The following is a 120276-nucleotide window of genomic DNA, read 5'->3' on the forward strand; positions in this document are numbered from 1 at the left end:
TCTCTCACATGGCGTGTGAAACGATGACTATTTATCTCTAGTTCTGGAGTCCTCCCGTTTTTCATGGCTTGGGGTGGGGGGAATTTTTCAGTCACAAAAAAAGCCACAAACCACTTCTGTGAGTTAATGGAGATACTGAAAGAGGACTAGAGGCATTAGGTGACAAGAAATATTGTCACCAGTATTAACAAAGTCAAAGACGTGGTTTACATATTTCATTTGAATAAAAGGTTTGGGGTTTTGCCTTTTGGCCTGTGCATTGATTGATTTGGTTTTTCACTCTTTGTTTTTCAGGTGGCTTCCTTAGCAGGGCCAGGAGGGAAAGTTGAAATAGAACAGAATTTTCTCAATAACAAACTGAAGACAATAACAGCTTATTTTGGTGATCTAATAAGGCATGACATCTCCTGAACTCACTGTGGATTCTTCCAAACCCAACCTCCTTGACTGCTGCTTTCCTTAAGCTTTTGTACAGCTGGCTGGTCAAAAATGACTTAAAGCCATTTTCCACTTTAATTTTTGTTGACAAAAAAAATTGTTGTTTATTGCTACTGTCAATAAATGTTTTATAATAATTTTTACAAAATTATAAATGTAGAGTAGCTGTCAGTTTAGGAAAAAAAAGATCTTTATAAAATGCAGTCTTGCAAGGTTCAAGCCCAGCCAGTCAAAGGGGACTCCAGGGTTTCTTTACAGTTCTCACCTGCGCAACCTCTGTACTCGCTCTGGTTTTGAGCATTCAGAGGGTCAAAAAGAAACACCTGAAAGCCACTGTGTGTTGAGAACTGCTGTCTGTGCTTGAGAAACAAAAGCACCTGAAGGTAAGGTGGAACTGGACAGCCAGGTGCACCCCTAGGTGCACCCCAGTTCCCCTCTTGGCTTCCCTGCTCCTTCTTTTTGAGGCCCTATGCAGGCTTTGGGGACCACAGAAGGTGCCCAGCTCTCCCTGGGGAGGGCTCTCTGCTCCTATTCAGGGTTTGGGGGGGAAAGAGCATCTTTTGGGCACTTCTCCAAGCAGAAGAGGAGGCAAGCGAGAAGTGTCTAGGACATGGATATAGCACTTTCACTGAAATGCACTTAAGTACCCCAAATTTTGAGCCTGTTTCTGACGTAAGGGCGTAGGAACATATAACGGTTTCTGAGGCAGTAAATTAATGCTCATTCTTCTGTACTTGGAGTGCATAGTGTTGAAAGCAGCAGAGACTAACACTAAACCATAGATTAGTGCAGACAAACAAAACTCTAGAATAACCATGCAGAACAACCAAATAAGAGGAATTTTTTTTTCCCTGTAAGGAAGGAAATCCAACTCTTCAAATCAGGTTGGAGACCAAGCTATTTGTATGCATATGGGATGTTAAAAACCACGTGTGCAACCTAGCTCAGTGCAAGTTTGAAGTGCAGTAAAATAGCACTTGGGGCATCTTTTTTTCTAACTTCGCTGTCCATCCAATACCAGACAAGTGCTAAACTGTTAGATGATGGTTCCATCCATGCTTCATGTAAAGTATTTTAGGTTGGTTTTAAGATATTCTTTTGACTTTGTTTTAATTTGCATCACTTCATTTTGCTGCTATACTACAGAGAGGAAGAAGTGCTATGATAGTGCCAGGCTCTGTGGGAACTGGAAAGAAATTATCTGCTCTTCAATATTCCTTAGAAGTCATGAAGAATGGCAAGAAAGGTCCCTCTTTACACCTTCCTCTGCCAGAAGAACACCTTGGGTTTATAGGTAGCTTTTGCTACTAGGAGGCAGGGGAGGTTATGAGGAGTCCTAGTATTGCAGGAGGTTGAAACATGAAGCACCAAAAGTGAAAGAATATCCTTGTTCATGCCAGTTCCTCCCTGTAACCAGAAAGTATAAAAGGATTTGCTTTTTAAATTATTTTTTCTTGTAAATACAACTTGAAGTCAGAATACGCTCTGCAGGGTTGTGATAAACGTTTGCCCTGTTTCCCACTCAGACAGAACAGGCAAAATTCCCCAGGGCTGTGAATCGGTAAATCTGTTAAGCCTGAACTACATTTACCAGTATTTTTACCTTGTTGTTAGTAACCTCAACCAAAAAACGCTTCATGGAGGATAGGTTCATTCATGATACAAGTTTCTGCAAAACATTATTCTGCTCTATATTGTAGAAAAGAAGTTACCATCAGCTGAGATGCAGTTAAATTTCCAGACGTGCCATGCCCAGAGTTTTCATACCCTTTTGGGATTTGAGTAGTATTTTGCATATGATATGTTAGGCTGCAAAGAAGTTATGTTGCTACTGTAAAGTAAATACTCAGAGGTTTGGTCTTTTAACAATTTTAAGCCACAAAATAAGCTGTAGGAAAAATGCAGATTTCTTTTTTTTAAGTTAACTGATATTTAGACTAAATGCAACAAATACAGAGTTTTATATTTTCCACTGTGCTCTTGAGCTCCTAATCTCTTAGGTTTATCTTAATTAAATCAAATATTAAACCAAACCCATCAATTTCTTTTTCTGGTGCATGGTATGAAGAGAAGCAATGGAACAAGCAGGTAAAACAAGTGCATTACAAGGCTGAAGCCTAATTGCAAATTAAAGCGGAGCAGAGCATCAGCAGGGTTGAGCAACCGTCTCCTCATGGCAGGACAGTTTAGTGTTGTGCCCTCAGAAGGAAGTCCAATTAGTGTTTTGGTAGAAAATCACTGTTTCATGAAGTTTTAATGTACAGGTTTTAGAAAATCTTCTCCAAGTATAGTGGTTCTGAAATAACATCTGGGTCTCTGTGTGACACAGGAGTTATATAAACAAATTAATGTTACACTACAGTGACCATGGTACCATTTAGAAGAGGGAAACCCCATAAATAGCACAAGAAAAAAATTACTTGCAGTAACTCATTGAATGTATCAGTAGAAAATTGGGTCATTTTCACTTGGTTTACTGTTTGCATTAACTGTCTTCCCCCCACCACACAAGTCTTCCCACCTCCAAATACTGAGGAAGGATGGTAACTGTAACACACAGTATAAGTTAATTTATCATTGCTAGTTTATACTTTCCAACACAGGTATCTGGGTACCTCCTGCCACTGGAATATGTTGATGCAGTCTGGAGTACTTTGAAAAGATTTTCAGTGGTGAGGAAGTTTTAGATTTCTGTATGAAAGCAGAACAGAGATATTTTTAGAAGCATGTGGTGCAGTGGTGAAGGAATAAATGCTCTAAAACCAGACTTGAAATCGATTCAGACCCTCTTGTTTCAGGTGTCAGATGGTGAAGCTGTCAAGTGGTCCCCCCGCCCCATCAGTGTGATACCCATTCATACACTCCAGGGAAGCACTTGTAGGAGTGATGTGAATTCCCTCAACTGCCCAAAATAATTCATACCAAAAAGTAAAGCTGCTTGTTACTCGGCTGCAGGAGGCATTAGTAGCTGAAAGGAAGCAACAAGAATGGCTAAAACCAGCTGGAGTGATTGACCCTAGTGAGGCTGGAGATTTACCCAAGCAGTGGAAAAATCCCAGCTGCAACCATGCAGGGAGGAGCCAGGAGAAAAGGCTAAGTCTGCAGACGGGGCTTGTCCACCCCAGGGTTTGGTTTTCATTTCTAGTCAGCACAGTCCTGGGATGTCTCTTAAAGATACCCCAGGGTCTGGCAGTGCCCGAGCAATGGTGTGAGCAGGGCTGTGGCCCGGGGCAGAGTTAGGGAGGGCAGCAGCCCCGCTGGGAGCTGGGACAGGGCTGGGCTCTGCTCCAGGGTTGTGCTGCTCCAGGGAATTCCCCCGCCAGGCTGAGCACACACAGCTCTGCAAACACCCCCTGCAACGTACAGCGTGGTCTCACCACCCACCTTCTCCCATCAAACTGAGTCAGCCTCAGACTCCTTCGTATAAAGACTTAAGGATCGGTGTCTTTTTAGCACATGTCACGACAGGGGTGTCTCTGGGGGTCGGAGTGTGGTTCTGCCACCAACCCCCAGTGCACTCTTCTTCACATCTCATAAAAATGCATTTTCTGAGCTCTTCCTTTTGTCTCTGAGGTCTTGATCTGTCACCTCACGAGCAAGTTTCAAAGCAGTTCCCAGCAGCATGGGCTTCACTGGAAACCCGAAACGTCGCTCTGGGTTTCTGGGTTCTCAGGCTGCTGAGGAAAAAAAAGTGCTGTTGGAGGCAGCCTGGGTTTGATGACAGCACGATCCTTCCTGTCTTTTTCTGTGGCTCAACTAATTTTCTTCCTTTTTCTCAAGGCTGTGCTGCAACCCTCTTGTGAAACCCCTGTGGTTTATTAGGGGAGTGCAATGGCATCACCAGAGCTTTAGCACTGCATGAACAGGAGTACAGAGGCTCACGGTGTGCCTTTGGTGTATTGGGAGTAATGCAATACCTTTCCCCAGTCTTTTATCCTAAATATGTGACCACAGAATGGGCATCAGAGAGGATATTCCTCTGCATAGCTATTGCAGGTTGATGCAGGTTGAATAAATACATTTATCATTTCAGCGCACTGCTACCCAGAGCTCTGGGGGTTCTTCACATTGTCACAGTGTCAGACACAGCGATGGTGACAGTGGCAAGGGCTTTTGTGAAAGGTGGTATTATGATCTGACAGTAAAACCTGTCCTAAGGTATTCATTAAATTGTTCCAGGCACCGAGACAGCCTATGATTATGTCAAACAGGGGAGCAAATTGTACACTCTGCTTTCCCGGCATACGCGAACTTAATCTGAAAGTCTGCCTAGGAAGGTTAAACACAGACAGCTTTGCTCAAGAGAACTCCAGACTGGAAGGACCCATTGCCTTCGAGGGTCGCCTCGGGGGGACTGCACATGCCAAACCTCCCAAACTTCCATGCCAGTGCATGAATGATTTCCGTGGATGCAAGATGCAGCTGGGTTTATCCAAGGTGTTCCCTTGGACCTCAGAGCGTTTGGATATTCCCAGCAGATGTGATGTTATCAGCAGCTCAGACTCGGATGTGTACTTCTGGAAAGCAGCCGTCCCCAAAGGGGAAGCTGGAGATCCCCCAGAAGCAGCTGTGTGGGGAACCCCGAGACGTGGCTTCTCCTGTGGGAGAAACTGTGCTCTGGGAAGTGCATTTAGTGCTGGGTTTTCACACCGAGAAGCCCAGTTCTGCCAAGAAAAGTGAGTCTTGTGGACGTTCTTCACTTAATACAGAAATTACCAGCCAGAATATTCATAGAATCATTTTGGCTGGAAGAGACCCTCAAGATCATCAAGTCCAACCGTTAACCCAGGGGTGTCAAACTCATTTTCACCGGAGGCCACGTCAGCCTCGCAGTTGCCTTCAAAGGAGTAGTTACATTTATACAGTCCTGAAATTACATTTGGCCCTTTGAAGGCAACCGCGAGGCTGACGTGGCCCCCGGTGAAAATGAGTTTGACACCCCTGCGTTAACCTAACACTGCCACTAAACCATGTCCCTACAAATCTCATCTACGCGTCTTTTAAACACCTCCAGGGATGGTGACTCCACCACTGCCCTGGGCAGCCTGTTCCAATGCCTGACAACCCTTTCCGTGATTTTTTTTTTCCTGATATCCAACCTAAACCTCTTCTGACACCACCTGAGACCGTTTCCTCTCGTCCTATCACTTGCTACTTGGGAGAAGAAACCAACACCCTCCATGCTACAACCTCCTTATTAACCCTGTCTAGAAGAGATGCTGTTGTTAGGTTTGAGAACAACCTTTGTGATCATGTAATGTAGAGCGGGATATCTTCTACAAGCCAGTGCTCCTGATGGCTCGGGAACAAACCGAGTACTGGGAGCAGGACAGAGCACAGGTCCAATGGGGCTGTGTTTGGGCTGCAGAGCTGAATGCTGTGGTGCCTGGATTGTAGCTTCTGCAAGAGACACTGTTTGTGTCCACTTTTGATTCTTGCTGCCAAGTTTTGTGACTTTACTGGCAGTCTGTTGATTTTTTTATGCAGTCTGTAGAGAGCATTGTCTGGAAAAACAAACAAACAAACAAACCAAACCAAAACAAACACACAAGAACAACAACAAAAATAGCTGACACAAACCCAAAACCTGGATGCATTATAATAACTCAGAAATCAGATAAGAATTTCCAAAATGTAGCTATTTTGCAACTGCTTTGTAGGCACGTCCACCTCATGTTTTGTCCTGAGGTGCAGAGGTGGAGAGAGACAGATGATTTTTCAGTAGCCGGGATTGATCATGCTGCTTGTCTCTGCTGCTGCTCTGATTTATCAACTTCGTTTAAAGAACCGAGGGAATTTATTATAAATAAGTTGAAGTCTGACTTCTTGCATGCTTGTTTTCTCTATTTATGAGATGAATGACCTAATCCAAAATTATTGTCACTTGTTAGACAAATTCCAAGTGGAGAAAATCTCTTTGCAAGTAGAAACACAGTTCACAAATGGATGCAGTTACTGCAGAATCAAGGTCTGCCAAGAAGAAATCCAATTTGGCCGATTGGGCAAAATTAACGCTGTCCAGTTAGCTAAAAAAAGATGAGCTATGCCAGCACAGAAGACTCAGAAAACCCCAGAAGATTCATGATCTCAATGAAACCCGGAGGCGGAACCAGTGATGAGCAGATGTTTGACAGCTATGAACCATGAGAGAGGTGAACCTGAGTATTTGGCCAGCTCAGAGCATGTGGACAGACATGATTAGTGGTGAGGATTAAGGCCCTGGGAAACATTCCAGAAGAAGAAACCCCAAGGAGCGGTGGGTCCCCACATGGAAGTCAACTGCTTGGGTGAGAAGTAAAAAGAGCCAGAATTTATAGCTTATGGTTTATAGGTACCTAGTCTTGCAGAAAGTTCATGAGTTCTGAGAGACAAAGAAAAAGCAGATTGTGGTGCCCAGGCTAATGCAGTGTTTGAGGAAATGCCTGGGAGCAGATTTGGATTACTATACAGGTTTGCTGGTGCTAAAGGTGCTGCTGATTTCCACAACAGGACCATTAAGAGCAAAGTCCATGGCAACTTGTAATAACTTAGATAAAGCAATATTAAGAAAAGATCAAATTCCTGCTGGACTTGAGGTTGTCTTAAGCAAACAGTGGCTCCTTCTTTCCTCTCTTCGGCTGCAATATAGGTTTTGTATTGCCTTTCAGACCATGCCGGGAGCTTTATTTTTCATTTACACAAGGAGAGCGATCAGATGACCTTGGTGACAGGTGTCAAGTCATGTTTTTGAGACTACACGACGAGTGGCAATGCTAGGATCCCCACCAGCAGTATCATTTCTGCAGCTTATCCCAGAGGAAGTAAATACAAGAGCTGCTCTGTGCTGGCCACAGCGGGACTCCCAATCACTGAGCACACCAGGCAAACTGCATTTTAGAGAAAAATACCACAGATGCTTCAGCTGGTAAGACTGGGAGCCAGCTGTCCTGTGCTGGGAGTAATAAATAACTGGCCAATGAGGCCCGAATAGGCAGTAAGGTGGTACTGGGTACCCTGTTCACAGCATCTGAAATTCTTCAAGCTCCCTATGAGTGTCTGAAGAAAGCTGGGGGAAGGAGGCAGTGCAACCAGTGGCCAGCCCCCATCTATGTGGGCTAGCACCTACGCTGTCCTTTCCTGGCTAGTTTTTCATTAAAAACAGGTCAAAATGAGTCAGTGGCCTGAGGCGGTGACACTTAGCCGCCGAGGTGTGATAACTGTTATTTTTCTGGTCATAAGAGAAAATAGCAATGCTGCAGTTTGCTGCTGGCACTATAAAATGTATTTGCTAAGACCACTGGGGATTAACACAGAGAGCTGTGAATAAACACAGTATATGGTAGAAGTTTTGAAGTCATGACTTTTTGCTGATGCCTGGTGATTCCAGCTGAACACTCACATGGTACCGTGGATGGCATGAGCCCTCAAATGCCTTTCTTGTAGCTGAAGAGAGATTCTCAGGTTTCTTTCTGTCACGTCACCTTCCTACCAGGGCAACCCAGATTTCTAAAATCAGTGTCCAGCCATGCAGGAGAGGTGACTATAACTATATCCACATGGACAATGCAGCATCCTAGAGAGGGAGCTAGAGGAGAAGAACCAGTGCAGAGGCCCCGTGCAGCTCATGGCAATGGGATTTTATCACAGAGCAGCTCTAATCCAGTCCTGTGGGCTCAGGGTACGTTGATAGTCAAAGTGATCTTCTGGCTGTTTCCCCTGGCAGGAATCCAGCTTGCACATTTGAGGACTATGCTGCAAGGTGAGCCGCAGTAAGCAGGGGCAACCACAAAATTAAGTTCAAAAATGTGTTCTTGATCTAAATTAAACTACCAGTCTAGAGATACCTAGAGATAAAGGGTGCCCTACCCAGGGACTTGAACCCCAGCTCAGCATCTCAATGCTCTCTAGGTGGAAGAACTGAAAGGCCAACCAGAGCTGAAAAAAATAAATATTTTTTTTAAAAAAAAGTCAAAATAATAATTAAAAAAACCCACTGCTAGACATCTGTGCTTCTTCTTCTCTTTATTTCTATGCATGTCTGTCTCTACAGGCAGCAACTGAACACTTCTACTTTGCATGCCAGTATAAGCTCACTTTACCTTCACTTAAAATTCATTTCAGTTTGAGCTGAACAATTTCAGGTTGGCTGGCCAACTAGTGGTATCTCATTCTGTAGGGAAGAGCAGTCCCAGCTGGGGCTGTGAAAGCAGTGCCCACCAGCTGCAGGCAAGGACCCTGAGGATGCAGGGGCACAGGGCTGTTCCTCCACTGAGCCGTAAGGGCTGCAAAGCGGCGAAAGGCCATGGGGAACTGGAGTATCACTGGCATGGCACAGGACAGGAACACCCAAATCCTGGCTGCCTCTCCAAAACTATCATTCTTTCCCTTCCATGGCATTTTCTACAAACTAAAATCAAAAGTCACCTCATGTGAGAGCTGCACCCTTACAGGCATTAGCTCAGAGATTCATTTAATAATAAATATTATTCTGTTAATTACATATCTACCTTGGGTTTTCCTAAAATATCAGATGCTGCTATGTAAACACCATAGTTACCTAGATAGATTATCTCACACAGTACCTCCACCTCTTTTCCATTCTTCTCAATCGTGTGAGGCACCAAGCGGGCAGGGATGCTGCCTGTCCCTAAACCCGCGGGTGCTTAGGATGGCGTTGCTCTGGAGTTGCAATGTAGAACTGGAGCTGCTGGGTGTAACTCAAAAAAGAAATGATGCAACTCATTCTAAGAAACTAATCAAGTGGTAGCAAGTAGGGCAAGACTGTTTTGAAATAAGAATGAATTATTATTGTATACTAAGCTGATTATGCATCCAGGTTGAGATGTACAGAATGGGTGGGCTACACTATAGCTGGGAAAAGCCAGGCACACAGCCAGCCCCATACAATGTGTGTGTTTGTGCGGCTGGTGGCAAGCAAATCCCTCACCCTGCTCGGAGAGTACTGTAAATGTAAGCAGGGTCTGCCAGATGGCAGACATCCGGAAAGACATAAGAACGGAGCAAAGCGTAACCGCATTGTGCATGGCAGTGAGCACGCTGGGTCTGGCCGCAGATGGGAACTTGCAAATCACAGCCCTGGTGAGAGCTCACGGGAAAACGCTGACAAAGTCAGACCTCAATTCCCCACCCAGTCTCCTCTGCGTAACTGAAAAATGAGGACGAGGGTCCGGATCGATCTCATCTTCTAAGGCCGCACAAATCTGGAGGAAATGGCAAGCCTGGATGTGGCTGAGCTGCTCTTGGTGTAGGGCTGTAGGAAGACAAACTGACTTATAGTGCTTTTGCAGCTCATTAGCTCTGGGGTTAATTAGAGACTGGGTCATCCTGTAGATTAGATCAGATTAGAATTCCAAAATCAGAACGTACAAGGAGTGCAAATATGTTCCCTCTTCCTCCTCTTGCTTTCTTTGCTTGTCCTTCTCCATGGGCAGCCACAGGGTAAGGTATCCTGGAGCTGCTGAATGCCAACGTGGAGTAAGGAGGTGGAATTTTTATGTAGCTGTTTCCTCAGTTGTGTCATATTACTGCTTCCCAAAATTGAATTCTACGAAATGAAGACAAGAATGGCTGGAAGGAAATAAAGCTTTTATTTTTTTTTTTCCCTCCTACCATGTGCAGTCTGTATTTGACCAAGTTTCTTGCTTCTTTGCAAAACTTTTTGTCTTTTTGCCCTTTCTAGGCAGGCTGAGAGCAACACGGGACCCATGTCCTTGTCCTACTCGCCTGCCTCAACTCAGGACCTGGGTGGGCAAGGACAAGGTGCAGCTCCCTGGAGAGAGGGTCCTTACCTCAGACTTCTGGCTCAAGCAACGAGTCTCTGTGCAACACACCTTCTGAATTGCTCCTCTGTGTGACAAATAGTGCTGGTTTTTTAGCTTCTAGTGTCCTTAAGTTTTATTCTTATCCCATATGAACCTCAATAAGAGAAGTCTGAAACACCTGTCTGAGTTTGAGTGAAAACAGGCAGCTCAGAAAAGTTAATTCGATTTACACCAAGGGACAAACCTGTTTGGACAAAGCTGTATGTCTTTTTGAAGCCGGTTACTGATATGTTTTTTTGAGTTCCGCCTTACTCCAGTAACAAGAGGACCTAGCAGAAACACCAGGATTTGGTGTTGGGCTGAGACATATTTTAACATCCGTGCAGCAGCTCTTTAGACCACGTTGGACTGTGTGTATTTGTCAAGGACTGACAGAAGGGTGCTTTGTAAAGATACGAGGCTTTTCCACACTGCTGTGATATAATGGGTTGTTAGTGACTTGTCAGTTCATGTTTTCAATTACTGTTATTACTATTATTTTAAAACTGTGGGTGTTTCTAAAATTGCTTTATATCAGATAATAAGTATACTCATTCTTCAGCTACAGTAATTAGCATTCTGAGTTTGATTCTGCCACCTCAATGGCTCCAAGAGCTGGGACTGGTTACCACATACACAAAGCTCTTAGCTCTTTTCTATAAATAGATTACAACCTCCCAGTTTTAACTCTTGATGCCCCAAAGACCAGCCTTCCTGCCCCTGGCTTTTCCGTGGCTCATTCCTGTAGTTTCTCCACAGTTCCTCTCACCCCAAATGATGTATCTTGCAAAGGAGTGTCTCTTTTTGACCAAAGTAAAAACACAGTCCCTAAGCAATTCCCATCCCTTGACATGCTGCTGTAGAACATATTTACTCAAGGTGTCCCAAATGAACAGCTTCCATATTAGCTTCTCCTGGGCCACTCTTACGTTTCCTACCAATCGTATACGCATCCCCAGCCCCGGGAGGAGACGCTTCTGACCATTGCCACGCTACAAATCTGGTGAACAGTGCACAGAGCAAAGAAAAATCTTGCTTTTAAAAACTGTCTAAAAAAAAAAAAACTTAGTCTAACCTGCAAAGAAACAAAGTAGCAGAGCAAGTCAATAAAAGCAGAGAGAGGATGATTTATTAAACCAGAAAAAATTATTTCACGGGAGAAAGCTCTAAAGCGACATTTCAAAGGGAGAACAAACCAAAGACAGAAATGAACAAACGAACAGCATGAACAAACAAACAAAACCACCACCACCACAACAACAAAAACCCAGACCAGCTGAAACCTTGGAAGATGGTTCACAAAGACTTGCATTGAACTGAGGCGCAGAGACTGCATTATCTAATAGCAAATTAATTTCTTTTAAAGCCTTGTTAGAAGGCTCCATACACATTTTATGGTCCATCTTATGGCTAGGGAAAATAATTTTCTCAGGGAGAATCAAAACTTGCTTTTGTAATGTTTGGGAGATACCTATAGCCCTCAAACTGCAGTACCGTCACCAGTCACCTGTTCACTAGGTATACTGTTGTCCTCCTCACCAGACTACACATGCACATCATTCAGAAGCTAAAGCGTCTTTACCTTGTTACCTACCCAGAAGTTTGCTGCTCTCCTATTGCCAGACAAAGCATCCCAGCTGGTTTCCTTACAGTATGAAAGTAAAGGAGCTGCTGGCAGATATTCATTATGGGAAGAAATCAGGTTTGAAACTCACTTCACACCTTGGGTTTGCCACCAACCAATTCCCTTCACCTTTCAGGCCCACTACAAAGCCTGGGCTCATCTCACAGCTGATATGGGGCTTTGTCTCTGTGCAACAGCTCAAATTGCTTAAATAGCAAATGCATCCTCCATTGAACTGCTAATGCGGGGAGAGATGAAATGGCTATGCTGGAGCTCAGGACAGAACCAGGTCTGTTGGTCACTGCCTGGGTGCGTTTGCTCACAGCACATCTCACTCCAACTGCAAGATAAAGCTGTGAACTGGTACGTGGCTTTACTAAAGGTGCAGAAAAAGCCAAAGTGACTTTTGGTAAACGTGACAGGGTGAGAGCACATGGGGTTCATTTTTAAGGAAAAAATATACAAATGCTTCTATTTCTAGCTCATTTAATAGATTTCTCACAGATGTGTTTCTAATGAGTGTCTCCACCAACACCAACTGCTCCCTAACTTACCAATGGTATACTTACTGCGTGCAACCAACACATCCTCTTTTCTGTGGTAGTCGGGTGTATTAATAAAGCAAGCAACACCCAAATAATAATAATGGTGAGCTCAAAACCTTGCTCCTGGCTTGGCTGCTGCCAGGGATCACATTGTAGATGTGTTGAACTCAGACACTTCCCCTTGTTTTTTATGTGCTGGGAACACCTGTCTTGGGGTCCCAGAAGTGTCACGGAAGCCATTTAACTCTTCCCTGAGGGCTTCATCCCAAAATAAACACCCCATTTTCAGGAGGACAGTGCCAACCCGTTATACGCTGCTGTTGAGGGAGATTTTAGCTCATTAAGATGCAATGAGTAATATGTTTGAAAATGTAATTAAAATGTTTTTCAATCATTCATGAAAACTCTTAATGCAGTATAAAGCTTGATAATGTCTGCGGTTGTACTTTGACCTGATGAAAGCTCTGAATGGAAACTTATACAGTAGGTAAAATTTACTCTGGCAGTGTGTCAGTAGGCAATGTCTACTGCTTTTATTGCTCTGTGGAATAAAAGTTTTGAATTTTTCTCTGTACTGAACCATTTATTGTCTTGAAATTGGCAGCAGTAACACCCAGCTGGATGCCGGTATGTTTTGTGTTTGTGAACAGGCTGATCCATGGGAAACAATCTTGCAGACAAATCAACTTCTTCATGAATTAAACAAAATATTTACTTGGGTATGAAACATTTGAGCCTGAGGGAGCTATTATTTTGGAAAAGGCCCATAAAAGGACTTTTTAAGACACAGACTTTGAGTCTTAAGTATTATATTCTTAGACTGCCTTTAGTTACGCCTTGCTTTGCATAACCCAGTGGACTTCCATAAAACAATATCTTCTATGTAAATTGTGCTGGGGTCCAAAGCTCTGAGTTGAAAGTCAGAACAGAGCTCAGTGTCTGGCCAAGCTGTTTAAACTGTTCTTCTTCTGCCTCCCACCTTTTTTTTTTTGCCTGTCCCTGGGACAGGAACTGCCATTTTCTATCTGTTTCTCTATTGCATAGCACTGAAAAATTCCTTCTTATAAGCAAAAGACAGAGGTAGAAAGTCTACCCAGCAATAGCTGAGTGCTCAGTACCAAAAATAAGCATACCATGTAGCGATAATTCTGTGTTCTTAAAGCCAGTCCTATTGACTCTCACAGTCTTGTGAATGTCATGGGATCTGATGTTTTCTTGTTTCTCCAGCTGATGGTAATCGAGGAACCACATGATAATTTGACTTCATTAACACAGTGAAAAAAGCACATGTAGATTTCTAGCTTTGTGGTTGCTGAGAAAATATGAAGCAAGACAGTCTTAAATCTTGAAAGTAAATAAAATAATCTGATGGTCATTCTGACCCTTTATTCACTCCTCCTGAGTTAACATGCCTGATGTTTCTTGGCTGCTTCTTAGACATGACCATACAAAAAATGGGGTCATCATGAAATATCCCATAACAGTCTTTGCTCTCACCCCTAGCCAGCCACCTTTATGTTTGTTTGGTTGGTTTTTTCTCCTTTACAGGTCCAAAAGGGTGTGCTGACAGTCAGCCTTCAGCAATGTGTGTTGGATACTCTCACAATTTACACAAGGCTTGTTCTCTCTCGGGCTCGTGTGCTCTTCCTCCTTAAACACTGCATGCTCAGGCTATTACACCTGGAAATAGGCTCCATTCTTTCAGGTTTCCTGCAATGACTTTGGGAAAGTCACCATAACAGTTCCTCCATTTTTTCTGTATAAAATAAGAATAATCGTATTTCCTTTCCTGGTCTGTTTTGGACTGCAGACTCTTTTGGACAGATCGTTTCTTAGCACAGGTACATATAGGACCATACCCAAATAGGCTTTAGAACCAACCTCTGTTCACTTTACACGTCCCTTTGAGCAGCGACTGGGACTCAAGTTTCCCCCCTCCCAGGCTGGTCCAGAGGAGATATGACCACGCGTCACCACAGCTGTGCACAGGCCACACACCAGCAATCTATAGCCTGGATGCTCATAGGTGAGTAACCTTGCACTGGGTTCCATAAAACACGACCTGGGAATGGTTTAAGGTTGCTAATGCTGGTGTGAATTGTGGCTGGAATGACCAAACATTCATGGACATTTTTTAATTAAAAAAATTTAACAGATCAGGTTAATAAATTCAGTGTATAATCCAGGTCAAAGAATAAGATCTGGGCAAGACTTTTTGCAGTGGTGTGGATGATGCCATTTGCTTTCTGGTGGCACAGCTTTCAGAGATGGGCAGGCACATTTTTGTCACGTGATTTTTGTGTGGACTATGATTAGCTTTCAAAGACAGACTTAGTTTCCTTATTCTTTCCTTGAATTCTTATAGCTTTAAGACGTCTCCTTTAACCATGTTTCAGAGTTTGAATGCTTGATATTTTCAGGAAGAAATGTGAGAAAGAAAGAAAAACATAATAGTTTCCGATCATCAAATATTTTGGGTGAGTCATTCGCCTGCATCGCTAGATAAATGCGACAGGACATCCTGTAACCGTTGTGCAGTTGCTTTAACTTCTACTTTTTTTTTTTTTTCCCCCCTACAGCATAAATAGTGAAGTAGGGAAGAAAGTGGCAATAGAGTCTTGTCCAGGCACTCCTCTTCGTCAGTCACCTCTTGGGGTCAGTCACCTCGGTACTGAGATATACAGATGGATTGTGGTCTCCTCCTGGCCAGTAGCAGGGAATTCAAAGGCAAAGCCTCCTGAGGGAGCTTAGAGAAGCTGATGTTATTTTCCTGAGTCTGTTGCCTCAGGAGGGAGTTTCTAGCATCAGAGGGAAAGTGTCTTCACTGGAGCTTTCCTGGAAAAGACCTGGAAGGGGGGTTTCTGTGCCACCGCTCCATTCTCTCACTCACAGTCTCAAAAATAATCCCCTCTCAGCCATTTTTTGGCTCTTGCATGCCAGTAGAAGAATTTCTAAGAGATTTCTTTTTTTTGGATGCTGATAAAGGGATACAGCTGACCAGAATACCAGTAAGAGTGACGTAACTGAAGCCAAACAAATCCTGCTCCCAACAAAAGAAAGCAATCAGCTGAACACAATAATTCTGGTCATAGAGTTGGCATAGTTAAAGGTAACAGAGAAAGAAGAAAAAATTGAAAATCTGGAAAGAAAAAAAAGCTTTCTTTCTACTCTATCTGCAAGTACAAACAGAGCTTTGAACATTGGATCTTTCAAAAGTTGATTTGATCTTACCCAAAGGCCTTGGAAAAAAAAAAAAAATCTGACATCAGGTAGATAAACACGTAGTCAGAAATCTTACAGTAATCTTGAGAGACAGTTTGCGTATGTGTACTTATATAATCACCAAAAATTAAACAGACAGCTTTATGATGACAGACCAAGTCAAACAGACTTATTGGAGAGATAACAAATGAATAAAGCCTAACTTTCAGTAATAATTCCTGACAGAATTTCAGAGGTGTGACTTCACACGAAATAACTGGAATCTCCTGAAACTCATCTTCCTTCTCAAAATCGCTTTTCAAGACTTGTCCCAGCTGTGACACTTAGAAGCCAGTGAAACTGGAGTGGTCATGTGTTACTGAGGTACAGAGGATTTTATTTCATTTTTCATTGCCACTTATATATTCCCTTTACTTAGTGTCAGGAAATGCCTTTCTGTGTTTTTACAGTATGTAGCACACTGGTTTTCAGTTATGGTTGTGGTTTCAATAAACCCTATTAATAATTACCAGGAACTAAATTTGTCAATAAATAAGTCTCGTAACTTCATGATCTGACAATGAAAGGAGGAAAAGTCAGTGTCTAACTGCTATCATGCCTGTTTAATTGCGGCACTCTTTTTCCTCTCTCACCCATACACACACAGCCTCGGGAGGCAGAACAGTAAAGATGAGGGTCCTTGGTTTTGTTTGCTATTTACATCAACATTTTCTCCAGAGTGAGAAATTGCCTGTAGTTCTTTTACACACATCTCATCTGCACTTCTTCCACTCCCTCATTCTTTGAGTCTTTTCCTGATCTGGTCACAGGTATGTTGGCAGCAGGCATTTTGTTCTTTATATTGGCAAACTTTTTTTTTTTTTTTCCCCACTCTTCAATCACTGATTCTCCTGTCCTCTTCCAGTACCATTTCACAATAGTTTTTGTCAACAAAACATCTTCCACTCCCTATCTGCTTTCCACATCAGATTCATGCCTCAAGTCTAGACTGGGAAGTCTCTGGGGCAAGGACTGTCTCTGGGTTGATATGTTTGTATGGTTACTTATCCTCAAAAAGCCCCAGCTCCAAACCTCAAAGTCCTATTAGAGTAACTAATGCTGGTGTGGGGGAAAAAGCTTTAACCTATTAACTTCAGGAACCTGTCTAAGCACAGCCTCCTAGCCTTGACCAAAAGGTAAAGGTTACTATCAATTTCTTCATGGCCCTTCTAACCCCTGAGGTCTTCTTTCATCCAGCTTCAAGCTCTGCAGCCTCTCTTGAGGCTGTTCAACACTAGTAGTGTAGAGCCCTTTCTTTCTGTCCCTTTTAATTGTGATAGCCTTCCTGAATAATTTGGATCTTCCCTGCTTTTCTACAAATATTACCTGACCCTTATCTTCCTCTCCTAACTGTTCTCACACTATTATTTTCTGAAACCTTTGATTTAGTTGGCTTAGTAAAACATGCTACGAAAAATGCCACACAGGAAATAAAGTGTTGCTTTGTTCCAGATGGTATTTTTATTTCTGTAATAGCTGAGAACTTTCTTTAGTTTACCCATGAACCTGCTTTCAGTGTTTGTTGGCAGTGATTGTGGTATCACTTTTCTATTACGTTCTCATCACCTAGTCTGGTGTAATCACTGTAATCCCTTGTTTCTCTTTGTACTTCAGAGCACACCTAATACACAAGTTTAGGGTTGTACTTGTTTCCTTTATCTTTCATGACTCAGAACCTTTAGCCAGTTCACAAAAATAGTGAGTATTTTCTGAGTAGTTAACTGAAAAGGGTTTTTTTTAATGTCACAGAAAATAAATAGTGAAGCTGGGAATGGAGAGTTCGTGTTATGCTGCTGTTAGGTTTTACATTTTTCATTGTGTTTATTTTTGTAAAGCCTGTTTCAGTGTAAGGCACATACTGGATGATGTCAAGAGGCGTAATACTCACAAAGCATACACAGCAGCACGTCCAGAAGTGGCGTGCTGGTTTTTTGCCTGAGAAAGTGGGTAATTCTCCACCCGCTGTCCATATCTAGCCTACTTCAGTCTAGCCAAACTTGTCTCTGTCAGAGAACCAGTGGATGGCTCATATAGAGACCACCACTGTCCCTTCCTTCAATACAGCACAAACCATCCTCAGGGTTCACATCGTTGTTTGTGGGCAGTGCAGGAGAATGATCAAGAAACCAAGGAAACTGTCCTTTCATGGCTTGGCTTCACCGCAGTCTGGTGGGCAAGGTTAAACCTATGCAATTAAGTGATAGTATTTTTTTTTCATACAGTTCGCCTTAGCAATATACTTGGATAAGAACACATATCTTAATATCTTTGCTATGTTTTAATGCTTTTTCATCAGGATTTTGTTATTCTTGTCATTATACTGAACTGGATGTTAAGAGTGATATTTCTAATTCTGGCTTTCAAATATCAAGCAGTGAAATAGCTGCACACAGCATAAGACAGTGCTGTCCTGTGCAAACACTGGACACAGCATCTGGATGTGATCTGGATGGGTGGGCTCAACCACATACATAACAAGCCACACGTGACTTTCCTGGCAGTTTTCTTATTGTTCAGTAGATTTCTTCCAGCTGCTACCTGCAGAGCAGTAACTTCTTCCCATTCAAAGACAAGCAGGGATGGGAGGGCATAATGAAAAATTGCAGAGTGGAAGGCATGCACATGAATCAAAAGCCTGGTCTCACTTTAGGGCCAGTGTTGTTGATGGCTGACCAGGTAGGGCAGAAGGCTTGAGTGGCGTGGGCTAAAAGGAAGTTTATTTTAGAAGAGGGCCTTAAGCAAATGGACTTTAGCAGACCAAAGAGATTTGAAGACAGAATCACAGAATAATTTATGTTGGAGTTCAGCTTTCCACTCAAACCAGGGCTAGCTTCCAAGTTAGATCAGGTTGCTGAGGGCCCTGTCTAGTAGTTTTGAGTATCTCCAAGGATGAAGATCCTATAGGCTCTCTAGGCACCTCTTGCAGGTTTAACCACTCTCATGGAGAAAATATTTTTCCTTAGGTCCATCTGGAGTTTTTATTGCTGGAACTTTGGCCATTGCCTCTTGTCATTTCACTCTGCACCTACAAGAATCTGATACCTTCTTCCCTGTAACAGATCTTGAAGTAGCTGAAGACTGTGATTAGACCTTCACTGAGCCATCTCTTCTCTATGATGAATACAGGTCTCAGCTTCTCCTCATACATCATGCAACCCAGTGCTCTAATCATCTTTGCGACCCTCTACTGAACCTGCTCCAATGTGCAAACTGATCCCTGATGAGGAAGAGGTAAAAGGTAATAGGATAGGAGGAAAAGTAGAAGACAAAAGAGAACCAGGAGAAAAACATTCAAAAAGCAAAGCCCGGAGCAGTTAGGGTACTGTATGCAAAAGAAAATGGAAGGTAGGAGAGCAAAAAAATAGCATGAGGAAAGTGGCCAGTAGTTTCAGCTGTGCCTTGTAGTAGTTCTGATTCTAGAGCATCTCTAGAATTAGCCCAAAAAGCTTTTATCTAAGAGAGATTTTGTTCCAGTTATTCATTTTAAAGGTTAGTGTTGATGTGGGTTTCTTTCAAAAATGGCTTACTAGGAATCTAATTAATTTTGCAGTAGTGTACATAAATTATGGAGAGTATGAAACAGGACGTTATTCACATACGATAGTTACACAGAAAAGTGAGTCATACTGGTTTTTGCATTAAACTCTCACAAACACAGATAGTCTAAGACAGGCAACTCTGAGACACAGATGCGAGGATGGCAGATGGTGATGCCTGGGCTCTGATTCCTTGATTTTCTTTATTACAGCGGGTGTGGCCATGAACTTGCTGTGCTTCCATTTGTTTTGAAGCATCCCCTTCTTCTGGAAGCCACTCTCTAGCTTAGTGACATAAGAGTCACCCGGCAGTTTTTGCTCAAGATGGTCATCAGGGCTGTAGCTGTCACTAATAGAAATTTCTTCTACTGCTTTGGGACCGCTGTGAACCATTCCTCTGATCATGAGCTTGACAGATCAACTGGCTGTTGCTCAATGACCCCATCACTGTACTTGGCAGACATTGATTTGACACATCAGGGCAGGCAGCTACTTCGGAGGGCTGGTATCGTCAGTCCCTGACAAGGCACTGCATTCGTGCAGAGGTGAGGAAAAGCAGAGAGGTGTTTTGAGTAATGCCACCAAGCAATGGGACAACAGCTACCATATTTTAAAATCTGAGCATAGTATACCTTCTAAAAAAATCACACTTGCCTTTTTAGAGAAAACATTTGTGTAATTATCTACAAGTCTAATCCAGTCTATAGTTTCAGGGACTGTCTGATAGTTTTTTTCTCATTTAGCGCATTACTCGGTCAAGCAGACATTTCACATTTTCAGCTATACCTGCAAATTATGAAGCATATACCTATCTCTGCTGTGGATGGGATTTTTTCCTCTTTCAAAATATTTTTTATGACTAACCAATCTGTTTAATCATTTAAATAAACGTCAACTGTTATCCAAAACTGTGTTCTTTACTGAAATAATAATGTTATCAATAAAAAGCATTAGAAAATTTACAGAAAGAGCTAAAAATCTTCAAAGCTCTATATACTCTTACTAAGTCTAAATGCAAAACTGAAGAGGGAATCAGAAGTCAAACAGAGAAGTAAGAGAATTTGCAGAATCAAATATGGTCAGCTATGTCCCGTTTGAGCCCATTTAAGAGCCTGGAAGTGATGGAATCCAGTTAAGCTCTTTTGGCGACTATATCCAAGGTGCTGGGACTCCCTTAGCAGCTACATTTCTTCTGGATGGTTCTGATACCCTCCACTCTCCTTGTAGCTCCCTCTTCAGTGGCCTTCCTGGGAGGTGAAAGACTTCGAAAAGGTGTATCATCCTTTTGATTTCTCAGCATTTAACAGACATTCAAGCCCCAAATAATTTTTTTTCTATTTACTTTCACCATCTTCATTTGGAACAAACAGCAAGGTTGGAAAAACTATCTCTACAATAATTTAGGTACTAGATTACAGTTAGATTAGAATCTGCTGTGCATCACGTATTTTAGTTAAGAATGTTAAAGATTGGGTTCATTCCACTTATCTCTGAGCTTGCACATTTCACAAGCACCCTTGCACCTGCACCTGAAGAAATGCTGATATATACACACAAACAGCAAATTACCCACACTTATCATTAGGCAATTTGCATGCCTAATGTAATGTATACATTTGTCTGTGTTGTGGGACTACGCCATGCACATCTGTGTTTCTTTTTGTGAGCAAACTTGAATTACTTCTGAGTAAATTTAACTCCTGAGAAATTTTACTTCTGAGTAAATTTAACTTTAATTTAATTTAATTTAATTTAACCCCTTATGAGCAAGAGGGCTGCCTTAGTGACAGCCATGTCCGCAGACGTGTGGAACCTTGTTGCAGGTTGCACTAATAAACTCATGTTAGTAGTGTGAACTGTTTGACCCATTTGTGGAAGCAGTTCAATAAAATTTTACGTTACAGTATGGGCCACAGAAAAAAAAAAAGTCCATACGCTTGCAATTCTACTTCATATGAATGAAAATTAACCTAGTTAATCAGACATTTCTTAACATGCATACCATCTACAAGATTAGTCTAATCCCACTTCAGCTCAGTCTTAAATTGCTTTTGGCATTCAAGTTGTATTTATACTGCCATATTTGCCTCTAAGTCTGTGGTCCAATGCAACGGTAAACCCCATTTTAAATACTAGTGGCCCCAAAATGCAGTGGCTATCTAATAGAAAGCAATGCCTGATACACATGGTAGAAAGTTTTGACGTGGTAAATTCCTGTCAACATATTTTAAGCTGGCTCTGCTGTAGTGTAAGTTCAGTGGCTCTCTACAGACAGCCCATCCCTGGAGTCTGCCCCAATGCCCTCTTGCCTCTGCTCTGCGCATTCTAGTCAATGGTAATGATTCTTGGATGTCACCTACAAGCCTACAATCTTACATGTGTTGGCCATCTCTAATGTGTCTGTGGACACTCACCATGGTCAGGCTTCTTTGTCACAGATCTTATCCTAGATTCCTGCCTTGCATCAGATCTCTTCATCAGATCTTTTCCTTAACCCTTGCCTTTGCCTCAGCATTCACACAACCAGTCTGCCAGTACAGCACTGTCACTGACCCACAGCCAAGCTAACTGAAGTCGAGCCATAAATCTGTGGAAGCCACAAATCTATGCAAGCCATATAGCTGGTGTTCCTCAAAAACCACCCCTTACACTGCACCATGCTGGAGACCTTTGTAGGCAATACGTATCAAGATACAATTTGTCATTTCCCCCGAATGCTTCAGTGAGGACAGCAAAGGGACTTTGGAAAGTTAAGGGCAAAAGACACCTCTGAAAAGTTCTGCAAGGTGTTTAGGGGCAACAGTGGGAAGGAAAGGACAGGTAACGGGTGCTGACAGGTTCACTGTTATTACGGTGGTGGACCATATCTTAAGTGGGCACATACACATACTTTCAGAAAAGAGAGGGAAATCCATGCCAAAGAATCTAGTGTATCCCTTTGTTACACTTGTGGTCACTCGCTTGAAGGTAGAGGACACCTTTGAGCTCAAAATCCTGCCCACATTGAAAATACAGGCAAGGAGAAATGAAACACTCTTCATAGCCAAAAGTCCCATCTATTCCCAAATGCTCCAAGAAGTCTTTTTTGTTTTTTCTTTTCCTGGGTGATCTTAGCATTTTTTAGGCATTCATTCTGATCTCAAGGGCCTTACTAACAAACTAGTACATGAGGAATGCTGCTCCCTAACTCTTGCATGACCTTAAGTTTGTGCCAGAGGCTTCTCCCTTGGTTTGTCCCAGGCTTGTGCCATATGGTACCTCCCCATTACCACATAGTGTCCTCCCAACCCCTGCACCACCATACCTCGTGTCAGGCTTAATTGCATGTCATACTCCTGCAAGCCTTCCAGGTCTGAGAGCCCAGTATGTCCCAGTATTGCTCTCTTAATCCCAGTAGTCTGCTCCCTTGGAAAGAAGCACTCACCACATTATCAAGACAGGCTTGTCTGTAAAGAAGAAGATGTTTCACCAGTGGAGTAATCTGCGTTCACTGCCCTCCTCCTTGTTGCAAGTCCATGTATTTTGTCTCAAAGATCACGCCATGCATCTTTCAGAAATGTATATGCTTCCATTCATCCTAGGAGGTGTCCTTCCCCCAAGTCTAACACTAACACAGATTTGCCCTCCCTCACTGACTCCAATCCACAGACCTTCATGACTTAGGAGCAACCTGTCTAAAGAAGCTGCCTACAGTTGGGATGATACAGGTAGAGAAGGAACTGCTGGTACAGACCTTCAAATAAACTTCGGAAAGGTTAACAACCTGTCCTTTCCTAGCTAAGGAAAGAACGAGGATTACATTTAGTCTCTTACTAAACCAATTCTGCCGACTGTGGCAGAAAACAGAACAGCACAGGGTACGCACAGTAGCCAAGAGGCTGGGCAGTTCTGTGGCAGCAAGTGGGTGGATGCAGGAAAGAGGTGGTTTTGATGATAAGAAAGAACACAGTCCTTCCTGGACTAAATAAAGTATCCCAGGACACCCGAAGAGCGGAGCCAGGTGACAAACGAAGCTGCTGTTGAGATCACAAGCACTAGCATGGACCGAGAGGAGGTTGGTAGTGGCCATAATGAACATCAGGAATTCCTACTCACTCGGAAGCTCCTGCTACCTCAGACTTAGCCTTCCTGGCCCCTTCCCATCTTACCCTATCCTAAATGCCTCCACACCAGATAACTTACCCAAGTCTCAGCGGCTGCTAAGGAACAACTCCTAATAGAGAAAGTATTGCCTGTGGGAGACACTGTATGAGTTTCTTGCTACAAACTAAATCCAGACAAGAACTTGGGCAGTGCCCATCTTCCACACTTCCATTCAAGTTATGTCTGGAGATAGCTGCTATGTCCAGTATTGTTCAAGATTTGATTTTCTTTTTGCTTTTGTTTTTCAGTTACTTCCTACTTTTCATTTGTTTCCAGCTAAGAGCATTAGTTGGGGGCTTTCACAGCAGGGCTGGATGGCATCAGGGATGTTAAGGGTTGAAATTTCAAACATTTCAAACCCTGGGGCAAAGAGCTGCAGAGCTGCAACGCATGAGACAGCGCAGCTGGGATTTCAAAGCCAGTGGGGCCTGGCTCCAAGAATGGGATCCAAAGGGCTTCAGGGGGAAACAGCAACTGGGAACAGGAAAGTCAGAGAAAAGTTGATTTACTACTCATGTACGACATATGCGTGATTTCAAGTTACAGCAAACAGCTGTCAACCTCTCAGCAGAAAACAATTAGTCAGGTTGTCCCTGACAATGTGACCCTCCCAGTTTTCACAGGAAACGATTGATCTGCAGCTGGTGGACGGACTGGCTGTAGTTCCACTTGTTATGTTGCTACCCTGCCACCATCTGCTCTTTTGGCTTTCCAAGTTTTTCTGAAGGACACAGCATGCAGACAGGAGCCTGGTTTGGAAGGGCGGTTCAGTAGCTCTCCAGCATTATTTTAGACATATTGCACAGCCATTTTGAAGCCTCACCTGAGGTGGTAATGCAAGAGGTTCTAGCAACACCTAGGTTGCTCCTTACTGCAAGAAGAAGTAAGTATGAGGGTGATTCAGCAACTCTCTTGCTCCAAATGGGCTCAGCATCAGGTTTGTACTTGGCATGGTTGCACAGCATCAGACAGGCACGAGATATGAAAGATGTGAGTGCCATATGCCTTGCCAGACCAGCCAGCCTGAGCTGATAGCAGTAAAGTATCTGTAATGATCCATGATGGCTCCTCTCGGGATTCCTGCTGATAGAAAACTGTGCCAGGTCAGGAGACAGGGAACAAAGAGATCACCCTACCATACGGCTATTATAGGTAGCACAGCCTTCCAGCACATCCTCCATGCCCACAGAAGGTGCAGGCTGAGAACTTTATGAGTGGCAGGTGTCACCTCCTGACTCACCCAGGTAGTTGTCACATTCCCACTCTCAGGCTGATGGGTAATGCACCAGAAAAAGTCAAGTTTCATATAACCAAGGCAACCTTCTTCTTGATGCTTGGTGGCACTCTGGTGATGACTATCTTCTGTCCCCAATAAGAGCCACTTCTCACAAACTCTGTGCAACAAGGGGAGGGGGCTGATAACTGTTAATTGGTACCAAACGTTTTTTTCAATGCTACCAGCTCTGACTTCATTAACTCAATGTCCACATATGTTGTCTGATGCTCTGTGCTATCCCAGAGGAAAACAAAAGCTGCACTTGGTACAGGGAAGCCTAATGCTGCTGTGCGGCTGTGACCAGGAATGGGACAGCTGTCCTGCTGCCACTGCAGCTGTTCAAGAGCAGCTTGAACACTGCATTGCTCTTACACAGCAGCAACGCTAATTGTGGTTCAGTGTCTTTCCATGAGGAGATTTCCTATAGCAACTGGCTGATCTTGGAAGGGAAAAGCTGCACATCTACAGCAGCCACTCTGGAAGCTGCTTCCAGAAACACCACGATGCTTCTGCACTAACAATTCACGTGGTGCAGGACAGGCAAGATACAGGCTGGACACCCGTCCAGGCTGGTGATATTAAGTGTAACGCCTGGAGTACAAGGTAGCAAACAAAGAAGCAAAAACATGACCACTGTGTAATCTTGCTAATTTGAAATTATCATACACCTGCTCCTGAATTAGCTGAAATCTGTTCTTTCAGGTCATATAAATATTAGTGATCGCAGAACTAAATTAGGCATAAATTAAACACATTCTTTAATAGCATGAGCAGCCTCTTCAGACCAATAAGAATATCTGCAAATGGCCACAACTCTTTGAAAGCAAAGGCCTCCTGGAACCACTTGTTGTCAGCTCACCCTTACTATTGCCTACTTGAATGTACTGTGAAAGACCCCATCAGTTTGGCTTATTTTCTTGGCTCTGTGAGACAATATTCATGAGAACCAAGATGACTCTTTATCTGAGCTATCTTTTTTACAAACAGGCAATCAGGACATTCTGTAGGATGCACAAAGGCCATGTTCAGTCTCCATCGGGATACTCTCCAGTGCTGTCCCACCGACACCAACCCAGCTCATTGCCACCAGGTCTCAAACTGACTTCCAGTGTTGGGCACATTTTGATTTGCAAACCTGCTACTTTTCTGCTCACAGCCACAAAACAAGTGGGAGCAAAATGGGAAGGATTCTGGTGTATAAAAAAGGGTAATGGCAAGTGAATAAAATATTTTAAATTAGCAAAGACACAGAAGAAGCAGCTTTTTTCTTAATTTTCAGAATTAGAGTACCTCAAGGCAAGCACTTTTTCTATGTGCTGTATTATTACGCTCCTTCATGAGAGTTAGAATTAACAAGATGAAATATAGAAGGTGAATTCAGGATTTATGGCCAGAAAATGTGAGTGTAATCAAATATAACCAGCTGTGCATTAGGCAGGCCACTGTCTACAGGAAAGATGCCAGCTTTCCCTAATTTAACCTACTGAGTATGTGTAGTGTTAGTTTAAATGACAGGTCAAATGCAGATTGAGTAAATGTAGGGATCTGTGCATTATTCCCCAAAACATTTTTAAATAATTTCAGAAAAAATTAGCCATAAAATTAGTCAAGACCATAAATTAACATGTGATAAATTTAAAATAATCACAATGAAACTGCGATTTAAAATCAAGATTTTTTTGTTTTCATTTCTCTTTAATGTCACAAAACTTATTTTCCCAGGCTCCAAACTGGAAACAAGATCAGGAACTTATGAATATCCACACATAAGAATGCATTAACTTGTTGCTTTATACTTGAAAGTAACATTTATTTCCTTTTTTTTTTTTGTACAAGCAAACAAAAGTAAACTGTCTTTATCACATGAAAAGCACATTTCTTATAATAAAATTTATAAATATTCTTTTAACATAAATATATAAACATGTAAATATGGCTTTCTCTAAAATTGTAGGTTACAATAAGAAAGAAAGTGATGCAAAATTAATACCAAAATGTACTGCTTTTATTTTCTGGGGGGTTTTTTTGGAGGTGTTTTGTTGTTTTTTTGTTTTGTTTCCTCCAACAACATTGTGTGAAGAAGAACTGTGTGATTTGGATCTTATGTTTTATAATCCACTTTTCATTGCTTGTTTAAAAATTACTACATTACTACAAAGCAGGCTAGCAATTTGGATTTTACCTACTCTAATGATAATCCCTTGAGGAAAAATAAAGCAAGTGGCGACCATGTAAATGCTGGATTTTCTAAAGACATTTTACTTTGTCAAAAAATTCAGAATGAGTGTCCAAAACTCTGGCTCATTCAAAAAGCCCAGATCTCTCAATGTTTTAGTTTTATGTATATCTTTGCTCTTTCTTTCTTTGTTCTTCTGTAAAGAATTTTAATCCTTGTAAACCTATTTTTGAAGAAAGTGATATTTTCCCTGTTTTTTTTTTTTTTAATTATTATTATTATTTATTGAGCGAACCCAGGTGTTCTATGGGATCTCTCTCAAATTACTGCTCTGGCCGTGCCACTTATGCTTTCATGACTAACTAGTATTCTTCTATTACTGCTCTGCTTTGGGGTTCAAGCAGACTGTAGAAAGTGCTCAGCAATGATGAGATTAAGGAATACATAAAATCATAGAGTGAAGTTCGCTGTCAGTTTTCATTATCCATGACAAACTTTGATTTACCGTCCAGAGCCACTGTTCCTCACAGTTTGTGCCACTTCATGCTCCTGGACACAATCCAAATGATGATCAGCAGCTGCCTACACGGGCGCATAGCTGGGTTGGTCTGGAATCTACAGGGCTACGTATAGGCCAGTCATTAACAGTACCCAAAGAAATACTGCTGGACAAACCTCTGAGTCTACTGACAAATTGCTGGATTGATGCCTGGCCCAGGCCACTTACCATTCTAAAAAAAATTCCAGAGCTGATTTTGAAGTTAACCTGGGCCAGAGACTATTCAGCCACCAGTTTGGTGTAGTCCCCATGTTCTGGATGCCACGAGCACGGACATGACCTCAGTACTGGAGCACTGTGTTGAAGCCACACTTAGTTCAGCAGTAGAGACATCGTCTACGAGTCAAGCTGGCCCAAAGTGGAAAATCAATTGCTGAGTGTGAATGCCGGCTGGCTAATGTGACCCACAGTCCTTCATAAAAGGACTTCAGGGACAGGCTTGACGTTTCCTCCTTGCCCCATTTTATACCACCCCCCAACTTTCTTGATCTATAAACAAAGACATATAAAACATGTAACTAACAGCAGATCTACAGATGTAGGGAGGCTGGAACCAGCTTTTTTTCCCTTTTGGTGAATATATAATGAGAGTTCCTTTCCTGCTTACACTTTCTAAGGTAGATTTTGTACATATTCCTCTTACCAGTGGGAATGAGAATGCATAAAACTGTGACTTATTTCAGATTAAACTAACAACCTGTCTTTGTTTTTGATTCTTATAAAGCACAATGTGTTTATTCTGCTCCAATCCTCCTTCATACTAGTCCATTTGTGGCAGACCTGATGAGTTTGTGCTATGCCTCCTCAATCTACTACTGCACAGCAGCCTATTAAGGGTAATACAGCACTTTTATTTTTCCAAATTATTCACATTATAGGTAAGGTTGTATTTTACTAGACTGCTGGACTCTATTATGCATTTTGAAAACTAAATTTTGGGGTTTTTTTCACTAATGCTTTGATAGGGAAAGATTAATTTTAAACCCAGCAGAATACTTCATAATGAAAAGAAGAGACAGAAAGGAAAGGATGGAGACCAAGACAGATGTGGGATCTGTGCACCATTTCTCCTCTCCAAGAAGAAAAATACAAAATCAAGGTACTTACCCTATAGAGGAAAATGGAAACATAAGGCACTAACAGTACATTCTCTTGAGCCTCTGCGACAGCACTTCCAATCAGAAAATCTCCCATTTTTAAACACCTTTAAGTCGAGGGAAGGGAGAATACATTTACAAACTTGGTACTAATAGAACTTGAAGGAATTCACTACTGTCTCACTCTACAATATTTTTAGAGGCTGGTCTTAAACCGAGTATCTACAAGACATTATTTGAATCATTGATGATATAATTCAAAGAAGAAAAGCAACTTTTGCCCTTTACTTTTTAGAGCTCTACATATGCCCAGGGACATCTGGGACTGATTTAGGAATGTGACAGATTATGGTCTGACTGCTTCTATGGACTGAGTCTTCTACAGGATCAAGGTAGTGGCCCGTGTGCTGGAGTCACAGCCTTGAGACAGAATTGCAGCACATAACAGAGTGAAATGACTGTGCCAGTTGCACGTCACCATGAGTGGCAGCCCTTTTACATCCGTGCCAAAGATCTGTAAGTCCTACTGACGTGATTCAAGTTCTTCTTTTAAACCCATGAGTTGTGAGCTGCAGTGAACCATTTTCAGCTAGTTGGATGCCCTGCTGGAAGTCCTCACCAGCTGCCCAGTCTGCTCCAACTCACAGTTTGGCCTTACTGGTGAACTTCAGGAAAGGGTACAGAGATACCTTTGAACATCTTGCGTCTTGTATCTAGCACCACTTTGGACTGTTCCCCAGAGTGGTCCCACTGTCTTCAACACTTTATGTGGAACGCTTACATGCTTTTCTTTCGAAATGCTGCCATGACCTGACCTTGTCCAGCTGGTATGGCAGTACACATATGACACCTTCACTCCAGTTCTTGTGGAGCTTTTCAGCTGCATCCTTTAGGTGTTATGTCCACACAGTCGTATTTCCTGTTTTGCCGACCTATGAGGTTTTATTTCGCTTTTCAACAGGCTAGTAAATCATTAAATATATATATATATAAAGATAACATTACTTATTCTTTTTTTTCTTCCAACCCAGCTCCCAATGGACCTCAGAAGTTGCTATAGTTGAGCTTTGGATAAGTTCATGATGTTATTTTTAGGCTGTTGGTGAACAAGACAACCTCTTCTGTTTTGCCCCTCAGACTAAGGCTGGTTTATTTAGTTGTCACTTCTAACGGGGACTAGTCCGCCGCGTGAAGTTTGCTCCGGGGCACAGGGGCACTCACTCCTTGACGCAGCCCGGCAGAAGCAGAGCCCCTACACCCCTGCCACAGCTCCTGCCCCACCGCGTCCCCGTCCCAGCCTCCCTCCGCTCAGCCCTCCCGTCGTTCAGCCGGCGGAGCTGCGCCTCCCCTCCGGGGCCGGTGGCAGCAGCCGCCCGCTCCCCGCCGCCACCGCCACCAGCCTTTCCCTGTCTCGCCCCGCTCTCCCCTCGCAGCCCCGCATGCAAATCGGAGCCGGCACCAGGAAGTAAAGCCGAGCGGCTGCGAGCCAACCGCCGCCGGCCCTGCGAGCTTCCCCCGCCGGCTGCCCCCCTCTCCCGGCCGGCGGGGCAGCAGCGCCGCGCCCCGCACGCACAGCCAGCCCGGCCCGGCCCGGCCCCGCCGCCCCCGGGACGCCCCGCTCGCCGCCCCGCCGGTCACCGTGGAGTTCACTCGCTGCCGCGCAACTTTCGCACCCGGGAAAGTAAGTGCCTTCGCCCGCCACCCCGCCGGGCGGCAGCGGGCGGCGGCTGGGGGAGCAGCCCCGGCTTCTCCCGGCTTCTCCCACGGGGGTGCAGCGGGCAGGGGCGGGGGGATGCCCGGCCGAGCCGCCGCCGTGCCCCCTCCCCACTATGGCAGGGTGGGGACAAGGTGCTCTGCGGGCGGCTTGCCTTCGCTTCTGCCTCCCGGAGGAGGTGCCGCTGCCGCCTGACCTTCCCGGTAGGACTGGATGGGGTCTTAAAGGAAATAGGATTTTTTTTTTTTTTTTTTAAATAATGATTCTCAAAAGCGTGATTCACCTCTTGCCGCTTTGCCTGGCTTCTGCTATGATCTTGAGGGCCCGGGTGCCTCTGGTTGTTCCGTGCCGGAAAGCGTGTAAAATTAGCCGGTCAAAGTCTGCAGTCGGTGTTTCAAGCCAAGGCGATAGCCTTGACTGAGGAGAGACAATGTGGCCTCTGGGTGTTGCTTCTTATGCTGCTTTTTTCTAGGAAAAAAATTCCTGGAGCATCTTCCAAGTTAAAGCCGCTTTCTCTGTTATGTTCAAATGTACTTTAGCTTAAAAGAAAGATGAGAAAATGATATTTTAATGTTTGGTGCATGGTGTTTCTTGCTGACTACTATTGTAATGGTACTGCACGCCTAAGGAATGGTCGGGGAGGGGGGAGAGGTTCTCCTTCCAATTTTAATTTAGGATCTGAAAGTCAAGCTAGATCTCCCTAGTTGATGCCATACCTTCAGTAAAGCTGTTGAGAGTTTCTGTTGAAATGGCATCTTTCATGTATTTGCAGCAAACGGGTTTGCAAGAACTCATCTTGCTGCTTCACTCCCCCCTGTTGGCACTCAAGACCAAAGAGATTAACACGACTTGTTTAGCCAGGTCGTATTACTGTGGATATACATAGGGAACACAAAAGTGGAGTTCTTATTCCATTGTTTCAGCTGAAACCCCAAATCAGTATCCCATCTCTTGCCTTTCATTCCCCGCTTCGAAAAGAAGAAACAGTCTGACCAATCTTAATCTATTTTAGCTCACTGTGATACAAATTGGAAATTACTTTTAAAAAAAATCTTGATCCCATAAAGTATCTGGAAGACTTCTGTAATTTAGAAAACTTAAGGTTAGTAAGTTAGTTGCAAGTATCTGTAAAGTACAAGTGCCAGGTAGATAAGTCTGTATCCATCATAGTATCACTAAAGAGGAGTTCTAAAAAAAAAAAAAAGGACATTTTGTTGGGAAATTGCAAAGCTACGTTGGGAAAATATAGCTCAGTTTTACTGAAGGGACAGTGAAATTGTGTTTGTAAGAATTGTTTCCAATCCAGTATTTAATGCAGAGTAGTACATATTGGGACTCTGTATCTTTATAATAGGTACCATCAACAGCACTGAAAGTATGGATAAGAAAAAATCAAATAGTTTCCTCTGAAAAAGTAGCAACAGGCTAGAATTCAGTTGGATATTGTTAATAAGACATTATGAGATCTTGGACAAGGATTAAAATTCATGAACTCTGAGATCAATAGGTGTCTCATTCTGTAGATCTCTTCTGAGATTTATAGCTTTTTTCTTTCTCCTTTTCAGCTTTGTGAGCTACAGACTAGTTAGAAAATAATTCTTAATTTGGTAACATAAAGATCTATTTTAATGGTGTGCTGTTGAGATATATTTTTTTAACTGCAATGGTGTAGAATGATCAACTTTGTACAGTACCTGACTGACTTGAAGTTATTTTATTTTTCTCCTGTAGTTTTTGAGTAAATAAGAGGGTTTTTTCCTATATAAATACACAGAGGACAAGGTAAGGCTTAGACCTTTCCTAGTAAGTTCCTTGACCAGTGGAGTTGCACAATTACTTTTTCCGACAATGCAATGAATTCTGAAACTTTCACATACAAGTTAAACCCCATTTAAGACGTTTAATGTTCCGGTTTTTAATGTTACCCTTTCAAGAGAGCTTCCAGAAATGTGAAATTCTTTCTTGCGTGTATTTAACACCATGTAAGTACTTATAAGTAACTCTTTCATAATACTTCCCCTCGCCTTTTTATCTGCGTAATTAAAGTGAGTTATCTTCCTATGCCCTTGTTGGCTCTAGTAAGATAAATGGCATCACAGAACAGCAAGTGTTGTGGCAAGCAATTCCTAAAATGGGCAATGAAAAAGGTCCGGGGTCCTCCTGGCTCAGCTTAGTGGCTCATCTTCGGTGGGGTGACTCACAAGACCAGAAACATTACATCTGGCACTTCTTATGCTGCACATCAGAGACCAGCATTTGATCTCGCTGTAGCTATTCAGGAAAGTTTAAGAACTGCAGTGTTTAATCGATTTCTGTCACAGAAGGGAGATGTTTTCCTATCAGTACTTTGCATGTTATTTAGAATCTTAACGGGCATCTTTGAGGTTTTTGGGTGGAAATGTTTTGACCATGAACCAATTTTTATTTTCCTCAAAGGGCTAGGTGATCTGGGAAGGCGTGAGGTTCTTTCCTCCTTTCCATATGTGTATATTCTGAGTGACCAAGTGACTTTATTTCTTGTGTTCAGGGAACTGTAGAGCCAGTTTTATTTTTGGCATTCAGGAAGCCCTTTGCAAAACTGAATTAACACAGAACACAAGTGGATGAGGAATAGGTAGGTAGGTAGGTAGGTAGATAGATAGATAGATAGATAGATAGATAGATAGATAGATAGATAGATATAGATAGAGGCATGGAGTGGGCATTAGGTGTAGACTAGGACTCCTAGCACTCTGTTCTAGTAGCATGGCTGTACACAGAGGTGTATTTCTCCAGCACCAGTGGTCTCCAAAGGGTGTGAGCTGTCACATACTAATGCAAGGGATGGGAGGAGAATCCCTTGGCCAGGGACCCTGCGGGCTTTGTGAGCTTTGTTTGCAGAAGGTGATACTTCCTTCTAAAGCTACAGAGCCAATTGTGTAAATAGTTACACCAAACCATATGACTCTCTTAAGTAGTATTTATTGTTATTTTACCCCTATAGCATGTCTATCTCTTAGAAGAACAACTTCATTCTGTAGAAGAACCAGTTGCCCAGCAGAGAGTTAGGTTTTTTCTCCTGCTGATCATATTCCTGCTTCCTGTTCCTCCCATTTATTTGTGTCTCTTCTTTCATGAGAGTGTAGGAGTGCAAGAGATGGTCTAGAGAGAAAGGCTTCCAGGCTTGCTGAGCCGTGCCACAGGAAACCATGCAGATAAAAATGTAAAATTACATTTGTATGAAAACAGTCTTTAGTGAAGCATACAAGGAGAAGGAGACTGCCATACTGTAAACAGTCATGGTACCTTCTCAAGACATCAGCTTCTACTAATAAAAAGCAAATACAATGTAACTGTCCTTAGTGTGACTGTTCCTAGTTTAAACTTAATTGTCCTTCAGGGAAGGATGGAAAGGTCTGTGCTTTCATATTTATTTTTGCCTGATTCAAATACGTTTCCTGTTGACATTGTCATCAAATGCCGTAATTTCCGAGGCTGAATCAGTCATGGTTGTGTTCGGCATCTTTCCTGAAAATGTGGGTTCATGGAACAAAATGCAAAGGCAGAATTCATCTTGTTTTGGAAGCATTTCTTCCAAATATTTATGAGATAGTTGCATTGGTTGTGTGCCCTAAGGAACTACTCATAGAGGTAAATAGATTAGTTATTTTCATCAGCTGAACGTCAGAAGACAGACTGTATTTTGACAGTAGCACTTTGCTGGGGAGAGAAGGAGGAGGAGACCAGAGAAAGGTGAAGAAGGGAATGGATAGATCTCATTTCTCTGGAGGAAAAAGGGTGGGCTAGCAGCATTCAGGCCAATATTTGGTATCCTTTAGGTCAGCATTGTCTATCTTTTTCAAAGTGCTGGCATGTTAAGTATCTACAATTGGTTCCTGTGTTTGCACAGCATACTATCTTACTTCTTCAGTTCAAAAGACTCAAATGATAAACAGTCTGAACAATGTGTTCTTCTTCCTCTATGGTCTTTGCTGCATGTAGCATGAGGCTACTTCTTCCTGTCTAAACTGTGGTTGATGTGTCATAGAATTTGCTACTTTAATTTTCAAAGGCCTGCTTTTTACTGTGCACATTCTTGTGACTAAACCATTTATTGAAACTACCTGTGACAGCAAATTGTGCAATCTGAAACTGGAGAATGTGATAGCTCACCACAGGGGTTGAGGTACGGGATGCAGCTACTCTTCTGGAATGGCATTTTCTGCAGTTTATTTTAGGGGCCTACTGAAAGTCTGGGCATGATACAAGTTTGGAGGGAATGAACTCCCTCTGGGATATGTTCTTAACTACTCCTTTATTAGTTTAACAGAAAGCCATTTCAGGAAGTTCGTCAACAAAAACATAGTCTGTTAAGTGGGCTTTCTGATGTGGCATCTATAATATATTACTTTGCTTTTCATGCTTCCTTCACTAGTTGCTGCAGATAGGTGTGTACAAACCAGTTTGATCAACTTTTGGATGAAATCTTATTCAAGCCTTTCCTTGGGCGTAAACTGAAACAATGGGGTACTACAGGAGTTACTGCAGAAGGATGTTTGCTAAGCAGGTTTTGTTCTTTCAGTGTATTGCTATACTAGGGACTTAAAATTATTATTAAAAGGTGAAGAGTATGTTTTAATGAATTTCTACATAATGATAACGTATCAGTAAGTTTTACCTCTGACCAAGTTTTACTCTATTAAAGACTACGAAAATATTTCCTGGTAGTATCAACTGAGTTGGAAAACATCTGGATAGTACTGCATCTCTTGCATTTATTGAAATTGCCTGCTCAAGTATCCCTAGCCAGCGTCGTGAGGCTTACATTCATTAGATTCAGTGGATAGAAAATGATTTACTCCAGGGCAACCCCAGCCTTACCATGTGTCTTGATGGGATTTCTAAAATGTGTTGAATGCTCTAGGGTAGCTGCCATTCAGGTGGGAGCAGACAAGAACTGCAGAATAGGGTTAAATGATCGCCAGAGCTGGTGTCAGCACCACTGAGGAAATGAAAGTTTTTGGTAAACACACAGGAAGGGGATGGGCAGGAGAAAGAGGAAATCCTATGTTGGATGTTCTGGGTTCGACCTGTTCAAAATATATTGCAAGAGTCATTTGAATGTGACGTTATGGCATAGCAGAGCATGCAAATAGGATTCAAAGTACATTTTTGTAACTATAGACCCACCATTGCAAAAGATCTGCTAAACTATGCAAAAGTGAGAGGGGAAACATTGCAGCCTGTGAAGGGAGTAGGAGAACTTGCCTTTTAAGCAACTCTCCTGCTGTATTGCTGGCATGGCACTTCGTCTTCCTTTTTCTATTTTGTGAGGTCTTTGCTCTGTCACTGATTTCCAGCTGTACTTGCACTGGCTGTGAGAGAGATTGGAGCAGCTGTCCTGGCACCAGTGGAGAAGCACCACACCATACTGAGGTGAATGCTAAGCCTGTTTCCCTTGGGATGCAGACAGCCTGATTGATGATTTCTATTAGGCAGGCAGTGGACAGCAGTACTACCACTGCACCTGACCAGGAGAGCTTGCCTCTTTTGTGAATCTCCCACTAAATTTCCTTGGTAGCAGTTCCCATCTCTCTGCCATGATGCTTACCAGTGTGTCTGAAAAACTATTAGAGCCACACTCCTTCAAATGTCTTAATTAGTAATAATGTGCCATTTATTTGGGGCTTTTTCTCCCAAACTTCTTGGGAAAAGCCATGTTTCAGTCTCTATCCTGCTGTAGCAGTATTCCCTTCTTACCACTGTTTCCTTTTTTCTTTTCCCATCGTTCTTTTATTTTCCCAGCATCATTCTGTTGATTCTTTCACTGAAGCTTTGTGTTCAGAGCTGTCAGTGGTATCAGCTGTTTATTTCATCTCTTTATTTAGATTTCTGTGCAGCAACTTTTATTTTTCCTCTTCCAGAAAAATAAGTCTCAGCATGTTTCATAATCTAATCATCATTTGTAATCTACTTGTGCTACCTTATCAGGGAATATGCGCTCAGAAATATGTATCCCCAGCCTCTTGAAGATGTGTGAAGCCCAATGGAGCGCTGAGCTGGCAGTACTGACGTGGTCTTCACAGTGTTTTAAGAAGCCTGTGCCTTCTTAAAGGACAGCTTTGTACTTCTGTAGATAGCCAGCAGAAATCTTCTGTCTAGATCATGTATTATGTGTACGTGTGATCTATCTTCTTAGCCAACTAGTACTGTTTACCACATCTAATTCAAAATGGTGACCTCAACCTGACTTGAAACAGGTTAGTTTCTATGTTGAAGGTGGTCAGCTTGTATTGTCTGCTACCCCTTTGTCTGCCATTCTGTGGTGTTGCTTCAACATTCTCTGGTCAAGTTTCATTTCTGTTGTATGCAGAAGGTTTTTCTGTGCTGTGTAGTGGCACATGTAAAAGGTTTTTGAGCCAGCATTGACCCTTCTTGTAAGTCCACCTGGTTCAAGGAAGCAGAGCATGGATTTATTGGCAAGTGTGCTGGCCTATGAAGAAGAATTGTGGTATTGTGGGGGTGTGGTACTAAGGCAAGAGCTCATGTTCCAGGGTTTCCGTGCTGTGCTCCTTGGTGTTGGCGTGCCCCATATGGTCTGTCCTCATGGAAAGTGAAACTTAAGAAATATAGCTTTGAGAAGGCAGTGCAAGTTTTGAAGAACCCACTTCAGCAGAGCCGGCACCAGCAGAAAAGAGATCTGGCTGGTGGAGTGAACAAGTGGGAAGAAGGTGCTTCAGGTGAGATGTTTCTGTTCTCAATGGAGCATTTAAGCAAGTCTGAGGGCATTGGATACAAGTGTCAGAAAATGCAAAATTCAGCATTTGAATAGCTTCTTTCAATAAGAGATCAGAACAGTGTTCTCTTCTGTGATGTATTTGACTATGTACAATGGCAGTCTTCTCCTGCCAGGTTTAGATGGGTGAAAAGTCTTTTTCCTTGCTCCTGCAATAAAAGCAAAAATATCGAGATGCTTGAAATGGTGTGACACAGGAAAGTACTTTCTCCTTTGAGCAAAGAATACAGTTTCGGTGATGCGACTATATTATGTTTATTACATGTTCTATATCTTGTGATACAGCACAGATTATGTGATTTCCTAGGCACTGTAATTGTCTCTACCCCATTAGTTATCATCCTTTGCATTCTTATTTGATCGGTTTTTCTCCTTTTACCTCTCTGCTTCTGCAGTCTTCCCTCTTTATTTATTTCTCAGCATCCACTCCAGTTCTGACTTGTGTCCTACCTTTTCTTATACAGTTTGTGTCTTACTGGTTTTCAAAGCATCTTCTTTGCACAATGCTTAATTCTATGGAATTCAAATGTAAGTTAATTGTGGACTCATTACAGTTCTCCTGAAACAAACTCAGGTAACCATCATGAACACTGGTGTATTCTTACTTCTTCCTTAGTAAACTTAACTGCATGGGACTTGAGTGCTAAAGTCACATCTAAACAATGGGGCTCGTGTACAGTCTACGATGTTTTTGTTTGGTACAGTATAATCACACATCTCTTGCCTATGAGCTATGTATTTGATATTTGAAGTTACAAAGATTATAAACTTCAATGAGCAGCCAGTATGGTCATAATAAGAGTGCTGTAAAATTCTTGCAGTCTACAGTATGAATATGAAAATAATTCTCGTCTCAGTTTAGCATGAGTCTAAATCTGCCAAAATTATCACGCATGCTGTCCTGCTCATTAAGGTCCATGTCTTGCACTTTGTTTAGAAAGTCCTGGCCTGAGTCTCTCAAAGTCTGTAGAGCTCCTGCAAGTTTCGTGCCATCACTTACAGGACCAGAAGCTGGTTCAGTGGAACTGGCTACCATTGTAACCACTAAGTCTTCATCTACTGTCAATTGCAAGGCTCTTGACCATTAAGCAGGACTAGAAATAACACTAAATGCTGTGCAATCCAGTAATGATATGTTGTGAATACAGAAGTGTTGGCTCTTTTTAGAGGCAGAAAATAAGGCAAAGTCAAAACAGTAGCATCCGTCGAAGCATTAATCAGTTTCTGAAAGTGAAATAAATTAATAGATTGAGCAAATGCAACCTGCTTCTTCAAGTCAGTCCTCCACTCAGAACTTCTATTTAGTGTAGAATAACTTGTCTCAAATATATTAATACCAGAACTTTAATCAGGTTAATATTCTTGCATAGCTGCTGTCCTGGTGATTTGGGGAACTCTGTGTTCATTCTTGCCCTTCAGAAAGATCATCTGCATCGACATACATATGTTTAAAATCCAAGGTCTCCAGTTCTTCCTTAGAATGTTTGAAGCAGGAACAATCAAGTGAACCATCACACCAGTGATTCGCAACCCTCCCTCAAAAGACAGTTTCCAGATTCCCACTTTCAGTCCTCTCTGTAAATGGAAAGAAAGTAAAATATTTTTAATTTTTATTAACTATAGAGAAACTTCTTATTCATGCTCATGTGTGCATCAAATGTGAAAAGCATGCTTAGAACTTGGAGTAAATTCTTGGTCTATGTTCATTCAATGACATATTTACTTTTACACTCACTGTCACCCCAACTTGAGCATGTAGTTTCACATGGCTCAAGTTAAAGGTGCTTCTGTCTTTAGATTCCAAAAATTGCTTATGATATAGCTCTCTTAGTTCTATTGATCATATTTGCAGAAAACTGTTGATTCAGTCAATATCCTTTTGTGCCTGCACATATATCCCACATAGCAATAGTTGCTTAGAACAGTTTACTAAGCTGGGCAAGAAATCAGCTGGAACATGCTTGGTTTAGATTCATGCCTTCAAAGGAATATAATTAACAGAGAGTTAAAATTAAGTAAACGAGTTATAAATAGAGCTCTGTGAAGTGCTAGAACCTGGAGTACAGTCTTACACCCTTGAAGTTAAGGGAGGTTCTGCTTACATCAGTGAGAACAAGAAGAGGTGGTTCCTCACACAAATACTCACGCAGTTAGTGCTGAATGTTCTTCTAGTATGCCTGTAAAGGTGAAATAGCACAAAACTTCATTTCTGCTAGTGTAATTTACTGGCACCAGATTTGACATTGTGTGATGATTTTTTTTTTTTAATTATTTATTTTTTTTAGGGAACTCTTGCAACTTCCTCTTGCAACTTAAGAAAACTTGCCCAAGAATCGCAAACTTCCAGGAGGAACTGGACTCAGTAAGAATGTTAGCCCACATCAGCATGAATGATTTAACCCCAAATTTTCATCTGAGCTTAGAGTTCATTCTTAAATCCATATTACATACCCCAGTACAATGGCCTGTGTTCGAGAGGGTTCCTCTGTGTATAGGTAATGCTGTACAACTAATGAAATGCAAGACAGAATTTTGCAGAGTCCTACCCCTGATTTCAATATGCCAGGCCAATGTGGGAAAGGAAAACAGGAGAGCAAAGGGTGGAAGAATGGGTGTCGAGAATGTCAATGAGAACAGTAGTCAGCTTGATGATGAGTTCAAGAAATGTTTCTGAAACACGGATTGTTTTGTTCAGACTGAGATATTTGAGTGCTAATGTCAGGAATCTGGACCCTGAAGAGGAGGAGCAGAAATACTGGTGCAGGGCTTAAAACTGAATGTTGCAGAGGAAGTAGAAACATAATGGATTTGTAACCGTAGTAGGAATGCAGGTGTTGGAGAGCATGAAGGTGATAGGGTGATACTTTCTGTAACTGATAGAAAAAAAAAAACCAACATGAAAACTAATCTGAGATAGTATGGACAAAGTAGAATTTGTCTTGGTTGAAATTGCTAAGGAAGGAACTGTGAAAGAAGCTGAGGGGTGGTGGTGCCTGTCTGCTGCACTTCCTCAAACTCTTGGCAAGGCCACTCTCTGTTGCCTAATGTTACATTAGCATTACATTGAGACTTTCTTTTTTAATACTTTCATTTGCAATTAAAAAATGGCAGTCCCCTTGTGGTATTGGTGGCCTTAGAAACACACAGGCAGCTGAGACTATCACACAGAAAGAATGGCCTGGCAAAATCATGGGGAGAAAATTAATATTAGGGTGTAAGGTCATCCCAGTGGAGATACAAAAGTCTGCTGTGACAACAGTTTGCCATTATGAAAAATGAGACAAACTTGGATGTCTTAATGGATCACAACATGATTAAAAAGGCTAGTGTGATGAAAGTGTGAAAATGATAAATTGTTTGCTGGAATTTATTGGGCAATGTATTTCTGTAGATGGAAGAAATATTAATACCATTCGCTACAAGGCATTGCTGGAAGTCATCTTGGAACACCTGACCAGCTCCAGCCTCCTACCCTTAAGAGGGATGAGTTCAAACTGAAACAGATGTGGAGAAGGGCTCCTAGGATAACCAGTGGAAATGGAAAAGACTGAGAGGGCTTGGTCTTTAAAGCCTAGAAAAGAGGCTGCAAGAGACGTGACTTCTTCCTAATCGCCTGAGGGGATGAAGGGCTAAATGCTGTTATTGTCCCAAAAACATGCTTAAGAATGGGAATTACGAGGCAACTTCTAAGCCAAGTAAAGTGAGGTTCTGAAACCTTCCAGCAATAATGTTTTGTTCTTCCTCACCACCACTCATTAATTTCTCTAAACCAGAGCATGGTGACCTCAGTTCTGAGCTTGGATGATGTGACTGAGCTGCTCAGAGTGGGTCTGCCTTTCTCAGAAAGTTTTTAGTCCTGTGCTCTTAATGATGGGTGATAAACTAGATAGTTCTATTATCCTGCTCTGATAGAAGTGCACCCTTGGAAAATTTGAGAGTTTGACTTAATGAGAAAAAGTCTGAGGGAATCTCACAGCAACATGCTTCTTTCACTACACTAATATTTGGAGTTTGATGGTTACACTGAGGATTAACTTGTTTCTCTTCTTCGCCCGTTGTATAGATATGTCTCACCTTTGTCTCACCTTTTCCCAAAAAAAAGACAGAAGCAGTCAAGAATTCCCCAGTTTTTCTCCTTTTTTAAAAATGCCGTCAGCTGGAGTACTGCTTCTCACATCACAGGAACAATGGGAGTCTACACTGGGCAAGTGGGTCATAGTTAAACGCTGAGTAGATGTAGGCTATCCGTGCTCCTTTCTATATGCATTGCTGGGAGCACATGGTGATTTGTGCCTATGGATACATGTATATATATGTATATATGCCATGTACATGTGTCTCATGTAAGGGATAATTCAGTTTGGGACACATAGAGATGACGTAATCTGGACCTATACAAATGAGCTAAATAAAAAAGATTAAATTACATGAGTCAAGAAGCGACTGAGACATACATAACCATTTCAGCAGAAAGGCAAGAGAAGAACAAACTGCTTAAGTTCCTCTGCTTGGTCACCAGCACAAAAACAAGATGTAGGAAGTGAAACAAGCCCAAGATGAAAGCTGACCCAGGATTTCTGTGTTTGCAAGAGTCTAGTTCTGTGAAAGTTACCAGGCAGTCAGGACTTGCAGTAAAACTTAAATGTGTGTGTATATAAAAAATATTCTATTACAGATATTATATTATGAAATATAGATATATATTTTTATGTATTTATTTTTATATATTTATATATATTTTATATATTTTATTTTTATTATCTCTATATTTATATATAGATATATGTTTTATATATTTTTTTATATGCGATGAATTGCAGATATAAGAATAAGGCTGAACAAAATCAAAATTGATCATTTTTGAGATAAACAAGAAATAGGAACCCAATTCTGTTTATTTGCTCCCCAGTTTAATTCTTTCACTTTACTCCCAATCACAGATAACTTAATTTTGTCACACTCTTATTCTCACTCCAGTCTAATAGCACATCTTCACTGGCACTGTGGAAATATGTACAGAGCAGCACAGATGAGGCTTTGCTGAGCCCTACACCTCAAATTAAACTCCTCAGTGTTCCTTGGAGGTTGCTTTGCTGTTCTACACCGTGTGGCGATGGGTCAGAAATGAACCCAGGTTTCCCGGGCCCCTCAGAGATCTTAGTCCCAGTAACAAAGATATAGAAGATCATTGCAACACTCAGGCACCGCAGGTGGTGTGGGAGCAGATCAACATAGAGGGGAATTCAGCGATAAAGGTTAAGATAAATTATTTCCTTAAATATAAGATTTTTCTCATTTTTTCCATGGAATGGAAATCTTTAGCAGTTGATTGAAGTACTGTAGAAAGTTGGGTGGACGCACTGAGAAAGCAGGTGTTTGTGTCCTTGGGCAGAGTGGGCTTATGATTCTTCTTCCCCAGCAGTGTTAGATCTGAGTTGATCACTCTGAGTTTGATTGGTTTTCAGGACACATCTGCCTTGACCTTGAGGGTAACATAGAGAAGTCTCACATTCTTGATTATTCAGGAGATTGATGAAGGCATCACTGTGTTACCTCTGGCTTTATAACTTGTGAAGTAGCAGCAAACCAACTGGCATTAAGGGTCAGAATGGAATGTCTAAAACAGAGGAAGGAAAAGATATTCTGTTCAATTTTTGAAAGAGGTGTTTAAAAATAAAATCATTTGCCCCTCTGCTCTTTAAGCTGCTTTACAGCTCCAGGTTTAAAAACAGTTGTTTTTATGGGTTTTTTTCTTATGTCTAGGTGTAAACAATTGCTTCCCATTGTTTGATTCAGAAGCTTAAATATGGAACAACATTCAAGACTCAATAATTTTGGGGTCTTGATTTTTTTCTTTAAACTTCTTAATATACTGTCTCTCTCTTATTTGTACTTCTAAGGAACATCTTTTATATATATGCATTAGAAATTTTGTGGCTTAAATGAAGAGTTTACTGCTTATAAACCTTGTAATTGAATACAAATTCATTTTATTTATGTATCTGTTAAAATACATATGTATATATCTGTTAAAAGCCTAAGACACCCACAGAATTGGTGTTTATATGCACGATTGCTGGCCTTTTGAACAACAGATATTTATTTGATAGAGTTGCTTGTATACTCAATGTTGTAGTTCTAATTCTTTTTAAAGTTACTTTATCGTCGGAAAAAACAAAGTATAATCTATTTTAGTTGGTTTTTTAATGTTTGCATTTTCTGCAAAGATTCAAATGAAGCCACTCTGTTGAAAAATTTGTGAGGATTTGAGAATCATTTTCATGAAGAGGACTTTGATCAAGAAAAGCCCAGACATGCCAGATGGATTTTTAGGAAATCGTTTCTAATGTGCACCGTAAATATTGTACATAACAGAATCACAGGGAGGGGAACAGTTGTGACCATGAGCAAAATGAAAAATGAGAATGGCTTTGTAGATGATGCAAAGGGTAAGTGCTGGGAGGAAACGAAACCTCAAATGCTGCTGGTGGTGGATGGACAGGTGACAGTCACACAAACCTTGGCTGGGTGCAGTAGGAAGTATTGTGGCTTTAGACACAGTGCTCTGCTGGTGATATAGCACCATAGAGCAAAAGGCAGATAAAGCAACAGTGTTTGGAGACAGACGGCAGCCTTTAACCCTGGGAAAATGTTGCACTAGCCCCTGTAAGCTGTTTTGAAATTACGACCCAGGTGCTGCTGTAGCCAGAAGAAATAAGGTATTCAGAGGGAAAATTCGAGGCAAACGCCTCTGTAGACATCAAAATTGGTGTCTGTGGAACAACCTGCTGCAGAGGCTCTGTGTGACGGCTCTTATGGATACTCCTAGGGCTTTTCAAAGGGTCCCTGAACTTAGATTCTTGTCACCCAGCTGCAGATGTTAACTCACCTACCTGTCTTTACCTTTTAGCCATGAAATATAATATGCTCTCTGTTAAAAGAGAAACTGATACTTTTTTAGATATCTGTTTATAAAAGTTAGCAGCTATGTTCTTTTAATTAAATTATATCTTTCATGTCTAGAGGTGTGGACTGGACAATAGATGAAAAGCATGGATGAGAAGTAGTGTCCCCTGTACTGGGAAGCTGTTGGGATGGGAAACGTCCTAGTAGGGACTGACAGCATTTTCCTCTGATGTCTAAATTATTTTTATCTCTGATGAACGGTAGCATAGTTTCATTTGTAATGATGTAGCACTCTGTGGATTGCTCTCTGCTTTCCATATTCTCTTTCTGTCTGTATCTGCACAGAACATTTTCTTGTGGCTCATTGTGATACGGCAACAGAAAGCTATGCAAATAAACATTTTACACCAAGAGAAATATTTTAGTTATGCCTGAATGAACTTCCCACCTTCAGATTTTCCTTATGACTACTCTGTAAAGAAAGATGTACACTGCATGCACCATTTGTACTTCAAAGCTTCTTTTTTGTATGGGTTCAATGTTTGTGAAGTTAACTTTGATAATTGTGTAGCATTTCGATTTTTGAAATCCATTATTTAATGTGTATTGATTGAAAGTCACACATCAGTGCCTGCTGGCCCTATGAATCTTTACTTTGATACCACTCTCAAAACCCTGGGAAAGACATGGACCAGATTTCAGTAAAAATGTATAATACTGTGCTGGAAACAAATCCATCTGGTATTGCAGATGAGCTGAGCAGTCACTTGCTTTTGAAACCAATACAGTTATGTTTGCTTTGGGTGTAGGACTGATCTTACGGAATTTTAAATGTGCAGTCCAGAACCTAGTGCACACAGCTTTACGAAGGGCTAACATGTATAGAAATATAAGGTCTTGTGGCCTTTCAAGAGTTCAAAAATCTTTTGTTTCACAGCATCGAAAGAACGTGTGCTCATTGATCCAGTTTCTAGTGCTTAAAAACAATTTTTCAACTTCGTTTATGCTTTGTCTCCATCATCTGCCTATACTTGTTTAGAAATAACGTAAGGTCGGAAAATTAAATATTACGTTATCTATCATATACTTACCTATGTTGATATACATTAAGTACTAAACATTTGGGGTTTTTTTTCTTTTATTGCATATTTTTCGTATGTTTATTTTGCAAGATTTGAGAGGTTTGTTTTATAAAGAAGCTAAAAGTCTCAGGATGTGTCTACATTAGCATTTTGGTTAGATTAGCATCCCAAAGCTGTTGCCCCCACTTGCTGGGCTATAGTTCGTGTTGTGGTGCATATTTAGAGTGCAAGAATGGGACTACTTTAGGAAGATGTAGTGTAGGGCTCACCTTCAAATAAACCCTTGCTATGGCCTTGCGCCTACTGAATGTTCAGTCCTTGGGGCTATACTGGAGTGAAGGGGGCAACAATCCCCCAAATCCCCTTTGAAGCAGATCTGGTCTTCAGCATCAACTGTTGAGGCTATTTGCTAATGTAGACCTAGCTAAGTCCTGTGAGGACTATGGGCTTTCATCTCCATGAGGGAAAAAAAAAAAAAAAATCCAAGCTTCAGGACGAGGCTTAGGACCTTCTCTTTCTTTGGTGCCATCACATGTGTTATGTCACATACTGTATTTCTGTGATTTCACATGGCATCGACTGGACTTCTCTGGTATTATGGAGCACCTGCACATCGGCATTACTGATCTGTTGTTGTTACTGTCATGAACAAATGCTAACCTTGAGCTTACCAACACAACCTCACAGCAGGCTTATGTTACAGCTGTTCACGTGCTTTAAGCTGCAGAAAAAAATCCAAGTAAAAATGCTTTTGTCTGAGTTTACACTGGCACTGGGCAAGCTGCAGTCTCTAAAGATATCTTCAAGTTTCTTACAGCAATAGGGAAGGGGATTTCTGGCTGACGACTTAGATCAAATTACCTTATGTCCTCCACTCTAGCTGTTTGTTCTCTAGAAGCAGAATTATTCAAGAGCAAAAAGGTTAGCACTTAGGTGGCTAAATACCTGATCTAGCAGATACAGCAGGTAATTAAACACTGGGCTTCCTGTTGTCTGTGGTGAGCATGCAAACACCAGCCTGCCTGAGGGTGTACAGAAATTTCCTATGAACCGCTTAACTACAGAAAAGAGTCATCCGTATATCCACAATTATAAATTAATTAATTAATTTTTTTAAAAAAATCTTTCTCAGTATTTCAAAACAACCAGTATGTAACCCAGCTCTACAGAGCTGAGAATCCCAATGGATGTTCCCACAAACTGAAATTAAGCATCAAAGATACTTGCTTTTAAGGGGACATCCTGGCTGAAGTTGCCTCTCAATGCCTCCAAACCAGTGTGGGAACACTGAAATGTTAACACACAAGAGGAGGAAACTGTATTCTCTGCCTCTGTGGGATGGTGATGCCTGGTCAGCACCCATTGACTTTCTGTATGGTTCCTTTTCTTTTTCATTCAAGAGAAGGCAAGAAGGGGAGCAATGAGTTCTCATGCTACTTTTAAACCAGTATCTCAGTTCATTGCATAACTGCTGAAATCTTATGGACCCAAGATTTGTTGGCAATAGGTGACAGATAATTGGCAGAAAGCAAAGGAGAGGAGATACCCTCCTCTCACGTTCAGAAGAAAGTGTTAAGCCTGTGGATAGGACAGTGCATCTGTCATTAGGTGGCGTTTCCTCAACAGCAGGATGGGAGATTAAATGAAGGTGATGTGGGAAGTTGGGAGTTGCTACGTGGGAGTGCTTGTGGCCTTGGTGTATTGTTACAGTCAGTTTTAAGATTATGATTTTTATCAGTATTGTTACAGAAGTACAAGTCTTAATATGGACCCAGACCAAGCGGGCTAATTCTCCTACCTACAGGGGAAGGGTGTGTAAGGTGCCATCTCACTGAAACAGTTGTGTCTGCAAGTGGACAGCTCTACTACTTCAACTATTTACCTTGCTGACCTTTTCTATCCTAGAGGTGGAAATAAAAGTGAGATGTAGTACAGGGTGTTACAATCTGCTTTAGCTTCTCCAGCTGTCTTCTAGGCAGTGCTGGTTTACTTGAGCCTGTATACACACTGAGCTCTGATTTTAGGCTTTACATCATTTTTCAAAGAACTGGCTTTAAAGATTAATTAGGGCAGGGGGGGAGTGAGAGTGTGTGCCTGCAAGGGAAAATGTGACTGTGAACCTAGCATTAGAGCACTGACCTGAAAGGAGGGAGAGAGGAAGGAAGAAGAGGTTTGAAAAGCATTCATAGTGGATTCTTTGAAGAGTAAGTATAATTACTGCCCTCTGAGGGAGGAATATAGAGATAATGTTGTGTATGTGCTTACTGGAGTACTGTGTAATTATATCATGGGATTAGCAGTCAGGTTCTAGTCATGTAGATGCTAACAGCTGTATCTCATCTGATTCAGCATGGATGCACATCCTGAGAGAAGGATTATCCTTTGAAATTGTACTGAAGAAGAAATATTTGTGTGGTGGTGTACCGTCACTGCTACACATGGGCTATTTTAGACAGCTTTAACAAGCCTGTTTGAACCAGGAGATTCATTACTGAAGGTCACAGTAGCAGCATATCTGCCATGGAGCTGGGACTGCACAAGTCATCAGCCTTATGCGAGATGGGGATTTGAATCAAATTGAGCTCCCTGTTAGACTGGCATGTGCAAAATGAAGTGAAGAGATAACGGGTGTTGCTAACTCCAGCTGCAGCTCTCATCATTTGGACTGAAATTTTTTCCTACATCTTCCAAAGTGGACTTTTCTGTAAAACATACAGAAATAAGTTGTCACTGCAGTAATTGTATTTTTCTAATATCTGTTCTGAGGCTCACAGAAGTATCAGAAAGATGTAAAGGGTTTTGGAGGGGGGAGCGCTGGGGAGAAAAGATAATAAATCTGAAACTGTTGAAATGGTAAATAACTGTTTTGAAATATTCACTTCATTTGTGGATCGATACAAGAAGTCATTTCTTTCCTTTGCAGCATGTGTTCCTAACCTTCAGTTGTTCTCCCCGTGAACTGTCGTATATGAAAAGGAAGCACGTTTTTGCTGCACAGCCCAGATGATTGCATGGGAAACGGCTTGGTTTATGGCATAATGTTTTTGTTTAATACCTTTTTTATTCCAACAGGAAATATGGGATGTATAAAATCAAAAAGGAAAGAGAATCTGCATGGAGATGGGCTAGATTTGAAGAATCAACCAGTACGTAAAACTGAACGAACTATTTATGTGAGGGATCCAACGTCCAATAAACAGCAAAGGCCAGTAAGTAGATAGTCTCAGGGGAGAATTCCAGTAGCAAGATCAAAGCATGACCAGCATAACTTAAATCTCAATCCAAAGCACATGAATGAAGACATTCAAATGATCATTAGTCCACAATTGCACTTTCAGTGTTATGCAGTTCACCCTGAATGAATAAGTACTTAAAGAAATTAAAAATGAAAATTGGTCATTTGTTATTTAATTGCTTTATGTTCGTCATAGTTTTCCGCATGAAAATACTAACCCTTGGCAACACTTGATCTAGATATAGCTACATCTGTAGAAGAATGCTAGGTAACTTTAGAAAACCTGAAGCAGTTTAGAACTGTTTTTAAAAGCATCAGTGTTGGGTTTTTAACAGCTACAGGATCCAGGTGTTGATTATTCTGTTTAAAATGGCTGAGGTAGTCACAGGTGATTCTTTATGAGCTCTGCTTAACTTTCCTGTTACTCACTGCTTGCCATTGTAGCAGGGGTGGGTGAGGACAAGAGTGGATGGTGCAGGGAGCTGTCTGTCCCCTCTCACCAGCTGACACTGTGGACTCAGTGTGTTCTTCGTCAACGTACACACATCACAAACTACCATTATTTTTTTTTTTAATTACTCTTTTTTTTTTTTTTTTTTCCCGGCACAATCTTAGCAACATAACCGTGCTCGTAGTTCTTTAGCATGATAGCTGCATGTTAATGTCCGTCCTGTTAAAGTGCCCTGCATAAAGCCTCTGCAGCAGAAGTCATAAAGCTGTGAACCTCATCTCCACAGCTTGTGTCACACCTCCCCAAGGTCTGAGATGCTCAATTCAGAATCTAGTGCGGGCTTATTATATTTTTATATTGTAATGTGCTTTTGAAGAATGGAGGAAAAAGATTGGAGCATTTCTTTTTAATTTTAGGCATAGATGATGATACCAAAGCAACTGAAAAATACGTAATTGTAACGTAAGATTGTCACAAAGATCTAAAACTGCTTAATTAAAGTCAAATTTCGTTGTAGGCAAATCCAGAAGCACAGCTCTTACCGGGACAGAGGTTTGTCAATGAAGGTATGTTTTCATAGGAATCTTACTGCTGTGTGCTATACCTCTTTCAGCCTGCAAAATAATGCAAATGTACCTTTGGCTTTCCACCTTTGTAGAACCAGAGGAACATGGAGTCATTGTGGTTGCTTTGTATCCCTATGATGGCATACATGAAGATGACTTGTCCTTCAAAAAAGGAGAAAAATTGAAAGTTATTGAGGAGTAAGTATGACAGTACGGGTTGTATTGTAGTTTATCTTTGAACTCATCTAAATCCCTTTGTAATTTTTTGATATCCTACTCATAACATGAGTGTATTAATGGTAAGAGAGCTTCCTCATGTATGAAAACACAAATGCATGTGGAGCCATTGGTAGGACTTGGCAGCTGCCCTTGGTAACAGTGACCAGACATTGATCTGATGGAGCCAATGGCTTCTCAGGGGCTTGAGTTCAGAGGAAAGATGATCCTTCTCTCTCCAGTGTGGCCAAAGCTCTCAGCAGAGTAGAACCCAAATAACACTTTATCATTTTCCTTTCCCATGAATGCTACTGTTGTTTCTGTTTTTCAGGTTAGGAGAATGGTGGAGAGCAAAATCTCTCACAACGAGGAAGGAAGGCTTCATTCCCAGCAACTACGTAGCAAAAGTGAACACCCTAGAAACAGAGGAGTAAGTTCTCCCAGTCTCTAAATAGTGGCAAACTTCTTCTTCACCCTGGTGGTGTATCCTTTGTGGGCAGGGGAGAGAAATGGTTCTAACTCTTTGAAATACTTTTCAGATGGTTCTTCAAAGACATAACCCGAAAAGATGCCGAAAGACAACTCCTGGCTCCTGGAAATAGTCCTGGATCTTTCCTTATCAGAGAAAGTGAAACATTAAAAGGTAGGCTTTGAGATGGGTTACTTTGGAATTGATAGCAGAGTTTAAAATATCCATTCTGTCTTCACAAAAATTGGCATCAGGTGGAACTGGGTGTGGAGTACTCCCAGTGTGACCCATTGTGTGAATTTTCTGCAGTTCTGTAGGAGTGAGAAGGCTGAGAACATCACCAGGAAAAGAGAGAAAAGAGTTACAGGTTAACACCTAAAGTTGAGATAGGGAGGAAAAAAAAGTGTGTGTGAGATTTATACTGACAAGAAGCAGGAAAGAATGGAGAGATCTCTTCTGATCCTAACATTTGTGATTCCTTTATTGAAGGACACTTTCCACTGTAAATAATAGATGCTGCGTTTTATAGTCTTCCATTATTGGGTCTGTATCCATTGCTACAAGTTTTAAAATGTAGTTAGTGCATAATGAGCGTTTATACTTCTGCACTGTAGTGTGACTTTTTTCAAAAAGCTTTTCGATAAGGGTTTATGCTGTAAAGAGAGCTCTTTGTACTGAAAATCTTAGTGAAGTCTGGCACTTAGAGAAGACCATAGGAGCTTCTGCTCCAGTGTCTGGACTCAGACAACAGCGTGGCTGGATATTCCAGCTGGATCCTCTAACGCTGCATCCTCCAGAGGAAGATGCATGAATCCTTTCAGCAGATGATATGTCTCCTCTTCACATGGCAGCTCTTCTGGCCCTAACGCTGCAGATTCTGGATTAGGTGGCTCTCTATAATGGGCCCATATAATTGTTTCTGTGCTCTCAAATTAAGACTCCTAAACGAAGTTCTCAAAGGAAGACTCCTAAATTCAATGTAATCTGCTAAGAGTAAGGCAATGTACCCCCAAAATATTTCTTTCTATCCCATTCCATCACTGGATCTATGTACGGGGAGAGGGAAGGAGGGAGGTTGTTTCTAATCCTTTGAAAATGTGTAAGTAGAAGAAATTGAGAGCTCTGTAGTGAAGGATAGATGTTCTTCTGCTTCCTCTTAAATCCCAGCTGATCTTAGGTTCTCTGGGACTAACCAATCTGCTCTCCCTCCTGTATGCCTCAAGTCACCTCCAAGCTGCCCTTGTGCTAGCTGGCCCATGACATCCAGTGTATTCCTTTTCCAAAATGCTGATCTCCGAATTTCAGCTCCTCCCTGAGGAGTGCAACAGCCCTGGTCTTGTTTTCCCAGCCGGTTCCCCTTGAGCTGGGGGAACTTTCTGCAGAAGAGGGTGTTGGATGTGGAGCTGCCTGCGTTATGGATCTCCAGAGTTTGTTGAATAAGACTGAAAAAGAAAGTGTGACTGTAAGCATTTTGGTGACCAGTTCAGGACAGGCTGTTGGCTAACTTCCTCCTGTTGGTTGCAAAATGCTTTTTGAGGAAATAAGGGAGGAAAAAAGAAAAACAGACAAAAACGCAATTTTGTTAGGTTCAACTGTGTGTGCATAGACTTTTGCTATCTCTTAACGATCGCTCTTTCTTTATCTACAGGCAGCTATTCTCTCTCCATAAGAGACTATGATCCGCAGCATGGTGATGTTATTAAGCACTACAAAATTAGGAGTCTAGACAATGGAGGATTTTACATCTCTCCAAGAATAACTTTTCCCAACATCAATGATATGATCAAACATTATCAAAGTAAGTTAAATCAGCTAGTGAATTACTTAATAGTATACAGCCATTATTTCCTGTGAAGGAAAAGAAATGTTTTCTTGCTTTGTTTCTAACCTTTTCATCTTTTTTTTTTTTTTTTTTTTACCCTAAATAAGCCAGGCATGCATGTTATCAAAGATAAAGTAAAATTGGTTGGAACCCAAGTAATGTTATCATAAGCAAACCAAATGCTGCTTGCTCAGTGGCATATCATTGTAAAATAAAGAACAGCTCTATAAAACAGCTCATCGAAGTTATGTGAAGCTGTAGTCAGAATTGCCTGCACTGTACATAAATTAATTCTGTATTTGAGAGTAAATTTGTATTCACAATTAGCAGAAATATGTCAAGACTCGTGAATGTCTTCTTGTTATCTGGTGTTGAATACGGAATTGTTTTTATTTCTGCTATAAATTTATTTATTTATTGCTAATGGCATTTTGAATGAAGTAAAATTCCTTTGACTTCAAAGAAAGAGAATTTCACCCACATAGAGTGTATACATTTATTAGATATTAAAAAGGGGGGGGGTGGGAGAGAAGATGGATTAGTTTCTACCTATGTTTTAGCTACAAAAGTGAGTTTTCATTCTGCATAAACTCCTGGTGGATAGCTCCAAAATATGGGGTTTTTTTAGTCCTGTAACTGAGAAGACAGAAAAGATGAAAAATGTAGGACAGAAAATCACAGTGTGATTTTTTTTCGAAGGCACACTGAGAACTTGGCCAGGACATTTCTCTGAGCTGTTAGACATGTGTGGCAATGGCACAGCTGGAAAACCTGAGAATTATTTGACATTTGTATTAAAGTTATAGCTGGTCAGTGCTGGAGAAAAAATAATGGTGTCCTACTTATGCTTGCATGCAAAGTGTCTGAAACCATGCTGCAAGAAAATTTAATGATAAATTCAGAATACGGTCCCAAGACTCACTCCAGTGTGTATCTTCATCAACATACTGTCAGTAACCAGATCTTATATTGTATTTATTTGGTAGAAATTGTACTAGAACCCCTTAATAATCTGATTGTAACCAGATGCATGCGACACTTCTTTATTGAATTTTTCTCTGAATACCAGATTTCAGTTCAGAGGTGCTTAAAGTTATGTAAAAGAACCAGAAAAGTTACGTATTCGTCAAAACATCTGATTATTGTTAACATTATTTGGAGCTGGTTAGTGCACACCTGCAATTAAGTAATGTTTGTCTCAAGTCATGAGGCACAGAAGTGTAACTGATTTTGTATTTTGTTCTTCCTTTGAAAACCAGAGCAATCAGATGGCTTATGCAGAAAGTTGGAAAAAGCTTGTATTAGTCCCAAGCCTCAAAAACCATGGGATAAAGATGCTTGGGAAATTCCACGGGAATCAATTAAATTAGTGAAGAAACTTGGAGCTGGTCAGTTTGGAGAAGTCTGGATGGGTAAGTTTATACCTTTGGAAAGAGTGAAATGATGCTTCTTTCAGAAGATTTAAATAAAGTTACTCAGAATAATAGTGGAACCTGGTCCGATATACTTACAGAACAGCACAATCAGGACCAGAATATACCTTGTTGTGAGGGGAGAGGATTTGCGAGGGGGAAGATATCTGATATCATGGAACAAATCCTTTGGTGTTTTTTAATGGAAAAAAAATAGTGAGTAAGCACTGTAATTTAGAGAGTTGAAGACAATAGGGTGGGGTTTTTTCGATTGTGTTTTGTGGGGTAACTAGGAGGTTATGGTAAGATGTGACTCCCGATTCTCAAAATCAGTGGGCATCTCAGAACTTTGTTTCAAATCAGAAATAGGTTAAGAGCCTGAAACAGAAAGACATCATGTCTTTTAGTGAATTATGTGTACAGTTTTCATTGTCTCTTGGTAAAGAAGAGGCTGCAATGTAATGCATGGGACTGCCATATTGAGTGAAAAACAGACACGCTTAACCTGGCAGGCAATAATCTTGGATTGCTGCTGAGAAACTAGGTGAATTATGTAGTGAGAAGATTAGAGATTGATCTCCCCCTACCTTGAACTATCATGCAGGTCCTCAAGAATGTGAGTGTCATAAGGCTTACAAGTTGTAAATGTTAATATACACCAGGCAAAAAATTATAGTGTTTAATTGTTATAACCATAATTATTTTCTCAGCCTCTGTGACTTCCTGTGGCAAGGGGCTGTGATCACTGTCTAATCACATTCTGCAAAAATATTTAACCCTCTTGCTTTTGAAATGCTGTCTGAGTATTCCTTTGGGTTCCATATTGCATGTTCTGTGTGCCATTCATTACTTATGTGCTTCTTACTGGTTACCATTTTATTTGAGGTAAACTATATTTTTCTCCCAAAGTCTTCATTATGGTGGTTTTTTTCAGGCCAGATAATTGTCTTAACCCTTCCCTGAATCTCCTTTTTGGTGGCTATATTTGAATAGTATTAAAATTATTATAATAATATCCAACAGATTATTATTGTTATTGTTACTAAATAACAAGGTTCTTTAGGCAGGGCATTTCTGAGCAAAATAAAAATGTATCTGAAAGCTTATTAGAAGACACAAGGCTTGAAGGGAGCTCTGATGCCCCATGGGAGTGCAGCAGTCTGATGGGAATGTCATTGCTTTGAAGAGATGCTCTCATTTAGAAAAGTAAAGCACAGAATGATATTTGAGTGGCACACTCCACGCACAACTACAGTGTCAACCAAGAAGCTTTAATTCAATCATAGGTGCAAACTTTTGATATAAATCATGTAAAAAATACAAGCAACGCGTCTCTGTAGTATAGTATAGCCAAGTTCAGCCTTTTATCTGCCTTCATGAGTAAAACTTAAGCTTCTAGCTTATGATATACATGAGTGAAAATTTACATACTGGTTAAGACAAGTGTCAGCCATTGTGCAGGTTTTCCTGTCTAATAAACCAGGGCAAGAAATGTTTAACTGACACTGAAATGCTATGAAAGACACTGTGGCAGAAAGTAATCACCTGCTTGAACATGTAGATCATTTCGGGAAGTGACTACTTCTGCACACACACACACACACAGAGGCAAGAAACTTTGAAAGGGTGTTTCTGGTTCAAGATGTTTCCTCTTGTTTGTGTCATTATTTTAACATCTAAATTGGGCCTAACCCCTGCATCTGAATCACTGCACTGTGAGAAAAACTAATGTACTGTGAAAGCGATCGCTGTGTTTCCTCTTCTCTGCTTCCTTTCTGAAGCGAGAGAGACTGCTTTGCATGGCGCAGGTCCTCTTGAATCAGGAGCGTGGTTAATCTTAAAACTGAGGAAGTACAAGCTGGAAAAGACGTATTAGGTCAGCTGGGTGGTACAGGGGTGTCAACAAACACTCTTTATTGTCATGACCAACCAGAGGCATCAGGAGTTATGTAGACGTACTGAAAAATAGCCTAGTTGATGTGCTCTCTTGATTAGAGAGCTAGTTGTTATATGCTCTCCTCATGTAGAACAAAATTATTTTTAAGCCATAGTGTGAAGTAGAGAGAAATATTATTCCATGGTTTAACTACTAAATACATTTCTTTTGGTAAGAGTACTTAGAATTGTAGTTTCAGAGGGAACAGTGTCCCGTTCAGAGGAACTGGGCTCCCCAGTAAAGAGAGATGTAGAGCTACTGGAGAAGAGTCCAGCAAAGGGCCACGAAGATGATGAAGGGACTGAAGCGTCTCACATGAGGAAAGCCTGAGAGAGCTGAGACTGTTCAGCCTGGAGAGGAGCAGGCTCAGGGGCATCTCATCAGTATGTACGAATATTGAAGGGAGGGTGCAAGTAGGACTGAGCCAGACTCTTTTCAGTGGTGCCCAGTGACAGGACCAGAGGTGAGGGGCACAAACTGAAACACAGGAGTTTCCCTCTGAACATCAGGTAACACTTTTTGCCTGTGTGTGGGACCAAGCACTGACACAGGTTGCCCAGAGAGGTTGTGGAGTCTCTGTCCTTGGAGGGATATTCAAAAGCCATCTGGACACAGTCCTGGATAACTGGCTGTAGGTGGCTCTGCTTGATCAGTGGATTGGGACCATCTGCCTTCAGGAGATCCCTTCCAACTTCAACACTTCTGTGATATATGAAAAGACAGAGCAATACTGTTACTGCAATGTGAAGATTTGCTAGCATTATGTTTTATAGTATTTTCATTTTAGTTTGTCTATAAGTACTCTTTGGGCTTCCAAGTTGACATCTTCTTGCACATCTTGGAGGGAGTTAGCTTATGTTATGGGAGGACTGAGAAAAGCCCAGGAACAAAAAGCAGACTCCCATATCCCCAAGCACTCGGCTGTGCTGCTTCTGAAAGCTCCCGTGAACCTGCGAAGAGAGTCTTTGTCACTAACAAAGCGGGCAGGTGAATCTCCTTCAACTCTGGAGAGTTTCCTTTACACAGAGAAAACTTGCTATAAAGAACCTTCAGTTTCCCAGTTTTGTCTGTCCCTGCAAGTGCATTTCATTTCTTTCTTCATTACAGCTATGTGTAATTTTATACATTTTATAAAGACTTTCAGTTTTTAGGCTATCAAGTTAGTGTTTATGCGTGTGTTTGGGCATCAGCTGTGCTGACACGATAGATGAAAACAACACGGCAGAGTCGTGTTCACATTTTATGCACTGCACCACAGAAGCAGTTAGAAAGCTGCAGCCTGTGCTTTCTGCCCTCGCATCTAATGGGCTGTATGGAGATGAGCTGGAAATGGAGCTACTGTTGCATTCCTCTGCTCTTCGTCTGGGTCATGGCTGCAGTTGGTGAAGGAGGAGTGATGTGCTGACATGCAATGGGATGCAGCGAAGCTGCTGTTCTGCAGTCTCCTCCCCAGCCAGCATCTCAGAAATACTGTATCTCCTGCAATCATAACAGCCTGGGACATCTTCTAACTTCTAACAGTGTCACACCTTGATAGCTCAAGCAAGTTGCTCCCAGTATAACCTTGCAGGAAATTACTGTGAAAGTAGAGGAAGGAGAATGCTGCATCTTATGGGGTTGTTCACAAAGTCGGTCATCTTCAGACCTGGAGATCTGATCAGAAATGGGAGGCATGACCTCGTTACCGTTTGTTATAAATTCGTATCACAGCTTGGCCTGATTAAGCCCATGCAAGAATTTGGTGGCAACCCAGCTGTCCGAGATACTACTCTGTCAAAATAATCGTAATAATATCCGATCTAAACGTACCTGAAACACTAGCAGTTTTCAGAGGATTCTATTCTAATGTAGAGAAGAACATGTCTCTGTTTAAGACATCATCACATTCCTCAGACTTGCATACTATTGCTTGCATCACATTTAATTTTTAACAGAAGTCTAAACCACAGAGAGACTTGCTTCCTGCTATGGTATGAGAGGCTTTTTGACCATGGGGTTCAGTGCGTCTGGGCAGCTTCTTTAGTGATGTGATGAACCAGAATACCACTGCAAAAACAGGGTCTATGTTTTATGCATTTTTGTTCCTAGTATGCACTGATATGATGTGAACCATAATGCTCTGTGGTATTAATAATCCATGAAGAGAATTCTCAAGCAAGGCTAAGAGAAAAGTTAACAAGCCAAATGGAGCCATTATGGTGTATTTTATTAATGACACATTTTGCTTGCATCTCAGGTGTAAAATATTCTTTCATTCAGTAACCCCAAATTAGAATATAAGTAACACATATTTTGGAGATGTATTTTTTTTAATGCAACTGTTAGAAAAATCAGAATAAATCATATTGCAGAAAATAAAAGACATCTAAAATGAATGGAGAAAACTCGCCGGTACATCTCATCAGTGTCAGACATTGATTTTAAAGTACACAGATGAACTGAACGTTAGCTGCAAAGGATCTGAAGTTTAAGTCAGCTGTTCTAGGTATAAGCAGGAATTTTGTTGCTTAGCTATCCTTTTGAACTCATGTTTAGGCAGCAAACTGACCATATGTTCACTAATTTCATGTGGCAAGGAATATCGTGACACAGCAAGTGCTGGGTTTACACCCGGAGCCAGGTTCGGCTCAGCCAAGGCAGGTGTTAGCGAAGGGTTCAGAGCCCCAGGTACTGTACAAAGTGAGGGCAATGCAGCTTCCCTTCCCACAGCTCCCTGTGCATTACTGGAATCCTTCTGTGATGCAGATTGAACATTACATTTGCTGTCACCTGCTGAAATGCTTTGAGGTCACCAGTTTTCCCTCCACCTGCACAGGCTGCAATTTCTTACCTGTACAGTAAGAATGTGCCTGCAAAGCAGATGATCTTTATGGAAACTACCTCAGATGTTCTCAGGATAAGAAGTGATCTGGCGTGATGACCACGACTTTGTTAAGAGCAGGTAGTACAGATGCACACTAAAAAGGTGCTGCCTGCTCCAGGTCTGATGTGGTACTCAGCCCAAATCAAGCTAATGCTGGTTTTGCTGATGGTGGGTGGAGAAGAGAGGTGACAAATTCCATTTTTACCAACCTATCAAGGGTCTTGTTTTTTACAGATGCCATTGTGTGTGTTCATGGAGTTCACAACCACTTTTCCTCAGTGTTTTGATGTCACATCCCTCCCAATACCTGATGAAATAAGTGAACATCAGAGAGGCCAGGATCAATTATCTCTATTGCTCTCATCAGCTAATCTGCTTTGTGTGTTACCATCAAACCTCAGTATCACTGAGGTGGTGTAGTAAACTTTGAGTAGAGTTCTTGTTTGATGGATCTCTTTAGTGAATGTGAAATACTGTTACATCATTAATGTTGTGTGTTGGTCATAGTTGCTTCGCAGAAATAATGACATTAATTAGTATGTTCAGCAGAGCATTCAACAAATTGGGAGTGCTCTGCTTTAGGGTATGGGATGGAATAGTAGAAATGATACAAATAAGCAGGAAGTGGTGTATTTAACATCTGTTTTTCTGATACATATAAATTGTATACCTGAGCTTTAACAGCAGAATTTGACCTATAGTAGTCATTTCTTATTATTAGATCATCCAGAGGCGTATCTTTGTTATGGTTTGACCTGACCATGGTCGGAAAAATATATTTCATAATCAAGGAGGTGAATAATTTGTGACAGACATAGTGGCTTTTGTGGCTTTTCTCAGGTGATGATACTTCTTTAAGAAAGGTGATGGAAGATGCAGTAGTCAGAGCAGTCACTTAAGATCTGGAAACTAGTTTCTTGCTTTGCCACTGATTTCCTATGTTAAGATGATAAATAGTATGAAGACATTGTGGAAGATGTCCCTGCTCATTGTAGGGGGGATTGGACTAGATGACCTTTAAAGGTCCCTTCCAACCCAAGCCGTTCTGTGATTCTACAACCACAATTTAGAGGTGTAGCCATTGCTATAACACTGTCTGGATTGTTGCTGAATAAGGAAATGAGGCTGTTTCATTGAGTCATGAAGGTTTTACCTCTTCCGAGAAATATTTTTGCAATGTTGAAATGGGTACAGTGGGGGACAAAAGGCTGGGATTTGATTTTACTGAAATGTTCTGTAAATCTGAAAAGTTAGGAGGAAGTTGTATTTATATCTGTCTCTCTGTCTAATTTTCTTCTTCAAATTTAATGACGTCACAAGATTACCTTTGTGATCAATGCTTGTTACACTGTTGTTACTTTAGTGCTGTTTTAACATTTATTTAATGTTTGGAAAACATTAGAGCAGAAAATAACTCACTGCTCTTCTCTTTGCTGATAGTTGCTCTTTATATAATTACAATATTACATTAGAAGGTTTGATAAACAGATAAATGAAACAGCCACAGTCACTTCGACTCTTGGCATGGGCTAAGTGATAAAAAGTTATCACATTTTAAATCTTGCTCTGAACGCTGGAGGATTGCAGTCCTGGCAGCATATCTTTATTGGTCATAAGAATCCTCATTTGATTGCACTTTCCTGTAATGCTGTTTTGAGCACTGAGGGTTACAGAAAGGGTTAGGAGACTGGCACGAGTACAATGGTTATAATCGTGGTATTTAAAGGCATTCCAGAATCTTGCAAGCAATCCATGGACTATTAGATTCTGAGTCAATTTATGTGGACATTCATTAAAACATCTCTTGAATGTTTGAGTATTTTACGGGATACTTGAAAATGAAAACTTGGTATGAAGTAAGATGATTTGCTTGCTTCATTTTTTTTTCAGATAACTGATTTCTAACAATAGGGAATGGATTATTTTTTCACTGCAACCTTGTATCAATGGCAAAATAAAAAGGAATTCTAGCATAAATATTTGTGGCACTTGCTCTCAGGCTCTTAGCTGTTCCTGGAATCCAACCTCACCTGCTTTGCAAGTTACTACGAGTCGGCGCACTGTGCAGCACGGAGTGACTTCAAGTGCAATGAACATATTCCCTCCTTTTAGGTTATTATCACAACAGTACAAAAGTGGCTGTGAAGACTCTGAAGCCTGGAACGATGTCTGTGCAAGCCTTCCTGGAGGAAGCCAACCTCATGAAAACACTTCAGCATGATAAGCTCGTTAGGCTTTATGCTGTAGTGACCAAAGAAGAACCTATTTATATTATAACAGAATTCATGGCAAAAGGTAGGAACAACATTGGATCTGCAAGCAATGTTTTAGTAAACTCTTCTGCTTCTCCTAAACTGGTCCACATTCTTTAAAAAGGAAGGAATAAAAAAGGAAAACTTGGTATTTTAGCATTATTCTTTTGAATGTTCCGATATGAAGTGAAGGAGTACCTTAGAGGAGGGCTGAGGATTTAATTTTATGATTCCTCATTGTATTTGTGAAATAAACTTTTTACAGTTTTCTTAAGTGTAGCATTTTTAATTGTTTCAGATGCAACCCCCAAAATAGCTCCAGTTCCCTTGGGTTCCCTACCCAATTTTTATGTCTAGTGTCACAGTAAGGCAATTAAAACAAACCTTAGAAATTGCCTAATAAGGCCCTTGAATTGATAAATATGTGTGTAATAAGATGAGTGATGAGTGGTCCTGCAAGGATTGCTGCACTATGAGGAAAGGGGAAGTTTTATTAGAGCATCCCTACAAAAATAAGTGAAGTTTCCTTCTCAGCTTGTCTTGGGTTGTAGTTTTTATAGTTTGTTCTGCTTCCAAGCAGTTCTGCTGATCCCTTCAGAAACAACTGCTACTGTTGAACCACTTTGTTCTTTATGATTTGGGAAGGACTGATGTGTGATTCTCCTAGACAGCTTTCCTGATAGCCCATAGAATAGGGTAATTATCAAATTCAGCATCACTGAACTAAGGTGTAGTCTGATGGGAATTTTCTGTGCCCAGGAAAATGGCAAAACTGACATGCTGACCTGGCTGCTACTGCTGTTATATCCTGTACAGAGATTGGTTTACTGTAGTCACCTTGAAAATACATCAAAACACTTCACTGTAAAAATTTTGTGATCCAGAAAACTGGGGACCTGCTGTGTGACCTTTATTTTGGTATTATAATGAGCTGCACTGACTGACTCTTTCTCTGTTGTCACAGGAAGCTTGCTGGATTTTCTGAAGAGTGATGAAGGAAGTAAATTGATGCTTCCAAAGCTAATCGACTTCTCTGCTCAGGTAAATTTTAAGAAATATGCTCAAAATTAAGAGAGTGTATTTCTCTCTGAGTCTGAAACTGATGCTGGGCAACTTTATCCTATTTTTTTCCATTAAAAAATAATATTATTTTCGAATAAGTTTGGGTCTGAGTAAATAAGGGTACTTGAAAGGAGGGGATAGATAAAAGATATTTCCAAGGGATTATGTTAAGTTAGGCTTAGCTCTTAGATACTGCAGGTGACCTGCTTAGATGGTGATGGTACCCTGCTGAGGCGGCAGTGGTACACAGCCACTTTTCTTCATGGAAAGGCTGTTTTCACTTTGAGCAGCTGTGAGCTGAAAGTGTAAATACAAGTTTGTGGGTCTCTGCTTATGAGATTCCTTCAGTGTTAATAGATGTGTTATTTTTACTTCTTAAGATAGATCTGTTTGTCAAACTTCTCTTAACCTCAACAGACTATTGTTGGCTTCAAGTTGTAACATAAATTACAGTGAAATAAATGAAATCCAGTCGAATGACGTTTCGGGTACTAATATATGATTGATCAACCGTGATGACTGTTTCAAAAGTAGTATACAAGTTACCCCATGTCACAAAAGAAAGTTGTAGAGAGAGACCCCAGGCTGATCTGTGTGTCAAAGCCTGGATCAAAGGTGCCTGGAGCCCCATGCTATGTAAGTAAATGTAAGATTAGATATTAGGAAGCATTTCTTTACTGAGAGGATGGTCTAACACTGGCACAGGCTTCCTAGAGAGGTTGTTGATGCCCCAAGCCTGTCAGTGTTTGAGAGGCATCTGGATAATGCCCTTAACAACATGCTGTAACTGTTGTTTAAAGTGGCCTGAAGTGGTCAAGCAGTTAGACTAGATGATTGTTGGAGATCCTTCCAACTGGAACTATTCTATCATATATTATATATCACATATTGTTATATAGATGTTGAATATATCAAATAGAGATTTTTATTTAACATAGATTCAATGCAGGAGCTGTTTCGCTATAATTGTTGGTTCAGTGTAGCTATAGGCTTTCAAAGTTTTCTGTACTCTTTGGGTAACTTGTCCTTGAAAACTTAGTGGGGCCAAAGCTTTGTAGATGTGGAAAACTTGCTGGATCCTGGGTCATGGTCAGGTGAGATGAATAACAGTGGGCAGAAAAAAAAAATGTAGCTTTGACAATAGTATGTGAAATTCAAGGGAGGGAAGAACATCTATGAGTAGTGATATGAAGGGAGGCCCAGGATGTGGAGAGGAAAGCACATGTGGTTTTATAGCAGACCTTTTTATTGGAGTTAGGGATGTTGTGTTCATTTTGAATTAATATTGTGTTTTCAGAAATTTAAGTCTTAAAAAGCTTGATGAACTAGAGAGCAATGCTGTGTGCAGCATGGCTAAATCGCTTCCAAGATGACAGGGGTCAGGGACCGTCATTCACAAAGCTTTGAAGGTTGTGTCACTTGATATGGACATCGCTTGTCACCCTGGTCTGACAGCAACCTCTTAGAGGCAGCTCCTGCACTTGACCTCAGGGCCCAGGACCTTCTGCAGCACAGGTGATACGAGAAGTCCCTCTCTTCACATAGGATGTAGACTATCAACAGAAATTCCTGAGAGCGAGCTGTGCCTTGGGTTGCAAAGTCATCTGAAAGGGATGTTCAAGAAGGCCTCTCAAAGCATTTCTAGCTGCAGCCCAAACAAAACTTTGGAACAGAGATACTGGGATTTTTCTTACAGGAAGAATGTGGAGGTTTGTTGAGCATGTTTGTAAAGAGCCCTTAATGCCACTGGATAATAACAGGACTGTGTGGAATAGACTTGCAGGCTGCACGTGGTTCTCAGACCAGAGATTTTCCTCTGCCCAGCACAGATGTTCCACTGGTCTTCTCTAACTCTCACAGTCTGAATGTTAATTGATGGGTGTTTAGGGCAAAAGACAGATAAAAATATTTTCAAACTCTATTGGCCTCCTGCTAAGGTACTGGTAATTTTACTGCAGACCTGTGGATCACACTTTTCCAGAATGTAGGCTGTATATAAAGGAGAACATAAAATGTGTCTAGTATTTTTGGTATGGCTGTGGTTTATACAAATGAAACACTAATTTATTATTACAGCAGTGATGTTAACCTCTCTGTACAGCCTAAGGGAAAATAAACTTGGAGAGCTATGTTAAAAAAAAAAAAAGATAGAAGGAAGTTAATGGTGAACTACTTAAATAAGATCAGGGATATTTTTTGCCTTGGTGGACATGCACTCAAGCTCTTAATGACTGTCTAATCACACCATTCTGGCAAGGCAGTTTACCAGACTATCCCAGCTTCTCAGAAAGACTGAAAAACGCAAGAAATGGTAGCTGAGGATTGGCTTGCATTTCCCCTTGCACATTGGTGATGTTGCGTGAGGCTGACCTGCTCCCAGCCATGCCACACAGCTGCCTTGCTGGCGTCCACGTCTGCAGACAGGACATCTGCTGCAACAAAAATTGCTGAGCAAACCTGACCCATTGCAGAAGGGTGCGTTACCAATGGACTTGCCATACAGCAGGAGGAAAATGGGCAAGAAGTGTTTTCACTCAGTATGTTGCCTTTTTATCCAGAGGAATGGCCATTGCTAACGCATGATGGCCTTGTCAGATAAGGAGGGACTGGGAATGGCAGGAAGAGAGAGGAGGATATAGTCTCTGTGACTATTAGGTACCTGAAGAATGTAGTGCAGGTAGTTGAACATGCCCCCAGCTGAAGCCGGTTCTCCAAGTGGTGTCGCAGAGTGCTGTGGGTTGGTGTTTCCATTGCCAGACTGCTGTTAGTGCTCCACTCACCGACTTCATAATGCATTTGCCTTGAACAGTCTTGAAAGAAATCTGCATTTACAAGGGGTGAAAAGTCCTGATTTTGTAAAAAGAAAAGGATTGCTCCCTAGGCAAAATAAAAATTAAAAAAAAAAAAAAGAGACCATTTTTCAAGCAAGTAAGCAAAGGTACTCCTACTCTGCTATGACGATTTTGCTGTTTTGCTAGCCTAACATCCACACTCACCAATTCCCGTTTTTGACAGTGATAGCTGAGTACTAGGGACAGACTTATTAATAAGGCCTGTAGGGATGGGACATGGGGTAACGGTTTTAAACTAAAAGAGGGGAGATTTAGACTAGATATAAGGAATACAGTGAGGGTGGTGGAACACTGGCCCAGGTTGCCCAGAGGGGTGGTAGGTGCCCCATCCCTGGAGTCAGGCTGGACGGGGCTTTGAGCAACGTGATGTAGTTGAAGATGTCCCTGCTCATTGCAGGGGGTTTGAACTGGATGAGCTCTTGAAGGTCCCTCCCAGCCCAAACTATTCCATGATTCTGTGATTCTGCTTAGTTACACTTACATCGAGTGACTACTTTAGTGTACAGCTGTGGATTCAGGATTTTTATGGGGTTTTTTGCTGTACTAACAATCACCATTTATGAAATTAGGCTTGTGGAAAACGTGGCAAGAAAATGCTTGCTAGACAGGTGGTCCAGCTCAGCTTCTAAAGCAATCTGCCCTCTGAAAGAGCTGAAGTTTCTCTTTTGTGTTTTAATTAGTGCATATGAGTAGGGGCTGGGGAAATCTAGTGTTAGCTGTGCCCTGGCAAAGATTATTTTGACCACAAGAGATGAATGCTAGAAGTCTCTGAAAGGAGTGTGTTTTAAAGGAAGCTTTAAGCACATACTACCTCCTTTAGTACAGAGCAGAACTGTCAGTATGTCTGACATGCCAGAAACAGCCAGGAACGTGGAGAAGGCAAAATCTGAGCCGCTTTCCTATGTGTCTGGCAGGCGTTCGCTGACACGGTTCACAAGCAGTTCCCCTTCCTGGGGCTTCTGCCTGTCAGCTCAGGGAACCGAAAGGTGCTGTTAGCTGTTGTTTCCCACTGATGAGTTGGAGTGTAAATGAATTTCACTGTGTTATCCATGAGCTATGCTGCCAAATCTTGCTAATGCCAAACCAGTCCGTGTGCGGACAGCCTGTCTTCGCCTTGGTCATCTCCAGGCAGCATCCTGGCTCCTTCAGCACTAAAGTGACTGGCAGACTCTGGATTTTACTAGTTGGTTTTTGTCTTGCCCCAGGGGTAATTTACCCAAGAGCTCTCGATTCTTCGTTTCACAGTTCTTGCTTCTGTTTGATGAGATCTGCTGAAAATGTCCCATGCAAGTTCAGTGAACCTTTTGCATGTGTAAGCTCTTCCTCCTCCTTATGCGGATCTATTATCTATTGTGTAGCACACACATGCATGGTGACTGTGGTTAGGAAAATTATATCAGTTGTTACTGAACATACTCACATTATAACTTTCAAACTGGTCAAAACTTTGTCATAAAAACAGTCTTTCTACTTCCCTGTGCAGTGCTGATACTTTCATTAATTCTTCTGTGATTTACAACTTCACTGGCAACTCTTCCTTCTGCCTTCTAAGGCTACAAGGTCATTAAAATAATAAGAAACTTAGAATAAAATTAATGGAGATGTTTTGATGCAGTGTTTTAATCTCTCTCCTCTTTTTTAAGGAGGTGGAATAAAGTCCTAAATCAGAATTAATTTTAATGCTTATTTGCCATTGAGAGACTTCCACTGGAGTTTTGCCATATTCCTTTTCAGATTTCTTTCATTTTTAATGATACCCTCTAAAGGTCCAGTGCATAATTATGTATGTTACTTTACTAATCCTCTTTTTCCCTGTGGGTCTGTTTTGACTACGCAGCTGTTCAGCTGGAGCAAGAGGAATGTGTTTTTGCAGCCTCTCCTGACTTCAGCTTTAAGATAAGCACTGCTACAAACTGAAAATTGGTACTGCACTTACATATCACTTGAAGATTAAAATGTGACTATTTCAAAACAGTTTTCAGTTGCCAGATACAAAGGGTCTACACACTCTTCGTAGACAGAGAGTCACGTGAAGATGAACTCTCTTTTGGAAAACTCTGTGATCAAGAAGTCTATTTTATTTTATTATGCGTCTGGACATTATTGAAAGGAACCTGGTTTTGGTTAATCCCAGACCAAAGACAGTCTTGTCCAGATAAATAGCATGTTTGCTTCAAACCTTTCAAAACCAGAGACTGTTATTTAGTGAGGTGCTTCCCTAGGAATTGAGAATTACCAAATTTAAGGCAGTGTGGACCTCAGGATATGCTCCATTGTTTCCTCTGCTTAAAGTTCACCAGCAGGATGCTCCCTCCCACCCTGAGTGCTTTGCACTCATTTCCAATCTGTTTTTTGTGCTGCTTTACTTGCTTGGGCAGGAGGATCCTGCTGAGCCCTGGCCCTGAGCTGATGGGCAACTGAGAGCAGCTCTGAGGCCACCATACCCCACCCACCGAGCAAAGGACGAGGGATGCGACCGGGATGTCCCGGTCATGGCTGGACCCCCAGGAGCATCTTCCCAGCCCCAGAGCAGCCCCGGGGAGCGGGCGCAGCTGTTCATCCCTGCCTGTCTCGCAGGCAGCCGCGATGCAAGGGCAATTTCAAAGCTACCTTTATGTACCAATCCCTGCCTTTTGCTGCCTGCGCTTGCATGTGTAGTTTTATAATGCAGATCCTGCAAAGAGTTAAAAGCCACATCCACCAACACAATGGGAAATCTCTTAAAAGCATACCTAAACCATCTCTAAGTGATCATTTCTACATGGCTTTCATTTAAAATAGGGCAGGAGAGGACTGGAAAGGTTCTTAGCCTACTTTTCTCAATATTTTGGAAGCTGTAAGTCATAACCTTTTGTGGTTGCTTGTGGGTTTTGTTTTGTTTTGTTTTCCCAGAGTTGACTTCATTTGTAACCAAATAAAAACTAGGCTCAACTTTGAATACTGATTCTTCACTTACGTTTTTTTTTTCATATTTCACTTGCCTGCCTTGCAGGTGAGTGAGGATGCGTGAGTTTGGATTTAATGACAGTTTCCAGGTGTCTCGTAAACCACCTCTATCCACAAAAACTGTCCTAGCCCAGTGCCTTCCCTTTTTCATCCAGTGTTCTTATTTCTTTACAATGTGTGTATCCTTGGCCATTTCAGTGGAGACTGAAGCAAAAGCAGGCATTTTAAAACTCTGTGCAATTTGCAGGTAGTCTTCATCATTTAATCATTCATTTAATTTGAACGTTTTCCGTGGTCTTGTCCTGTTACTAATGCACCCCTGCTTATACTTACTATTTGTAGCACTTTTTGTGGGTGATCTCTTCTGATTTTTCTTATATTGGTGTATATTTTATACTTTTTAAATCCAGCTTTATCATTTTCAGGTATTTCTGACCATGCAAGATTTGCCATTTTTTTTCTCGTCAGGCACTGCCTTTACAATGTGTGATTTGCCCTTGCACTTGTAATTGCTGAGGTTTTTTGATGATGTCATTGTTCCTGAGGCTTTTTAACTATGAGCTTGTACCTGTCAGCCCTTCAGGTTGTTTAAAATTTTATTTCCTGAGGAAAAAAGAAAAAAAAAAGTTCTTAATATTTGGCCATTCTTTCATTCCCTTTGATTTCCATTCCACTCTCTTTCATGATCCCTGTCACTTAGTTTTCCTTCTCAACATGGCATAATGCATTCTCAGCATGATGCCAAAGCATCTTGTGAGGCTTCTTTAGTATTCCACATTTTTACGTACAGCCTAGAAATGCATAAGTGAAATCCATTACATGTCTTGCCATAACCCTCCCTCTGCACGAAGAAGCAGCATTGAAACCTATGTGTAGAACACGGCTTGTTTGAAATAACTCTTGCAAACGAAGATCACAGACCTTGGAATGGGAGTTGAAATTAAGCATGTCTGTTAGTTGAAAAACAGAGCTATGAAGGAATCCAGAATTTCTCCTGTTTTGTAGGAAAAACAAACAAAAACAACAAAAATACCCACACAAACCAAACAAAACAACTACACACCAGAAAACAGCTGAGTCTCACCTTTTGAAAAAAACCCACCAAACTGCCCATCCCTCTATGTGCTGTTTCACATGAGCTGTGATGTTTCACCGAGGAAGCCTATGAGTTGTGACCAAGTGACCTTTTCCGAAGGTGTAGCTCTTCTGTGACCACAGTGTCCCCTCCTGAAAAGGGCTGATTTGTTCTTTAGTCTTCTGCTGCTTTTGCTGCTTTCTCCAAACACCTTCAGAAGCTAAAAAAAAGAGTGTCAGAAAGTAGAGAAAGCATGTTTTCAAAGCAACACTGTTTGTTCTATGCTTTTGTTACCATTTTCTTTCAGGATTTTGAAAGAGTTTTGTACCTGTTTGTGAAATGACCCACAAGTGTTCCAGAAAGTTGAGTAATTACCCTGTTTTACAGGCAGAAAGAGCATAAGCAGATTTATTTCTTCCAGGAACTAGTGAGTTACTCGTCATTCTTGCTTTGGATACACAGTTCCTGGTATTCAGAGACTGGTTGGTTGATTTTAAAAGGATTTAACTTGGGTATTTCTAGAAGCATGTCAGTAGTTCATTGAAGGTGAAGGGGAAACTGCTCCCTTCTTGGTGGTAACAGTTGTGTAGGCAGAGTCCTCTCTTAAAGGCCACAAAACATGTTCCAGAAGCCCAAATTAGCTTTCCAAGCCTGCTCCTGAGTAGTAGTTACACGTAGCCGAACAGTCTTGGCAGGTAACAATGATCATTAAAAGAGGGGGGAAAAGGCTTTAATTTTCTTTTGTTCCCATGAATTTCTCTACATTTAACATATCATTTGGCAATGAAAACCCAACAATTATCATAAAGAGTTATCACATGGGCTCTGGCATCCATTCCCTTGATAAAAAAAAATCCTCTTTTTTTTTTTTTTTCCTTTTTCCACAAGCAGAGGTTTTAAAGTGACCAGATGTGTGAATTCAGTTCTCCATTTGTCATGTTTCCCCTCCCTCTCCTATTCAAAATTCCTTGCCCATTATTCTTTTCCTACTCGGGAATTTTTTGCATGCCCAAATGCTTGTACGTACGTGGCTTCTTTGAATTTCTCTGATTCAGCACAGTCAAAACCATTGTCCGGGAATTACACGGAAATGTAGTTTATATTTGCTGAAAACATAATGAGTTGTTTGATGTCACGTTCTTCATTTGTGACTAATCAGATTATGACTACAGTGAGTCTGGCACAAATAAGAGGAAATAAAATGGTCTTTCCAATGGCCATGCTTGGAAACTAAATATCGCCATCACAAACGTCTCTTTTGTGAGTTCACCCAAAGATTAAATCTGTACAGGGAAGTAGGTGGAAAGTTGATTCCTTTGTGATGGTTGATATATTTTTGGTCACATTAGCAGACCTGTCTGCATTTTGGTCGTATCTGGCAAGCTGGCCAGTCCAATCTCAGCACTGATCTTACAGCAAAACCTTCCCTTTCGTCTCTCATTCCTCCCCAAACCCAAGCAACGCCATGGGGAGCAGGGAGAGGCAGAGTGGGCTCTGAATCAAATACTACTCTTGTATTTTTGTTTGTAAGTCTCTAGTAAGACTTTCTGCAGCAATTATTTACTAGGAGTTGCTTCCTTCATTATACATTACCTTACTTATTTCTAGAAAATGTGAAATGCAGGTGTTCTTCACTCTCTTCATCCTCAGAATTTCTTTCTCGTCTGGTGTGAGGTCCCCCCTGTGTAGTACAAGGGCAATGAAACACACTGCTCTGAAGAATATATTGGTTTGTAAGAAGAGGTTTGCAGTGGAAGGAACCGGGAGGGCAAGCGGCTCTTTTTTTCCATTGCCTAAACCGAAAAAGAGGAACGAGGAGCGTGTGGTTTTGTGTTGTAAGTGGTGGCAGTGTGTGCCTTTGCAGTACCCCCACGGGGACTTTTTAAAAAAGGATAAGCAGAAGTGATGTTAATATTTTCTTAAAATTTGGTCAAGCGCTTCTGCTTGCTTTACTGCACGGCTGAAACGAGCGCCTCTGGCGCTGAGAAGGGACCTGAGCACTTATCTTCTGCTGAGGTGGAAAGAGCCAGGGTATGGGTGTGCTTGGGACCCTTCCTGCTTCACTGCTGCGTCATTAGCAAATCTGGGAGCTTGTGCGTTCCCCAAACCCCGCGGCTGAGGACGAGCTGTCTGTCACCCACCTGCAGACATCCTGGAGAGGTACCTGCAGCACAGGGTGGGCTGTGGACCTTGCCTGGGAATGGTCCCTCGCCAGAGTCTGATGGGGAGAGAAAAACCAACAGCTCTCAAGCCCTGGGTTTATTTTTTATTTTTTCCTGCCTCCTCTTAAACTTTTGCACAGAGTATGATCTACACATCGGTTTTATTGCTCTGAGTTTAGAAACTATTATTTCAGTTTCTTTTATTCTGGAAAGTAAAATATTTTCCTTCAGGGCCGGAAAAAAAAAAAAAGTCTGGGCAAATACTGAAAAAAATCATCTCCAGTGCATATTCTGGTGACATTATTAATCTTTATTTTGGCTAGGAAATTAATTTGGGCTGCTGAAATACAAATTAAATTTACTTATGATAGTATCTGAGAGCTTGCTATTGCCAAATGCCCCTTGTGTATGAGCAGGTACATGTTGCTGTAGAAGAAAATGATAAAGTTGTTTGCCATATCTGAGTAATTGTTTCCTGATTGTCCAGGCCTATGCTGGGTAAATAGAAAGTTGTTGTTTTGTTTGGGTTTTTTTAACTGCACAGTTAATCTGCACAGTTGCTTCATCGACCCTTAAAAGAACATCTGTATCTTGTTTAACTTATTAATTCCTTCCACTTTCTTAGTATTTGAGGAATAAATTGGTTAATAGTTTGAGGAAGAAAATATCTTAGTCAAAATCTTAGGAACATTTAATTAAGGTTTTCTATTGGGAAATGTCTCTAATACATATCTTAAATCCTGCCAGCTGTTAGTCACCCAAACAATTCTTTTGAAGCTGCTACTGTAAGTATAGTTTTGCAGGGCTGGATCTACACATAAGTTTTCTATGGCAATCACCATTTCCTTGCTTACATCTAAAAATTGCTCCAAAGATACTGGTAATGAATAAGCCAGATGCGGCGTTGCTGATACATTGAAAGAACAGAGAGCTCAGACCTGCTGATGGTGATGTGTGGTGTTGAAATATCAAAATAGTTGTTTCTTTTGTTACAGATTGCAGAAGGGATGGCATACATAGAAAGAAAAAACTATATCCATCGAGATTTGAGGGCAGCAAATGTTCTGGTTTCGGACTTACTGATGTGCAAAATTGCTGATTTTGGGCTAGCAAGAGTCATCGAAGACAATGAATATACAGCAAGGGAAGGTATGTATTTTTATTTTTGTCTTTAAAACTTCAGCCTCTGGGAGGCAGTGAGGCTGTACCTAACAATGATATGGTCACCAAGGACAGAAAATGCTGTAACAACTTCCTACAGGCAGCATTCGAATGCCAACTATTTTTAGAAAGAAAGAGGAAACCAATAACCTTTCTGTGCTCCCCGGTCTTTTTGAAAAGTTTATTTTAAATAAATTTGAAGAACGAAGAAAACTCAGAGTACTTAGCTGCACACACATTTTTCTAAATTCAACAAATTAATTGCACAGCCACAGCTTCCATCCCACTGAATTCAATGCCGAGAAAATATGATCTTATTTTCTCTTCACATCCTTAAGTGCCACGTGCACCTCCTTTCCCTTAGGGAGAGGAAGGAGCCCTAGCAGGTGTAGTTGCTGGTAACAAGAAAACCTTTAGCAGAACTGTTTACCTTTTGAAGCTGCTTTAGGAGCTGCAGCACTGATTTGTGTGTCCAGCAGCATTGTTGCTGCATGTCGGGGCTCTGAGGGGCCGGATCATGTCCCTGCTCAGCACACGGATGGGAAGTGACATCGCAGCAGGGTCAGCACTGGCAAGAGGGGAAATCAGAGCATTAAAGAGATTTTTCTAGGTTTTGTCATGTGTGCTTTGCTAATGTTGTCAAGGAGCCTTTCAAGAAGTGCATGGTCAGTTCGTTGTAGTGAAAAGTTTTTATTTATGTTTCCATGCACAGATTGCATTGGGGTAACTTTTTGGAACAGGTTTGTTGGCTGGCTTTCCCCCTTTCGTTTTAAAGCCACTACCTCATATTTTCATACAGTCTGGATGGAAACTGTGGTAATGTAGGACAAGAGGGGAAGAACTAAGGTATGAGGAAGAATGAGAACAATGCAGTACACTTGGGATTAAAGGAAGATGAACTATTCAGTGGTCACTGGGTAACAATAGTTCAATAGATTAGAGGGAAGGGTCTGATTAAGCAGTTTTCAGAGGTACGGAACCCATATCTGTGGTTTTTAGCTAGCTCTGGATGTTTTATATTGATTAAGTTAACCTTTCAGGTTATAAATTCTTTATGCCAAGTTTCTTTGATGTGTTTTCTGCCATTCAGAAAAGTTTCCTAGTTTACCTGGTATTTTGTGGCAGAATGATAGAGCAGGCTAAAAAAGGAGCTAGAGAGAATCTGCTTGTATTACTCTGTTGTCTGAAGAGCTAATGTAATATTCCCTAGCAAAGGCTGATTGAACTTCTCTTATTTGACTGGAAGGAGTTTGCTTTTATATGGGATTTTCTGGAATCAGTTAATTAGAAATGAGAGACAGTATTTCAAGATATGACTTCTTAAGAAATGACCTGCTACTGCTTTTGCATCTATGGCTGAATGTAAAATGCATTAAAGTGTATGTTAAAGCTAAACTGACTTTCTTTAAAATAGGAAAAGTTAGTTAAAGTCTTGCAAAGTTCCAGGTAATGGGAATTGTAAGCTTGATGCCTGACCACTGGGCAGAATGGAAAATGGTGACTGTAATTTTAGCAAAAATTCACCGTACCTAAGAGTCAAAAGGTGGTATGTAACTTTCAGGATCTTATTTCCACCCCGACACAGGACATGCAGTTTGGCAACACGTGTCCTGCAGCACATCTCTGCTGATAACTCTTGGACAGAAGGAGTTGCTGATAACTTTGCTAATTTAGAGGTGTCATAGGCAAGTCACTTAAGACTTTTTAGTGACTTGATATTGGATGTTTAAATTTGCCTGTGACTGACTGAGACTGTACTTTTTTTTTACAGGTGCAAAGTTCCCTATTAAATGGACAGCACCAGAGGCAATTAACTATGGATCTTTCACTATTAAATCTGATGTGTGGTCATTTGGGATTCTCCTGTATGAAATCGTTACATATGGAAAGATTCCTTATCCAGGTATGGGCATGTGTTTATACCGTTACTCTGTATTTATACTTCAGTGTTAAAAAACAAACAAACAACAACAAAACCACAATACAGAAAATCTGCAGGGAAAGAGCTGACATCTGACAGTAGCAACAGCAGTGATTTGGAAAATGTCTTGCAGGTAATGTTACTGCTTTGAAAACTCACAGTCACCGTATGTGTAAACCACATGCCTCCTTGGGGTAAATTTTAGCAAATGGACTAATGGCACCATGAACACATAGTCATTTTGTATATATTTAGAAGGTGTTACAACTGCAGAAAATGCCACATAGTCACAGATCCCAGCTTTAAGGTCAGTAGCAGAGTCCCATAGCGAGGGTGCAGTGCTGCAAGTTCTAAAGGTGCTGTGTAAGCTGCTGGGGTTTTTAATATTGTAATATGTGAAAGTACTAAGAAAGCATGTTTTCACAAGCAAATAGGCTGGAATAATTTGTCACTGTTAGCTAATCTAAACAAATATGAAAGCAGACCCTAAAGCAGTGTTGATGTACTGCTAGGAATATTTACTCTTCATTGTTCCATGTGGTGCAGGTACAAGACTGCAGAGGAGTACCTCAGTTGTGGCTGCATTAGGTAGCTGTGAAATGGTTATGTGCTTCATGTTTGATTTTTCTTTCTGTTGAACAAAATACATATTAAAGTTTCCAGCACAGAAACAGTTTGAAGGAAGGGCATGTTTATGCCCACAAAACTGTCACATCTCAGGCATAGCTGATTAACTCCGGGCAGCAGACTGCATTCATTTAAGCTTACTGAGGTTATGGAAAATTGACCCAAATTCTCTCATCCTGTGGGTATATGGGAATAGTACAGCCACTTTTGCCTGTACTACACATCTGATAGATGGAGTAACTTCTGAGCAGAACCCTTAGGATCCTGCAGTTTTCAGCCAGTAAAGGGAGAGCAGATATTTCATCCAAGCAAAGCTTTTGCAGCACTTCCAGTGCAGCAGCTCTTGCTGTTTAAACAGTGAAAACATTCCCCCCACCACTTCATGAGCAGCTGGAATTCTGCATCCTGAACTGCCAGAGAGAGCCAGGGGGCAGACCCCAGCCCCTGAAATGACAGAAGGCTCAACACCTCTGGGCACAGGGAAACCAGACCCCCCAGGAGATGGGGGGAAGGGGTGATGGCGGCCAACTTTACACTATGGTATGGAAGAACATATCAACTTTCCATACAGGAGGTAGAGCCAAACCAGACATTCTCATTGCTCAGTAAGGCTCCAGTCCAGGAAAGCACTTAAGCTCAAGAGTAGCCCCCTCAAACTTCAAGAGGTGATAGGACTGCTTGCACAGCTAAGTGTTTAAACATATGCTCCGGGTTGGTTTTTAGGTAAGGGCTATAAAATATGTGACTGAGCAGCAGGTCCTCCTAAAGCTGTTCTAAGCACTGCTTGTGTCCTCAGGAAGTATCAGATGGGAGTTGTACACAGTTGAGTAATGTATGGTTCTTCCCACAGTCGGGATACCTTTTTTTTCCTGTTAGCATATGCCCAAGTATCCAGACAGTTGCCTATGCTGAGATGGCCTCACAAGATTATTTCTGGATGCCTTGAAAATTGTCCTACCCCGAGCAAACACACGAGCTCACCTGGAAACCAGCACTACAAAAATACGCAACTCAAACCAATAGTTAATTCCAGCTAAGTCTGCTCATTCTTTACCTCCATAAAACATGTCATATTTTTATTTTAAGAGCAAAATCAATCTGTACAGCAGACACTGTACTACTGTGGGAAAATACCTCTTCTAGGGGAAGTCTGGACAGTATTTTTTTAAATATGGGAGCATTTTTATGAGCACCATAAATAGGCCATACACTGTGGATTCATTTGTCAACCAGCAATTAGAAGCAGAAGCCTCTTGACTGCGTACTGGAAGATTCTAATAGTTTGCAGGCATTGCTTACATTAAACTGAAAGAGGGACATGTCTATTTTAAATAGTAGTATAAACTGAAATAGCCTATTAGACTGAAAGTAGATACTGAAGAATCAGAAGGACAGCAAAATAAATGGGTGACTAATTTATTTTACATGAAGAGATGTGACAGGTTTGGGCAAATTACCCCAGAATGGCAAGAGTAACCTAGTGACAGGTTGTAACCAGCAGCCACTGGAGAGAAGCAGTAAATTGATTTTTCAGTTCTAACAGGAGTGCTTCAAAATATTATTTTCAATTATTAACCAGCTCCTGCAACTAGACAGTATTAAGCATAAAGCTGCATTTGAAATAGTTTGAGTTGAAACTGGCAAGCGGTTAATACCCGTAAAGAAAATTCAGGCAGGCAACTTGGTAGGAAGCATTTCCAGCCAAGAAACTTGGGGCTTTTGTGATCTTTGTTCTTAAATTCCAACAGCTGTTTCTCTTCCTGAGAAAAACTCAAAGCAATTAGTAGGACTATAGTTTCAGGAACTACCTCTGAAATATGAAACAAGTATATGAATCCCTTGGCAAATAAGTTGAATTCATTGTTAAAACTAATTTCCAGATGATTATATAGTATGTGGAATATGGGCAACATCAATACTTGCGTTCCAATTATGTCTGCTGGTCTTCACAAGATACACCACTTTCTATGTGGTGGGATTCTTCTTCATACCACTGTGCTCACGTCATTTCCCAGGCTCTAATGTGAGGAAATACCTCTTTATTTGTGAAGCTTAACAGGTACCACAGTGTAAATTAACAGACACATAGCAAACCTTTAGAGCTAATGTCCCTTGCTATCATTTCAGAGGGTGTTAAGTGTGACAAATATGCATGTGGGATATATTTCTTTTACTGATTAGGATGTAGTTTTGATGAGGCAGGTAATTCTCTAGACACACACACACAAAAAAAAAAAAAAAAGAAAGAAAGAAAAAAAACAACAAAAAAGGAAAAGTTAAGACAGCTATTTTGAGAATACTGCTTGGACTGTGAGGTAGACAGGTAAGCCTTTTTGTTTAAATAAAACCCCAAACATAGGTGAGTATGTTCATGGCATATTTACTATGGAATACTGAGAAAAGTATTTTCACTTTAGTCTTGTGAACTTAAATAGTTCTTTAACAAATAGTTTTCTTGCAGGTTAGCTGAAACATAGGCTTTGTCCTTCGCATTCAGAATGTAAAAATCAGTCTTGCAGACGCTAGATCTAATCACAATCCTAGAAAGTACTTAAACCCACAGAATCAGCCCCGTTCTGCACAAAAACCCAGCAGCAGCAGTCCTCATGTAGCCGCACACAGTTAACTAAGACTTGGCGCGATATGAATAACTATTTTACTGCATACATTGTATACAATCCATTTCTTTAAGCTCAAGCAGTCAGATTGCTGTTCTCTGTAAAATGCTTTATTGGCTTTCTTCCTATGTTTATTTTGTCTTTATATAGCAGTAATTCTTTATTCTGTGGCAATATGCCATTAAAATACTGTTTTTCTACACACATGCACAGTATTAGCTCAGGAAAACTTCACTCCCCCTTCCAAAGCAGAACTGAAAATACAAAAGATGTGCTCAAACTAAGCACTCTGATCCAGACCCAGGTTTCATGGCTGGCAGTATTTCTAGCATAGGTTAAAACTAAAAGACTTGAACTGAAGTCAGCTATATGAGCTATAGCCATCTTGAACAATCATAGTTATATCAGATAAAGTTGTTATTTGGTTGTAATTCAAATGTGTCCTTACCTGCCAAGTGGCTTAAATCACAGCTTTAGTAGTCAGATAACACGTACAAAGATCTGCACAGTCTGCAGCGACAGAGCTGCACGGTCACCAAGTACTCGAAGAAGCACCACATCTTGTGTCTCCACTGCTGCCCTTGCTTGGAGCAGGACCTGTCCTGCCTCTTCTCAGCAGAGAGCAGCAGCTGTCCCCGCACCCCTGGGGAACCAGCACGTGCGGGAGCAGTGAATGTCAGGCACACACCCCACCAGAGGCTGAGCTGCCTCGGAAAAACACGTGAGAAACTCTAGTCTTAGGGAGAACTGTGCCACGTGGAGCATTTAGCCTGAGAAGCGGCCAGTGGCTGTGTGGTCTGGAAGACCTTTTCCAGTAGAGGGAAGGTCTTCACTGGTGGTGGCAAATCTCTAGGCTGACACATGGGTGGTTCCTGCGTGCCCAGTCACCAGAAGAAACAGTGTTCACTGGAGAACAGAAAGCTTTGAGTCTGAGTGCTGGAGAAGGCAATCCTGGCACAATTACTCCACTGGGTTGCAGAACATTTGCAGAGGAAGGGACAAGCTGATGAGCCTATTTGTTGGCCCTGGCATAGGTGACCTCCTGAGAGTAGGTGTTGAAATTGTTCTGTAAATCAGTCTCTCGAGGATTTGAAAAGGTGGGGGGGAAGGGAAAGAGAGGAGGAGGATGGAGTCCAGGGCAGGCCTCTCTCACGTGATGTTAGTTGGCATTTGAAGCTCAGGATGCACTTCTGGTAGTTACAGTTCTTATCCTCTGAAAGAAAGCCATAACGGGGAAACAAAGCAAAGCTTGGCACAGCTGGCAGGAGGGTTTTGTGCAACAGGAACAGGATGAGGAAGAAGGGAGGGGAAATTGCCTGTTACAAGATCACAAGTGTCAGCATTCAGTGTCTTGCAATCAGCAGTGCTGATACAGGAGCTGATGTAGAAGAAAACCTGGAAGTGTGTCACTGCATTGGGAGGGGTGACTGGCAGCATGGTCAAACAGGTAGGCTGGTCTCCATCTCAGTATGGATGGGGTCTACAGCGAGCTGGTTAGAAGGTCTGCAGCCGGTGACAAAGGCTGGTGCCCAGGTGGGCTTTTGCTGTGAATCTCACCACTGCTGGAAGCAGAACAGTGGCAGGACGAGTCAGTGGAGAGCAGAGTTTGTTCTGGAGACAAGCATTATGATCTCTCCCACAGTCTTGTTAGACTTGGCACCAAAGAGGTCACTACACTCAACTGGGGAAACAGAAATATTCTCCCAGGATTTTCAAAGCAAGTCCCTCGGTGCTGATGCACATCTCAGCTTCGTTTATTGAACTCATATTAGTAGCTACCTTTAATAAGTAGTAATGGCCTTGTATTATCAGGTGAAGATCTTTAGGGTGAAGTAAATAAAAAAGAAAAAAACCCAAAATTATTCAGGAATTGAGATAATTTGATCAAAACTTTCTTTTTCTCTTGAAGGTATGAGCAATTCAGATGTGATGGTTGCTCTTCAGCGCGGGTACCGAATGCCACGCATGGAAACCTGTCCAGCTGAGCTTTATGATATCATGAAAACATGCTGGAAAGACAAAGCAGAAGAGAGGCCAACGTTTGATTATCTACAGAGTGTGCTCGATGACTTCTACACAGCAACAGAAGGGCAATATCAACAACAGCCATAGAACAAAGAACAATTTTTTCTATTGACATGGATCATTGGCACAGACTATTATTTGAACGACTGCTCAAACCAATTACTTCATGCGTTTGAATGTCTTAACCGAGTGTGGAAGCTGAAATGCTGAAGAGTACTTCTGCAGAGAAATAATCATGTTTTTCTTCAGTTAAAACAGTTCCTCTAAAGACTTAAGTTCTCCTTAAATGCTCTGTTTTGCATCTGCAGAAGGGTCCCAAACCAAGGAGGCTTTTGGGGTGGGGAGGGAGAAGGAAGGAAAGTGATCATGCACTGGTACAGTTTGACAAAGCCTGCTCACAATCTCAGTCACAGAATGCATTACAAGGAGACCTTTATAAAAGGGGCAAGAAGATGCATGAGTAGCTATTTCTGAAAGAAAAAGTCATGAAGGAGAACTTAAAAGTTTTAAGACAGGGTGATGTTCTTAAAGTATCTTTCTTGAAATTCAGCATATTGTGAAAATTATTTTTATATGCTTGTTATTTCATATTAGTAGTTGGAGTACTGTCACCTCTTGTTAGACTTTCTAAATGATGTCATGGTTTCCTTTAAGGCAGTGTTACGTATGTGATTCTTTACACTGAACATGATTCTGTTTTACTGCTGTGTTACTTGTACTAATTTCAAAATCATTTTCAAAGCATTGCCCAGCTATCACAGATGCAGAAGTGCAATATGAATGCACACAATGGCAGAAGCGGCAGCACACCGAGCTCTGCGTTCAACCTTCAGCTTCCCACAAGGCCAAAGTCATCATCTGAAGTCCATGGAAAAGCACAGGATTTTGAAGGAAGTTAATACTTTCACTGGTAACAGTGAAAATATTTTAATCTTTATTTTTAATCCTCTGATTATTCAACAATACAATATTTTGCTGCTTTAATCAACTAACCTCAAATCTGTTTTAAAGCTAAAACTAGCTCTAGCACTCTCAAAACAATTTGTGGAAATATTCAATAAGATATCAAGTTGCATTGCAGAGACACTATAGATTTGTTGCTCAGTATATAAATCTGCTTCCTAAAAGTGAACGCAGTTTGCTAAGCTCTACATATTGTTCTATCAACTTAGCAAAACAGCTGAGCTAATGCAATTGCAATGTAACTACAGCATAGATTACTTTTTTTTTTATTTTGCCCAAAATGACACTGGTTCTTACAACCGAAACCCAGTCCATCTTTGCCAACCCTCAGCCCCATTATTTAGGCAAATGGTACTTTGTAGAAGCTTAAAACCCTTTTGATAAAGCTTCACTGTGCCTGCAGTTGAAGTTCAGCAGCATAAACATTAATTGCTTTTCTTTTCCATTGGCTTCCTTCACTCAAACTGTGCAGTTTAAGCAGACTATCAGTTAAATATGTAAATAGTTTCTATTGTATGGTGATTTTTAATTTTAATAAACATTTAATCTGAAGCAAGTTCTGTGGTAGTAATTTGAGGTAAAACAAATGGCCAATGTTCTATCTAGAGTGGTAGCTTCATGTGGCATTGGGGAACATCTGTTCATCATCACTAACAGGATTATTTTGCAATGGCAAATATTTACATATTCTGCTTTCCTTACATTCATTGAGCTTTGAAAAGAACTGAAGCAGCCATTTCTGCATCCTTGTCAGAGTTTCTTTTTGGTCTGGAGGGCAGGAAGAGAGGAAGTCAGGCCTCATCTGTCCTTTCAAACAGCTGCTTAGATGTCTCATAATGGCAACGCAGTCCATTGCAACTCTCTGGAAAATGTTACAGTTAAGAGTTGGTCAGTGCTTCACTACAGGCTTCATTTTCTTTTAAGGAGAAAAATAAAGTTAAGATAATGTAACCTTGTCTTTCAAACCATTTCCTGTAACCAAAGAGTTCCGGGAAACAAAGGAGAACATGGAAACAGCAGTTACTCAGGGAATAAGAGGTTAGTGTTACATAAACTTGCTAACGTACACTCTCAGACAAGTGACCAACTGTGAAGGTGTAGTACTTCATCATTTGAAATGGTGCTACAGAAAGTTTCCAACATTGGCCCATTTTGATTATTTGGCTTTTTAACTTGTTTGAACATTGCTGTTATTGGATGGACTTGTATGTAACAGCTTTCTTATTGATGGAATCAACACTCAGTGTATTGTATCACTACACCAAAATATCCTTTAATAGCTGGAGTAATTTCTGTGGGAGTAGAATAATATTTTAGAAATTCTAAACTGGAGGTATTATAGGCCTTTAGAACTACTGGAGCTATTTACATATATTTAACATGAGAACAGCACTGGCTCAAGTGCTACATCTCCAGCCTGGCTAAAGACACAGCAGAGTGATTACTGATCACTGCATTCATACGGACCTTCCCAAAACTCAGACAATCTGGCAAGAGCCACAGCAGAGAAGGGCTGTTCTGCATGTCACACAGGAAGGCTGCACCACCTGGTATCTCCACAGGGAGGGTCAGGCTCTTGCTCTGAACGGGGTCCCCTTCCACTGTGAGAAACAGCATTGCAGGGACTGATCGATCCCATTTACTTACAGATCCTGCTTTGTTGTAAAACAATCCTCTGGTGCTCACAGGCATGGTATTATACTTTCACAGAACTTAGAAAAAACTCTCACCCTTACTGACTGCAATGGCTCTAAGAAAGCTATTTTGAATTTTGTCATGCTCCAAGTCTTCCTTCCTAGATTTACTCAATAAAAATAAGTAATATAATCAGTGCTATGATTCTTTCATCGTAAGATCATATGTCAAGCACAAAGCTCATTTGGCCTCTAAGTGTATGATCTTATCTTGATTTCACCAATTTTCTCACCTTTATAAAGTGAACAGTCAGAGCTTAAGTTCACAATGGAAAACTTTATTATAAATAGATTTTGCAAAGTTTAATACATATTCTTAGCAGAAATTCAAATGACATTAAAACAAGTTCCTTTACAAAGCCAAGTTTGCTGAAAAATAGCAAGGAGCCAGATAAAACTTCATTGTGTTGCCTCTTCTATGAGGCCTCATATTTAGCAATTTGCTCAGTTTGGTCCCAAGATGAGAGTTTCCATGTCAAAGCCAGAATATTAACTGAAGAACCAAACTATTTTAACTACTTGAGATTAAGTTTACAAGCCATCTGATTTCTAGGAATCAACAATGAAAACTAAATAATTAATTTAAAAAGGTAATCAGCAGCAGATGAGGAGCATCCCACTTCACATGAATCATACACTTATAAGTACAGAAGACCATGATAGCAGTTACTCAGGAATTAAAATCATATAATTCTCAAATCAAATCCCTATATCAACATTAAAAGGACAAATTTAGGTCTATACTTATAAAGTACATACTTACATATACTTACATACTAAATTCAACCCTGATTCAGTTAAAACAGTTCTGTATTAAACATTTTTCTGTTAGTTAACATGACAGTGAAGATGGCATCTGAGAGTGAGAAAAAGCCACCAACAATTTAAGATTGATAAAGCAGCCCAGTAATTGCACACTTCGATTAATCCAATATCATTCTTTTGCTTTATGAGCCCACAGTACTTGTTTTCTTGAAGAGGATGAAGCATCTTCATACTTCCCCCAGCCTTTGCCAAGAGGCATACCAGCAGTGGCTGCTACTGTGGATTTCAGGTTAGCCAACAAACCTCTCCTGGCTTTTTGTTGTTTTAGCTCCTCTATAGAAAAATGCTTTTTCCGTTCCTCAAGTTCTTTTTGCAGGGAAGAGACTGTTTCTTCAAGCTCAAGAACACGTTTAGCCCAGTTCTGAAGACTATTCATTTCTTGATCCTATGAGGATAAGCCTGTGTTAGTCATGTGAACACTCTAAAGTCTTTTTCATGTAGTTAATTTTCTGTTGCAGATTATTTGATTATACCAGTAAACACCCCTGCTATTACTGTGCCAAATGGCTATTCAGTACCTATTGCTTCCGAATTACTTCTATGTAATTTAGGGAACAGCAAACTACAGGACCATGAGATCCAGTTAGAGACTAAGTCTGACTGAAGAAGCTGATGCTAAAATGTTTAGCCACACTATGCAAAGAACTGCTGTTGTTCTAGGAATCAAATAAAAGTAGCTTTCCTGTCCTAAGCTGCAATTACTGAAAACAAAACTGGTCAAATCAAAACTCTAATCATAGTCATAAGTCTGCTAACCAGGACTGAGTAAATGCTTTGAGTGGGCAGAACACAGAGTCTTCAAGATGCTCTCTAATCCTTGCGGTTAACAAAAGGTCACCTTCCTATGTCTTGGAAACAATTAAGAAACAAAGTTCAAGATGAATAATTTTCAGTCTCAGACTTAAACTAGAAAGCATGTAGAAGTGAACTTAATGTTCAAAGAAAAACTTCACTAAACAGTACTATATCCTGCATTTCTTCATTTGCAGATCACGAATGAGGCATAGATGCAAAGTGTCAAGAGGTCAACATTTTCATTTTTTTATTTAAGAACCTAGTTGATGTTTAAGGTCAAATGCTGTCAACTTTATGGAGTCCCTGCTTTTGTAAGAAAGATTTATTCTATTTCAGTATTAAGTAGTTTACCTGCCTATATCTCTTGTCCAGCTTGGCCACCTCTGCAGGATTGTCAGCATAGCTTTAAAGCCAGGAGTGTCAAACTCATTCTCACCAGGGGTAACTACTCCTACATTTATACAGTCCTAAAATTACATTTGGCACTTTGAAAGCAACCGTGAGGCTGATGCGGCCCCCCTAGTGAAAATGAGTTTGACACCCCTGCCATAGATCCTTAGGTCTTGTTGCACTAACATTTGTGCACTGACAGCTTGCTTACCCTCAGCAAAACACTTCGCGACTAGAGTTACAAGCAGTATTTTCTTTACCTGACAATATTTTGTGGCATCTTTAGATTAGCAAGAATTGTCAGCACAGAATTACCAAGTCTATCACTTAAATTGAAAAATTACTCATCTTACGAGATATAAAGTCAAGGAGCAAAACACAAGGGCTCTGAGCTCATAATTCAGGAAGTTAGGTATGGGGAAAAAAAAAAACAAACACAAAACAAAAAAACACCCCAACAACTTAAGTAAAAGCATAGAATGGTTTGGGTTGAAAGGGACCTTCCAGGGTCACCTAGTCCAACCCCCTGCAATGAGCAGGGACATCAACTAGATCAGGTTGCTCAGAGCCCCATCCAGCCTGGCCTTGAATGTCTCCAGGGACGGGGCATCTACCACCTCTCTGGGCAACCTGGGCCAGTGTTTCACCACCCTCATAGTGAAAAATTTCTTCCTCATGTCTACCCTGAATCTCCCCTCCTTTACATTAAAACCATTACCCCTTGTCCTATTGCAACAGGCCCTGCTAAAAAGTCTGTCCACATCTTTCCTACAGCCCCCATTAAGTAATGAAAGGCTGCAAAAAGCTCTCTCTGGAGCATTCTCTTCTCCAGGCTGAACAACTACAACTGTCTCAGCCTTTCCTCACCAGAGAGGTGTTCCATCTCTCTGATAATTTTTGTGGCCTCCTCTTGACCTTCTCCAACAGGCCATGTATTTCCTGTACTGAGGACCCGAGCTGGACACAGGACTCCAGGTGGGGTCTCACCAGAGCAGAGAGGGGCAGAATCATCTCCTGCAACCTGCTGGCCACGCTCCTTTTGATGCAGCCAAGGATACAGTTGGCTTTCTGGGCTGTGAGCACACACTGCCAGCTCATATCCAATCTTTCATCCACCAGCACCCCAAAGTCCTTCTCCGCAGGGCTGCTCTCAATCCCTTCATCTCCCAACCTGTATTGATACCAGGGGCTGCCCCAATCCAGGTGCAGGACCTTGCACTTGGCTTTGTTGAACCTCACGAAGTTTGCATGGGCACACTTTTCAGCTTGTCCAGGTCCCTCTGGATAGCATCTCATCCCTTAAGACTGAACAGTGTATTTACATGTACAAATATACAGAAACACCCAGTACATCTATAGATAAAAGCCATACTAAAGTTGCTTTTGAAGTGTTGACAAACCTTGAGCATGATTGTATGTTTCAGCTGACTGTTCTCCTCTGCCATTTTTCTGTAGCCTTCATTAACTTCTAGCAGGGTTTCATTTAATTTCTGTATTTTAAGCTTCAGAGCTTTTATAAGCTGAAAATAAAACCCATACACACTGAAGTTCAAGACAGCATGTTTTACATGAATTTTGTTTATGACTAGAACTCATACAGACACTGTTAGCATTTCTATTTCATATTGAACAGTGCAAACTAGAAGATCAAAGCAATGAAGACAAAGTCTGCTTCTCTCAACCTCCTGTATTCCAACCCATCATGCCTGGTGTGATGAAGCTACTAGATTTACACAGATCTGTCAATCAAAGAACAGCAGCACAGAGTAAGCTACTTCTAGAACAGCCTGCTCCTTTTCAGTAAGGGTAGTTAAAACAATGCTCGTCTCATTAACACTATTCATATAATGAATTGGAGCAGTTACAGCAGAAGACCTCACCTTTCTGATAGGAATATTTGTGATTAAGTCCTGAGAGGGAAAAGAAACTCTGAACCAACAAAATTAATGCTGTATCATTAATTTACTTCTACACGGAGAGAAAACATCTAGATTGCTAAAAACAACCCTTTGCACACATTTAATGGCTGAATGGGATGGAAGGAGAAAAAAAGAGTAGTGAATTACTCATCACACATGCACAGATATGTAAGGTAAAGCAGCAGAAGGGCACTGATGGAACCAACTGCTTTCAAGTGCTCTCCCTGCAGTTATTGCCAGACAGCAATCCCATCATTCTAACATTTTCAGGCCACACAAAACAATACTGTATCCCCAAAGCAAGCATAGAAGCCAAGGTTTCTTTCTAGCATCAAAATTTGAAATTGACATAGGAAATGGAAAATGCTGTAGAGCTCTCAAGAACAGGATTGGAAAACAAATGCCAGGGCCACAACACGAGACATTAAACTTGGTAAGGAAAAAGTTATTTTTGGAGTATATTTTCTCAATAGGAACAGATTTAAGTTCCCTTTCCATTTATATGGTTTATTAGAACCAGCTGGAACTGTTTCTCCAACCCCTACTCCTATTTGTTATTAGTGAAAGGAACAAGGCTTGTCTCTTCCCTCCTCCCCATCCTCTTTAAACAGGAGAAACTGTAGCCTTACAAGAAGTTCATTCAAGGCGTAGACTAAAAATGCATACCTAAAACTAATTAATATTTGTTTCCCATAACACAGCCTAAAGCTCCAAATTTCCACCTCTATATGTTATTCAAAACACAAGGATCTTGTTTGAAGAACAGAGACATGACCCTTTCCTTAAGTTTAAGAGGATAGTGGAGTTCAGTACTTACAAAAAGGACTGGTTTAAGGCACAATTTGGCTTTCAGTCTAACCTGTTACCACATTCTGCAACTGTTGCCCTGTGCATGATCAGGCAGCATTTCAGGAAGGCCATGACAGCAATGTTAACAACACATTCCAATACAAGGCTATGTATACTTCCCTGCTTCCAACTCACATCATGTTCACCATGTGACTTGTTACTGTAGTAGATGCCTTTACAAACTAGAGTAAAGCCAGAACACAGCCAGTCTCTGGCAAAAGTCATCCACAATTGGGCTATATTATAAACTTGACACCCATTTGCAGGAATCTTCACGCTGCTGTCTACAGTGCAGGTCTTTAAGCATTGAACCATGCCAGAGTTTAGGACTGTTATCCTCAGATTTGTTAAATACTAAGCAAGAACTACCTCTTCTCTCTCTTTGCATTGTTTCTGCAATCCTTCATTGGCTCTCTTCATCGTCTTGTTCATAAGATCTAAAGGCAAAAGAAAAGTTGTTTGCTTATACACAGTACCCAAAGTAAATTGAACTTGAATATCCAGATTATATTCCTACCTAGTTCCGTATTGTTTTCAGTAGTCGGTATATCTGGATTTGGACTTCCCAGAGCCAACAGCCTCCCTGACTGTTCGTCAAGTTGCCTTTCCAATTGCAGTATTTTATTCTCTCTGTCCTGAAAAAAGAAGGGCATGTGATGGAATTTGTCTAAATGTCTGCTTCACCTGATGCACTACTGCATGTCCTTCAATTATACTACACATGTATATTCAGTTTTAAAATAATTTCAGGTAGAAATTGTGATGGTTATGATTGAGAAAACACAGAAAGGAATAACACTCAGACCACAAGACCTTCTTGAAGGAAGTTACTTTACACAGAAGTCAACTCTTCCAGTCTGAAGATTTCCAGACTGTATTAAAAGTAACCATATGGCAGAAAGGAAACTTCATTGGACCTGCGGTAAGCACTGTTGCCAGTTAGCTTGCTAAATAAAGAACAACATATTTCATTAATTAAATTTTAATCTCAAGTTCTTTTTCAGTACCTGTCAGATTGCTAGGGTGGTATTTCAGTGTGAGAAATCAAACAAGAGTCACTTTCAACAAGAATTATTCATCTAATTCTGGTTCTCTGAAGCTGCCCACTCAGATTTCATGTTGTGCCCTCCTTTGTCAATCAAGAATTTTACATCTTACAGATCATCAGTTTCTTATCTTACTTGCTACCAAGACCATCTTGTTCTTTGAGTCTTCCCTTATGCAGCCCTGTGGCCAGTCTAAGAGGCAGCTTTAAATACAAATGGCACTATTAAAAGTCTTCTCCTCCACCCCAACACAGGGTATAGCTAGGGCTTAAGTCAATATAAAACCAGAGTCTAAATGGGGGAAAAAAGACAAATGTGAAGGAGTTGGAAAAATAGAGGCCATTACAGAAACCCACTTCCCTCATGTATTGAAAGGAACCTGCCTACCAGTGGAGTGAGATGTCTTATTGGTCCCTGAACAGGAGAGTGCAATGAGCAAGCACCACTGGTGTACACCACAATTGTTCTATTCTTCCACGACAGACTTCCTGAAAAGACTGAGATCCACAGGCCTCATCTGTTGCCTGGATGCACTTATATTCTAACCTATGCAGAGGTTAGAAGACTGATGGAGTTGCACATGGCTAACGTGGCTGAGTTGCAAAAAGAATAGCAATTTATTGAGCAGTTCTAGGTATAAGTACATTCAAGAGATTAAGTTCTCTCCTGCATAAAGCTTGGTTTCTCATCACAGTTTCTTATCCCACAATCCTTCCTCTAGACCTTCAGAGCAGAGATCCATTAATAATTAAAATAGCCACCCTGTACTTAATGCCCTACCAGCCCTTTCAGACTAGCTTTTTACTCTACACCCTACAATTCCAAGATCTCTACAAAGGCAGACTGCTGTATACACCATCCCTCTAGGTGTTCCAATCATTGTACTACAGAGATAAAGACGACTTGGATTTAATTGAACTGTGCCCTCAAAGATCAGGAAGTTTAGGTATACACTACAGGTAGTGTTAGACAGAAGATCTCTCTATCCTTATGGTTAGCACTGAACACCAAACCAGAGAGCCTGAACTGCTAGATATTTTCACTGTTCACTGTTATATTTAGAATTCCCAAACAATTATGTTATGGAAAAGCAAAATTCAGAGTTGAGAGGCTAGCACACATTTTTTTAGTAGCAGTCAAGTCATACATACCTCAACTTTCTCTTGTTCAGCGAGAAATTCTTCTATGGGAACGTAATTATCTTCAGTTTGTTCCATTGCACACACGTAAGCATGTTTCTTGATGGCCTCTTTATACATTTCAAATTTGCTCTCCAGTTTTTCTTCATAACTGTCTTTCATATCTTCCAAGCGGTTGCTGACGAGAACATGTTAGTTTTATTTAATATATTAGCATTCCAGTTATCACAATTTTACTGTATGTGTTCAACTGGCAATATCAAAGTTATTAACCTAATCATAAAGAGTGAAGTTAAGGAACCAAGAAGTACTTTTTTCTTCTTTTTATTCTCAGTGCTCCTACAGACTTGCACCAACACATAACTTCTACTTGGCAAATACCAAGAAAAGTGCTACAGAAGAACACATACTTAAGGTCTATCAAACAAAAGTTGTATTAAAAAAAAAATCTACCAACATGTAGTGATAGAAATGACTACACACAATTAGACCTGACATTTGAGGCATATTTCTGGGGGTGTCTTTTAAATTGGGGTTTTTTTCTTTGATTGATTGTGGGGGGTTTTTTAGTTGGTTGGTTTGGTGGGGTTTTTTTGGTTTGTTTTTCCCACCATTAAAGACAAATGCCAAATTATTTCAATACATTACACATTACTTCTGTCACAAAAAAAAAAATGCCCCAGCAGTGACACAGAACATCACCTCAGAGTCAAAGTGTCACTGCTGTTTCATGTGTTTGGCCAAAGGCACCCAAACAGTTTTAAAGTCAGTGCAGGTGCTAAACCATAGTGTGTTCAGCTGGCAACTTAACTTGGGGCTATAGCCTCTGTTAGCAATTCAAACAGCAGGAAACTGATTTTGAAAAGAGAAGAGTTAAGAGGAAGTGATTTCAGGTTGAGCAATCTAGACACACTTGAAAAAAAACTATTAACATGAGTGCAGGCAACCACAGCAGTTTATAAAACTGTAAGCTAATGGTGGTTCATAAGTCATCCAGGAGCAAGAACCCAGGAGAACTCAAATAGATACAATTCAAACTACCTTAACCACATGCATGCACATTAACATAACCAAGTGTAAGTTTTGGAACAATCACAAGTCTCAGTGGAGTACCTGTAACAATCTTCCACATCTGCTACATACTAATAAAAAGTCAGGACAATCTCCAGTTATTACAAATTAAACAAAAATTCAACAGAAAGCAGAATTACTTTTTCATTGAGAAGAGGCTGATCTGTACAAGTTTATTTTTATGTTCCTTCTCTTTTCATCAGAAGCTTTGAAACTGTCCAGCTCTGACTTCTCTAGATAAAATGAGTATGCATATCTTGTATATATATGTGTAAATATAAATGTATGCATTTATATATGTGGAATCCTTTCAGTCTTGAAGAGGACTGTGATATGACTTGCCTCCAGGCTTCCTCTGTTTCCAACAGCTGTCGGAACATTGCCTCTGCCATCTCTTTACGTATCTTCACCTCTAGAAGGAGTTTACTTTGCCTTTCTGCAACTAGCTTCTCCTTTAGGTTCTCCGTAGTTTTCAAGAGATCCTAAATTTAACATATTTCAGTTCAGAAAACAAGCTAGAAACACATATTGATATGCATGCCAAATGAAATATTCATAGAGACAGCCATCCACAGAGGGCATCTCTACAAGCCTATATTTTCAGGGGAGCTACACAAAAGGTTAGATATTTTCAAACATGACTTTCTACTGCAAAAGCAACTTTTTGGTATCTTGATGGTTTCCACTATCAAAAAGTTTACTGTTTTGGCATTTACATATTAATTTGTACAACTGTTAAACATGAAGCCTACTTGATTTTTACATTTATTGCTATTAGATTGTATAGCTTTTTTTAAAAAATGCTGCACCTTAACTTGTTCCTGCTATTCCCACACCTAAATTATGTTGTTTTAAACACACATACTGCTTCCTTACTCTTCTTGTTGAGCAATTAGTTGATTTCTAAATTTAGCACTTGGCCTAACTAGAAAGCTGCAGGCAGCTTTCCAGAGCTGCACTTGTTCCCTCAGAACCAGACCACTTTAAGTCTAGGTCTGCCTGACACAGCGCAGAAGCTTACAGTTCTCATTTGATACAACTTCCAGCACATGTCTTATGGTAAAATATTCTCATAATAGAACTAATAGCAATGGCTTTCTTGAGTACAATTTTGAGTAGATATGTATCTACCTCATGACTCAGAATGGTGATGTCCACTTCCTCTTCTGTGAAGGTTTCAGTACTGTCAGGAAAGTCATCTACAGATGTGTTAGCATCAAAGTGCACAACAGATTTGCTATTGCCTCCAACTAGCTTGGGTGGAAAATAACCAAAGTTTTTGGGTAGGATTGTCTGGATTACCTGGAAAATACAGAGTTGAATGCAGTGATTTATCAATGCTGTCAATATTGCAGGTACCAGAATAATAGCAAGAAGTGGAAAGAACACATTGTTCTATTTACATTATATTTAATGATTATGAGAACAGTAAAAATTTTACATGTCTTTTAGCAGACAAAAATATCAATATAAACGTAAGACTTCACAAAGTGAAAATGAGAAAGATTATCTACTAAGAAATGTAGTATGCTCGTCTAGAAAGGTGGTTTTTCTCCCTCTAAAATACAAGGTTTTGGTGTATTTTCCTGGAAAATTAACAAAAAGCAGCAAATCGCTAAAACATTTGCTCCTTCCTGAGATATTGTGACTAGGATTCAGCAGTTCATGCTAGTTATGTAACGATTTTAAGTATGTATGTCACAGGACAACATATCAGAGAAGCTTGTCTCCTCAATGCTCTTATGATGAAAGTTACAGCCAAACAGAATTAGAAAAATCTTTCTCTTGGATATTGTACTACACATGTCATTACAGACTTGGAACGCATCAGAACTAATCCATGGTTCCAGACTAGAAATGGACTTTATTTCTGCCATGAAACACAGCACAGTCCACCATCGCAGTCCCTGCAAGAAGCAGCTTCCAGGGAAGTGGAATGAACATAAGACCACACATCAAACCCTAGTGGTGAATTTAATGGGAGGTTGACACGGGGAAGTAGCAGAAAAAAGTCTGAAAGCATGTAGATTTAGCAGGGGGCGTTTTGCCTTCAAAGGAGAGGAGCACACTATTCTCAAGCATTACCTTACAAAAAAAGTATTCCCTTTTTGTTTGTTATTAATTACTTGCACTTTGACAAACAGGAGCAATGCAGGCACAAGAGATCTCATTCAGACTACAAAATAAGAGGTTAGTTCTTTTACTACCATCGCTAGCTGTCCAAGAAGTTTGAAACAATTGTCATCTTGGCCAACAGATACAACTGCACACAGGTTAAACAATCCATCAAAAGCTGAAATCAAAATCTTGCATTTGCTCAGATAAACAGTATAACCAGTCATATCTGAAAGTGCTCTGACTACTTTTTAGAGAGAATGTCAGTGGTGTAGAATTGAACAAGCCACAGACAGCTGCAGCTATCTTCACTTCTTACCACAAATAGGTTTGAGGATGGGCAAGACTACTGGAAGCCTTTTAGAGAGAAGCCACATGCAGAATAATTAATATGATGCATCAAGGGTCCTAATCACACTCAAGTCCATGCAACCTGATCATTTCACAAACCATTAGTAATAAAGAATGTAGTATAGCAGAGAAAGTAGACACACACTTACCTGTTTGGCTACAGCTGAAAATTTCATTACATGTAGTGTTTCATCATATGTGGAAGCATGCTGATTAACATTGACAATCATACAAGCTTTGCCTTTTCCACAAAAGAATGGCTGAAACAGACGAGTCAATTTGCTCTCTCTGAATGGAATATAGCTTGGCTTCATCCTCATGGATAAAAGAATAATAAAATTGTGAAACAACAACAACAAAAAATTGTGAGATACTGTAACATTGCTTAATTCTGTTCCTCTCTTTCAAGAAAGAGATCCAGTAAGATACTCATATTTAAGTCTAAGCTATTTCACATCAAAGAGCAAGGTCCTTCCTGGATCTCATAAGCTCTCCAACAAACTGAAGTATTTAAAAGTAGTATAGTGTTTGCATCACAGTTCCCCAGTACTAGAAAACAGATACTAGAACAAGCCAAAAGGCTAAGTATAGGACATCTGTCAAATGTCTGATGAATCTACCTGCATAATTTGGAGGTGGAAAGGAAGAGAACAAAATGGGGGCTTTGTACACAAAGAGTATTGCTCACATACGTGCTGAAAAAAGCTTGGTAATTTGCTGCTAATTGCTCATTTTTATTCTCCACAAACAATTTTAAAGAAAGAATGTTCACTTCAGGTATTCCAGTGACACCTGTAATAAAGATGGCTTACAAGCTTTTGTAGATTTCCATTTTCCTCTGACCATGTGAATCTCTTGCACAAACATAAAGGAATACTTAGAGTTTCAACCTAAAACTTGGTACATTGTTTACGACTTGTCACTTACTTTGGATTTTGATTTTGCTTCAATGCTGCAATGCATTTTCCTAGGATATGAAGAGAATTATTAATATTTCCTGCTTCTTTTAGTCTGTCTCCAAAGGCTTGTGTTTTATTACACCTCTCTGATCCAGCCAAGTCACAAAAAGACAACCTGCATGAAAGAATTATCCAGAACACACATACAAACTTATTTCTAAACAGTACAAAACCAGAACTGCATGTCTTTTGACCTCTTAATGTGTCTAAAGTCTAAATGAGTGACTCATTTCAGCCTACCTAGATCACAGAATAAGTTGTACTTTAATGTCGATGTTTTGTCCAGAAGGCACTACACAAGGTATTTAGGATAACAGCACTAACCTATCTTCCCACTGTATACAGAGATACTTGAACAAGATTGCTACTCCTAAGGTAGTCTATTCAGCACATTCAAAGAAGTCTGCCTGTAGCATTCATTTAGAACTTTGCAGGCATTCTTACAGAAAGAATTCAGTTTAGGAATGCAAATTTTGTTGCAGTCCTAAAGTACAGACAAGATGAGTTTATGAAACAGTTTTGCATAGTGGGGCTATACTACAGAAGCACTTCAACCATCACCTTCACCAGGTCCAGCACTGAGATGACTGCAGGACAGTAGTGCGCTTCATTACGCTGCGGTCTGCCTCTTTTGGGTGGAAAACCACCTGTTTCCTGCTGCAAATAAGCAGCCAGAAGTCCTTCCCAGATCATCTTAGAGCTCTTTGGCTATAGCAATTATGTGCTGCTAAACTCAGGCTACTGAATTGTCCCTCATGGTACAATGGGTTACAGAAAAAATAAATTCCTTGATTATCCAGGATTAAATCACTTAATATGAAGAAAGCTCTTGAAATACAGAAACTCTGGAAGTTAGATACTTCATGTAACCCAACTATTACTCACTTATACGTACATTTATTTACATAAAACACCACCTTTCTAAGATCATAGCCTTTCATAGAGTTGAAATAAGTACATATTACAACATACATATTAACAAGGCACATTTTTCAACTCTGTGAAAGGCTATGATCTTACGATCTTTATCCTTTTCAGTACAAGACAAAGAGCTTTTTTCTTTCTTAAGCAACATAAAAACTCTTGTCATTCATCTAACAGCTGCTGCAAGCTTTCCCAGAGGAATACACCAAGACAAGGTACAGCAAAGAATACAGATGTAGCCATTTTCCCAAGTTATCTTTCCTTGGAGTATTTATTATCGTAATGCCTCACATTAAAAGGGGTTACAGTGAGATATATTATCGTCTCTGCTCAGCAGAGACAAGAGTGAAATCAGTAGGAGCTAAGACTGAAATAAAATACTCTTTTACAGGACTATCCTCATTTTTCCATATCAAACTAAATGGACAATTAATCAGGAAAATAAAATTTTTAAAAAGGCTATCTAAATTTCTTGAAGCCTAAAGATTGGGCCACTTCCTCTAAATCACAAAAGAACAGAGAAGTGTAAGGACTTGGCACTGCTCTTACTGGGAGCACCTACACTAGCATTTTGGATCAGGAGAACAGCTTTCAAGCAAATCAACTGACGATCCCCTCTTACTGTACATTGTACCATGAAGGAGTCCCGGAGCATGTCACTTGCATTCTTTTTGGATAATAGGCTTGAATTTGCATTCCAAGAGCACATCAAATCTGCTGCCACAAAAAGACATTCAACTTGTAACTCTAGTTTAGTCTCAAAGTAGAAAGATACACTGCCATAGCTTGCACCTTTGGTCTTCAGCACTAGCTGCTCCGCTGACTTTAAAGATTGGCTTCTGTCAGCCAGTCATTTGACTTCTACTCATCTGAAGATTTAGTGTGGTATTATATAGTATTATTCTGTCCCCACCCCCTCTATTATATAAGGCAATATACATATATTTCCCTCAATTTATGTACTACCAACAGAACTTTAAAAGGCTCCTTCTGTCAAACCTGAACAGAATACAAGTGACAGGGAAACACTTCTATGCCTGTCTCTATCAGGTTTCCAGTCAGATGCAGCCAATGCAGCTCTGACTTCCTTCTTGGCTCTCAGACAACTTATTAAAAGGAAGTTCACCAGTTTAGCATACTTACACCTTATCAACTTTTCTAAAATATTTACATTCTCATAATCAGCTGAAGCATTCACTTACTCTGAAACGCCAAGAACATGTGGCTGAGGCTCATCAGTTAGCCGTAGTAGCCTGATTGAAAATATAGTGTGACTGGAATGGAAAGAAATCCTTTTTAACAACCACAATTATGAAAATAAAGCAGTCACTGAAGCAAAGTAAAATTTGTATTCTACAGAAAGTTCAGTGCTGAAAAACAAACAAGAATTAATTCACTCATTTACATTAGTTGCCTTCAGAATGCATTTATTCAGCAGAAGAAAAAAAGCTATAAAAGTTGTATTTTGTGACTTTCCATCTCTTTCAATACAGGAGAGGGAAAAATACTACATGAAGACTACAAGCTGTCTTAGAGAAAGAATAAACCAGACCACCTAAGTCTACTGATCAGGAGATGAGTACCCAGGTAGGCAATTCATATAAAAACTTTAGACAGTATTTGAACTCAGTAAGTCTGAAAGAACTAAATTATTAGAAATAAAGGTAGAAGGGGTTGGGAATAAGTCAAGGTTCACCAGTCCTGTAATTTTGCCTACTTCAATATACACAGTTATTCGATCAGTTGTGAAATTATTCTGCTTTCTACAAAGGTTGAATTTATAACACTTGACTATTCAGTTTTTCTGTTTTAGACATCAAGCTACAAAGGCAGCAGACATGCTGTCTGAAACTAAAGAGAAAAATCCCAGAATCAGAAGTGTCCTGTCCCCAGTGTATCCAGTAAATCAAGCAGCACAAAAAGCAGACTTCTCTAGCATAGAGTTAAGGCAGTGCTTTACTCCTCAGCACCACTCCCCAATTTAAGAATGAAGTTTGTTTGGTTTCTAAGGAGAAAAAAAAAAAAAAAGGAGAAAAGAAAGAAAACCAGCCTACACAACACCAAAAAAACACCACCACCACAAACAAAACCACAATTTAGAAACAAACTAAGTGGAAGTCAGCATATTCTCTGAAGTAAAAAGAGGACATTCTAGGCAGAAAAGCACACAATTCTTTTCTGCGCTACTTTGGGCATGATGAAATTCAGGTGGAATCATAGCACGAAGTGTAATGGCCGCTGTCTTTAACACAGAACAGCATAACTCTTGCTTTTTAGAGAAAAAGCAGGCTTAGTAACACTATATTAACTAAATATACAAGATGGCCTTTCCACACTTAAAGGCCAGATTAATAAGACGGCATTAAAATCAAGTAATATGTCATTTTCAACAGAAAGTATACCACCCTCTCTGTTTCCTTCCACTCCATTAAACCAGATTCTCCCTGATCCCTCTCCCAGAGCTGGGTAAGAGCTAGGGGCTTAATTCTTAAGATACTAATTAAGCTCGGCAAGGACACAGCAAACTAAAAGCATCTAAATAATCTAGCAGCACTCCAAGGTACTTCATGACTTGCTCCTTCCTACATCCCCTACTGACAGGGTCCACGTTTCCAAGAATTATATTGCTAGTGATGAAGAATTATCCAGCTTTTCCTTCAACATCCTCACACAGCTATTCCCACTAAGCACCATTAGCATTTGCCAAGATGTGTGGCCCTTTTGGCACTCAAAAATGAATGTGATTTGGTCTTTTTAGTTGTCCAAAGCCATGAATAGCTACCCAAGTCCAGCTACTGTTAAAGTCACAGGTCCTCTCCTAGCTTTCTTCCAGAAAGAATTTCATAACAAAACCAGAATAATCAAGGAAAGTCTTAGGTTATTATTGAAGAGTAGGTCATTTCAAAGATATTCTGAAGTCTCCTCCTCCCCCCCTTAGAAGAGACAGAGTACACTTATAACTAGAGGAACAAACCTCCTACTTGATTGCTCATTCATTCTAGTACAAGCAAAGCTTCGGTTCTTGTTTCCTATTTTTAGTATTTTGCAGGCTTCTTCAGTGCTCTGAATGTTAATCCACTTTAAGTCTGTGAAGAGAGATGTTTTACACACACTTCTGACCAAATAAATTCTATGAAACTGCTGAGGTCATAAAACAGTATTATTACCTTTAATATACGAATTTCCTCCTTGATCCTCACAAATTCTTAAGACTCTGCGCTTCTGAGTTTTTGATGTAGATAACACATTTAACAGGTCATACACATATTCATTATAAATTTCACAAAAGGAAATCCACACAGATGCTTGTGTTCTTTGGTGTATTTTAGTCTTATACATGTCAAGTGGAACAAAGTTGTTCTCTGCTAACCCAAAACAGAGAAAGAATTCAATCATCGGAAAAAATGCATTTTAATTGCAGTATATACAACCTTTTAGGAGGAGGTGTGTATATATCTGTGTTGCACAATTCAGATACACAGTACTGCGTAACTTTGAGTTTACCCAAGAATGTTCAACTTCTCAGCAGCCACCAGTAACCAGAATATGCCCGAATTCTGAGCTATTGCCTCCCTCTACCACAAGCTTCCAGCAGCTTATACATTAGTTTTGCAGAACTAAGCCTCCCTCTTCTCCGCAAAGGAGCAAAGCTACCAAAATATTTTTTACATTGGTACTCTTTCTCTTGAGCTGAGCCATTAAAATTTGGTTAAAAAACTGTATGTGTTTACTTTGCAGTACAGTATAGATAATTAAAAATACACCAATATATAACCACTCACATTCCTAAATTACTATCTTTTTTTTTCCATAAAAATTTTCCACTGTATTTTACCTAGAAAATCAGAAGGAAGACTTTTCAAAGTACAGTTGGAAGGAGTCGACTCCACACCACACACATTTGTAATAGTATTTGAGATGCTTTCTGTCTCCTTGAGAAAATAAGAGACAGTTACATTGACATGAACAGACTATGAGATAGCAGAAGTAAAAAAAAAAAATGACCATGCTTTCCATATTTAAGTTTTAAATATTGAAGTGGTATTAAATGTTAAGCCCCTCTTATTCTGTCTGCAAATGAAATGTTTTTAACAATAACAAACAAAAATCAGTAAGTGCTCTTCCCCTCACAAGGACTGTTGTTTTCTGCCACTCACAGCAACCCGGTTTGGAGCCCAACTGTTGCTAATATAGGAGGCTTTACAGTTCTAGGAGAAAAAAAGATCCTCTGTCAGACTGTGACAGCCCAGAATGCCTTTATGAACTACTGGGCAAATCTGAACAATCTTTCAGTCAACCAAAAGAACAGGAAAAGTAAGTTTCTCTCAGAGGCAGACAGCAGGATACTGGGCTACAGAGAGACTAAAGCAGCAGAGATTACTAACTGGCTTGCTTGTTGCAAATCACAGGCTTGTATCAGGTCTGTGAGTTTAAGTCAAACTTAAAGACCTCAAACAGAGTAAAATGATGGCTTCATAAAGGACTTAAAGATCTGATAAACCAACAGTCTATGTTGGTTTAATTCAGAGTGAATTTAAAGGCCATTAAAAAGCCTTTGCGCATAACAGCACAGTTTAAGTACACACATTTGCTGAATTTCTTTACATCGACAAAATTATTTTAAAAACCTGCCAAGACTTGTCAAAGCATAGGTTTGTATTACCCCTAGGAAAACTGATATAACGAATTAGCAACTCCCACTATTTAGAGGTCTCAACATCTCCGAGTATAACACGACCTCACTCTCCATATTTTATACATGATACAAATTTTCATTAGGACATTTACCCTGATTTCCCAAAACCCAATCCTGATAGAGGGTCATCTTACAGTAGTAGAGGGGAACAGAGTCAAAAAAGTAAACCTTCATGTTCTAGCTACTAGAACGCAGTGCTAAGCTCCTTATGGATTGTCTACTGATGCCTATGTCATTCACTTGGTATATTCAAAACCAGATTTTTTTTTACAAACAGAAAAGCATGAAGCCATACTTTCAGATCTTCCATTTTAAAGATAAACAGCATATGATTTTGTTGTCATTTATTTTATAAATTACCATTCTGCAAAGACTGCACTGTCTACATGTTTATGTTGCTCAAGTATAACCACAAGCATGGATTCTGTTTATTCTGTTTGTAAAGTACAAAGCATAATTCTAAAGCAGGGTAATAGACCAAGACACATGGCACATTTATGCATGTCAAAAATGTAATGGAATCTAAAAAAACCCAGTACTACAGTACTTGTGCACATAAGGTTTTGTAAAGGTATTTCAACATAATTGAGTTAATTAGCTACATTGCTATACTGTTCTTTAAATCATAAGACTAAATATAGAAAACAACATGAAGATGACTGCCTGCAAACAAGTGGGAACAGGAACTGACATTGTTTGCCAGCGACAGAAGCTGATATTTAATAGTGAATATGAAGACAGGTGGGAATAGGAATGCAAGTAAAGCAGCTTTTAATCCAGTTAAAAACAGTATTTAATCCAGTGAATAGAACAAGAGAAGGGAAGGAAAGAGAAGGTGTTAACCATGCCAAGCAAGAGTTTTTGCAGCAGTAGTTTATAGAGAACATGGACAGTAGAACATTAAAATACAAGGGTATTGCAGTAACTTGGAGCAGTTTAAACTGAGAAAATGAAAGGAACAGCAGGCTCTTTCTGCGTGACATGTAAACCGAGCCTGGGAAAAGGGCCTACAGAAATCCATGTAAACCAAAACCAAGCCCACCAAACCTTATCTGCTCTCAGATTGCAAGCCTGAGTGAGCATCTGAACAGCAATGCTATTCACAAGCTGTGAAGAAGCACAGCTTCAGTATTGGGGATAGCTGAGCTATCACCGTGGAAGCATTGTAACACACAAGCAAGGTCTTGTATTATTTTCCAGATGCATTTTTACCTTTCTGATGGTAAAGTCTTGCTTGCTTTTCACTGTAGTGCATCAGCATCTAGATCACCTACTACAACATCCAGTAATTAAACTATTAATAAAGTCAGGCTGTGATTTAACAGAAAGGAATATTTGTAAAATATAGCTATCTTCAAAATCAGATATTCGACCTCCTATTCTAGACCTTGAGCTCCTGCTTTTTCCTTCTTGCAAGCTTGTAGGTTCCATAAAGTTTTTCAAAATATTTACCTACTACCCTCCTGACCATCTCAGTTTTGATGTAATACCCTCACCCCCTGTGCATACACACAAAGTGTGAGTGAGCTTTTAAGACACTTTCAAAATAAATACAGTCTTACACATCTTTTAGATTGTTCATCCAAGGTCTTTCCTCAAAAGTTAACGAGACTCAGACTAAATGAAGTTCAGTTTGCCCAGTTTAAATTAAGCAATAGAATTTAGAGTGGAACTTTGCATATGAATTTAATTCATAGAAAGAGATTCTATCAGACCTAACTGGAGTATTTAACCAATGATGGTATTAAAGGCCACAGAAAAAAAGAAAACCCAGGAAATCATTACTTCTATACTTCCCAGAATTCAGAGTTGCTTTGAATGATAATCCCAAAATGCAGTAGGCTCACAGTTCAGGTTGAAAATGTTCTGAACGCATGGAAAAAAGGCCAGACATCTTGTGACAATTTGCAATCGGGCTTAGAAGTATTAGAACAGTCACACACACAAGGGTGCCCATTTTCCAGTGAGATCCATTTCATACACTGGAAATAGAAATTACTAGACAATGAGAACAGGAAGCTGCCACAGTAAAGACTTCTCTATTCTACCTACAGTTCTTCAGATAATCAGAGTTAAAGATACATACTATCCTCTAAAGCAGACTGTAATCCTTTTAGGAAATTCATTTTGTGTCATTTCACTCCACTTGCTGTATCACAAAAGTTTCTTTATGAAGTTACATAAATCACAGGTTTACAAACTTTTGCTTTCTTCTCTGCCCCTGCTAAAACATTGCCATCATCTCTTCTGAGCTAGTCCTGGAGTTTGAACAACTGCCCAGTGATCCAGTCCAGGAACCTGACCCAAAAGAAGAATAATTTAACAGAGAGAAGTAAGTTTTAGATAGGTCAGCTCTCAGAGACTTTTCAAGGGCTAGCATCACCGCAATGTCAGAACTGCTCCTCTACAGAAATCCAGGCTTTGGCTTTGCAATGTTTTTTGGTTTGACCTGTGTACTGCCTGCTGCAGAACATTCTTCCAGTTTACCCTGAGCTCCAAAACGAGCCAGTTGCCTTATTATTCCAAGGTTCACTAAGTATCCGTACTGTAGATTTAATTAAATCTGAAGTAGTGATAGTAAAACAGATATTTTATCAAAGAGAGTCTGTTAGGCAGATTTTAAGCAGCTTCATTCAGTAACAAGGAAGTATTTAGTCACTGACCTCTTTCAGTGATGCAAGAACAGCACTTTTTATGGCTTCTTCTTGCTTAACTTGTGCTTCTTCTAGTTTCTTAACATCATTGCTCAAATATGGCTTGAAGTTCATCTTCAGGTACTGCCTTCCCCTTACGTGGTTAAAAATCACATCAACTGAACGAGGTAAAATACCAAAATCTTTTGAAGTCCCTTAAAAATAAGAAAACAAAATTTAGACATTCATATAAACTTCTCATTGGATTTTTACTTGGTTGTTATATACACTTTTTGGCAAACATTTTATACCTTGGATAGTGAATGTCTTGCCTGCATTTGTAACCCCATAAGTAAACACAAGTCCATTCACTCCGTTAACATATGCTCTTACTATCTCTTTCATTGAGCCTTCAAAAAATTCACTCTGAGTAGTTTCTGGTCCAAAGACCTTGCAGAAGGGAGGAATTAAAGAAAAAAAGAGAGAAAGAAAAAAAATGAGATAAATGGCACAAAGAAGTTTAATGTATCAAAATATTAAGCATTGATTAATAGTGACTAGTTTTTCATAGCAAGCTGAGTAGGAGATACCAGCTTAGTTTTCTGTCTTGCCTGAATTGCTTTTAATTCAACATTTTCTGTTGGGTTCTCGAAGGATGCCAGCTTAATTCTGAGGCAATTAGGCTTGCACTTATTTCTGAATATTTTCCTGCTCCTAAAATAAATTGCTCAGAATGTTACTGAGCACATACCGTTTAGTGTAGACTTTCAAGAGCTCCGCTAGTAACACGCAACTCCCTTCTCACTCAATACCAGTCACCCACAATTGCTGAGAAGATCAACATTGCAATGGTCTAAATGACTCGATGCCTGGAGCTGTTTGTCCTGTCACATTGTAAGAACACAGGTTCTTGGAGTAGGTAACAGAGTTAAGAAATTTACTTCCAGTATAGCAAGTTTAGGCTGCTATTCCTTCAAATATACACAGGCTTACATAAGTCCCTTTTAACAGATGATTTCCTGTAGCACTTCCCAGATGAAGGCATCTGAAGGAACAGCAGAACCCCTATAAGTCTGTGCCTACAAGAAGTTTCTGTTGCTTCTCAAAGAAAACAGAGCTGCCAAAGAAGCTTCCTTGTCTTATAAAATAGGCACCTCCATTGTAACATAGCTTTCTTGACAGCCTAACAGTAAATAATAAGCAGCCTGAGGTTTTAAGGCGTGTACCACCACATGTAATTCAAAGAAGAAAAAAAGAAATCACATTGCATGATATAGCAGAAAATTCTATTTTTATCATTACACTGGAGGAAAAAAAATATATATATAACTAAAAACTAGAAAAAAATTGCCTACCTGAGAGAAGGTGAACCTGTGCACAGAATGACCAACTCCTCTTTCACTGTTTTTCATTGCAGAGGACTCTTTGGGTGCACTAAGCATTACTGTCTGGCAATCTTCAATAGTTACACAACCCTTAAAAAACAAGACAAGGTAAACCAAAACACCACACAAAATTATTCAGGAAGAAAGCTATCTGGAGAAAAAAAAAAAAAACAAACAAAAAAACACACAACACACCACAACCAATGAAACACACACCACAACCCATACCCCAGTGTTTTCTTCTATTTACCAGAGTTACAAAGAGTTGCAAAATTTACAGGTAATCTCTCAAGGAGTGTAACAACTACAGATATAGCTACTTCACATGAAAGCCAGAGTGCAGACAAAGTTAAGGCAATCACCTGGAGTTTTCTAAGAGGTTTACAATTTCTCTATGATTCGTTCCAGTAATTTTTTTAAAAAAGTTTTCTAAACTGTTATTTTGCGATTGTGGCCCACACAATCCTAGCCTTGAAAACAAAGCTATATAGAAATCTAATGGCTTTCTATACTTCAATCATTTTCAGTGTGAAACAAGCTATGACCAGCATAAATAAAGTAAAATAAGTTTGAAGCATCATCCTTTGATTGATAGATGGTGTTATCAGTAATGAAGGAAACTGAACTAGTTTCAAGTAATTTGATTGCTATTTCTCAATTAAGTAAAGGTGAGATACAGTTACTTAGCACTCACTACCTAGATAAATGTAAAATGCAGCATCACAGAAAAATTATTTTACACCAGACAGGCTACCAAAAACCAAACTGAACTACCAGTATAGCTTAACAGTGTCTTGAAGCATCAGCCACAAGGATTGACTGTAACTAAATCTGATATTTATGTTCAGGGGCTGGCCAGAGCTGGTAAGACTAATAATCCATGTGTAGCATGTACATAGGAAGTACCGCTCTTCCTAGGAGTATCAATTAACAAATCTATTTATCAACTGGTACAGAAGCTCTAAGAAGCTGGGTACTGAATTTAGACCAATCACTTGCTTACTGTGCCAGGCTCTAAACCCATATACTCTTTAACATTCCTCCCACATTGCCAGGAACAAGAACTCTGGTCAGATGCACTGAATCCTAGAGAGCTTCAGAAGAATCCAGCATCTGCAGCATGTGCCATCATCTGCCACTGGCCTCACAGAAGCTTGTGAGAGGCCTTGAAGGAGTCAGATCTGCAGAGCTGGAATGCCGCCAGTAACATGTCACACTCGTTGTCTCCCCCAGCTAAACCCACAGGAAAGGTGGGGGAAGTTTGACTATTTCTGGCACTGCACACATCATTTAAAACCAAAGATGACAACCTCCTGCTCTCCAGCAGGTGACTTCAAGAGAATCACTGGCAGTGGTATCAAGAGTACATATTTTTATCCAGAGCTCTTAAGCTTTGCTTGCATACATCATTATCTCCATAAGCAACAACAGATCAGTTAACCTGTTGACTGTCTCTCTGTTTAAAGCATCAGTCTACAGCTATAAGAAATAGGGCTTGAGTTCTAGTTCTTATTTTCTTGTTGCATATTTTGAATAAAGATGCTTTCCTGAAAATTATGCACGGCAGGCAGGAAAAAGGGACCTAAAAATTAAGTTGACCTCTCATTGATCATAGAAATAGGAAGGGGTTTTTGTTTGGTTGTTTTTTGGTTTGGTTTGGTTTTGCTTTTTTAATTTGTTAACAAGTATCTCCCTCACAGATTCAGGTGACAGTTAAGAGTATCAGTAGTAGAAAATATTGAAGATGTTGAAGATCTTTCAAGCATTCACAGTTTTCCGAGGCTGAGGAAAAAGTCTTCATATCATGCAAAATAGGTTATACAGCTAACATGTTGGAAGATCAACTGTTTTATCATGAACTACATGAAGAAAAGAGGTTTTTTAAAGATCTAGTACAAGCTTCAACATACACTTTTTTCCTCCCACCGTGCTTTTAAGAACAGGTATTCTCACTAACCATCATGTAGTCAGAAACTTCCCATTCCAAATAGGAATAAGATATGAACGACTCATAATTTGATTTTGTAAATCAATTTACCCTTACAGCCTGCTCAGATTGCTGAATAATACCTAACAGGAAGTGTGTCAGTGCATACTACTCAACAAGAACTGCCTAAGAAAATGCAAATGGAATTTGAGAAAAAAAAATAATCCAAGTGAAAAAAATTACAAAGGTTCCAACTCTGGCAGATTAAATGCAAGAATACATTTTTTAAAAAAAAGTAAATTGCAAGAAGCAAATCATAACTAATATTAAATCTTTCTCTGAATAGGTCAGGAACAAGAGGTCTATCAAAGAGCCTGTGAGACTGCAAACATGAGGGGTGGGAGATAAACTGCAGAGACCTTGGCCTCCAAGGACAGCTGAATGAATTCATTGTATCAGTGTTCACAATGAGGAGTAGGGAAGGAAGAGCATTCTGTGTGTGTAAAACACTGAAGCATCTGAATCTGACAGTATAAGCTGTAGAGGTTGTAGAAAAAATTGACAGGAAGAACAGCAAATCACCGGGACCAGGCAGTAGACCATTCAGGCGTTCTAAAGAAATGCAGTGGTTGGATCCTAGAAATGCACAATTACTTGCATGAAACTCCTTTGTTTCTTGAGCACTGTAGAGTCAAGACTGACATGACCTTTTAAATAACTTAGCTAGCAGACTTCTGCAGAGCTACAGGTGTGCACCTCTCTCCCAGGCAAATCAAAACAGTAAAGGTTGTGATTAAAAAAAAAAATTAAAATTACATTTATGCAGGTGTCCATTAATTCTATTTGAAAGCAGTACACAATTTTTACAAAAACAAAGTCCTGGCTTACAATACTAGGTATTCATTCTGGGAGAAGAAAAACAATTCTACAACTAACCTGAGATTCATGGTTTTCAAGCTCTGCTACAGAAAAGGGTCTCACTCTCAAGAACACTTTCAAAGGTTGATATGCCTATTCATTAAAAAAAAAAGTTATAATGGCCACTTTTAAAATAGAACATGCTCAAATCATATCAGCATACATCTCTGATGCAGTACTAGCTACTTTATCCTACTGCCTTTCTCCTTACTTGTGAAGTTCAGATTCTAAGCTTTCATTTGCTTCTTCACCTCCTAATGTCCTCAAGTAACCCCTTTTTTGTGTCTGCCCCCACTCCCTGTGTTCTTTTATGACAAAGCCAAGATTTTAAATTAAAAAGAGTACAGTACCAGAAGCATAAACTGCACTGCTTCCACCTTCTGGTCTGCCTCTGTATTGAACTCAAGCTGTATTTTTTGACAGTTGCTGTGCAGTACTGCACTTCCATTTTGTACAGGGCATGTTCGGTTAATATATTGACACATTCTTAGCCTCAAGAGACTACTTCATTACTACCATCCAGGCACTAGCTCCTCATCTTCCTCACAGTAACAACCACAAAACAGTTCTCAGTTGCTAAAGCGGTCTCTTCCACCCCATACCATTATACAAAGGCCTCCCCATACAGGTGAAGCAATAACAGCAGTGAGATTTTTAGAGGAATCCCAGCATTCCTTCCTTTTGCACAGAGCTTTAAAGTCCCCAGTTTGGCAACTTGTTCATTCAGCAGATGGATTTAGCATAGCTCTCCACAGCCCTCTCATGACCAGCACTCCACTAATCATACAAAATTAAGTCACCTGAGGGAAACCTATCTTCTAAAAAAGCAGAGATGGCTATACTATCTTCAAAAGTGTAGCACAGCACAGCATTATAGAATTTTATTTCCAAGCTCCTAATAAGTTTTCAACAAGGATCTATTTCCTTTTTTGGCTCACTAAAAAGAACAGAACAGTCACACTACATTCAAAGTGCAGTTACTGAAGTCCTTTACTTTCTTGTAAAAAGCTTAGTACAACACTTCGTATAGCACTGACCACCTGCATTTGCTAGTGGCTATGATCTGTTTGTAAGCAATAAGAAGCAAGCAGAAAAATCAAACCCATCTTGGGGGCAGCAGTTCTTACCAAACTTTGCCAAAGCTTAAAAAAAAAAAAGGCATAATCAGAAGACATATTACAAAACCATCCACACCTCCTGTTCTTCTGTATCAGGCAGTACTGTTGACTCCATAGGTGAGGGTTTACCCTCTGTGTTCAGAAAAGAAACTGAGTCCAGCATATCAGATACTTCTGCAGAAACATAGCTTTTCCCCTCATCATCCATTGCTCTATGCAAAGGAACTCATAAGGAAAAAAAAAAAATTCATTTTCTCACAGAACAGGCAAAAATACACAGAGAGCATAACAGAAATCAGGGTAGCTTGTATACAAACAAGCACTTCTGAAAAAAGTATGGTCCTCTAAAGCAATAAGGGAATATGAAGGAACGTTAAAAAAAAAAAAAAAAAAAGACAGTTGGGTTATTCTAAGAAACACACAGTGAAAGCACACCAACGGCCTCGGTGGGGCACTACTCCCATCCACCTGCGTGCTGGGCCACAGCCTGCGACGCCCACCCCCGAAACGCTCCACACTCCGCAGCCGCCAGAGACTCGGCCACCACGGCCCCGCTGCCCGGGCTCCGCGCCCAGGCCGCCGTGCCCCGCCGCAGCGAGCCCTGGGCTCGGACAAGGCCCCGTTTACAGGGAAAAGGGACGGCCTCGGGGGAACGCGGCAGCCACCGCCAGGCGGGAGGACCCTCCTCAGCGCAAGGGCCGCGGGGACGGGCTGCGGGGCTCCGAGCCGCCCCCCGCCGGGCACCAACCGCCGCTACCTCGCCTCGCGCGGGAACGCGCCAAACAGCCCCTCGCGGGCGGCGGAGGGAGCATTTGGGCAGGGGACGGCGGACGCTGATTGGCCGAACGGGAGGGAGCGGGCGGAGGCGGACAGGCCCGTGCGGGGACGGGCGCGGCCGGCAGGGGGCGCCGCCGCACAGCAGAAGGCAGGCGCGCGCCGCCAGCGCCGAGCCGCCGCAGGCGCGGGGGGGGGGGGGGCGGGGGGAGCGTCCGCAGCGTGCGATCGTGACGCAGGGTTTATTTATCGCTTGTTGATAAGCACGCGGGGGAGAGGTGAGGTTTGGACGGCCGAGGGGACACCGGCAGGGGCAGCCTAGGGGCCGGGAGAGGGGTGCCTTGCTTGACTGAGGGCGTGCGAGGCGGGAGGAGGGGGGGACGCAGGTACCTAAACATTTCCATCAAAACGGTTACGTAAAGTTACCGTGGGTGTTATGTAACCGCTTCGACGCTACGCAGTGTCGTCGTGAGCTAAGTAGAAAACAAATAAATCACGGAGCGTTGAGGTTACACGAAGGCAGAACCGGGACGGGTCCAGCGAACCACGTACTGCGGAGAGTGGGGCGAACCGCGCTGGGGGAAACTCCTTCATCACCTTCAGCAAGCTCATCATCCACCTGTCCGGTAGAGAGTGGGGAACCTTCGGGTGTGAACCTGTCTGTTCTGAGGGTGAGGAGATGAAGTTTTATTTCTGTGAAGTACAAGACCCAGATGCGAAGTTGTATTTTGTCCTTGTTTTTAAGTCAGAGGCAGGTAAGAAGAGAAACACACTCAAAAGACCACAGAAAACTTGTTTATAAAAGAGCCGCAGCTGCCCAAAGAACATAGGTGGGACTTTAGGTCATTAACACATGTTTAAGGGGCGCTGTGTAAGTCAGGGGTACAGCCAGCTGTAAGCCAATAAAAGCTGTTATGTTTTGGCTAATATTAAAGGCCAAAGACAGAAATGACATCGCAGCTACACAGCCCTCCCTAGATCCCTCCAAGTGCTTTCGGTCAGGCTGTTGGGCCAAGCAAAGGGAAAACTACATGGGTGAAAGTTAATAGCTATCATACACAAAGGTCAGTCAGCTTCAGCTAGCAACACTTCTAGTCTGTTACTGCTCTGCCCCAGTTTATCCCCTTTTAATCCGACTGGTGTCACGAAGTCAAGTTCTTACCATACTTTTCAAAGCAGCCCATAAAATACAAATAAGCTTAGAACTAAGGCTAGAAGTATTTGTCAGGCAGCTCATATTTATAGCTTATTACCAGAAACTGACCTTTAGCAAGATATAGGGTTTTTTTCTCAGCTCAGAGTTTTGAGATGTTTCCCAAGGAAGCAGGCTTGTCATGATCTGTGCATGTAAATGAAACAAGTTTCTCACCTCTCCCTTCTATCAAAGCTCTTGAGCCTGCTAACTAGAGGGACAGAATCCTTCTAAGGCTTTACCTTTAATGAAATTAAGACAAGTGGGCAGATGGGACCCTTGAATCCCTCGAGTATGAAAGCTTGAGTTTTGGCCACTGTTTTAGGTCTTACCCAATATAAATGGGACTTTGAGCTCCACACTTCTGCTTGTTTAATTAGAATTAAAGTTTTCTCCTGTGCTTGAAGTGGAAGTGGCAAACCTGTCTTAAATGGATGAAACTGTTCTCTCATTTAACTCGGAGCTTTAGGTCGTGTAGGTTTAAGAATTAATCTTAGTTCCTTTGAGGATTAGTTTGCAGAAAAAAAAAAAAAAACACACACCACCACCAAACTTGAGGCCTAAGTAGCAGCAACAAAAATGTCTGGTTTATTGCTTTACATATAAAGCTTACCTTTAGTATTACCTTTAATATGCAAATCTATGGAAATCTAAACCTAGAAAGACAACTAGAAAGTTTCACAGCTTAGTTTTGTGACTCTACCTGCAAGTCTAAGGAACTTGCTAAATTCAACATGTTCACCACAAATTATGAAGTTTTATAACCAACATTTTCAGGATCCATTGACTCTGAAATGCATGAGGAAAAACAAAAGTCAAGTAAGGTGTTAGTTCAGCCTTGCATAGCAAAAAGTAAGAATTCAAAACTTGGTAAATCAGTTTTAAGGCTGCTGCTTGTCTGGGTTTAGACTAAGATTTCAACTGAAGTTTAATTATTAAAAATATCTTCCATAAAGGATTTAAGTGCTGTATGTCCATACAGTCACCAACCTCCAAGGAAACTATGATGCCCAAGTTTTATTTTCCACGTTTACAACTGGCATGTTCTTCCTTAAATATCAGCACCACACAATCCTCCCACACAGCATTTTGATTAGAATCTGTTATGTTTCCTTATGAAAGTCATCATAGGGCTCCTCAATACGCTTGGCACACATATAAAAACAAACAATGATGAAAATTTGTAAATCAACTTTATTCAATGATGACTATCTTTTTAGGCGTCGGCAATAGTAACTTCAACTTCTACACCTGGTTCAATGCTGATGGAAGTGATCTGCTTCACAATCTCAGAAGGGCTGTGTAAGTCAATGAGCCGCTTATGGATACGCATTTGGAAACGATCCCAGGTCTTGGAACCTTCACCACAAGGCGTCTTCCTGGTAGTGATTCGCAGAGTCTGAAGCAAAATCATAAACATGGGGTACTTAGTTGATACATACAGGAGACTAATCTACAATCAAATCAATCCACCTAAAAATACTGTATGGTATCTATGTCATTGGAAAGTTATTTCTACTGATGTTACCACTCCTTCCCTATATTCAATTTAATTTTTAAAAAATTACAATTAAAATAAATTGAAGGACAAAAAAAGCCCCTTCCATATTCAACATGTTTTGCACTAAACAGTTGCCCCAAGTGTCAAAGCAACTTGCCAAGTCATTTTCTGTTCAGACTGTGTCACCCTTAATTTAGCAGTACTGCTTTTCATCTCAATTTTTTTTTAAACTATGCTTTAGGTGCACATTTGCAGGAAAACAAACAAACTTTTAACACAGGAAAAGAGTGTTAAGTACCTTGGTGGGCATGCGAACAGGTCCTTTCACCTTTAGGTTTTTTTCCTTAGCACCTCTGATCAAGTCAGCACAGACTGAAAAAAAAAGTACAAAATAGCTCAGGTTTGTGAGTATCTGTTTTGCTTGTTTTCCTAAGTGAAGGTTTCAAACGAGATGTTGGCTCAGAATAGCGTATGAAATGATCACTGCCATTCACTTTAAGGGTTATCCTCACAGCCAACCACATGCAAGTGTAAGTGTTACACCATGGTTAGCAAAATCATGTTACGATAGTAGGCAAAAGCCATTACTACAAGTTTAAGCTGTATTTAAGTTGTTATCAGCCTGGAGATCCTGCATCAAACAGTGATTCTACAACATTTACATTATATGATTAAAACACTAGCAAAGCCAGGTCCTTAACAAGATTAAATAATTTCTTAAAGATTGTTAAACATCTAAACTAAACTCTTCATAACAAGAGTGACAAAATATCATCCAAGAAATTGGTGCCTTTCCATTCTTATACGTTCAAATAGTGACATCAAAACCACCCCCCACCCTCCCCACCAAGAACTAATGGGAGGAAACTGCACTCTTACATTAGTCATTATGGCATGAAGTTTTCAGCATGATAAAAAACCCCAAGCACTAGCTTCCATTAGAAATTAAATTAGTATCTACCTGTCAGCATATGAAGCACTTCAGGTTGATTTTGTTAGCCAGGTCACAGGCAACAGGTAAATGCTAACATCTTTCAATATATTGTATTTTGCAATACATTATACCATATACATTATTCATTACTTAACAAGCTACCCCCATTTAAAAAAAAAACCAAACAATTATCACTCACCCTTCTCAAGTGATTTGACGTTGCGACTTGTCAAAGTAATTCTAATTCGATGAATTGCTACCTCTTGTTCCACAGGTGCTTTGCCGGTATCTTTAAACGCCTAAAATGTATAAGTTAAAAATATCAGACACTATAGTCAACACCGACTTCAGACTTCTAGAGCGTAAAGAACAATTTAGCTATGGGACTATTTTATTCTGTTGACTAGATGACATACCAAAGGATATGATGACTTGGAAGAAATGGTAGGAACTGAAGGGAAGAGCAAAGTCCTAACTGCTCTGAGGAAAAGCAATTTTTTAGTGTCTAACTGCCCCTCACGGCAGGAAACTGCAAGAACATCCCTCTCTGGTTTGCCTATACACAGCAGCCTGTCCAGTCACAAATGCTCCTCGTCCTCAAAAATAAACACATTTCAGAGTTCATGTATCTTACAACTTAACCCCACCAGGCATTAAGTAACAAAGATATTGACGAAACAGCAACAACTTAAATGGTGAGAACAAAAAGGGGCATCTGGCCAAAAGGCTGATTTGGCCACCCAGGAGACCGATTTTAGCAGCTTCCGCAGTTAGACACTTGCAAATCAGCAGGCGTTAATGTGATAAATTATGAAAAAAAAATTAAAATGAAAATACGGAGGAAGAAAGGCCTTTAAAAACCGTGCATGAAATATGGTGTTTCTCGCATTGATACTACCTGCCGTGTTAACTAAGGCACATTCCTCCAATAAAAACGCGTTTTAAGGGCAACCGCGCGGGGCCGAGCGCGCCTCCCCTCCGCCCGCGCTCCCCCGCGGGCCGCGGCGGCCGCGCCGCCACAGGAGCCGCCCCCGACGGGGAGCGCGGCGAGCAGGAAGCGCTACGGCCGCCGCGGCCTGCTCCGTGCCGGGCTCTCGCACCGCCCTCCCTGCGGGCCGGCTCCGGGGGCAGCCGGCGAAAAGCCCCGGCCTAAGGAGCCCCTCTCAGCGTTAGCGCCTGAGGGACGGGGCTCAGGGAAGCCGCCCCGGCGGCAGGGGGTCCACCCTGCACCCGCGCCCCCCACACGCGGCCCTGCCCCGGGGCCGAGGCGCAGGCGGCGGCCGCACCGCCGGGGCGCCCGCGGCGCTCCCGGCCCCGCTCCAACCCCTCGCTCACCATGGCCGCAGCGGGGCCTTCCTGACCGACTTATTCCCGGGCGAGGGGCGGCGCGGGGCCCAGCGAACAGCGGTGAGCCAGGAGGCGGCTGCGAGCGGCGCTGGGAGAGGAGGGCGCGGCGGCGGCGCGGCGCTTATATAGCGAGCGGCGCCGCCTCCATCCGGGCGCTGCGGGACCTTTCACCCGCCGAGCCGGGGCCCGGAAGCCGCGATGGTTTCGTCTCCTGCGCGGGGCGCGCTGAGCGGTACCGGCCCTGTAGGCGCAGGTTGTGCCGCTGACAGCGAGTAACCAGCGAAGAGGGAGCCGGGAGGCTCCCCCGGCCGCCCAGCTGGGCTGGGCGGTGAGGGGCAGGGGCGGCCGCCGCCGCGCCCCCGGCGGGACTGAGCTCCGGGCCGGTCCCCGCGGTTCGGGCCCGGCCGGGCTCTGCGGGCTCAGCGCCGGTTCCCGCGGGCCCCGTGCGCTCGGCTTTGCCTTCGCCGGTAGATTCCGGCTTCGTGCTGCGGGAAGCTGCGGGGCCGGTGCGCAAGCCGGTGTTCATCGCTTCCAGAGACAGCGAGCCCTTCTTTCCTCTTCAGTCACTACCGAGTGTGGAGGTGCAAGAATAAAAGCTTTAAGCAGAAGTGCTGGATTCATTCGTTCTTGAATACGAGAACTTAATTTTTCAAATTGAAGTCTATTTATTCAGATCGAGCATTGGATTGTTGGGGGGGAGGGCTGGTTGCGTTTTTGTTTTGGTTTTTTGGGTTGTTTTGTTTTGTGCGTTTTTTGGGGGTGGAGGGGGGGGTTTGCTTTGCTTTGTTTTGTTTTTAATGAGAACAGTCATCAATTTGCCCCTGTACACTGATAACTGTCAATGCCAAATCAAGCATTTTGCCGAGAGCATGCCCGTTTCTAGTTACATCACTACTTGACAGGTCTGTTGAACTGGAGAAACAGATGTTATGTGTTATGAAATTATGGTCTATAGTAAGGTCACTATGATTATCTATTTTAGTTTTGGGTTTTGCCCAGTAAGCATAGACATTAGCAAAACTGCTACCACCTTTGGAAGCTTGGTAATTGCTACAGTTGTTCAAAAAAGCTTGCTTGCTGTTTTAATATGAACTTACTTTCAGCTATCACACTGCACTAAATATATGTATTTTTTTTCCTCTACCAAATATTTTGTAGGTCTTCACATGGTCCTTAAATCTCATGTAATTGAGTTAACTTTTGTATGCCAGTTACTCCATAGCGATGCTCGATTTTAGACTTGTTTTGCACGTAGATAATTTGTACTTGCTCTTTGAAATCTCTGGTTTACTAGTAGCTTCGTTGGTCGAGGTGCTATCTTCTGGTAAAGTAGTTCCAAGAAACATGGATACCGAAGTTGTTGCCCTGTTGCAGCTTCATGAAATGCAGCAGTGTCTTTTGCCAGTGGAGACTGGTACTTCAAAAATCTGGTTTGATGATAGTCCTGTTTCTCTGGTCTCTTCCTCCTTGCAATGAAAGCAGCATTCATTTCAGGTGGTGTGTTTTCTGAGCCTTTTAATAATTATATTAAAAATGTCGAACTCACTTATGCACAAGGAACCCATGTTTACTCCGTTATCAGCTATTCCAACTACTTCCTGAGGAAGTTTTCCTTCTATAAGTGTTTTAGATTCATCACTCTTACATGCATGACCTCACACTGATCACGCTGAAATACTTGATTCTCCAGTAATCCAGATGGTTCTCAATCAGCAATCCTGCCATGTTATTTACTCAGAGCTTTTATGAATGTTCTTACTAAACTTCACTTCCAGAAAAAATACTGAGTAGCTTGCTACTGAGAACTAATTCCAGTGGGATTAAATTAGAAACATGTCTGACCGATTCCTCGTGGATGACACAGACCTGTAACCTTAGTTTTTATTTACTTACTATGAACTGTATGTGCACAACTATTGCCAGTTTGTTTGTGTCCTACTGAACAAATCGATATACAAATGTGTTATATCAACACTTTTCCTGTTGTTTAACAAATGTATGCTGTAATTGCATGAGAAAAAAGTCAATCTGAGAAGACACGTTTTCCATACATTTAAGCTATGTAGTTTTAGTAGAATTTCCTCATTTATTTCTTACTCCTATATCAAGTGGTCATTTTTTCCCCCCTAGGACTAATGCAAGATTGACATAAAGTTCCTGAATTTGTTCCTTTCTCTTTTTTTTTTTTTTTTTTTTTTGTAGTATTGGCACCCCCTCAGCTTTCTTTGAGGTAGGTTTGGTTTTTTTCTGAGCTTCTCCAGATTTCTCAAAGCTTATGGAAAATCCACATTAACAGCACACAAGTCTCCTTTGCCAGCTCTTAAAATTCTTGGATACAAGCGATCTGGAGCTGCTTATTTAAAAACCGCCTTCCTTCTGTTCCTGTGTTTAAGGCTTTCCTCAGCTATCCTTAGCATTTTCTAATATAAATATGTTGTTTTTCCTCCACAAATGTTGAACAAAAATCTCACTGAACTTCATGCTTTCTCTGAAATACACCGTAAATAAAAATACACCTTCATGCTATTCACATGAGTAAATACCCATTGTAAATACAACTTTTTGCTTACCTTCTGAATATTTTTTCATTCCTAGCTTCTAATTCATATTTTGTGTTATGCCCGTTTTTCCTTTTGTTACATTTTCGTTTTAGTGTAGGTTTTTCTCTGCAGCTAATGCTAACTTTAGTCATGAGATTGTGAGTTTAAATTTATAATATACTGTTGACATATGCTTTTTAGATGAAGATTCCGGGAGCGTTTTCCTCTTGTCACATAATTAAGAAGATAAATGATTAAGAAGCAAAACATGCTTTTAACATGACTTAGTAGTCTGTAGCAGAAACAATTTAATACCTAATTTCATGATTTATTATGCAGAATATTGTTCCACATGCATTCATGACACTCCCTGACTTTATTTCATTTTTTTTTATAGATTACCAAGGTTTTTTTCTACCTTCCTTTGACCAGTTTGTCCTTCAGAAACATTCCTGAGTAATGAACTGAGTATTTTGTTGTCCATATATTTTCCATTAGCTTATAGTGGAAATTAGATTAAATTTATGCTTCCAAATTAGTAATTCTGTTCCTGTTAATTAAATATGTATGTGTAGGGAATTAGGTTCTTGTCAGGTTTTTGGTCGTGTGCTTGTGCTAAATGAATGGTCACCTGGTTCTGTAGCTCCTTAATGCTATTGCGTTTAATCTTGCTAAGTTTTGCCTGCAAAGATTTTTTTTTTCCTCTGTGACAGGCTAAATTATACAGTTTTTTATCCAGAAAAGATGTCCCAATATGCTACAGATCTGTTTAGTCTAGATGTCAATCAACCCTCCGTCTTCCTTTGTTCATGTGACAAAAAGGACCTTTGAGGAGATCTCCTGGATGTTCTTGTAGCACTAGAGCGGTTGTAATTCAAAAGTAGATCCTGGTAGGAGTGTGAACTGTCACTCAGCATCTCCTAAAGCACTTCTCAAAGTGAAGGCTTGTGCTGTCTTCTGGTGAATGCTGAGCTCTGCACCTTTGGGTGGTTCAAAGGCCAGACATATTCCCCAGGCTTTGCAAACTGGCTTGTGAACACCATTCATTCTTTTGGGTAGATTTATTCTACTTATTTCACACAGGTGGCCTGTGAATGGTTTTGGCAGGGCTCACAGTAGCTTCCTCAAATCTGCTTTGTCATTTTTCATAATGATTATTTGATGTGGGCAGCTCCCTGGGTTCTGCCAGCCTGATGCCTGTAGTCTTTGCTTTCAGTGGTGACTAGCATATTGCCAAAACATCTTCCTATTTACTTTGAAAATTACTTCCTTCTCCAAGGTCTTTGAAATCTGAACACATTTTTAAAGATTTTGTTTGAACTTCTGATCGTAAACCACCTGTGAGTCAGGATCGTACTTGAGGCTTCTCAGGAAACCATCAGTAGATGGTGGAGTCTCTAAGCCAGTCAGCAGCAATGCAATGAAAGCTATTCGCAAGCGTTTTAAGAAAGGCCTCAGCATCTGCTTGGTCTTAATTGAAGGTATCAGCCGATCCTCTTGTGCTAACTTGAAGTTATTCAGTTGTGTCATGTCTCAGAACTGTCTTCCAAGTTCTTTGCTCAGCAGTTGGGTAGTATCTGTTAATATCTCTGTTCTCTCTAGATTTTGGACATTGGTATTTACTGTGTCTGCAGCTGCCTCAGCTGTTGAAACTTCCAGAAAACCCACTGGAACTGAAAATATCCCCTTTTTAAAGACTAATTTGTATAGTTGGGTAGTTGCTAACTGGTAACTAATGTCCTGTGCAAGTAGCAGGCAGAGCACACAGTGCACAAGCACCAGTTTGCAGATACAGTTCTCATTGCACCTAGCCTGTCCGTTTTAAATTTTCTAAATTTTCATCCCACTTCTGGCATAAAGGTCACATAAAAATGCAGACACACTCAAAATACTACGTTCTCTTTACCTTTTTTTTTTTTTTGTAGTGAAGGAAAACATGAACTAGATCTGACTCAGAAAAAGAGTGATTGTGCTTTGATGGACTCCTTTACTGTTGACAAATGTTGCCACAAATTCTGATCATTAAGATACTTTTCCAAGTGGGCAGCATGAGCTTCATTATTATTATTGCAAGCTCTTTCCTTATAAATATGTACTTCATGCCTGACAGATAAATACATTTGGCTTCTAAGACTGACCTGGTTAGAGCATGATTTCCCTCAAAATTCTCCTTTGTCAGTCTGTGTTGCTTTGTTCTTCTGACACAAATCACAGTGACAAAAAACTCAACTGCTAATATGTCACAGCATTTGTAGTGACACTGAATCTGTGGCACATCACTGCAATGTGTCTTAGAATGCTTGGGATTGAGGCAGGATTGTACATCTGGGCTGCTTTGGGGAGGATATTATTTGCATTTGTCCTGCCCTAGTTCAGTCTTAAGATTTTTTTTTTTTTTTAATTGGTGAATTATGTCTTCTCTCTATCCTGGAAGAATGTTGCCTCTCCACTCCGTGCTTGGCAGGTGTGACGCATGTGTCAAATGTGTAATAATGAAACAGCAACTTTTTGCAAAGAATAATTGTGTAACTACGTAGTCTTGACAACAGCAAAGCAGTTTATTGATAATACGTGTGATTTACCAGTAATCGGTGAAATATGTGGTTTGGGTCAGTATCAGCAATACAACAGAAATCACAATACTAGGTGCTTACAAAGTGTTAATAATCACCTACAAATTTCTTACATACCCTTCTACAACTAATTTCCCCAAATTCCCCTCCCGTGGGAAGGAAGCTGTCGGGCCTTAGAAGTTGTATCGCCTGCTGCTCTGGTCCTGCTTTCCCAGCCCGAGGTTTCTTCTAACAATCTCATGCTGCTTTTCAAGCTAACTTCTTTTCTCAAAAGTCTCTCAATAATCTAATCCCCTGGTTACTGTTTAATCTGGGTGATCATTATCTTAAACAAACTTTGTTATTTTTAATGTCCTCTTAGCGTTATCAGGTTTTGGGCAAACATCCTCTCAGAACAGGCCGATCTGGGTATTCTGTTCACACTCACTATTTACACTCACGTTCCTACGGTATCATCTGTTGTTATCCAGGCCACATTACCAAGAGGGGGACATGCAATTCTTGTACAAAAAAATCCCCAGTGTCAGTCTAGCAAAAGCAGAAGTAGTGGATGCACAAGCAAAACTGGTATTTTTGCATCCAGTTTTCATTTTGGAAACGAAATCTTCACTTTGGAAGATTTAATGTGTGGAAAGGTTAATCAAGTATAAAAATATACAGCAAACTACAAAAATCTCTGTGATTCAGATTTGGCCACTTGAGGCAGCACCGTTTGGCACAGGTTGTCATGATCTGTTGTACTTTGAAGAAATAGTTCAAGAAGACTGCAATGGTTTTCACACATGTTGAAAAGCTGCATCTACTCACATAATATCCACGTGACTTTTTGAACATAGCAAGCTGTTTTACCAACTGAGTTGGAAATGGCTTCCAGCATATGGGTTGGTTTGCTACCCTTACCTCACTGGCTTCTCTATGGACACTCTGTACTGGGAGTATTTAGGAAGCAGCGGGACATGCTGGTGTGTATGAATGTATGAAGTCTGGCAGTACTGTGCTAATAAAGACTTTGGTGTTGTCTGTCCTCCTTTTGTCTGCCTCCTGCACAGACTTTGTGGGAAGCGACCAGCAGCAGAGTGTTTGCATGCTTGAATGTCTGTCCTTGAGGAAGAAAAAGTTGATTCATTTTACAGCAGTTATGTTTACCAATGCATGTAGTCCACATGTATTTTTGCCCATGACCCTCTATCTACTGTTTTAGAGCCCAGTTTATGAAGTCACTGATCACATTTTTTTCTTCCAAAAACCAGTTTAATCTAATCTAATTCTTTGGCGAGACAGAGTAGGAGGGAATTGTTTCACGGTGCTTGTGCTGCCCCTCTATCATGGAGCAGGGATAATTTAAGGAATGATCCTGACCTCACACTGCCTTACGACTAGAGGAAAAACTTCTCTTGATATAGAATGCACCACTGCATCATGCATTTTTTTCCTGAGGTTTTTCTCATCCCTTTAAGATTAGTTTCCTCCTTGCGATATTCTTGATCCAAATGGTTTTCAGATGATGAAGCACAAAATCCAGCAAATGTTTGCCATAGATCATGATGAGAGTTAAATCAGGGGAGAATCAGCATCCTGATGGTATAGGACTACTACAGCAGGATGTTAGTTGCATCTCACAATTTTACTTGCAAAGAGATGCCCTTCCCACCCCTGGAGTCTGTGCAGGAAGACTACAGCCAATTCAGTAATGCTCCTCCTGTTGTGACCTGACCCTGCGTGAACTAGCCAAGTTAAATTACTCAAAACCTGACAGGAACAGGAATAATAACATAAAACTTAGGACCTGGAACTAAAGGAGATACTATAGTGTTAAAGATGTGCTTTACAAACGGGAATTATTAGCCACTGAGGAAATCGTTACACTGTGATTGTTCAGAACAGCTGGTCGGATCCACAATGTAACATGAAAGTGATCCAAGAGGCATCAAATATTAAGAAGTTTTGTTTTCAAAGGGCTTGCTGACTTCTCTATAAAGCTCATGTGGCAAAGCAGCAGCTGTAGCCTACTACATAGAAATTATGAGGTTGCAGTAGGGGGTCAGGAACAACAACCGCAGAGTCTGTAATGTCATTTCATAAGAGACCGAGCAGTTCTGTTTAAGAGAACAACTTACAGAAGAGGAAAGCAAGTCTGTTAATCTTGTCTTTCACCTAAATAAATGGCAGAAGTTCCTACTTCTGTTGTAATGAAAACAGGGCTCGTACATGTCCTTTCACACCAGTGTATAAAACATCATTGTTAGAAATATGTAATAAGGTTTGGTTAGTCTCCCAGAAGATATAAAATAGAAAAGTCTTTTTCCCCTGCAACGATTGCTTAAATGTTGTAAGAGCGACTCAATGTAGATGCCCACGCTCGCGCCTCCAACATTCCTACCTCTGTGCACAGCGAAAACTCTTAACAACAGGTTTTCCAGACGCAGACCAAAAGGAGCGGTATTGTCTACTGGTTTAAAACTGAGGAAAATACAGTATTAGTGCTTATGAGGGTTGTGGTCAAGCATTCCATTTTTATGCAAATAAAATTAACTATTGTGGTATACATAGAAGGTCGTTTTGAGTAGGGTAGCCATGTGCCTTGAAAACATTTCAAGAAATATTAACGCTTGTAATTTTTTCAGCATTATGACCTCATGCTTTTATTTTACGTACAAAATAATCTTTCAATAATTATGACTGTTGGAAAACATTTCTGAGAGCACCCGGCAGGTACTTTGTTCTGTCAATGGGCCCCTTCCCCCTCCCTTGCAGGGGTGTTATTAACATTTCCTTTTTGAGAGTCCCCGAGGTGTTCAGAGGAAGCACTGCTGCTCATACGCTCTTGCGAAATGTTCTTGGTGTGAGGTAGAGACAATCTCTTTGTTCTGGCAGCCGCAAATCCTTATGCTAATACCTGGAGATCGATTCTCCTCTTTCCTGAAAATGAAAACAAACCAAACCCCTACACAAAAAAAACCCCACAAACAAACAAACAACCTTTGACTTAGAAAACCAAGCTTTTTACTCTTAAAATCTCTATATAAAAGAACGTGGGGTTTTTTTTCCAATGAAGAATCCTCCATTACTTGTGTACTGGTATACATTGCTAAATA

The 120276-nt window shown here is 40.8% G+C and overlaps 4 protein-coding genes and 1 non-coding gene across 9 annotated transcripts in view; 2 read left to right on the forward strand and 3 right to left on the reverse strand.

Moving 5' to 3' along the window:
• The window catches only part of TGS1 (trimethylguanosine synthase 1), a 25547-nt gene extending 25007 nt beyond the window's left edge, over window positions 1-540 (forward strand). For both annotated transcript variants that reach the window (XM_065628646.1, XM_065628648.1), the window contains one exon: window positions 295-540. In XM_065628646.1, coding sequence (XP_065484718.1) covers window positions 295-411 — 117 coding nt within the window. In that variant the 3' untranslated portion in view covers window positions 412-540. The remainder of the gene's footprint in view (window positions 1-294) is intronic.
• Window positions 541-30045: 29505 nt separating this feature from the next.
• On the forward strand, window positions 30046-80163 carry LYN (LYN proto-oncogene, Src family tyrosine kinase). Of its 4 annotated transcripts, none has more exons than XM_065630234.1 (13): window positions 30046-30136; window positions 48005-48141; window positions 49136-49184; window positions 49277-49382; window positions 49732-49830; window positions 49940-50043; window positions 51518-51667; window positions 52951-53103; window positions 60015-60197; window positions 61119-61195; window positions 71247-71400; window positions 73184-73315; window positions 78488-80163. In XM_065630234.1, exons 2-13 carry the CDS (start codon window positions 48010-48012, stop codon window positions 78688-78690), a joined length of 1542 nt encoding a protein of 513 aa, XP_065486306.1. In that variant the 5' UTR covers window positions 30046-30136; window positions 48005-48009; the 3' UTR covers window positions 78691-80163. The 4 variants fall into 4 exon arrangements, with proteins under 4 accessions (XP_065486306.1, XP_065486304.1, XP_065486305.1 ...); XM_065630232.1 differs by having other exon boundaries at window positions 30054-30136; window positions 48005-48078; XM_065630233.1 differs by lacking the exon at window positions 30046-30136 and adding an exon at window positions 36732-36888.
• Window positions 80164-82194: 2031 nt separating this feature from the next.
• LOC135985876 (kinesin-like protein KIF20A) lies at window positions 82195-106528 on the reverse strand. Its single transcript, XM_065629555.1, has 18 exons — window positions 106397-106528; window positions 105221-105295; window positions 102328-102447; window positions 101284-101422; window positions 101003-101187; window positions 97479-97575; window positions 96811-97008; window positions 96618-96729; window positions 94846-94917; window positions 92688-92834; window positions 91910-92075; window positions 90426-90596; window positions 89637-89776; window positions 88236-88401; window positions 86556-86673; window positions 86408-86475; window positions 84671-84790; window positions 82195-82470 (listed from the first exon to the last, which is right to left on the reverse strand). Exons 1-18 carry the CDS (start codon window positions 106526-106528, stop codon window positions 82195-82197), a joined length of 2502 nt encoding a protein of 833 aa, XP_065485627.1.
• A 2932-nt stretch (window positions 106529-109460) lies between these two features.
• Window positions 109461-112172, reverse strand: RPS20 (ribosomal protein S20). The gene is made up of 4 exons (XM_065628351.1): window positions 112057-112172; window positions 110921-111020; window positions 110086-110159; window positions 109461-109685 (listed from the first exon to the last, which is right to left on the reverse strand). The coding sequence occupies exons 1-4, from the start codon at window positions 112057-112059 to the stop codon at window positions 109503-109505; spliced, it is 360 nt and encodes a 119-aa protein (XP_065484423.1). The 5' UTR covers window positions 112060-112172; the 3' UTR covers window positions 109461-109502.
• On the reverse strand, window positions 110240-110304 carry LOC135986366 (small nucleolar RNA U54). The gene has a single exon (XR_010605887.1). It is a non-coding gene; the product is annotated as a small nucleolar RNA U54 (small nucleolar RNA).
• Window positions 112173-120276: the final 8104 nt, after the last annotated feature.

The sequence above is a fragment of the Caloenas nicobarica genome, chromosome 2 (assembly GCF_036013445.1).
Source record: "Caloenas nicobarica isolate bCalNic1 chromosome 2, bCalNic1.hap1, whole genome shotgun sequence".
Classification (NCBI taxonomy): domain Eukaryota; kingdom Metazoa; phylum Chordata; class Aves; order Columbiformes; family Columbidae; genus Caloenas; species Caloenas nicobarica.

Coding starts and splice junctions, on each gene's coding strand:
- LOC135985876 (XM_065629555.1), bottom strand. CDS start 106,528: ATGGATGATGAGGGGAAAAGCTATGTTTCTGCAGAAGTATCTGATATG. Junction 96,730..96,810: donor AGGAAATTCGTATATTAAAG/GTAATAATACTG, acceptor CTCTCTTCACAG/ACTTAAAGTGGATTAACATT. Junction 86,674..88,235: donor CTGAACAAGAGAAAGTTGAG/GTATGTATGACT, acceptor TTCTTTTTTCAG/GACAGAGAGAATAAAATACT.
- RPS20 (XM_065628351.1), bottom strand. Junction 110,160..110,920: donor CGTCAAATCACTTGAGAAGG/GTGAGTGATAAT, acceptor TTTTTTTTTCAG/TCTGTGCTGACTTGATCAGA. Junction 109,686..110,085: donor CTGTTCGCATGCCCACCAAG/GTACTTAACACT, acceptor ATTTTGCTTCAG/ACTCTGCGAATCACTACCAG.
- LYN (XM_065630234.1), top strand. CDS start 48,010: ATGGGATGTATAAAATCAAAAAGGAAAGAGAATCTGCATGGAGATGGG. Junction 50,044..51,517: donor AGAAAGTGAAACATTAAAAG/GTAGGCTTTGAG, acceptor CTTTATCTACAG/GCAGCTATTCTCTCTCCATA. Junction 51,668..52,950: donor TATGATCAAACATTATCAAA/GTAAGTTAAATC, acceptor TTTGAAAACCAG/AGCAATCAGATGGCTTATGC.